The following is a 144,179-nucleotide window of genomic DNA, read 5'->3' as shown; positions in this document are numbered from 1 at the left end:
AGAACCCCCCACCGCCACAAGAACAACCATGCACCTCCTCTTCTGCCAGCTCAAGGCAGATGAGCCCCCGGCGCCGGTCCTTGCGATCTATGCGTCGCACACCCTTCCAACCCCCTAATGGTGGGAGTGGGGATGGGAACTAGGGCCAGCCCGATGTAGCTGACACATGTACAGCAAGACAGCAACGTTGTACCAGCCATTCATGGGGTTGTTGTGGGGGGGAGCGGGGAAAGGGTGTTTTGGGAGTGTTGTGGGGGGGTGTTTTGGGAGTGTTGTGGGAGAAGGGGAGAAAGGGTGTTTTGGGAGTGTTGTAGGGGGAGGGTGGAAAGGGTGTTTTGGGAGTGTTGTGGGGGAGGGGGGAAAGGGTGTTTGCGTAGTTGGGTCCATGCACTTCTTTACCTCATAATATATTAAACACACTGGTGACAAGTTAAAACACAGACTTGGACCTTATCATTGTGTATGGGAGCTTTATTGGGGGACAGGGCCCAGTGTGCGCTTCACCACAAAACCCAGTGGACAAATACCCACATCCATTCAACAAAGTAGGACCATGTGAATCAGAATATTTGGTTGATCAGATGCTGACGCACAGCGCGTCCCTCCTGGGCATCGCCTCCTGCATGACCTGCAGCCCTGTCTCCTCCCTCCTCATCCCCATCATCATCCTCATCAGGTGGTTGCATTTCAATGTCAGGGGGCATTGGCACATTCCGTCTGATACACATATTGTGCAGCATGACACATGCCATGGTGATCTTGGCCACCTTCTCATGGCCGTACAGGAGTGCCCCACCCGACCTGCTGAGGCACCGGAACCATGTCTTCAAAAGGCCAAATGTCTGCTCAATTACGACACGGGTACGGGTATGTGCACGATTGTATTCCTCTTCGTGCCTGTTCTGTGGGTTCCGTACAGGGGTAAGGAGCCACCTCTTCAGGGGATAGCCAACATCACCTGCACGGGTGCAAGAATGGGGATGTATTACTGTTTACATCAAGTGGAACCTGTACATATCACACAAATCAACTTTACACTGTGATTGGCATCCACGAATCCCAGCATGGATGGAGACCATCAGTGTAACTGCAATGTGAGAAGGTGAGCTAGTCCTTGCAAGTGGACATGCACCATGCATGCCTCTGGCAGTTATTGCCATGTTCTGGGTGAGGACAGGTCATTGGTGTTCCAGGGCCCGGGCAACGTTTGCACCACACTGCTAGTGTACTGCTATTCTGAAATCGATGTCCTCATGCTGTGAAGCGGCACTTCAGTAGTGGTGTATGGGTGTGGTTCAGTACAATGGCTACAGGTGATCCCTTTGTATGCACTCAAGGGTGCATATCTGTTGTGATGTTGTTCAGTGCACATTTCCATTTTGCATATTGGCTGCATGTTGCTGCTTTGTGTCATATAGGGTATGGTATGATGTGCAATGTGCATGTGAATAGATATGTCATGTTTGGCGTATTGGATTCATTTCTTTGTTGTGCAGCTTCCAACTTGTGGTTTTGTGTCTGGTCCATTGTGGGCTGCCTCAGTGGACATTGGCGTACATCTGTATGTACATTTATTCTACAGACGACAGTCCACACCCAGTTGGAGTATGCATCTCCCCCCCCCAATCACACCCAGTTGGAGTATGCATCTCTCCCCCCAATCACACCCAGTTGGAGTATGCACCCCCCAATCACACCCAGTTGGAGTATGCATCTCTCCCCCCCAATCACACCCAGTTGGAGTATGCATCCCCCCCCAATCACACCCAGTTGGAGTATGCATCTCCCGCCCCCATCACACCCAGTTGGATTATGCATCTCTCCCCCACAATCACTATCCACATCACACTGCCATGTGCTTGCCCTGCTACTCACCAAGTAGCCACGCATGTTGTCCAGCATGTTGCTCCATGTAGCGTGATATTGTTGAGTTCCGCAGGACCATTGAATCATGGGTTGATCCGGGATATTGGGCACAACAATGTGTGATTATCTTGTTTGAGTCACATACCATTTGGACATTGATGGAGTGGTATCGCTTTCTGTTTCGGTAGACTGCTTCATTGTCATGTAGGACCACCAATTCCACATGGGTACAGTTGATGGCCCCGATGCAACTTGGGATGCCTGCCAGTGAATAGAAGCCAACTTTGGTGTTGGAGATCTCCTGGGCAGTCCGTGGCAGGGATATGTGTTCACTTGTGTGCTTCAGGAGGGCATCGAGCACCTGGGTCAGCGTGTGTGAGAATACTGGTTGTGATATGCCATGCATCTGCCCTACCGTATGCTGGAAGGTGCCTGTGGCCAGGAAGTGGAGCACAGTTACCACCTTCAGTAGAGGGGGGATGGCAGTACGGATGTCTATGAGGCTCACAATGTCGTAGTGTATCATGTCCACAATGGTGGTGATGGTATCCCGGTCCAGACGGTACAGGGTGTGTATCTGCTCAGGGGTTAGGTTGAATGGACTGGCTCGAATCCTGGAGATTGGTGGCTGCCTCTGTGGTATGACTAGGTGCACTGGTGGGGCTTGCTGGGCCTGTCTCGCCCTCCTCCTCCTCCTGCGTCTCCTCTGTGCTGCCTGTTGTTGCTGGTGCTGCAATGCAATCATGTCCTCCAGCCCATGTAATGCTGCTAGTATTGGAACCATCTTGGTGTGGGAAGGGGTGTGGAAAGGGGTGTGGTGTGCTCTTTTCTGCTGCCCCAGTCTCCATTGCCTACACCCGTGCTGATTGTGACCACCTGTGGCAGGTGGGAACACTGCTCATGTCTCTTAACGGGTGGTTCGCGATGCCGGTATTTCCTCCATGCCGGTATGGGCTTTTTTGGCCAAATCCATGCCGCTATGAGCATGTCCGGATGGCTTGTGATGGTCTGCTATTAGCGCCATGCCGCTATTGCCGACATGAGGGGTCGAGCGCCCGCGGACTAGCCGCTATTAGTGGCACCGTTCTTAGAAGTGCCGCTAATGGCGGTTATCCGGGTCGTGATTGGCAAGGGAATTCAGCGATACCGGTAATCCCTTACCGGTAATCCCTTACCGGTATCGTTATTCCCTTACCGCCATCCGTGTAATGAGGCCCATTGTGTTTCCGGACTACCAACTCATTTTCCACATTTTCTGCAGCGACTATCCAGGACACTCATTTGATAAGCACAAGACTCTTATTTCTGCTTTCATAGTTATTTCTTGGGCTCTTGGTAATAGTCCCTTTTTGCTTTCAGGGTACTCACTGATCTAGCTTGGAACTTTCGGTCCCAGTCAGATTTTCTTGTTTGTGAGTATCAGTTTGGTATCTTACTTTGTAGTTCTCATTGCATTTAGCCCCATGTTAACGCCTGATTAATTTTCTTGCAGCTAGCTGTTGAAGTACCAGTGTGTACCTTATTTCGGGCAGTACTCTCCTCAAACTGTCCTTATGTACATTTGAGGAGTATATTGTCAGAAAGCCTAAATTGCATCACAACGTGTGAAGCCACCACTACTATATTGCGCTCCTGGTTCCTGACATATTCAGAAGCCTACAAAATGGAAGAGGCCGTTGGTCATTTGGCGGCTCTATCCAAAGTGGCGGAAGACCTGAGGGCTGATATGACAGCAGCTCATAAGGCTACCAAAAGTCGTATTAATGAATTACATGCTGGGCTACAGTCAGGGGCTGGAGCAACTAGTCCAGGAGTGAGTTCAACTCTGGGAAGAGCACAGTCAGGAAATGAGTCAAGTCCGGTCTATATGACTGCGCAGTTTCCTCTCGCCCCACCAGAAAGGTCCACAGGAGACCCTAAGACTTTTCAAACATTCATTAATCAGTGTCGTTTACACTTCTTGTGTAGGCCTGCATCTTTTCTAGATGCTACTACTAAGGCAGCATTTGTTCTGTCTCACCTTGGGGGTACTGCTGCAGTGTGGGCCAATCCCCTGCTGGAACAGAGTAGTCCGTTACTTTACGATTGTGAAGCCCTGATTACGGCCGTGACCCGTGTGTTTGATACCACATATAAGTCACAGGCAATGGATTTGGAATTGCTTTCTCTACAACAGAAAGACAAATCCTTTGTGGTGTATTTGGCGAAATTTAACCAGTTGGTTGCCGAAACGGATTGGCCTGACGAAAAGAAATCTGCACTGTTTTACAAGGGTCTTTCAGAAGGCTTAAAGGATGTTTTGGCAACAGTACCAGTGGTTCCTACTGGTTTCCCAGAACTGGTTGATCTGGTCTTACAAATCGATGCCCGCCAGGCGGAATGTAAAGGAGAAGAAAGAACCTCCCTAGCTGTTCCTATGCCAGTGACTCCTGTTTCAGTTTCAGAACCAATGCAAATAGGTGCAATTCGAGGTCCGCTTACTCCCTCAGAAAGGGAGCTTCGAATACTCAACCATTTATGCTTCTATTGTGATTCATCGGGTCATTTCGTGAAACTTTGTCCTAAGAAACCTAAGAAGGCGGGAAACGCCAAAGGTCGACAGTAGAAGGGGTCCCTTTGTCGAGTCAAACTGTCATGGACCACATATCCTTGGTTCCTTTCTCAGTTTTGGCTACTTTGTCTTGTACTCCTGACACTACTTGGTCTGTTGAACCTATGATTGATTCTGGTGCAACTGGAAACTATGTGGATGCACAATTTGTACGTAATCATTCCATTCCTCTACTTCCCAAGAAAACACCAGAGTTAGTGAATGCAGTAGATGGTACATCGCTGATTTCTGGGCTGGTGACAGAACAAACCATCAACCTTGTTTTGTCGATTGGTGACAGTCATTTGGAGAACATCCAGTTCAATGTCATTTCAGCTCCTCAACCTAAACTGATGTTGGGGTTACCATGGTTAGTGAAACACAACCCTTCCATTGATTGGAAGTCACGTGCGGTCGAGTTTACCTCAGACCAATGTCAGGCGTTTTGTCATACAGACATGGTTGAACTGGGTAGGCCTAGTGCAAGACTCCTAGATTCAGCCTTAACTATTGGGGCGGTTACCACTATGCTTCTTCCACATGAATACGATTCTTTTAAGGACGTGTTTGATAAGAAGGCGGCGGAAAAACTACCTCCTCATCACCCTTATGATTGTCCAATAGAATTAACGGCTGATGCCCGTATTCCCTCTGGAAGAATCTATTCACTTACACAAAAGGAGGATGTGATACTAAAAGAGTATTTAGATCAAGCACTCTGGACGGGGTTCATCCGCCCCTCCAGGTCTCCAGGAGCATCACCGCTTTTCTTTGTACCTAAGAAAGAGGGAGACTTACGCCCCTGCATTGATTATAGAGAGTTTAATGCTGTGACTGTACGGAATCAGTATCCAATTCCCTTAATATCTCTTATGTTGGCTCAACTAGGTTCTTCCAAGTTTTTTACCAAACTTGATCTAAGGGGGGCATATAATCTGGTGAGAATCAGAGATGGCCACGAATGGAAGACAGCTTTCAAAACCAAGTATGGGTTGTTCGAGTACTTGGTCATGCCATTTGGCCTTTGCAATGCCCCAGCCACCTTCCAGTATTTCATCAGCGATGTCTTCAAGGATTTACTGGATCGATTCATGGTTGTTTATCTTGATCACATACTCATTTATTCTTCTACTTATAAGGAACACATCAAACATGTTTTCATTGTTTTACAGAGATTGTGTGAAAACAACATGTATGCTAAATTGGAAAAGTGTGTCTTTCATGTTGATCCGGTAGAATTCTTGGGCTACGATATTACCAGTGAGGGCGTGAAGATGAGCAAGAATAAAGTTAAAGCCATCTTGGACTGGCCTGTCCCAAAAGATGTAAAGTCCCTTCAGTCTTTTCTAGGGTTTGCAAACTATTACAGGCGGTTCATACACTCTTTTTCGGCCATCACAGCACCCTTGACTGCATTAACCAGTGCTAAGAAACACTTTGTATGGTCTGATGAAGCCCAAACAGTCTTTGAAACACTAAAGTCCACGTTCACTTCTGCCCCGGTCCTACAACATCCAGATCAAGAACGCCCGTTTATTGTTGAGGTTGATGCCTCGGAGGTGGCTGTGGGAGCGATGTTATCCCAAAGATGTGAAGACATTGGTCTTCTACATCCTGTGGCATACCTTTCCAGAAGGCTCACTAAGCACAGAACGTGAACTTTTGGCTATACGCGATGCGTTCTTGGTATGGAGACACCATCTACTGGGTACTATTACTCCCGTACAAGTCTTCACTGATCATCATAATCTTCTTGCTCTTAAGTCTTTACGTTGTACCACCGCTCGCCACGCAAGGTGGCATGAATTCTTTTCCATGTATAATTTCCAGATTACGTACCGTCCCAGCAAGATGCATTCTAAGGCTGATGCATTATCAAGATTGAATGAAGGTGATCTAATGCCTCACCGGGAAAGCACTGTGTTTTAACCACCGTTTGTCATATGTTCTTGTACCATAGACTCATCCCTGAAGGGTATGATTACATCTTGGATGGAGACGAACCCTCCTGAACTCCACGATCCTGAAATACATATCGTCAATTTCATGCCTTATGTACAAGAACTGTTGTATCTCCATACCTCAGAAACACATATCTTGGCCCTGCACTGGTGTCATGATGACTTGATGGCCACACATACAGGGAGACACAAAACTCTCAAATTGTTAAAACGTTGGGCGTTCTGGCCTTCTATGGTTAATGATGTTTCGGGTTACATCAAGAATTGCGCAGTGTGTGCTCAGTGTAAAGGTACGGTGTCTAAACCTATGGGTTTAATTCAGCCTATCCCTGTTCCTAAAAAACCCTGGCTGATGATCTCTGTGGATTTTGTGGTGGGACTACCTCATGTTCAAGGTTATGATACCATATGGGTGCTTGTTGACTACTTTTCCAAGATGGCCTTGTTTTTACCATGCCAGGGTATACCTACAGCTCCTGTTCTAGCAGATATGTTCCTGCAGAATGTGTTCCGTCATTTTGAACTCCCTGAGATCATCATTACCGATCGTGGCACACAGTTTACCTCCCGTTTCTGGTGCCACCTGGTTATTGCACTGGGCATCGATGCTCGCTACTCTATGGCTTATCATCCCGAAACAGATGGACAAACCGAAAGAGCTTATGCCACTATGGAACAATTCTCACGTTGTTTGATTACCCAGCATCAGGAATCATGGTTAAAAGTGCTGGGGGCGGCAGAATTTGCATACAACAACTCAGTACATTCCTTTACCGGTACTTCTCCGTTCTTTGCTCTTTACGGTCTCCAACCTAAGTCATTTCCGGAGGATCTAATACCTACCACTGAAAACCTGGCAGCCCAGGCTTGCATTCGTGATTTCATCTCCCTTAGGGAAACGGTCTTTGATCATTTAAAAACCGCTCAACAGTAAGCCAAACTTTACGCCGACAAACACCGGAGGCCGGCTCCTGAGTATCGAACTGGAATGTTGGTCTGGTTATCCTCCAAGAACCTCAGTTTGCCTGGTCGTAAATGTTTGGCGCCTCGTTTTGTGGGACCTTTTCCTATTAAGTAAGGTAATGATCCGGAGGATCGTACCTGGGAACCGGAGTCTAATGTACATGCTCCACGTCTTTTGTCTGAGTTCTTGGCTGCCCGCTCCGGGGAGGCATCTTTGGGGGAGGAAACTGTCAGGGTTCCATTGTATGCCCCATCGGATAATCAGAGGAGGTGTCCACGTAATAACCAACTGTCTAGTAAACCCAAGGGATCTAAAGTTTTTGGGTCCACATTGAGAGGGTCTGCTATGACTCAGACCTGTTCTCCCTTGTTTCATGCACGTCCTTTTGCAAAACGCTATGGGTTACCATGGAAACGCTGGCAGCATGGTATTCGCGTAGACGCTCAGGTCTACGGCGCCATCCTGTGCGTAAGGTCAGGTGACCTGTATTTAAGCCACGCCTCCGCGCACAGCGGCGCTTCTGCATTTGTCTAAATTCCTAAAGCTCCTTACCTCGTATCTTGTTACCTTGGCTTCTTGTATCCTCGCCCCTGTCTCCTTACCTGCATTACCTCCTCCTTGTCTTTGCTACCAAGTCTTACCTGTCCTTACCTGACCCGGAACGGCCACGGAATGCATCCGTCTGAATCCTCAAGTCTTACCTGCTCATACCAGACCCGGAACGGCTACGGACTGCATTCGTCTAAACCTCAAAGTCTTACCTGCTCATACCAGACCCGGAACGGCCACGGACTGCTTTCGTCTAAACCTCAAAGTCTTTCCTGCTCATACCAGACCCGTAACGGCCACAGACTGCATTCGTCTGAATCCACAAGTCTTACCTGCTCGTACCAGACCCGGAACGGCCACGGACTGCATTCGTCTAAACCTCAAAGTCTTACCTGTTCATACTCGACCCCAAACAGCCATGGACTGTATTCGTCTAACCCTCCAAGTCTTACCTGCTCTTACCAAAACCGGTAAGTCCACGGATTGCAACTTCTTCATCCCACAAGTCTTACCTGTGTTTTATCTACTTTCTGGAACTGTCAAAAGACTTTTCGGACATTCAGGATTACCGCGCATCGGCGCAAGGACCAAAGGACATTGGTGCATCAGCGCAGGATTTAAGGAACATCAGCTCAACGGCGCCAGGATCAATTAACGTTTTAGGCGTCCTCGTGCCGGCGGGTATAGGAAAACCAAAGACATTGTGTTTCCCGGACTACCAACTAATTTCCCATATTTTCTGCAGCGACTATCCAGGACACTCATTTGGTAAGCACAAGACTCTTATTTCTGCTTTCATAGTTATTTCTTGGGCTCTTGGTAATAGTCCCTTTTTGCTTTCAGGATGCTCATTTATCTAGCTTGGAACTTTCGGTCCCAGTCTGATTTTCTTGTTTGTGAGTATCAGTTCGGTATCTTACTTTGTAGTTCTCATTGCATTTAGCCTCTTGTTAACGCCTGATTGATTTTCTTGCAGCCAGCTGTTGAAGTACCAGGGTATACCTTATTTTGGGCAGTACTCACTTCAAACTGTCCTTATGTACATTTGAGGAGTATATTGTTAGAAAGCCTAAATTGCATCACAATGTGTCAAGCCACCACTACTATATTGTGCTCCTGGTTCCTGACACATTGCGCACTCATTTTCATATTTTCTTAGTTATCTGCATATCTGCACCTTTACTGAGAAGGGAACAGATGTGGATTTTCAGACTTCAGACCCATAAAAATGGGTTGAATGAAGAAATCTGCTGGCAATCGCTAGCAGTTCAACAAGTACCGACCAAGGATGATGACCTGAAAAACTGCCAGTAGCGTTAACTGCTGTGGTTGCAGCAGTCTCAATACACGAAATTGAGAGCAGCTGCTATGGGCCAGAATTAGATCAAAACTAAGAAAATATGAAGATGAGTGCGCAATGGACAGTTGGAATCCAGGATTTTTGGGAAGCCTATAAGCTAAACAACATGTTGTCACATTCATGGCCAATATTATAAATAGTAAAAATAGTAAAAATGCATACTGAATCAATGAAAAAGTCGTGAGAGGACCAATGAGATCGCAAGCAAGTAGATACAAAGGTAATCTATGAACTCCAAGTGACACAATAAGAAGTTGTAATGTAATCAGAAGTAGTAATACAACATATTGTCCCACAGATCACCAGGATTCGTGAACAACTATAGAGAAGTGGCGTCTCCAGCCACACATGAAGACAGGTGAGACACAATTGAAATAGAGTGACCCCCCCTTTTCCCTGAGAAACTCAGAAATGAGAAAGGATATTGATGATGCCCCTTTCTCAGTTTTAACCCTACAGGGCCCGGAAAAGGAACCCAATACGCCCGTTGAAAACCCAGAGAGATCTTCCAAGAACCCACTACGTGGAGAATTAAGAAGAAATTGTGTTTTTATGATATATATATATATATATATATATATATATATATATATATATATATATATATATATATATATTGTAGCAATGCCAATATATGCACTGAAGAGAGCGGAAATTCAAGAGAGCCGCTGAAACCGGTCGACACACTTAAGAGGCTTGGGAGTGATAACCTAAACCCCGATACCCACTATATAAAATGTGGGCTCGACTAAGAGATATCATCCTTTTATTATAGACAGTAAAAAGAGATAATAACTGCCAGAACCATCTTTTTTACAATTATCAGACCAAGTGGATCGAATAATTATTAATAATAAGACACACAGACTGGAGGCTGTGAAAATAAAGTTGAGAATCGACCACCAAGAAGTGTGCACCTACTTTTTAGACACAGGAAAGTAATGAGAGAGGATAGGGTAAGGACCTCGACACTCCCATTGTAGGTGTCACACCAGCGCATTCTAGGGCTGGACTGACCCAACCGTGGGAGAACGAGATACAACACACAGGGCTAATTAGTTAGTTGCAGGGATTTAGCCACATGAATAACTTAACAATCAAGGAATTCTGTCTATATTGTGTTACAAATAGGTAGGATAATGCCACACCTACTAAATAATTGAAGTAAGTAGACACTTTTTGCTAGTTAGGTCCCCAGTGACTATTTATCTTGAGATAGTACATGGTATTGTTTTGTTTAGAATTTATTTTAATTTTTCAGGGTTTCATTTGTATGATTAATGAAGTATAATGTATTGATACGGTTTTCTAATAAGACGGATATTATGTCTTTTTTAACTGTTTCTACTTGGAATATGTTTTATCTCTTATGAATTGTAATGATTTTAATGTATTTAGTGTAAAGGGTTTACATGTAAACCATGCGCGCAGATCACACACATATCACAGCAGCGACTGCTAAGCATACTGAGCTCACTAACCAGCTAGCTTGGGCTTTTGAACATGTTCAGCATATTTTCATGGCAAGGAGAGTGCTGGGAGAAAATGTGTCTCAAAGCCTGAGTGGGGACTGCATTTTCTTTATGTGTGACAAATCCACACATTGCAAGAGATATTTTAAAGCATTTAGATAATCCAGGCCTATCAGATGCCAAGATCTGAGGCTTTCCCCCTCTGCTTCTCCTATACATCCCACCATGGTACTATAGTTGGTCAAGGACAGGCTTATATGAATATACAATAGAGGAGGTGGGCCCTAGCAAGAATTGCAAATAGAAAATAGTGTTAGTGATTGGAGCTAGGTGAGAAGGAAATTTAGGACTACTCAAGCCCATACAACAGTGGACTCATATAGTCGAGGTTCAAGGAGCGTCTTATGTTGTCTGAATTTTTTATTTGGAACGGACACACATATTTGAAATACTTACCCCACTGGATCGCATTGGCTGTCTTCAGCTAGAATGTTGCCAGTCTGTGCCAGTGCTACCAACTAGTCAGGGCAATTATAATAACTGATGCTGTGCAGTAAGACAAGGTGTTGAGTCAAGCAGGTATGGAAATGATTCTCTGTCAGTTCTATAGGATAGTGGAATACGGCAAGCCCCAAAATGGAGGTCATGGCTTTCCACTCCTATAGAAGTAATATTAAAGCCAGGTATAACTTATCATTAGATTGGTGCTGGGGTGAACACACTCCATGAAACTAACATTTTGGGAATTCTGCCTGAAATGATTTATAATCTTGGTAGATGACGTACAGTGGACATAACTTATGTCTGGAACAAGAATGGTCTGCTCCTGTTCTGGATTATAGCTGGAGTCAATCATAATTTACATTATCCGGATTGGATAGTGTTACTTTCAAAAAGTGACTTTATTTTGTTGCACATAACATAGGCCTGTGAGCTCTTTTTTCTTCAAGATATAAAACACTTTTTGTACCTGCCCAGGTTTCCAAGAAGGCTTGACCAAAAGGGGGATTATTAAACTGGACCTCTACCATTACATGTTACACAGCAAAGAAGGTCATGCCATCTACTAAATAAATACAGGTTTTGCAACTATTTGAGCCTCCTTGCATGTAAAACAAGCGATACAAATTGATAAAAATAAATCTGAATGGATAAATCTCACAAGTTTGAGATATTTTGGTCCTGATTAAGGTAATCAATACTATATTGCAGAAACCGGTCAGCTTCCCTCCCACCTAAAAACCATGATCATGGCTCTCGTTTGAATTGACCTGATTGAGTGGTATGATCTCTGCATACCCAGAAGATAATTTAGTAAATTATGAAAATCTCCCCATGAATGCACAGGGTGTTAAAGAATATAGTGTTAATCTGTCTATATGTCACAAACTTTAACCAATGACTTTGTGTTTATGTTATATGGTGAAAACTTTTTCTTTGGCTCTTCTGTGATTTCTCTGGTCTAGCATTGGTAAAACCCCACCACTCTTTCTGCCGAATATTGTATAAATATGCATTTGTCCCAAGTTGTACTAGGTGGCCATATCTTGCATTTGACCTAAGTTGTACTAGGTAGCCATAACTTGCATTTGACCTAAGTTACATATCTTGCATTTTGGGGGCAGGACATGTATTACAATAGACAATTTGGAAAGATTAGCAATGTATCTCATTTAGATAGAAGTTTGAAGATTACCCATGTGTCACATTAAAATAGACTTGTGAAGATTAGCCATGTGTCACATTTAGGTATAATGGTGAAGATTAGCCATTAGTCACATTTAGATACATTTGTGAATATTAGAAAATGTGTCACATTTAGATAGATTTGTGATAATAAGCCATGCATCACATTTAGATAGAATTGTGAAGATTAGTCACCAAGAAGAACTTTGAGTACCAAATGTACTAACCAACCCACTCCTGATCCCCTCCTACACACATCCCTTGTACTATACACACCCATGGGCTAACCAAACTACACACAAACACACACTCAACATAATTAACACTCGCACACAACAACATCCCTGGCATGGACATTACCCCTACGGACACAACAATCCAGAGCACACAACCATAACATTAAACACCAGGCAATGTACACATAAATCACACACCCAACGTAACAGACTTTCACATACAACAAACAACTGAGGCACTGGGCCTAGCCCTTACAAATACACACACCAGTGCGCTCAACCACAACGTTAAATACCAGCCAATTTACACATTAAATACACAAACACACACCCAACATAACAGACATTGGATACAACAAGCCAGTGCATGAAATCGACCCATCTGCAAGCCAACAGACACAGATGCTAGTTTCTATTCGTCCTGGACCTATCTTATCCCTCTACCCTCACTTACCTCACTACCCAACCCCATCCTCTTTCTTGCAGAGCCACGCGGGCACCTGGAAACTACCCCTAGGTGTTAGCAGAGCACAGTAAAAGTCAACATAACATAACAGCCCACTTTGACAATCATGTAAGAGATATTTTGTATTCACACTCCATGAGGACAAACAGATTTTCTAATTAGTAGCTTTTGTGATGGGTGGTACTTGTCATATCTGTTATCATTAGAGCTGAAAATTGATTCTTTTCCTTAAACGTTTCCTTATTTTTTTTGGTACCAAGCTAAGTAGATATTTTTCTAACATACCTGTTGATTTAATGCGGAGATGAAGGCTGAGATTATAGCATATGAACTCAAGTCAAGTATTGAAAAGAATTATAAATACGGGACTGTAACATTTGGACTTGATTAACATATTATCTAGAGTGATCAAGTCATTTAAAAAATTGAACTGTATTATTCGGCAAACATTTGTAAGTGATAAATATAACGAATCAGGCAAATTGAATATGAAATATGCATGGTTTGATAAGAAGTGGAGGATATCTTACCAAAGTTGCGACATAACTTTAAAACAAGTTTTTCTACTTTATTGATAAAAATGATAGCCGCTGCAGATTAGTTAGAGTGAAATCTCGGGTTATTGAATCTGCGCTGGATTCTCTTCATGTTGCCTGAGTGAGCCTAGACACAAGGAACATTTGGAAATTAATAAATAATTGGTGCCATAGAATAACATCCTGAAGATGTCTTAATCTCACTGACAGATGTTTTAATTATTTCAAAATTGTATATGAGTATGGAGACCCTAAAAATCATTTCATGCTCACCCAAAATCTGGCGTGGTAAGCCGAGTCAGTCAGCATTTCGAATATCTACAATATTATCAAAGTATCAGTTCCAGGTCCAGTATCATTCCCTTTTCCAGTAGGGCACATAGTGCATGCAACGTTTCTACAATTGTTTTAGTTTTAAAAAAAAGAATATGTACTGTTCCAAAATGTTATAACTCCATCTCATTAAATGACACTTCTTTGCAAGGTTTTGCTGTAATGAATTACAGGATTTGGTAGAAATGAACAATGTAATGTCCCATACTCAGTTAATATTTTGGGTTTCATTAAGTATTACCAAAGCATGTTTTCCCTCTTTGGTTGTGGGTATTTTATTAGAAATAAGATTTTCCTGTGTCTTGAATTCATGTAACCACCGGCAGCATTTGATAAGGCTGACAGAAGCAAATTGTAATGTGTCTTGTCTGATTTTGGTATAGAAGCAGACCTTCTTAGTATCATATCACAGCAATGTTCAGAGACCTCAGCATTTTTACTGTTCTCTACTTAAATGGACGTGAAGAGCATTTTGCGGACATAGATGCTGAAACGCCATCTTTTTGTGGTAGATTGGTCCCCGTCTTAGTTTATTCAGCTGATTCTATACTGATGTGCAGAGTTCCTCGGGCATTACAGAATTTGATTTCCGGGTGTTCTGATTTCATGACCAAGAGCCTATGAGGCCAAAGTTAAATCTCTGGCAACATATGGGCGAGGTATTTGGTGTTTTAAATGCATTTTACACCATAGCAAACTTTGCCCTAGTGCTAATACACAATGGTATTAGCACTAGGGTAAAATCTGCCAATGCAGAGTTTCTGCAATATGCCCACAGTTTGTAAGATAATTGATCTCGAAAATCATACATACTCCAATCAGCCGATTGTACAGGCAAGTTTTCAATTTCAATAATAACACCTTTGGAGTTTTGCTCCATACGAGTCAAATATGTTTTTAGTTCTTAATTTGGCCTGTGAGGGGGCCCATCCAGGGCTGATTAGAATGTTCATGATAATCTCTCAATTGATTTTCAACCTAACCTTTCTGAGACCCTATGCCACTTGACAATGATATCATTGCGACTCGCTCCAGCAAAAAGCTGACGGCAGTGAAAGACACAGCCCATAAATCACTATTAAGAAGAAAGAGTCTAAGGAAGGCTAAAGGGCAAGACTCTGAAATTGAATAATCCTTTCGTTCTCACAAAGGAAGTCTTCTCCTGATAGTCTGGTGCAAATGGAATCTGCCAAAAGCCCTAGTTGAGTCAAGCATAGGGGTGTACGTTACTAAGCTTATCTCCTTTGGCATCTATGATATTTCACTGACCTTCCTGAATTCATTACAGAACTGCCAAGGCCAATCTGGTTTGATAATAAAGGCTATGAGTGAGGACAAACTGTTCCTGGATGGTTTGACAACCAACACCAACATCTTCTGTACTTCAGCTAATATGGTTTGTAATGTGGCTTTGGGAATTTAATAGGGTCTAACCACTTCTCCTTTGCCTTCCTTTTCTTGTTTTTTCCAAAAAACCTCCTTGGTCTCCTTGAAGTTCATCCTTTCCTGCTCTGGACATTCCCAACCACCTCCTTAATACTTCTATCCTTCTTTCTACACATCTTTGCTACACCCCCACCTCTCTCCGCCTCTTCCACTTCTCACCCCACCTTTAGCCTGCTTCTGTCTGCTCCAATCTCCTCTACATGCTCCTGTGCTCCATCTTAAAACTCTAAAATGATACTTACATGTAATGCATTGAGCCCATGTAGATGATTAAATTCTATTTGTGTAGGGGTGCCAAAAGATAGAAATAGTGAAAACATGTGTGGCTTTGTTGCTGTAACCACTTTCTAGCCCTGCATGTGACCATTCACATATTCAGCACCATCTCTGTTGTCCAGGATGCAGATGGCCATATTCTTATGGCACCCAGTTAGTTGCATTTTCCACAGTTTGGGTAAAGTATTGCTGCAGTTAAGTGGCGAAAGCTGGCTTGAGGCCTTTGTAAACATTATCAAAAGTACATTAAAGTGTTTGGATTGTCTGCAATCTTACACAATAGTAATGGCTAAGCATTTTCTGACCTTTCCTATCTTTATTTTCTGCATAGTAATGAGTTTCTTCATGTTTTCTTTCATCATTAGGAAATGACCAAACATTGCACAAATGGAACTGCGATTTCCCCAAAAATGTTCATCATGCGAAAATGAGACTGAGAATCTATCTATCTATCTATCTATCTATCTATCTATCTATCTATCTATCTATCTATCTATCTATCTATCTATCTATTTCTTAGCGTGTCAAACCCCGTAGGCATCCAGGCGCTACATAAAACAGAGATAAAAACATAACAAATGAAGAGCAAGGTGGCAGCGTAGGACGCTCCAGAATGTAATGCACTTTCTTCTATTCTGCCCATTATATCATTATACTAGGAAGAGATATACATTATAAAAGAACAATTATATTATATCTCAATATAGATAATTTCCAACTGTAAATGATGCCCAGGGATTGTGTGCCAACTCAAACGAGCATGGAGGGAAAGATTGCGTTTGTATCACCTAACCCTGCTATGTACACATTGTCAGGGGCATAAACGTGCATTAGTTATGAATTTGTTTTCCTGCATTTGAGAGTCTATGGGGGTCATTCCGAGATTGGTGCTAAGGTACAAACGATGCCGGTAAAGGATTACCGACATCGATTACCGCTACAGGCTATTCTGACCAGCCTGACCGCTATTAGCGGCATCGTAATTTACGGCGTCTCTAATAGTGGCATGGGCGCGGGCAAGGGGGGCACCATGCCGGCATTAGCGGCATGCCGTAAAACTGTAGGAGATCACAAGTTAAGCGCACATACAAATAACGGCTTCATGAAGGCGTTAAAAGTGGTTACCGGCATGCCGTAAATACCGGCATCGCAGACCTACCGTAAAATGCCATGTGCAGTGATCCCAGCTGCCACAGGTGCACACAATCAGCACAGGTGGAGGGAATGGAGTCTGGCCCACTACAAAAGGCGCTCACCCACACACCACACCCCCTCCCACACCAAGATGATTCCAATAGTAGTAGCATTACTGGAGCTGGAGGACATGCTTGCATTGCCACAACAGCAGCAACAACAACAACAGCCGGCAAAACAGAGGAGACGCAGGAGGAGAAGGAGGGTGAGACAGGCCCAGCATGCCCCACCAGTGCAGCTACCATTACCACGCAGGCAGCCCCAATTCCTCACATCCGCGCCAGTCCTTTAAACCTAACCCCTGAGCAGATCCACACTCTGTACCGTCTGGACCGGGACACCATGACCACCATTGTGGACCTGATACACAACAACATTGTCAGCCTCATAGAAATACGCACTACCATCCCCCTCAACTGAAGTTAGTGTCTGTGCTCCACTTCCTTGCCATAGGCACCTACCAGCACACAGTGTGGCACATGTATGGCATATCACAACCCTTATTTTCTCGGATACTGAAACAAGTGCTGGATGCCCTCCTCAAGCACACAAGGGACTACATATCCCTACCACGGACTCCCCAGGAGATATTTGATACAAAAGTTGGCTTCCATGCACTGGCAGGCATGCCAAATTGTGTAGGTGCCCTCGACTGTACCCACGGAAAGTTGGTGGCCCCGCATGCCACGGAGGTGGTGTACCGCAACCGCAAGCAATACCACTCCATCAATGTGCAGATGGTATGCGACGCCAGCAAGATCATCACACATTGTTGTGCACGATATCCTGGATCAACTCATGACTCTATGGTCCTGTGGAACTCCACACTACCACGCTTCATGGAGCGACGTGCTGGACGACGTGCCTGGCTGCTTGGTAAGTTGCATGACTGGCACATGGCATTGAAATGGGGGCAGAGATGCACACACCACCATGCTGCCAAAGTTGATGTAACTGCACGATGTGCACATCACCTAACACTGTGCCCCAAAGCATCACAAATAGTACATGACACCCAAATCCCATAGGAATGAAGTAAGTATGACACCTATCACTACATGACTAACAGGAAACCACCCCAAAACACATGCACCACTCATCAGCGGCCCTCACCCTCCATAACGCCATCCTGCACTATGCAGTGCATATACACTATGTTGCTGTCTCCAACATATCACCACACAGGACAAGCATCCCTGGGAGTGCATTAAACTGAACCAACTAGGCAATCCACAGTCTGTCACAGGGCCACCACATCCACAGGAGGGCTGCATGTCACCATGGGAATGATCAGCGCTGATTGCACAATAATGCACAGACTACTGCCAATGCTCCCTCTAAGTAAATGTCACAGAACACAACACATCACAATTCTGACACAAACACAGCTGTATGCGTACACAATGCATGTGCAACAAAACGTCAGTGCACACCATGTATCATCTTGAAGATGCAACCTACACCATTAGTCCATGGCACAGGACACATTGAGGGGCTGGAGATGGCGTAAATACATCCATGAACATGTGCATGTGGGCAACGATAAACTGCAGGCATGTGTGACTAGTACAGCTGTCCATCATGAATTGCCTAACATTTAGCTTTGATTGTCTCTCATGCAGGTGATAGTGGCTATCCATTGAAGCTGTGGCTCCTCACTCCTGTCCGAAGCCCACAGAACAGGCACGAGAAGGACTACAATCGTTCCCATACCCGTACCCGTGTGGTCATCGAGCAGACCTTTGGCCTGTTGAAGGCACGATTTCGCTGCCTCAGCCGGTCGGGTGGGGCACTCCTCTACAGGCAGGAGAAGGTGTCCAAGATGATCATGGCATGTGTCATACTGCACAATATGTGCATCCGCCGGAACGTGCCCCTGCCCCCTGACATTGAACTGCTACCACCTGATGATGATGAAGGGGAAGAAGAAGATGTGGCTGGACATCATTGCGGTGCCGATGCACAGGAGGGACGTGCTGTGCGCCAGTCAGTCATTGCACAATATTTCTGACACACATGGCAGCAGAGGGTGATGTGATGGTTGGAAAGAGGGCACTGGGTGTGGGGGTACATGTACACTATGCACTGTAAATGAATAAATGACACATGCACAATGATGATGTCCACTCAGGTCTTGTTTTTCACACATCGGGTGTATTAAATATAACAATGTAAACTTAAGTGTAAAAACCCTCCACCAACTTCCCCCCTCGCCCCACACACCCTCACCTCCCTCCCCCTCCCCCCAAAACTCCCCCATACGTGTCCCATTGAGTCTCCAATGCCTACATGAGGCTGCCCTGACGATCAATTGGCACTCCCTGGTGCAGGTGGCGGCATGTCTTGCCGGCGCAGTGTACGTGCCGACCTGCGGAGCGGGCTTGTCTGGGTCGAACTGGATGAAGACGGTGTGGCCGCCTGCCGGGATTGTGAAGCGGGATGCCCTGCCACCATGCCATCCGCTATGCGGCCTAAGACCTGGCGGAGGGCCGAGACCTCCTCGCAGAGGCGGCTGGTGTTGTCAGCAAAGGATTTGGCCATGGAGGCAGTGTTGTCCGTGATGGACCTGCCTAGAGAGGCAACGTTTTCATACCACTCCTGTCTGGCCAGTCTGTTGTCCTCGACAAACTCCCGCACAAGGGTATTAAGCAGGTCAGACCGCTGCGGCCCTGCGGGTGCACCTGTGGAGATTGTTGGTCCCTGCCTGTCCTGCCCAGCCTGCTCAGCCTCCCTAGTTGTCAAAATGGGACTGAAGTGCCCTTCCGTCTGCTCCTGACCAGACTTCTCCGGGGTGGTGGCGTGCTCTGTATCGAGTGACGATATTTGTGGGGATGCCGGTGGACTTGGCGTACAGACCACTTCCAATACATTGGACTTCATTACACGGTAGGCGGAGGACCAAGGTGCTATTAGCACCTTGGTCCATGCCGGTAAAATACCGGCACCGCCTTGGTGGAAAGGGGAATTACCGCCCTATTCCAAGGTTGGTGGGGCGGTAATTCCCCTTCCCCCATTGCCCTTCCCCATAGGGCTCTATGGGAATGGGGAAGGCGCTAATTACGGTGCCGCAAATTGCGGTACCGTAATTAGCACCCTGGTCCCTTTGCGGGTTGGTTTTTAACGCCTGCTAAACAGCAGGAGTTAAAGTACCTACCCGCAAAGGGACCTCGTAGTAAGGCGGTAAGGGTTAACGGTCACCGGTACCATTACCGGTGACCGTTAACCCCTACCACCTTCCGTGTAATGAGGCCCATTGTCCTCAATGGGCACCCATATGTTGTCCTGTGGGTCCTCCACAGCCAGCGGTGCTGTGGCTGCCACCTCCGCACCCAAACTGAACTCCTCTGACTGTGGTGCCTCGCCTGATTCATCAGGATGGCCGATGGGTGGTGGTGGTGCTTCGCCCTCTACAGGCCTTGGCGGCACCAGTGTAATGGCTACCTGGGGAGTCTTGCCAGTTGGTGCACGGCAGCCCCTGGGTTGTACCCTCGAGGTCGAAGGGCGGTTGGTATCATCCCGGGACCTCTTCCGGGGTTGGGTCTGTGCAGGGGTTGCGTCCTGCCCATTGCTGTCATGGTCGGAGCCTGTGGGGGTCGAAGAGAGGGACGGCATGAGTGATGTTTTAATAGGAATCATACATACATTTGGACAATTGATCATCCACAACATTGGTGGTAATAGGCATTTGTGTTTGGATGAGCACGTTGTTTGATACATGGGTGGGTTATGCAGGCATACGTCGGCGTCACTCATGTTGGCCAAGAGCAATGCTATCTGACATGCATGGTATTTTGGGCCTGCACGCTGTGTGACTTATGGCATTTACAACTTTGTGTGGAATGTGTGAGGTACAGCATTGCCTTGCAGCAGGCATCTGCATGTGTCTGTGATGCGTACGCCTACTTTGCTGGGAGTTTGTGAGTGTTGGACCATGGTTTGACTCTTTGGACTGACATATTGGTTGACTTTCATCAGACTTGGCATTACAATGTTTTCTTAGGACACTCACCTCCATCGCCCGATGTTGTGGCGCCACACTCCATCTCGCCAACACCTTCAATCCCCTCCATCCCTATCATGCTGGCGCAGATGTCCTCCCATGGGGTGAGCTTGATTGGAGAGCTGGGACCTCCTCCTGTTCCCATTGCCTGGCTCCGGTTCACTGAGAGAATGTTTCGGACTCTCAGTCGCAGGTCGTCCCAGCGCTTGGACAGTCTTTGATGGTGTGTGGGGTGTTCCCAACAGCACTGACCTTCTGAGCGACAAGTGCCCAGGTCTCCTTCTTCTTCAGTATTGCCTCCCTCTTCATGTTATTGGAGAATACTATGCCAGCATGCTCCTGCAGTGTGTCAACCAGCATCTGCAGCTCATCCTCATTAAATCTATCTTTCCGCTGGCGGCCAGCTCCCTTCTTCAGGGCCTTGGGCATAGTGGTGTAATAGGTGGATGTATTCACGAAAACAGCAGAGTCCAAAGGGTCCTGTGTGGTGAGGATAGCAATGGATTGTGTTTTTTAAGATGGCCGCCGTGTTCCTTCCCGTTCCTGTGTGATGACGCTACTTCCGGTTCGCTTATTAGCTATTGCCGGATTGGACCTTGTCGGTAGTGCTATCTGCGCTATGCTTGATGTCGCTAAGGGCATTTAAGGTGCCTTTAACGGCATGGCGGTAATGACCTTACTGGCATGGCGTAAAGCTTGTGCCTGCAAAGTCGTAATAGTCCTCTATTAGCGGACTGATGACTGCCCGGATACGCTATTTACGCCATGCCGTTAAGGACCGTTACTTACCTCCAAACCCGGAATGAGGGCCTATGACTACATTTAATTCTATTATCATTGATTTCTCTATTTGTATGTATTTCAGTGATGTTTAGCAACCTCTCAAACTACCTTAAAATGAACTTCTGCTGGTGCTGTTCTGTCTTTGTTACCCAACATTTGAATATACATGATGGTGAACATCTGTAGTTTATTACCAATTCTTGTGCCTAACACTTTTATTCTTGCAATTTCTGATTTTACCCCACAGTCAAGAGATTTTAAGAACTATATGAGCCTTTCTATGATGAATTTCATGACTATGTTTTAAATCTCTGTCATTTCTTAATTGTATTGCGTAAACTGTTTTGTTAATGTATTATGGATACATCTGCTAGCAGTTGTGGTCTGTTACTTTTATGATCTGTTGATCAAAATAAAGCTAAACTTGTTGACATTAGGAAATATGTCAGAGGATTAGGGCTTACCTATGAAAAGAAGGATCATTACCCATTGGAAGATGACCCTCCACAGGTTATTGCATGTGGCAAAGCCGTGGCTACCATTTGGTGATTGGTCACTATCTCAAGCCATCATGGCCTCTTGTGACGTCTGTTAGGCTAATAGCACATGAAGATGAGCAACTGAAAAGGCAAGGGAATGATTTTACTCTGGTGCTCAAAACATAGGGCCTCATTACAAGTAGGGCACAAAGGGATACCGGGCACCGGTAATGACACCGGTGCCGGAAATCCCTTTGCACCCTACTACAAGTTCCCTTTGCGGGTCCTTCCTTAACGCCTACTTTTAAAGCTTTTAGCAGGCGTTAAGGACGGGACCCGCAAAGGGACTCCGGGGTCAGTAACGGTACTGTAATTTACCGTACCGTTATTGCCGCCTTCCCCCTTCCCATTGAGCCCTATGGGGGCTCAAATGGGAATGGGGAATGGCCCTGGTGAATGGGGAATTACCGGTCCCTCCGACCTCAGAATGGACCGTAATTACTCCATTCACCAGGCCGGAGTTTGGACGAGTTCGGAGGCAGCCATGCCGCAAATAGCGGCGTGGTTACCTCCGAACTCGGAATGAGGCCCAAAATGTTTGGAACGAGGACTATACCAGAGAATATACCCTGCTGTGAGGAGGTCTATAATGAAATCCATGTGCTAATGTGTATTAATTGTCAAGAATAACATGTGTACCACAGTTCCATAGTATGTTGATGTCACATCGCATCTGCAATACTTGCTTCCCTAAACAGAAACTGTCAAAAGCCCTGATGAACCTCCAAAGGTTTCATTAAATGCTCTGACTCCTGTTGCATTTCATACAGAAAAATAATATCAGCATCTATGTGCAATTCAAGGAAATAAGCCAAGACTTCAAATTCACCTATTCACCGTTTGGCGGTTGTCCACTGGTGGGATTTAAATGCATTGCATATAAATTATGAATGTACCCTAATCAGTAGACATTCCCACATTTTAGCTTGTATTATAGGATTCAGTTTCCACTTAGGAACATCAGATAGGAGAAAAAATTCTAAATCTCCACAGCAATAGCAAGCTTTACTTTGGTTATTTTCTCATCAGCCAAAGTATACATGTGCTTTTGTTTACTAACCCTGTTTATGATTTGTAATAATACTGTACTGGCTTTTCACAAAGTGCAGAGACTCGTTAACTGTTGTTTCATATAAGTACATTACTTGTGTTCATGAACTTATGGCAGCAAAGTAGAGAAGTACAGAAGTATATGTTGAGGGGTAGAGATTATAATGGTGGAAGATAAAATTCTAAAGGTACGGGGGAGTAGATAGGAGTGGCATGGCGTGACTCCCATAAATAGAAAAGAAAAAAGAAAATGTCACAAGGTAATTTCAGTGAATTAAATCACCATAAAGTAATTCAGTTTGACGAAACCACGTAGAACCACAGATTCTACACGGTCAGATTTTAACCTGTGACCTTTCCAATAGAAACAGTTAACTGGATGAAAGGGAGATTAAGCCTTTTGTACATTTAGGCTGCAAGTCCCATTTGATTGGACAGGTGAAAGGCTTTGTAAGCTATTACTCTTGCCTCATGTCTTGCCTAACTCTGCTCGCTTCACTCTCTGTAGAAATGAATCTTCCACAACGTCTTTCTACTCATAGAATCTACTATGGCTGATGCGCTTCTTTGCTTTATTTGTCTTTCCCACCAGTAGCTAATGTTTTTTTTAAACTTATCTGCCGTATTTGAAATTCAAGGTAGTCTTCAGTGTGCACTTGCTTCATCGCCATCACGCTACTTCGTGCATAAAATATAACTCATGGTAAAATAAACAAGTGTGTTACACCTGTCAACAGTTTATTAACCGACTGTCAGCAGACAAATGATCAGTGACCAGACTGTTCACATGATGCATGCAGTGATCTGATGCGAACACATTTGCAAAATGTAAACACTCTATAGAGTCTCTTTGGTGATTCTTGAAGCAGCGCAAATGGCTTGGTTTTTTAATGTGGGGGATGCAATGATACACATTTTGTTGCCCGTTGTTGCGAATGGTGGCATGGTCTATTCCAGTACCTACATTAGATGCTACATTAGCAAGACTTGAGGAAGATCTCAAGGATTAAGCTGATGGCACAAATATATCATATTCACCTCTAATGAAGACAACTATGCAGTTTATAGGTTTTCAGGTGCCACTGCATTTGCTTCATCAGACCATCTTACATTTATAGATACTTGGGGGTTCTCTGCTAAACACCTCTCTATCCTGAGAAATGTGATTGGCCTCCTTAAAGAATACAGACTGGTTTTCGGCATGGGATGAGTACTGTTTATAATATTTGGGTACTGCAAGGTTACAGAAGGATGAGACTGACACACAGGTGGCATGATTGTTGGTATGAACTTTTATTATACCAAAATATAAAGAGAAAGCTTATCTGTCCCTAACTCTAAGAGGGGTTGCCCTGCCTCAACTAAAAAACGAAGGGTGTCGTCAGAATGTCCGTTCAAATCAATAGTCCACTGTCCCGCGTCAAAATCCCTGCTTCTGTCCATTACACTAAATACTAAACTGGAAAGGTAGCAGACCTTCTTGGTCCAGAAGAATGACTCCCTTCTTCTGGACAGTGGACCACAGTTCCAACTGTGGTGCAGAATCATTGCCTGGGGGAACGTCTCAATCCCTTTTCCGGGCACAACAAAACGTTCCAATTTGTAATGCCAAACAGCAGTAATATTCTCAATTAAAGTTTACAAAGTAATGTTTTGTCTCAAACATCAATATTCCTAATTGCCCCTAGTTTCTCAACTATTGGGTTCCTGGAGAATGTCTCCCCTCTCCAGGTGTCTTATTCTTCAAGTTTTCACAATGTTAGGGTGATGTTTCCCTTCCCCTGGGCATAACACACTCAAAATGTAAAGTTCTAAATAGTTCCCCTTCTCAGATAAAGGGAATAGCTTCCTTTCCCAGGTATCGCACAACCAGGGGAATGATTCACTTGCCCTGGTTTTGACCACCAGGAGAATGGCTGCCTTCTCTGGTATCTAGACTCTTCAATTTGTACCACCTTGTTTACTAGAAGAATGCCTCCCTTCTCCTATTAACTTGCCAGTTCAACACAACCAGGGGGAATGACTCCCTTCCCCTGCTTTCCATGATCAGGAGAATGACTCCCTTCTCCTGGTAACTTTTCAATTACCAGCATTGTTCCAGATCACCTGGGGGCTCCCTTCCCCTGGTATCTCTCTCACCTTGGCTTCAAGCACACAGTTATTAACTTCTCTTGTTTGATTGGAGTTAACTTGGTTCCTCTGAGTGCAGATTTCAGGCCCCAGACCCTGGTTTCTCTTGTTGTTTCATTCAGCCCACGTGATTCACTCTACTGCCAAGTGGGAACACCAAGAAGCCACCTCACTGCATGGTTTGGGTCCCAGACCCCAGGTTCTCCCATTTTTATGTTCTGTGCTTCCTTGGCTCGCTCTCCCACCAAATACGGATGCAAGGAAGATACCTCACTTTTTGGTGGGAGGTCACCAACCCCTCTTTCTCTGCTTCTTGTGCTCAGCTCTCATTGCTTGTCTTCCCACCAAGTACTGATGTGAGCGTGATGGCTCACCTCTCGTTCTGGGTCCCAGACCCATCTCTAGTGGTCAGTGGCTTTTGTGACTCCACTGGGACAAGGATGCATTCCTCTGCTGCAGAGCCATCTTGTCACCTGCCCTGGCTCCCTACTGGGCCTACCGATCTTCCCTGTATGTGCTACTGGGGTCGGGTAGCTCTCTGGTTCTTCCTCGGATCGGGCGTCCTCACAGTAGCACCCGCGTTCCTTCTCGTCGGCTGTTTCCGTTCTGTAGTTCTCTTCTCTGCTTCCAGCTTCCTGTGGCCGCGCCATCGCACAATTCCTCAAGACAGGTGGGGAAGTTGCCTCTTGCGTGACATCCTTGGGACACGGCTGCCTGCCTCGGTCTGCTGCTCTGCCTGGTTCTTCTTTCTTGCATATGAATTGAAACTTCCAGGTTCATTGCAGGCTGAAGGCAAAGGCACCAAGTCCCTTTTTAGTTTCCTTTTTATTTTGGAACTCCTCCCTGGCGCAGCACCCAAGCCTGCAGTGAGCGCTGACAATTCAATCATAACTCCTCCTAGGGGCCACCTCGTCCCAGTACTGGGGTCAGGCAAATCCCTAGGGCTCTTAAGGATCTTCTTTTTCCCAGTACCTTCAACTTTAGCCGGTTCATGGGAGTGTGTGTATTAGCAGAGGGGGTCTAATTCCTATGGGAGTGTGTGGGGTGTAGGTGGAGGGTATAAATACAGGCATTCTCCCTTAACCCCAGAGGGGAGGTATCCTCCCATGGGATTTTCCCACTGAGTTCCACCCGCAGGGGCACTGTCATTTAGCAGCCACACCACTCGGTTCTCATTGGAAGGAACTCCCTTTTGGAGGGAAGTGACGACATCTCGGAATTCATCACAGTAGCCTAAAATGTGTTAAGTGTTACAAATGCCACTCCTGATGCCAAGCTCTATCTCGTTTTTTTTTACTACACGTGGGCGTTTGATAGTGTCATTAAGACACATCTATGCAGTAAGTTGGAAAAATAGGGGATTGACTTGGGCCTGCTAAATTGCATCAAGGAAGTGTATCACAGTACATCAGTGAAAATTAGACTGAAGTATGAAGGGCAGCTGTCTGACAGCATAGATACAAATCACGGCCTCAAGCCGGACTGCGTGCTGGTGCTTCTACTTTACAATCTATATGTGGGGGATATGCACTCAGCAAAGCTTAAGTGTGATAATTTCCCACCGAGAATTGGCAATCATTTTATTACATGGTTGGCAATTGTGGATTATACTGTGGGTTCAATATGGTTTGCAAAGATCTTTAAACGCATTACAAGCATATGCCAAAGTAAGTAACTTGAACATCAATTTAGGGAAAACCAAAATATTGATTATTCATAGCAAGGGGAAAAAAATATATAATTTGAAGTAGGCGTTAGATGGTACTAAGATTATGGCCCTCATTCTAAATTCACCGGTATCCCGCCAGTAATTCTAGCGGGATACCAGGAAACGGACATAACATTACCGGCGCCTGATATCACGGTAATTCCGGCAACAGCATTAATTTCCCATTCCATGGAGACCCATAGGACTGCATGGGGGGAATTACAGGTATTTCCATTTCCGGAAATACCTACTGCTTTTTGCTGGTGGTGGCCTGATTATCCTCCAGCTCTTGGCTTGGGGTAAGTCATTGAACCCCCAGCTGCAAACTTGTTATTTTGTGGTGTGGGAAAAGTGACGGTCACGGAATTACTGCCACTTTTCCCACACATAAAACTTTTAATGAGGGCCTATGGGGGTCATTAGGAGGATGCCGGTTTGGAACAAAAGTGCTAATATTTCTGTATACCCTAACATTTCTGGACCAGCATACTCCACTTTTATTCAACAAAGGTAGCAGGCGCCCCTCTCTCGGAAGAACAAGGCATGATAACCTGTTCAGTGGTTGTTAACCACATTGAGAGTTCGCAGCCATCTGCTTTTTGCTCACTGTACCTTTCATAGATGGGAAATATCCATTTGCATATCAGTCTTTGTCCCGCCCACATGGGCAGTCCAGCACCAAAATGCTATAGCAATTCCTCTCTGAACAAGAGTACCACCAGCAACCCCATACACGTGTTTCAGCCTTGTTGGGCATCATCAGTGAGGTGAAGCTGAGCCTCTCTAAGCACAGTGAGCAGGGAGTCCATGTCTGGTTGCCCCCAGGTAACCTAGGGTGACCAACCCCAAGTTCCTTCAAAGAATTCAACAAAGGTAGCAGGCGCCCCTCTCTCGGAAGAACAAGGTATGATAACCTGTTCAGTGGTTGTTAACCACATTGAGAGTTCACAGCCATCTGCTTTTTGCTCACTGTACCTTTCACAGATGGGAAATATCCATTTGCATATCAATCTTTGTCCCGCCCACATGGGCAGTCCAGCACCGAAATGCTATGGCAATTCCTCTCTGAACAAGAGTACCACCAGCAACCCCATACACGTGTTTCAGCCTTGTTGGGCATCATCAGTGAGGTGAAGCTGAGCCTCACTAAGCACAGTGAGCAGGGAGTCCACGTCTGGTTGCCCCCAGGTAACCTAGGGTGACCAACCCCAAGTTCCTTCAATTACTCAGAGAGGCACAGCTTCACCTCACTGATGAGGCCCAACAAGGCTGAAACACGTGTATGGGGTTGCTGTCGGGACTCTTGTTCAGAGAGGAATTGCCATAGCATTTTGGTGCTGGACTGCCCATGTGGGCGGGACAAAGACTGATATGCAAATGGGTATTTCCCATCTGTGAAAGGTACAGTGAGCAAAAGACATGCGCTGCAAACTCTCCCCTCAGAACAGGTTATCATGCCATGTTCTCTCTGGAGAGGAGCGCCTGCTACCTTTTGTGACATACTCCACTTTTACCAGTGGGGTACCTGAGTTAACTCTAGCCAAGAAATTGAGGTAAATCACGTCCCCACCTACAAAAAACAGCTGGTATTTCTGGCATCGGTATTGGAGGTGCCAGAAATAATGGCAAACCCCTCCATGAGTCCTATGGGACTCCATGGAATGGGGATTTACTGGTATTCCCGCCTGTAATATTCCAGAAATTCTGGGATATCAGGTGGCAGGAATGGTAATACAGTTGGCCGGTATCCCACCAAAATTACCGGCAGGATACCGGCAAAAGAGTAATTGCTCTGTATGTCTATTTGAGAGTTCTGCTTGCGAATAAAATGAATGCATCTTTTAAAAAAAGAAGTTAGCTTCTAAGTGATTTAGGAAATTTTGAGCTATTAAAGGATTCTAGTCATCTAAAGGAGGCAACTCAATTGAGGGATACCTGACACTCTATAAGGCATGCATAGTGCCAGGAATATTGTGTGGACTTGAGGTATTTAATGAAAATCAAGTTAAGTGGATTTGCTGACTGGAAGGGCAGCTATGGCGGTCTATATTGGGACTCCAAAAGGTGTTACCTATTGAGCTGGGTTTGATATCTCTGCTCACATTGTTGAAGATCAATTGGAATAGGCTTTATTTGAAGTTATTGAAAGGCTATGAGAATAAGCTTACTTTGATTGTGAAATTTTCAGGATCAACCAATGGTATACCCATGAAATATGAAGCTTATGGGGGACTTAAAACCTAATATGAAGCTTTCCATGAAGTTCTAGGTATGGAATTTACAGATGAGGTGTTGATGGATGGTGTACCTGTGATAAATAACTATAACTACCGTACTGTAAAGAATGTTATCAAAGTTAATGCCCATATATTGGATAGAATCCCAACCTAGGAAGATTGTCCATCCAGAAAACCTAGGCTGAATATTCTTTGCAAAGTTATCCTTTTGATACGCCCTTTCAATAAATACTATTGGCACGTGATGCGTCTTTAAGACGATTTACAATGCAACAAAAATTTAACGTGTTAACTACTTTCTCCCATACTGGTGCCAGGCAGGGACTATTGCATGATAAAAGGATGTGTTATCTTTGTAAACATTTTATTGAAACCCCATAACATGTACTGACAGCTTTTCCATCTTTGATTAAGTATTATGTCAAGGACTATAGTGGATTTGTTAGTAGCATAAGCCAAATTCAGCTTCACCAATGTTGGTCTTGCATATTTATGGCAAAATCTTTGGTAATTATACCTGAATCCCACCATATATGGAAGAAGGTTGAGAGCTGTCTATTGTTACCTAAATAAGTGGGATAAGCAGTATGGCTAGGTAGGATACCGCTATATACAATTACAGTCCAGGGCTAAACCATCCTATATCCGCCCAATCATCTGTAACACAATATAGACAGAATTCCTTGATTGTTAAGTTATTCCTGTGGCTAAATCCCTGCAACTAACTAATTAGCCCTGTGTGTTGTATCTCGTTCTCCCATGGTTGGGTCAGTCCAGCCCTAGAATGCGCTGGTGTGATGCCTACAATGGGAGTGTCGGGTCCTTACCCTATCCTCTCTCATCACTTTCCTGTGTCTAAAAAGTAGGTGCACACTTCTTGGTGGTCGATTTTCAACTTTATTTTCACCGCCTCCAGTCTGCGTGTCTTATTATTAATTATTATTCGATCCACTTGGTTGGATAATGGTTAAAAAGATGGTTCTGGTAGTTATTATCTCTTTTTACTGTCTATAATAAAAGGATGATATCTCTTAGTCGAGCCCACTTTTATATAGTGGGTATCAGGGTTTGGGTCATCACTCCCAAGGCTCTCAAGTGTGTCGACCGGGTTTCAGTGGCTCTCTTGACTTTCCGCTTTCTTCGGGATATATAATGGCATTGCTACATTATATATATATCATAAAAACACAATTTCTTCTTAATTCTCCACGTGTTGGGTTCTTGGAGGATCTCTCTGGGTTTTCAACGGGCGTATTGGGTTCTATTTCCCGGGCCCTGTAGGGTTAAAACAGAGAAATGGGCATCATCAATATCCTTTCTCATTTCTGAGCTTCTCAGGGAAAATGGGGGTCACTCTATTTCTATTGTGTCTCACCTGTCTTCATGTGCGCCTGGAGACACCACTTCTCTATAGTTGTTCATGGATCCTGGTGATCTGTGGGACAATATGTTGTATTACTAATTCCGATAGCGTTACAACGTCTTATTGTGTCACTTGGAGTTCATAGATTACCCTTCTATCTACTTGCTTGCCATTTCATTGGTCCTCTCATGACTTTTTCATCAATTCAGTATGTATTCCATGTTTAGATTCTTCTATCTTGGTTCCTGTCTATGGATTAATGATCTTGGTTTAAGTAACTTCAATACCAGGTCATGTGTTGTGCACCTTTAAGAACAGGCAGTCAATAGTTCAGAATTATTAATTACCTTCAAAGTAAAGGTGCATTCGTGTTGCCTGTATTTAGAATCTTCCTGTGATCAGTGCGCCTATCTCTTAGAGAGGCTTGATCTTCCTTATATGGTGTTTTGAGCTCACCTAAAAAAGACCCACAAAGCAACTTGTTACTCCCATAATATCAAGTGCTCTTTGTAATTCTGCAGAGTTCGTTTCAACAGGAAACTCTCCCCGCTCTCTCTATTCAGTATATCTAGACCGCAATAGTTAGGTTGTTGTGTTCACCCCAGTTGACCCTAAAAAAATGTTTTACTCCCGCACTGTCAGACGTACTTAGTAATAATTTTTCCATTGTGCAGTGTTCTTTTCTCAAGCTTACTCCCCCGCTCTCTGTATTCAGTATTTCTAGACCGCAAGTTTCCCAGCGACGGCTCACCTTCTCATTAGTATGTGGCGTCCTGCACAGTTCTCAGTGTTGTGTCTGATGAAATTGTGGTCGCCATGTTGTTTCCGGATGTATTTATGTGGATTACGGTCATGTGACTGTATGTACGTCGGGATTGCTCATTCGTGATCGTATTCGAAAAGATAGTATCAAAACTCCAGCATCAGTCTGGCGTACGTTGTTTTTCTTCATTCAGTGTTTTTATTGTGTACTGAATTATGTTTTAATTCTGAATTCCGGAGCAGCGATCGTTCGCCGTGCATTCCATCTGAACTACAACTACTCCTAGAGGATCTTGGGAGTTGTACTTTCTTGTACTGGACATGTTCTCAGATCTGATGAAAGCGCCACAATACACTTATATTAAGCTTATTTGTATAGTTGGATTTTTACTATTTATAATTGTGGCCATGAATGTGACCACATGTTGTTTAGCGTATAGGCTTCCCAAAAATCCTGGATTCCAACTATCCATTGTGTCAGGGTTCCATTGTATGCCCCATCGGATAATCAGAGGAGGAGTCCACGTAATAACCAACTGTCTAGTAAACCCAAGGGATCTAACATTTTTGGGTCCAAATTGAGATGGGTCTGCTATGACTGAGACCGGTTCTCCCTTGTTTCATGCATGTCCTTTTGCAGAACGCTATGGGTTACCGTGGAAATGCTGGCGACCATGATATTCACGTAGACGCTCAGGTCTACGGCGCCGTCCCGTGCGTAAGGTCAGGTGACCTGTATTTAAGCCGCGCCTCCGCGCATGGCGGCTCTTCTGAATTTGTCTAAATTCCTAAAGCTCCTTACCTCGTATCTTGTTACCTTGGCTTCTTGTATCCTTGGCCCTGTCTTGTCACCTGCATTACCTCCTCCTTGTCTTTGCTACCAAGTCTTACCTGTCCTTACCCGACCCGGAATGGCCACGTACTGCATCCGTCTGAATCCTCAAGTCTTACCTGCTCATACCAGACCCAGAACGGCTACAGACTGCATTTGTCTAAATCCAAAAGTCTTACCTGCTCATACCAGACCCGGAACAGCCACGGACTGCATTTGTCTGAATCCTCAAGTCTTACCTGCTCATACCATACCCGGAACGGCCACGGACTGCATTCGTCTAAACCTCAAAGTCTTACCTGTTCATACTCGACCCCAAACACCCACGGACTGTATTCCTCTAATCCTCCAAGTCTTAATCAAAACCGGAACGTTCACAGATTGTAACTTCTTCATCCCACAAGTCTTACCTGTGTTTAATCTACTTTCTGGAACTGTCAAAAGACTTTTCGGACATTCAGGATTACCGCGCATCGGCGCAAGGAACAAAGGACATTGGCGCATCGGCGCAAGATTTAAGGAACATCAGCGCAATGGCACTAGGATCAATTAACATTTTAGTCATCCTCGTGCCGGCGGGTATAGGAAAACCAAAGACATTGGGCCTCATTACACGGTAGACGGTAAGATACCACCTTTACCGGCATGGCGCTAACAACGTGTCCGTGTAGGCAAGAGGCCGCTAATTGCGTGCCATTACGAGTACGCGGGCCCGAGCTTGGCGCCATGCCGGTAATGACTCTACCGCCATGCCGGTAAAGACCCCGTAAAGACTCTTAGCGGCACCGATGAAAGAGATGATAGCACTTCTGACCTCCTGCAACATTGCATTAGCGGTGACCGCTATTAGCGGTCACCGTAAATAAGCGGAACCGGAAGTAGCGTCATCGCACAGGAACGGGAAATAGCACGGCAGCCATCTTTAAAAACACAATCCATTGCCATCCTCTGCCCCCAGGACCTGCATCCACACCAGTACCATACAAAATCACCCAAGACCCCCTGACAATGCCCAAGGCAATCAAAAAAGGAGCAGAGCGGCAGCGGAAGGAGCGATTGACCAATGAAGCGCTCATCATGCTCACTGACACACTTGCCGCCAACTCGGATGTGGTGTTCGCAAATGACATGCGGCGTGTCACCCTAATAAAAAAAAAGGCAATCTGGGCAGAGGTGGCCCAGAAAGTTAGTGCGGTGGGCACCACCCCCCGCACTGTGAAAGATTGCAGGAAGCGGTGGGACGATCTCCGCCTCCGTGTACGCAGCATACTGGCTGCCAACCGGAACCTGGCCATGGCCACAGGAGGCGGTGGAGGATCCCCTATCAAACTGATGGAGTGGGAGGAGACCTGCGCGAGCACCATAGGTGTGGAATCCATAGAGGGAGTCAGCGAAATGGAGCGTGGTGCGCCCACAACGTCAGATGGAGGTGAGTGTCCACCTAAAACACTGCACTGTGAAAGATGAGGTACCCCCCAAATGTGAGCCCGAAATCAGCTCATGGATGTGGCCACAAACATACATGCACATAACCCTGCCCATGTGAGGGTCACATCCCAACACACACACATGCATGCATCACCAGAGACACGTGCCACCCAGACCCATGCATGAATGACCCACTCAAACGTCCTACGACCTGTATGCCCACAAATGAAGTCCAAATGCATAGAACAGCATGATGAACAACATCTGCATAAAACACGTTGACCTATCACCAATGCCATCCACCTCTTTGTCCCCCACAGGCTCACAGACTGACAGCGATGAGCAGGACACTGCGACATAGGCTCCCCCCGCCAAGAAACAACCCAGGGGAAAGGGGTCAGGCAACATTGCCAGCACATCGAGGGGCACAGGGAAGAGTGCACTCCCGCAGAGGGCCAAACACAGCAAGCCACCCACGTCACCAAGACGTGAACCTACGGCCGAAACAATTGCTGCACCCACTCCAGTGATCCCCCCAACGCACGAACTACCAAGGAAGGGCCACTGTCTGCTGCCAACAGTTCCATTGGCAATGCAGCAGCTACAGCACCGCTGTCCGATGTGGAGGACACTTGTGACTTGGCCATGCAAGAGCACACCTCCAGCCCCCAGCAATCAAAAGAACCAAGCCCACGCCCCACATCACAATCCAGCAGCCATGCCCAGTCTGGCGATGAAATTGTGGCAGGGTGCTGGAGTCCACCGGTGTCCTCACCTGATGCTGGATCCATAGAACCAGGTGCGGCACCCACCCCACGAGCAAGACACAGTGGCCATGACATGGCCATCATCAGACAGCGGCAGCAGGATATAACAGAGCTGGTTGTCCAGCATGTTGATGAGGCAGCACGTTTGAGGGAGGAGTGCAGGGAAAATGCAAGGGAGATCAGACAGGGCATGGAAGCCTGCACCAACAGGCTCTGTGAGGAAATGGCACCAGTGAGGCAGGTCCTCACACGCATAGCTGACGCTATGGACAGACAGAACCCCCCACCGCCACAAGAACAACCATGCACCTCCTCTTCTGCCAGCTCAAGGCAGATGAGCCCCCGGCGCCGGTCCTTGCGATCTATGCGTCGCACACCCTTCCAACCCCCTAATGGTGGGAGTGGGGATGGGAACTAGGGCCAGCCCGATGTAGCTGACACATGTACAGCAAGACAGCAACGTTGTACCAGCCATTCATGGGGTTGTTGTGGGGGGGAGCGGGGAAAGGGTGTTTTGGGAGTGTTGTGGGGGGTGTTTTGGGAGTGTTGTGGGAGAAGGGGAGAAAGGGTGTTTTGGGAGTGTTGTAGGGGGAGGGTGGAAAGGGTGTTTTGGGAGTGTTATGGGGGAGGGGGGAAAGGGTGTTTGCGTAGTTGGGTCCATGCACTTCTTTACCTCATAATATATTAAACACACTGGTGACAAGTTAAAACACAGACTTGGACCTTATCATTGTGTATGGGAGCTTTATTGGGGGACAGGGCCCAGTGTGCGCTTCACCACAAAACCCAGTGGACAAATACCCACATCCATTCAACAAAGTAGGACCATGTGAATCAGAATATTTGGTTGATCAGATGCTGACGCACAGCGCGTCCCTCCTGGGCATCGCCTCCTGCATGACCTGCAGCCCCGTCTCCTCCCTCCTCATCCCCATCATCATCCTCATCAGGTGGTTGCATTTCAATGTAAGGGGGCATTGGCACATTCCGTCTGATACACATATTGTGCAGCATGACACATGCCATGGTGATCTTGGCCACCTTCTCATGGCCGTACAGGAGTGCCCCACCCGACCTGCTGAGGCACCGGAACCATGTCTTCAAAAGGCCAAATGTCTGCTCAATTACGACACGGGTACGGGTATGTGCACGATTGTATTCCTCTTCGTGCCTGTTCTGTGGGTTCCGTACAGGGGTAAGGAGCCACCTCTTCAGGGGATAGCCAACATCACCTGCACGGGTGCAAGAATGGGGATGTATTACTGTTTACATCAAGTGGAACCTGTACATATCACACAAATCAACTTTACACTGTGATTGGCATCCACGAATCCCAGCATGCATGGAGACCATCAGTGTAACTGCAATGTGAGAAGGTGAGCTAGTCCTTGCAAGTGGACATGCACCATGCATGCCTCCGGCAGTTATTGCCATGTTCTGGGTGAGGACAGGTCATTGGTGTTCCAGGGCCCGGGCAACGTTTGCACCACACTGCTAGTGTACTGCTATTCTGAAATCGATGTCCTCATGCTGTGAAGCGGCACTTCAGTAGTGGTGTACGGGTGTGGTTCAGTACAATGGCTACAGGTGATCCCTTTGTATGCACTCAAGGGCGCATATCTGTTGTGATGTTGTTCAGTGCACATTTCCATTTTGCATATTGGCTGCATGTTGCTGCTTTGTGTCATATAGGGTATGGTATGATGTGCAATGTGCATGTGAATAGATATGTCATGTTTGGCGTATTGGATTCATTTCTTTGTTGTGCAGCTTCCAACTTGTGGTTTTGTGTCTGGTCCATTGTGGGCTGCCTCAGTGGACATTGGCGTACATCTGTATGTACATTTATTCTACAGACGACAGTCCACACCCAGTTGGAGTATGCATCTCCCCCCCCAATCACACCCAGTTGGAGTATGCATCTCTCCCCCCAATCACACCCAGTTGGAGTATGCACCCCCCCAATCACACCCAGTTGGAGTATGCATCTCTCCCCCCCAATCACACCCAGTTGGAGTATGCATCCCCCCCAATCACACCCAGTTGGAGTATGCATCTCCCGCCCCCCATCACACCCAGTTGGATTATGCATCTCTCCCCCACAATCACTATCCACATCACACTGCCATGTGCTTGCCCTGCTACTCACCAAGTAGCCACGCATGTTGTCCATCATGTTGCTCCATGTAGCGTGATATCGTTGAGTTCCGCAGGACCATTGAATCATGGGTTGATCCGGGATATTGGGCACAACAATGTGTGATTATCTTGTTTGAGTCACATACCATTTGGACATTGATGGGGTGGTATCGCTTTCTGTTTCGGTAGACTGCTTCATTGTCATGTAGGACCACCAATTCCACATGGGTACAGTTGATGGCCCCGATGCAACTTGGGATGCCTGCCAGTGAATAGAAGCCAACTTTGGTGTTGGAGATCTCCTGGGCAGTCCGTGGCAGGGATATGTGTTCACTTGTGTGCTTCTGGAGGGCATCGAGCACCTGGGTCAGCGTGTGTGAGAATACTGGTTGTGATATGCCATGCATCTGCCCTACCGTATGCTGGAAGGTGCCTGTGGCCAGGAAGTGGAGCACAGTTACCACCTTCAGTAGAGGGGGGATGGCAGTACGGATGTCTATGAGGCTCACAATGTCGTAGTGTATCATGTCCACAATGGTGGTGATGGTATCCCGGTCCAGACGGTACAGGGTGTGTATCTGCTCAGGGGTTAGGTTGAATGGACTGGCTCGAATCCTGGAGATTGGTGGCTGCCTCTGTGGTATGACTAGGTGCACTGGTGGGGCTTGCTGGGCCTGTCTCGCCCTCCTCCTCCTCCTGCGTCTCCTCTGTGCTGCCTGTTGTTGCTGGTGCTGCAATGCAATCATGTCCTCCAGCCCATGTAATGCTGCTAGTATTGGAACCATCTTGGTGTGGGAAGGGGTGTGGAAAGGGGTGTGGTGTGCTCTTTTCTGCTGCCCCAGTCTCCATTGCCTACACCCGTGCTGATTGTGACCACCTGTGGCAGGTGGGAACACTGCTCATGTCTCTTAACGGGTGGTTCGCGATGCCGGTATTTCCTCCATGCCGGTATGGGCTTTTTTGGCCAAATCCATGCCGCTATTAGCATGTCCGGATGGCTTGTGATGGTCTGCTATTAGCGCCATGCCGCTATTGCCGACATGAGGGGTCGAGCGCCCGCGGACTAGCCGCTATTAGTGGCACCGTTCTTAGAGGTGACGCTAATGGCGGTTATCCGGGTCGTGATTGGCAAGGGAATTTAGCGATACCGGTAATCCCTTACCGGTAATCCCTTACCGGTATCGTTATTCCCTTACCGCCATCCGTGTAATGAGGCCCATTGTGTTTCCGGACTACCAACTCATTTTCCACATTTTCTGCAGCGACTATCCAGGACACTCATTTGATAAGCACAAGACTCTTATTTCTGCTTTCATAGTTATTTCTTGGGCTCTTGGTAATAGTCCCTTTTTGCTTTCAGGGTACTCACTGATCTAGCTTGGAACTTTCGGTCCCAGTCAGATTTTCTTGTTTGTGAGTATCAGTTTGGTATCTTACTTTGTAGTTCTCATTGCATTTAGCCCCATGTTAACGCCTGATTAATTTTCTTGCAGCTAGCTGTTGAAGTACCAGTGTGTACCTTATTTCGGGCAGTATTCTCCTCAAACTGTCCTTATGTACATTTGAGGAGTATATTGTCAGAAAGCCTAAATTGCATCACAACGTGTGAAGCCACCACTACTATATTGCGCTCCTGGTTCCTGACATATTCAGAAGCCTACAAAATGGAAGAGGCCGTTGGTCATTTGGCGGCTCTATCCAAAGTGGCGGAAGACCTGAGGGCTGATATGACAGCAGCTCATAAGGCTACCAAAAGTCGTATTAATGAATTACATGCTGGGCTACAGTCAGGGGCTGGAGCAACTAGTCCAGGAGTGAGTTCAACTCTGGGAAGAGCACAGTCAGGAAATGAGTCAAGTCCGGTCTATATGACTGCGCAGTTTCCTCTCGCCCCACCAGAAAGGTCCACAGGAGACCCTAAGACTTTTCAAACATTCATTAATCAGTGTCGTTTACACTTCTTGTGTAGGCCTGCATCTTTTCTAGATGCTACTACTAAGGCAGCATTTGTTCTGTCTAACCTTGGGGGTACTGCTGCAGTGTGGGCCAATCCCCTGCTGGAACAGAGTAGTCCGTTACTTTACGATTGTGAAGCCCTGATTACGGCCGTGACCCGTGTGTTTGATACCACATATAAGTCACAGGCAATGGATTTGGAATTGCTTTCTCTACAACAGAAAGACAAATCCTTTGTGGTGTATTTGGCGAAATTTAACCAGTTGGTTGCCGAAACGGATTGGCCTGACGAAAAGAAATCTGCACTGTTTTACAAGGGTCTTTCAGAAGGCTTAAAGGATGTTTTGGCAACAGTACCAGTGGTTCCTACTGGTTTCCCAGAACTGGTTGATCTGGTCTTACAAATCGATGCCCGCCAGGCGGAATGTAAAGGAGAAGAAAGAACCTCCCTAGCTGTTCCTATGCCAGTGACTCCTGTTTCAGTTTCAGAACCAATGCAAATAGGTGCAATTCGAGGTCCGCTTACTCCCTCAGAAAGGGAGCTTCGAATACTCAACCATTTATGCTTCTATTGTGATTCATCGGGTCATTTCGTGAAACTTTGTCCTAAGAAACCTAAGAAGGCGGGAAACGCCAAAGGTCGACAGTAGAAGGGGTCCCTTTGTCGAGTCAAACTGTCATGGACCACATATCCTTGGTTCCTTTCTCAGTTTTGGCTACTTTGTCTTGTACTCCTGATACTACTTGGTCTGTTGAACCTATGATTGATTCTGGTGCAACTGGAAACTATGTGGATGCACAATTTGTACGTAATCATTCCATTCCTCTACTTCCCAAGAAAACACCAGAGTTAGTGAATGCAGTAGATGGTACATCGCTGATTTCTGGGCTGGTGACAGAACAAACCATCAACCTTGTTTTGTCGATTGGTGACAGTCATTTGGAGAACATCCAGTTCAATGTCATTTCAGCTCCTCAACCTAAACTGATGTTGGGGTTACCATGGTTAGTGAAACACAACCCTTCCATTGATTGGAAGTCACGTGCGGTCGAGTTTACCTCAGACCAATGTCAGGCGTTTTGTCATACAGACATGGTTGAACTGGGTAGGCCTAGTGCAAGACTCCTAGATTCAGCCTTAACTATTGGGGCGGTTACCACTATGCTTCTTCCACATGAATACGATTCTTTTAAGGACGTGTTTGATAAGAAGGCGGCGGAAAAACTACCTCCTCATCGCCCTTATGATTGTCCAATAGAATTAACGGCTGATGCCCGTATTCCCTCTGGAAGAATCTATTCACTTACACAAAAGGAGGATGTGATACTAAAAGAGTATTTAGATCAAGCACTCTGGACGGGGTTCATCGCCCCTCCAGGTCTCCAGGAGCATCACCGCTTTTCTTTGTACCTAAGAAAGAGGGAGACTTACGCCCCTGCATTGATTATAGAGAGTTTAATGCTGTGACTGTACGGAATCAGTATCCAATTCCCTTAATATCTCTTCTGTTGGCTCAACTAGGTTCTTCCAAGTTTTTTACCAAACTTGATCTAAGGGGGGCATATAATTTGGTGAGAATCAGAGATGGCCACGAATGGAAGACAGCTTTCAAAACCAAGTATGGGTTGTTCGAGTACTTGGTCATGCCATTTGGCCTTTGCAATGCCCCAGCCACCTTCCAGTATTTCATCAGCGATGTCTTCAAGGATTTACTGGATCGATTCATGGTTGTTTATCTTGATGACATACTCATTTATTCTTCTACTTATAAGGAACACATCAAACATGTTTTCATTGTTTTACAGAGATTGTGTGAAAACAACATGTATGCTAAATTGGAAAAGTGTGTCTTTCATGTTGATCCAGTAGAATTCTTGGGCTACGATATTACCAGTGAGGGGGTGAAGATGAGCAAGAATAAAGTTAAAGCCATCTTGGACTGGCCTGTCCCAAAAGATGTAAAGTCCCTTCAGTCTTTTCTAGGGTTTGCAAACTATTACAGGCGGTTCATACACTCTTTTTCGGCCATCACAGCACCCTTGACTGCATTAACCAGTGCTAAGAAACACTTTGTATGGTCTGATGAAGCCCAAACAGTCTTTGAAACACTAAAGTCCACGTTCACTTCTGCCCCGGTCCTACAACATCCAGATCAAGAACGCCTGTTTATTGTTGAGGTTGATGCCTCGGAGGTGGCTGTGGGAGCGATGTTATCCCAAAGATGTGAAGACACTGGTCTTCTACATCCTGTGGCATACCTTTCCAGAAGGCTCACTAAGCACAGAACGTGAACTTTTGGCTATACGCGATGCGTTCTTGGTATGGAGACACCATCTACTGGGTACTATTACTCCCGTACAAGTCTTCACTGATCATCATAATCTTCTTGCTCTTAAGTCTTTACGTTGTACCACCGCTCGCCACGCAAGGTGGCATGAATTCTTTTCCATGTATAATTTCCAGATTACGTACCGTCCCAGCAAGATGCATTCTAAGGCTGATGCATTATCAAGATTGAATGAAGGTGATCTAATGCCTCACCGGGAAAGCACTGTGTTTTAACCACCGTTTGTCATATGTTCTTGTACCATAGACTCATCCCTGAAGGGTATGATTACATCTTGGATGGAGACGAACCCTCCTGAACTCCACGATCCTGAAATACATATCGTCAATTTCATGCCTTATGTACAAGAACTGTTGTATCTCCATACCTCAGAAACACATATCTTGGCCCTGCACTGGTGTCATGATGCCTTGATGGCCGCACATACAGGGAGACACAAAACTCTCAAATTGTTAAAACGTTGGGCGTTCTGGCCTTCTATGGTTAATGATGTTTCGGGTTACATCAAGAAATGCGCAGTGTGTGCTCAGTGTAAAGGTACGGTGTCTAAACCTATGGGTTTAATTCAGCCTATCCCTGTTCCTAAAAAACCCTGGCTGATGATCTCTGTGGATTTTGTGGTGGGACTACCTCATGTTCAAGGTTATGATACCATATGGGTGTTTGTTGACTACTTTTCCAAGATGGCCTTGTTTTTACCATGCCAGGGTATACCTACAGCTCCTGTTCTAGCAGATATGTTCCTGCAGAATGTGTTCCGTCATTTTGAACTCCCTGAGATCATCATTACCGATCGTGGCACACAGTTTACCTCCCGTTTCTGGTGCCACCTGGTTATTGCACTGGGCATCGATGCTCGCTACTCTATGGCTTATCATCCCGAAACAGATGGACAAACCGAAAGAGCTTATGCCACTATGGAACAATTCTTACGTTGTTTGATTACCCAGCATCAGGAATCATGGTTAAAAGTGCTGGGGGCGGCAGAATTTGCATACAACAACTCAGTACATTCCTTTACCGGTACTTCTCCGTTCTTTGCTCTTTACGGTCTCCAACCTAAGTCATTTCCTGAGGATCTAATACCTACCACTGAAAACCTGGCAGCCCAGGCTTGCATTCGTGATTTCATCTCCCTTAGGGAAACGGTCTTTGATCATTTAAAAACCGCTCAACAGTAAGCCAAACTTTACGCCGACAAACACCGGAGGCCGGCTCCTGAGTATCGAACTGGAATGTTGGTCTGGTTATCCTCCAAGAACCTCAGTTTGCCTGGTCGTAAATGTTTGGCGCCTCGTTTTGTGGGACCTTTTCCTATTAAGGAAGGTAATGATCCGGAGGATCGTACCTGGGAACCGGAGTCTAATGTACATGCTCCACGTCTTTTGTCTGAGTTCTTGGCTGCCCGCTCCGGGGAGGCATCTTTGGGGGAGGAAACTGTCAGGGTTCCATTGTATGCCCCATCGGATAATCAGAGGAGGTGTCCACGTAATAACCAACTGTCTAGTAAACCCAAGGGATCTAAAGTTTTTGGGTCCACATTGCGAGGGTGTGCTATGACTCAGACCTGTTCTCCCTTGTTTCATGCACGTCCTTTTGCAAAACGCTATGGGTTACCATGGAAACGCTGGCAGCATGGTATTCGCGTAGACGCTCAGGTCTACGGCGCCATCCTGTGCGTAAGGTCAGGTGACCTGTATTTAAGCCGCGCCTCCGCGCACAGCGGCGCTTCTGCATTTGTCTAAATTCCTAAAGCTCCTTACCTCGTATCTTGTTACCTTGGCTTCTTGTATCCTCGCCCCTGTCTCCTTTCCTGCATTACCTCCTCCTTGTCTTTGCTACGAAGTCTTACCTGTCCTTACCTGACCCGGAACGGCCACGGAATGCATCCGTCTGAATCCTCAAGTCTTACCTGCTCATACCAGACCCGGAACGGCTACGGACTGCATTCGTCTAAACCTCAAAGTCTTACCTGCTCATACCAGACCCGGAACGGCCACGGACTGCTTTCGTCTAAACCTCAAAGTCTTTCCTGCTCATACCAGACCCGGAACGGCCACAGACTGCATTCGTCTGAATCCACAAGTCTTACCTGCTCGTACCAGACCCGGAACGGCCACGGACTGCATTCGTCTAAACCTCAAAGTCTTACCTGTTCATACTCGACCCCAAACAGCCATGGACTGTATTCGTCTAACCCTCCAAGTCTTACCTGCTCTTACCAAAACCGGTAAGTCCACGGATTGCAACTTCTTCATCCCACAAGTCTTACCTGTGTTTTATCTACTTTCTGGAACTGTCAAAAGACTTTTCGGACATTCAGGATTACCGCGCATCGGCGCAAGGACCAAAGGACATTGGTGCATCAGCGCAGGATTTAAGGAACATTAGCTCAACGGCGCCAGGATCAATTAACGTTTTAGGCGTCCTCGTGCCGGCGGGTATAGGAAAACCAAAGACATTGTGTTTCCCGGACTACCAACTAATTTCCCACATTTTCTGCAGCGACTATCCAGGACACTCATTTGGTAAGCACAAGACTCTTATTTCTGCTTTCATAGTTATTTCTTGGGCTCTTGGTAATAGTCCCTTTTTGCTTTCAGGATGCTCATTTATCTAGCTTGGAACTTTCGGTCCCAGTCTGATTTTCTTGTTTGTGAGTATCAGTTCGGTATCTTACTTTGTAGTTCTCATTGCATTTAGCCTCTTGTTAACGCCTGATTGATTTTCTTGCAGCCAGCTGTTGAAGTACCAGGGTATACCTTATTTTGGGCAGTACTCACTTCAAACTGTCCTTATGTACATTTGAGGAGTATATTGTTAGAAAGCCTAAATTGCATCACAATGTGTCAAGCCACCACTACTATATTGCGCTCCTGGTTCCTGACACATTGCGCACTCATTTTCATATTTTCTTAGTTATCTGCATATCTGCACCTTTACTGAGAAGGGAACAGATGTGGATTTTCAGACTTCAGACCCATAAAAATGGGTTGAATGAAGAAATCTGCTGGCAATCGCTAGCAGTTCAACAAGTACCGACCAAGGATGATGACCTGAAAAACTGCCAGTAGCGTTAACTGCTGTGGTTGCAGCAGTCTCAATACACGAAATTGAGAGCAGCTGCTATGGGCCAGAATTAGATCAAAACTAAGAAAATATGAAGATGAGTGCGCAATGGACAGTTGGAATCCAGGATTTTTGGGAAGCCTATAAGCTAAACAACATGTTGTCACATTCATGGCCAATATTATAAATAGTAAAAATAGTAAAAATACATACTGAATCAATGAAAAAGTCGTGAGAGTACCAATGAGATCGCAAGCAAGTAGATACAAAGGTAATCTATGAACTCCAAGTGACACAATAAGAAGTTGTAATGTAATCAGAAGTAGTAATACAACATATTGTCCCACAGATCACCAGGATTCGTGAACAACTATAGAGAAGTGGCGTCTCCAGCCACACATGAAGACAGGTGAGACACAATTGAAATAGAGTGACCCCCCCCTTTTCCCTGAGAAACTCAGAAATGAGAAAGGATATTGATGATGCCCCTTTCTCAGTTTTAACCCTACAGGGCCCGGAAAAGGAACCCAATACGCCCGTTGAAAACCCAGAGAGATCTTCCAAGAACCCACTACGTGGAGAATTAAGAAGAAATTGTGTTTTTATGATATATATATATATATATATATATATATATATATATATATATATATATATATATATGTAGCAATGCCAATATATGCACTGAAGAGAGCGGAAATTCAAGAGAGCCGCTGAAACCGGTCGACACACTTAAGAGGCTTGGGAGTGATAACCTAAACCCCGATACCCACTATATAAAATGTGGGCTCGACTAAGAGATATCATCCTTTTATTATAGACAGTAAAAAGAGATAATAACTGCCAGAACCATCTTTTTTACAATTATCAGACCAAGTGGATCGAATAATTATTAATAATAAGACACACAGACTGGAGGCTGTGAAAATAAAGTTGAGAATCGACCACCAAGAAGTGTGCACCTACTTTTTAGACACAGGAAAGTGATGAGAGAGGATAGGGTAAGGACCCGACACTCCCATTGTAGGCATCACACCAGCGCATTCTAGGGCTGGACTGACCCAACCGTGGGAGAACGAGATACAACACACAGGGCTAATTAGTTAGTTGCAGGGATTTAGCCACATGAATAACTTAACAATCAAGGAATTCTGTCTATATTGTGTTACAAATAGGTAGGATAATGCCACACCTACTAAATAATTGAAGTAAGTAGACACTTTTTGCTAGTTAGGTCCCCAGTGACTATTTATCTTGAGATAGTACATGGTATTGTTTTGTTTAGAATTTATTTTAATTTTTCAGGGTTTCATTTGTATGATTAATGAAGTATAATGTATTGATACGGTTTTCTAATAAGACGGATATTATGTCTTTTTTAACTGTTTCTACTTGGAATATGTTTTATCTCTTATGAATTGTAATGATTTTAATGTATTTAGTGTAAAGGGTTTACATGTAAACCATGCGCGCAGATCACACACATATCACAGCAGCGACTGCTAAGCATACTGAGCTCTCTAACCAGCTAGCTTGGGCTTTTGAACATGTTCAGCATATTTTCATGGCAAGGAGAGTGCTGGGAGAAAATGTGTCTGAAAGCCTGAGTGGGGACTGCATTTTCTTTATGTGTGACAAATCCACACATTGCAAGAGATATTTTAAAGCATTTAGATAATCCAGGCCTATCAGATGCCAAGATCTGAGGCTTTCCCCCTCTGCTTCTCCTATACATCCCACCATGGTAATATAGTTGGTCAAGGACAGGCTTATATGAATATACAATAGAGGAGGTGGGCCCTAGCAAGAATTGCAAATAGAAAATAGTGTTAGTGATTGGAGCTAGGTGAGAAGGAAATTTAGGACTACTCAAGCCCATACAACAGTGGACTCATATAGTCGAGGTTCAAGGAGCGTCTTATGTTGTCTGAATTTTTTATTTGGAACGGACAAACATATTTGAAATACTTACCCCACTGGATCGCATTGGCTGTCTTCAGCTAGAATGTTGCCAGTCTGTGCCAGTGCTACCAACTAGTCAGGGCAATTATAATGACTGATGCTGTGCAGTAAGACAAGGTGTTGAGTCAAGCAGGTATGGAAATGATTCTCTGTCAGTTCTATAGGATAGTGGAATACGGCAAGCCCCAAAATGGAGGTCATGGCTTTCCACTCCTATAGAAGTAATATTAAAGCCAGGTATAACTTATCATTAGATTGGTGCTGGGGTGAACACACTCCATGAAACTAACATTTTGGGAATTCTGCCTGAAATGATTTATAATCTTGGTAGATGACGTACAGTGGACATAACTTATGTCTGGAACAAGAATGGTCTGCTCCTGTTCTGGATTATAGCTGGAGTCAATCATAATTTACATTATCCGGATTGGATAGTGTTACTTTCAAAAAGTGACTTTATTTTGTTGCACATAACATAGGCCTGTGAGCTCTTTTTTCTTCAAGATATAAAACACCTTTTATACCTGCCCAGGTTTCCAAGAAGGCTTGACCAAAAGGGGGATTATTAAACTGGACCTCTACCATTACATGTTACACAGCAAAGAAGGTCATGCCATCTACTAAATAAATACAGGTTTTGCAACTATTTGAGCCTCCTTGCATGTAAAACAAGCGATACAAATTGATAAAAATAAATCTGAATGGATAAATCTCACAAGTTTGAGATATTTTGGTCCTGATTAAGGTAATCAATACTATATTGCAGAAACCGGTCAGCTTCCCTCCCACCTAAAAACCATGATCATGGCTCTCGTTTGAATTGACCTGATTGAGTGGTATGATCTCTGCATACCCAGAAGATAATTTAGTAAATTATGAAAATCTCCCCATGAATGCACAGGGTGTTAAAGAATATAGTGTTAATCTGTCTATATGTCACAAACTTTAACCAATGACTTTGTGTTTATGTTATATGGTGAAAACTTTTTCTTTGGCTCTTCTGTGATTTCTCTGGTCTAGCACTGGTAAAACCCCACCACTCTTTCTGCCGAATATTGTATAAATATGCATTTGTCCCAAGTTGTACTAGGTGGCCATATCTTGCATTTGACCTAAGATGTACTAGGTAGCCATAACTTGCATTTGACCTAAGTTGCATATCTTGCATTTTGGGGGCAGGACATGTATTACAATAGACAATTTGGAAAGATTAGCAATGTATCTCATTTAGATAGAAGTTTGAAGATTACCCATGTGTCACATTAAAATAGACTTGTGAAGATTAGCCATGTGTCACATTTAGGTATAATGGTGAAGATTAGCAATTAGTCACATTTAGATACATTTGTGAATATTAGAAAATGTGTCACATTTAGATAGATTTGTGATAATAAGCCATGCATCACATTTAGATAGAATTGTGAAGATTAGTCACCAAGAAGAACTTTGAGAGTACCAAATGTACTAACCAACCCACTCCTGATCCCCTCCTACACACATCCCTTGTACTATACACACACATGGGCTAACCAAACTACACACAAACACACACTCAACATAATTAACACTCGCACACAACAACATCCCTGGCATGGACATTACCCCTACGGACACAACAATCCAGAGCACACAACCATAACATTAAACACCAGGCAATGTACACATAAATCACACACCCAACGTAACAGACTTTCACATACAACAAACAACTGAGGCACTGGGCCTAGCCCTTACAAATACACACACCAGTGCGCTCAACCACAACCTTAAATACCAGCCAATTTACACATTAAATACACAAACACACACCCAACATAACAGACATTGGATACAACAAGCCAGTGCATGAAATCGACCCATCTGCAAGCCAACAGACACAGATGCTAGTTTCTATTCGTCCTGGACCTATCTTATCCCTCTACCCTCACTTACCTCACTACCCAACCCCATCCTCTTTCTTGCAGAGCCACGCGAGCACCTGGAAACTACCCCTAGGTGTTAGCAGAGCACAGTAAAAGTCAACATAACATAACAGCCCACTTTGACAATCATGTAAGAGATATTTTGTATTCACACTCCATGAGGACAAACAGATTTTCTAATTAGTAGCTTTTGTGATGGGTGGTACTTGTCATATCTGTTATCATTAGAGCTGAAAATTGATTCTTTTCCTTAAACGTTTCCTTATTATTTTTGGTACCAAGCTAAGTAGATATTTTTCTAACATACCTGTTGATTTAATGCGGAGATGAAGGCTGAGATTATAGCATATGAACTCAAGTCAAGTATTGAAAAGAATTATAAATACGGGACTGTAACATTTGGACTTGATTAACATATTATCTAGAGTGATCAAGTCATTTAAAAAATTGAACTGTATTATTCGGCAAACATTTGTAAGTGATAAATATAACGAATCAGGCAAATTGAATATGAAATATGCATGGTTTGATAAGAAGTGGAGGATATCTTACCAAAATTGCGACATAACTTTAAAACAAGTTTTTCTACTTTATTGATAAAAATGATAGCCACTGCAGATTAGTTAGAGTGAAATCTCGGGTTATTGAATCTGCGCTGGATTCTCTTCATGTTGCCTGAGTGAGCCTAGACACAAGGAACATTTGGAAATTAATAAATAATTGGTGCCATAGAACAACATCCTGAAGATGTCTTAATCTCACTGACAGATGTTTTCATTATTTCAAAATTGTATATGAGTCATTTTATAGGTATGGAGACCCTAAAAATCATTTCATGCTCACCCAAAATCTGGCGTGGTAAGCCGAGTCAGTCAGCATTTCGAATATCTACAATATTATCAAAGTATCAGTTCCAGGTCCAGTATCATTCCCTTTTCCAGTAGGGCACATAGTGCATGCAACGTTTCTACAATTGTTTTAGTTTTTAAAAAAAGAATATGTACTGTTCCAAAATGTTATAACTCCATCTCATTAAATGACACTTCTTTGCAAGGTGTTGCTGTAATGAATTACAGGATTTGGTAGAAATGAACAATGTAATGTCCCATACTCAGTTAATATTTTGGGTTTCATTAAGTATTACCAAAGCATGTTTTCCCTCTTTGGTTGTGGGTATTTTATTAGAAATAAGGTTTTCCTGTGTCTTGAATTCATGTAACCACCGGCAGCATTTGATAAGGCTGACAGAAGCAAATTGTAATGTGTCTTGTCTGATTTTGGTATAGAAGCAGACCTTCTTAGTATCATATCACAGCAATGTTCAGAGACCTCAGCATTTTTACTGTTCTCTACTTAAATGGACGTGAAGAGCATTTTGCGGACATAGATGCTGAAACGCCATCTTTTTGTGGTAGATTGGTCCCCGTCTTAGTTTATTCAGCTGATTCTATACTGATGTGAGGAGTTCCTCGGGCATTACAGAATTTGATTTCCGGGTGTTCTGATTTCATGACCAAGAGCCTATGAGGCCAAATTTAAATCTCTGGCAACATATGGGCGAGGTATTTGGTGTTTTAAATGCATTTTACACCATAGCAAACTTTGCCCTAGTGCTAATACACAATGGTATTAGCACTAGGGTAAAATCTGCCAATGCAGAGTTTCTGCAATATGCCCACAGTTTGTAAGATAATTGATCTCGAAAATCATACATACCTCCAATCAGCCGATTGTACAGGCAAGTTTTCAATTTCAATAATAACACCTTTGGAGTTTTGCTCCATACGAGTCAAATATGTTTTTAGTTCTTAATTTGGCCTGTGAGGGGGCCCATCCAGGGCTGATTAGAATGTTCATGATAATCTCTCAATTGATTTTCAACCTAACCTTTCTGAGACCCTATGCCACTTGACAATGATATCATTGCGATTCGCTCCAGCAAAAAGCTGACGGCAGTGAAAGACACAGCCCATAAATCACTATTAAGAAGAAAGAGTCTAAGGAAGGCTAAAGGGCAAGACTCTGAAATTGAATAATCCTTTCGTTCTCACAAAGGAAGTCTTCTCCTGATAGTCTGGTGCAAATGGAATCTGCCAAAAGCCCTAGTTGAATCAAGCATAGGGGTGTACGTTACTAAGCTGATCTCCTTTGGCATCTATGATATTTCACTGACCTTCCTGAATTCATTACAGAACTGCCAAGGCCAATCTGGTTTGATAATAAAGGCTATGAGTGAGGACAAATTGTTCCTGGATGGTTTGACAACCAACACCAACATCTTCTGTACTTCAGCTAATATGGTTTGTAATGTGGCTTTGGGAATTTAATAGGGTCTAACCACCTCTCCTTTGCCTTCCTTTTCTTGTTTTTTCCAAAAAACCTCCTTGGTCTCCTTGAAGTTCATCCTTTCCTGCTCTGGACATTCCCAACCACCTCCTTAATACTTCTATCCTTCTTTCTACACATCTTTGCTACACCCCCCACCTCTCTCCACCTCTTCCACTTCTCAGCCCACCTTTAGCCTGCTTCTGTCTGCTCCAATCTCCTCTACATGCTCCTGTGCTCCATCTTAAAACTCTAAAATGATACTTACATGTAATGCATTGAGCCCATGTAGATGATTAAATTCTATTTGTGTAGGGGTGCCAAAAGATAGAAATAGTGAAAACATGTGTGGCTTTGTTGCTGTAACCACTTTCTAGCCCTGCATGTGACCATTCACATATTCAGCACCATCTCTGTTGTCCAGGATGCAGATGGCCATATTCTTATGGCACCCAGTTAGTTGCATTTTCCACAGTTTGGGTAAAGTATTGCTGCAGTTAAGTGGCGAAAGCTGGCTTGAGGCCTTTGTAAACATTATCAAAAGTACATTAAAGTGTTTGGATTGTCTGCAATCTTACACAATAGTAATGGCTAAGCATTTGCTGACCTTTCCTATCTTTATTTTCTGCATAGTAATGAGTTTCTTCATGTTTTCTTTCATCATTAGGAAATGACCAAACTGTTGCACAAATGGAACTGCGATTTCCCCAAAAATGTTCATCATGCGAAAATGAGACTGAGAATCTATCTATCTATCTATCTATCTATCTATCTATCTATCTATTTCTTAGCGTGCCAAACCCCGTAGGCATCCAGGCGCTACATAAAACAGAGATAAAAACATAACAAATGAAGAGCAAGGTGGCAGCGTAGGACGCTCCAGAATGTAATGCACTTTCTTCTATTCTGCCCATTATATCATTATACTAGGAAGAGATATACATTATAAAAGAACAATTATATTATATCTCAATATAGATAATTTCCAACTGTAAATGATGCCCAGGGATTGTGTGCCAACTCAAACGATGAATTAGCAGTGCACTCGGTTGTGAAATATCTGACGAGTACATAGAGCGCAAGATTGTGTTTGTATACCTAACCCTGTTATGTGCACATTGTCATGGGCATAAACGTGCATTAGTTGTGAATTAGTTTTCCTGCATTGAGAATCTATGACTAAATTTGATTGTATTATCATTGATTTCTGTATTTATATGTATTTCAGTGATGTTTAACAACCTCTCGAACTACCTTAAACTGAACTTCTGCTGGTGATGTTCTGTCTTTGTTACCCAACATTTGAATATACATGATGGTGAACATCTGGAGTTTATTACCAATTCTTGTGCCTAACACTGTTATTCTTGCATTTTATGATTTTACCCCGCAGTAAAGAGATTTTAAGAACTATATGAGCCTTTCTATGATGAATTTGATGACTTTGTTTTAAATCTCTGTCATTTCTTAATTGTATTGCGTAAACTGTTTTGTTAATGTATTATGGATACGTCTGCTAGCAGACGTGGTCTGTTACTTTTATGATCTGTTGATCAAAATAATAATAATAATAATTGATCAAAATAAAGCTAAACTGGTTGACATTAGGAAATATGTCAGAGGATTAGGGCTTATCTATGGAAAAAAGGATCATTACTCATTGGAAGATGACCCTTCCAAAGTGGCTACCTGTGGTGATTGGTCATTATCTCAAGCCATCATGGCCTCTTGTGACGTCTGTTAGGCTAATAGCACATGGAGATGGGCAACTAAAAAGGCATGGGAATGATTTTACTCTGGTGCTCAAAACATAATGTTTGGTACGAGGACTATGCCAGAGAATATAGCCTGCTTCCCAGCATTCTGATTGGCTGTGAGGAGGTCTATAGTGAAATCCATGTGCTAATAGTATAGTCAAGAATAACACGTGTACCATGTACCACAGTTTCATAGTATGTTGATGTCACATCACATCTACAATATTTGCTTCCCTAAACAGAAACTGTCAAAAGCCCTGATGAACCTCCAAAGGTTTCATTAAATGCTCTGACTGCTGTTGCATTTCATACAGAAAAATAATATCTTCATCTATGTGCGCTTCAAGGAAATAAGCCAAGACTTAAAATTCACCTATTCACTGTTTGGCGGTTGTCCACTGGTGGGATTTAAATGCATTGCATATAAATTATGAATGTACCCTATTCAATGGACATTCCCACATCTTAGCTTGTATTATAGGATTCAGTTTCCACTTAGGAACATCTACTGCATTTCCTCCAGACAGGAGAAAAAACTCTACATTTCCACAGCAATAGCAAGCTTTACTTTGGTTATTTTCTCATCAGCCAAAGGAAACATGTGCATTTGTTTACCAACCCTGTTTATCATTTGTAATAATACTGTACTGGCTTTTCACAAAGTGCAAAGTTAACTGTTGTGTCATCTAAGTAAATTACTTGTGTTCATGAACTTACGTCAGCAAAGTGGAGAAGTATATGTTGAGGGGTAAAGATTATAATGGTGGAAAGTAAAGGTCTAAAGGTACGGGGCAGTAGATAGGGGTGGCATGGCGTGACTCCCATAAATAGAAAAGAAAAAAGAAAATGTCACAAGGTCATTTCAGTGAAGTAAATCACCATGAAGTAATTTAGTTTGATGAAACCATGTAGAACCACAGAGTCTACACGGTCAGATTTTAACCTGTGACCTTTCCAATAGAAATAGTTAACTGTATGAAAGGGAGATGAAGCCTATTGTAAATTTAGGCTGTAAGTCCCATTTGATTGGACAGGTGAACGGCTTTGAAAGCTATTTTTCTTCCTCTTCTATTACTCTTGCCTCATGTCTTGCCTAACTCTGCTTGCTTCACTCTCTGTAGAAAGGAATCTTCCACATTGTCTTTCTACTCATAGAATCTACTATGGCTGATGCGCTTCTTTGCTTTATTTGTCTTTCCCACCAGTAGCTAATGTTTCTTTTAAACTTATTTGCCTTATTTAAAATTCAAGGTAGTCTTCTGTATGCACTTGTTTCACCGCCATCACTCTACTTTGCGCATAAAATATAACTCATGGTAAAATAAACAAGTGTGTTACACCTATCAACAGTTTATTACTGATGTGAACGAGATGGCTCACCTCTTGTTCTGGGTCCCAGACCCATCTCTAGTGGTCAGTGGCTTTTGTGACTCCACTGGGACAAGGAAGCATTCCTCTGCTGCAGAGCATTCTTGTCACCTGCCCTGTGTCTCTACTGGGCCTCCCGATCTCCCCTGAACCTGCTACTGGGGTCGGGCAGCTCTCTGGTACTTCCTCGGATCCGATGTCCTCACAGTAGCACCAGCGTGCCTTCTCGTCGGCTGTTTCGGTCTGTAGTTCTCTTCTCTGCTGCCAGCTTCATGTGGCCATACCATCGCACAATTCCTCAATACGGGTGGGGAGGTTGCCTCTTGCGTGACCTCCTTGGGACACGGCTGCCTGCCTCGGTCTGCCGCTCTGCCTGGTTCTTCTTTTTGCATATGATTTGAAACTTCCAGGTTCATTGCAGGCTGAAGGCAAAGGCACCAAGTCCCTTTTCAATTTCCTTTTTATTTTGGAACTCCTCCCTGTCGCAGGATCCAAGCCTGCAGTGAGTGCTGACAATTCAAAACTCCTCCTTGGGGCCACCTCGTCCCAGTACTAGGGTCAGGCAAATGCCTAGGGATCTTAAGGATCTTCTTTGTCCCAGTACCTTCAACTTTACAGATATTACAAAAGTACATAGACCTAGCCTGTTCATGGGAGTGCGTGTATTAGCAGAGGGGGTCTAATTCCTCAGGGAGTGTGTGGGGTGTAGGTGGAGGGTTTACATACAGGTATTCTCCCTTAACCCCAGATGGAGGTATCCTCCCATGGGATTTTCCCACTGAGTTCCACCCGCAGGGGCACTGTCATTTAGCAGCCTCACCACTCGGTTCTCATTGAAAGGAACTCCCTGTTGGAGGGAAGTGACGACATCTCGGAATTCATCACAGTAGCCTAAAATGTGTTAAGTGTTACACATGCCACTCCTGATGCCAAGCTCTATCTCGGTTTTTTCTTGACTACACATGGGCTTTTGATAGTGTCATTAAGACACATCTATGGAGTAAGTTGGAAAAATGGGGGATTGACTTGGGCCTGCTACATTGCATCAAGGACGTGTATCACGGTACATCAGTGAAAATTAGACTGAAGTATGAAGGGCAGCTGTCTGAAAGCATAGATACAAATCACGGCCTCAAGCTGGGCTGCGTGCTGGCGCCTCTACTTTACAATCTATATGTGGGGGATGTGCACTCGGCACAGCTTAAGTGTGATAATTTCCCCCCTAGAATTGGCAATCATTTTATTACATGGTTGGCATTGGCGGATTATACTGTGGGTTCAATATGGTTTGCAAAGATCTTTAAACGCATTATATGCATATGCTAAAGTGAGTAACTTGAGCATCAATTTAGGGAAAACCAAAATATTGATTATCCATAGCAAGAGGAAAAAAAAGCATCAATTGAAGTGGGCATTAGATGGTACTAAGATTATGGCCCTCATTCTAAATGTACCGATATCCCACCAGTAATTCTGGTGGGATACCAGGAAACTGACATATCATTACCGGTTCCTAATATCACAGTAATTCCGGCAACAGCATTCATTCCCCATTCCATGGAGACCCATAGGACTACATGGGGGGAATTGCAGGTATTTCCATTGCCGGAAATACCTACTGCTTTTTGCTGGTGGTGGCCTGATTATCCTCCAGCTCTTGGCTGGGGGTAAGTCAGTGAACCCCCAGTGGCAAACTGTTGTTTTGTGGTGTGGGAAAAGTGGTGGTCACAGAATTACTGCCACTTTTCCCACACCTAAAACTTTTGATGAGGGCCTAATGGGGGTCATTATGAGGATGCCGGTCTGGAACAAAAATGCCAATATTTCTGTATATCCTAATATTTCTGGGCCAGCATACTTCACTTTTACAGGTGGGGTACCTGACTTAACTCTAGCCAAGAACTGGAGGTAAATAACGTCCCCACCTACAAAAAAACAGCTGGTATTTCTGGCATCGGTATTGGAGGTGCATCTGGCATTGGTACTGGAGGTGCCAGAAATAATGCAAACCCCTCCATGAGTCCTATGGGACTCCATGGAACGGGGATTTACTGGTATTCCCGCCTGTAATATTCCAGAAATTCTTGGATATCTGGCGGCAGGAATGGTAATACAGTTGGCCTGTATCCCACCAAAATTACCAGCAGGATACCGGCAAAAGAGTACTGGCCCCCTATGTCTATTTGGGTGTTCTGCTTGCAAATAAAATCAATGGCTCTTTAAAAAAAAATAAGTTTGCTACTAAGTGATTTAGGACATTTTGAGCTATTAAAGGATTCTAGAAATCTAAAGGAGGCAACTCAATTGAGGGATACCTGAGCTGTATAAGGCATGCATAGTGCCAGGCATATTGTATGGACTTGAGGTATTTAATGAAAATCAGGTTAAGTGGATTTGCTGACATGAAGGGAAGCTATGACGGGCGGTACCCAAAGGCGGTACCTATTGAACTGGGTTTGATATCTTTGCTCACATTGTTGAAGATCAATTGGAATAGGCTTTATTTGAAGTTATAGAAAGGCTTTGAGAAGAAGCTTACTTTGAATGTGAAATTTTCAGGATCAACCAATGGTATACAAGTGAAATATGAAGCTTATGGGCATCTTAAAACCTAATATGAAGCTTTCCATGAAGATCTAGGTATGGAATTTACAGATGTAGTGTTGACGGATGTGTACCTGTAATAAATGACTGTAAGTACCATACTGTAATGAATGATATCAAAGTTAATGCCCATATATTGGATAGAATCCCAAACTAGAAAAATTGTCCATCCAGAAAACCTACACTGAATATACTTTGCAAAGTTATCCTTTTGATAAGCCCTTTCAATAAATACTATTGATATGTGATGTGTCTTTAAGACGATTTACAATGCAACTAGAATTTAACGTGTTAACTACTTTCTCCCATACTGATGCCTGGCAGGGACTAGTGCATGATAAAAGGAGGTGTTATCTTTGTAAACATTTTATTGAAACCCCATAACATGTACTGACAGCTTGTCCATCTTTGATTAAATATTATGTAAAAGTTTATAGTGGATTTGTTAGTAGCATAAGCCAAATTCAGCTTGACCAATGTTGGTCTTGCTTATTTATGGAAAAATCTTTGGTAATTATATCTGCATCTCACCATATATGGAAGAAGGTTGAGAGCCGTCTACTGTTACCTAAATAAGTGGGATAAGTAGCATGGCTAGGTAGGATACCGCTATATCCAATTAGAGTCCAAGGGCTAAACCATCCTTTCTCTGCCCAATCATCTGTAACACAATATAGACAGAATTATTTGATTGTTAAGTTATTCCTGTGGCTAAATCCCTGCAACTAACTAATTAGCCCTGTGTATTGTATCTCATTCTCCCACGGTTGGGTCAGTCCAGCCCTAGAATGCGCTGGTGTTACATCTACAATGGGAGTGTCGAGGTCCTTACCCTATCCTCTCCTCTCTCATTACTTTCCTGTGTCTAAAAAGTAGGTGCACACTTCTTCGTGGTCGATTCTCAACTTTATTTTCACTGCCTCCAGTCTGTGTGTCTTATTATTAATAATTATTCGATCCGCTTGGTCGGATAATGGTAAAAAAGATGGTTCTGGCAGTTATTAGCTCTTTTTATTGTCTATAATAAAATGATGATATCACTTAGTCGAGCCCACCTTTTATATGGTGGGTATCGGGGTTTGGGTCATCACTCCGAAGCCTCTCAAGTGTGTTGACCGGTTTCTGCAGCTCTCTTGACTTTCCGCTTTCTTCAGGGCATATAATGGCATTGCTGCATTGCTACATTATATATATATACATATCATAAAAACACAATTTCTTCTTAATTCTCCACGTAGTGGGTTCTTGGAAGATCTCTCTGGGTTTTCAACAGGCGTATTGGGTTTTATTTTTGGGCCCTGTAGGGTTAAAACGGAGAAAGGGGCATCATCAATATCCTTTCTCATTTCTGAGCTTCTCAGGGAAAATGGGGGTCACTCTATTTCAATTGTGTCTCACCTGTCTTCATGTGTGGCTGGAGACGCCACTTCTCTATAGTTGTTCACGGATCCTGGTGATCTGTGGGACAATATGTTGTATTACTACTTCTGATAGCATTACAACTTCTTATTGTGTCACCTGGAGTTCATAGATTACCCTTCCATCTACTTGCTTGCCATCTCATTGTTCCTCTCACAACTTTTTCATCGATTCAGTATGTATTCCAGGTTTACATTCTTCTATCTTGATTCCTGTCTATGGATTAATGATCTTGGTTTAAGTAACTTCAATACCAGGTCATGTGTTGTGTACCTTTACGTACAGGCAGTCAATAGTTCAGAATTATTAATTATCTTCAAAGTACAGGTGCTTTCCTGTTGCCTGTATTAAGAATGTTCCTGTGGGGGGGGGCACTGTTGCGCCGAAGCAAGATGGCCGCCTGAGTGAGAAGCTCCGGACTACGAGGATGCCTATCATTGGATTTCACCTCGCAAAATACAGCTGTATCTCTTATTACTACTGCGGCTGCAACGTAAGACTCTACTCTATATTCAAGCCGACTTTGAGACCCGTGGACCCCCTGTAAGCCTCGCTGACAACACTGGCTGTGCGGCGCTGCGGACGGCTAACTCACCCGGGGTCGGAGCTCCGTGGAGCTCAGATTGGTGGTGCCACCCAACACCCCGGCGCAGGCGGCCTGCGTGAAGGAGGGGCATCGGGACATGTGTGCCGACCCTAACAGCCGCGCAGCGCGCCTAACCACCCGGCGGAGCTGTGGCTGCAGTGAAACATTGCGGGCTGGCGGCCAGAATCCGAGAACTGTGATCACTCTTTGGTCGGGGCTGGAGGTGCGAGCAATCGGAACCACTGCGGCTGCCCCCGCATTTCCGTGCTGATCGTCTGCTTGGCTCCTCTGCTCCCCCTCTGGTGGTGCTTCAGCCACGGTCTCCCAGCGAGGTAAGGAGAAGGTGTGGCGGGAGGCGGATGGCCTTCCCCCCGTAGCTGGCGATCCAGCCCCCCCACAACCGTGGACTGGCCTCGGGCCCTCTCTTCCTCCGCCGGTGGGCTGAGCTACCTGCGGCATTTCGAGTCACACGCTCCCCAGGCACTTCGGGAGGCCAGAGGTCTACATCCTGCCCGTGACTGGGGATCCAGTCCCTTGCAACCAAGGACTGGCCTCGGGCCCTCTCTTCCCTCGCTGGTGGGCTGAGCCACCCGCGGCAAATCGAGGCACACGCTCCCTGAGCACTTCGGGAGGCCGGAGGTCTGCATCCTCCCCATAACTGGGGTTCCAGCCCCCTGCAACCAAGGACTGGCCTCAGGCTCTCTCTCTCCCCGCTGGTGGGCTGAGCTACCCGCGGCAATTTGAGTCACACGCTCCCCGAGCACTTCGGAAGGCCAGAGGGCTGAATCTTCTTGGATTCTGTAGGGGGCCACCTCTCCCCCCCCCCACCTCAACACACTTAAGACATTGTTATCAAGCAGGGGTGCCACCGAGGGAAACCCTTGTCACGCACTCCGTATCCCTCTGGGGAACTTGGGCTAGGAGAGATTGCCCTGACACCTGGACTGCACTGGAGTTACCCCCACTGGAGTCCATGACCATCAGGCCAGGTAGTCCGTCTGATGCACCTGCGCAGCACATATTTTGATGGTCATCACACACTTATTGGGGTAAAGGGGGGCCACCCTTGGTTTCCAGCGCCCGCCATATATTAAACTGATCCCGCTGTCCTACGCCACCGGGGCCTTCATCCCCCACCGACTCGGCCCTTGGGATCAACCCCCCTGCTACCACCACAGGTGCCGGCCCTGCACAAGTTAGGACACACATATAGCCTACTGGGAGAGCTTGGATCACACCTTCACTGCAAATCGGACACTGCCCACAGGCCTGGAAAGTACATAGCCATTAACCCGGACATTCCTGCTCTGCAGCTGCCACCGGGGGAGCTATAATACCCACTATTACCCCGGCTCCCGACCCCCTCATTTGCCTCGTGCTACCTGCTCTGTGGGGGGACCGGGGATCATTGGATCATCTGAGAAGCCCTGACACTGGAGCTGCCTGGGTCTCCCCCTCTGGACTGTATACCTGCCAGATCGGCTATTCCAACCCTGTGAACATTATACAGCATTGCACTCGGCACTTGCTCTACGTCTACTTGGTGGTAGGGTGTACCGCCCTGCGCCTTAGCAGAATCTGCTCTAGTGGTCACCTCCTACCACGGCCTCCATGAGAGAGGGCCCTGTCCATTGAAGTAGACACAAACTACTTAAAAAGAAGGTTTGGGAGCATAACACTGCCGTAAGTTGGACACTGACCCACAAGTCTGGGAGCTACATAACTATCGACCCAGCTATCTCTAATTGGCAACTATTACCGTGGGAATCCTACTACCCCTGAGCACCCTCCTTCGTCCAGGATCCCGGACCTCGAGCCCGGTCTTCACCATGACCAAGGGAGCTGGTGCGGGGAAAAGCAAAGTTCTTTAAACCTGTTCGATAAAACACCGTCCAAGCTGGCTCCGGATGACCCAGAGGGGCAGCCTACCACCTCTGCCCCATCGACTTTGGATGACTCGCAGAAGATGCTGGAATACATTAGGGTGGGCTTCACTACACTCCATATAAAACTAGACGATATGAACGGGACCATCTCCTCCATAAAAGCTCATATCGAAAAAACTGATGGTAGAGTCGCTGAGGTCGAAACCAGACTGGGAGTTGCCGAGGATGACTTGGGCTCTCTACGCGCTGCAGTCTCCACGCTCACCAACCGGGTGACAGCGGTGGAGAAAAAGAATGATGATCTCGAATCCCGCTCGAGGAGGAACAATTTGCGCATTATTGGAATACCCAAGGACAATATTACAGAGCCCATGGAGGACTATGTGGAACACATCCTCATGACACTCCTTGATTCCCCTAAACTCTCCTTGCAGTTTGCCATTGAGAGGGCACACCGCTCCTTGACCGCCAGGCCCGGGCCGGGCGCACCGCCGCGGCCCATTATAGCCAGGATCCTAAACTTCCGGGACCGTGATGCTATCCTACGAGCGGCCAGGATCAAGGGAGAACTTCTCCCTGGAGCGAATAGGATCCACCTCTACCCGGACTACTCTGTGGCGGTGCAGCGAGAACGCCAATCATTTACAGCTGTGAAAAAGAGACTCCGGGACTTGGGAGTCAAGTACTCCATGCTGTTTCCTGCAAAATTACGTATTGAACACTCCAACAAAACCTTCTTTTTCATGATCCTTGAGGAGGCCTCTAAGTTCCTCGACGAGCATTTCCCTGGCTGACCCACTGCTGCCACAGGCCCAGTCTGTTATGATACCTATTATGTTGGTTTAGTTCAGTGATGAACAGCATTTAGCCCTACTCATAATGGTTCTACGCCACACACATCGACTCTGGTTGTTTTTCTGGTTGTCCTTGTTGGCTTGATCCCACGTGCTCCGGTCCTCTAGAGGGCCAGGATCATGCTGTGTTTGACTATTATCAATACTCTACAGTTGCTCCAGTTTCTTGTCACGGGCTGGTCTCCTGCTGGGGAGCCGGTGTCGATGAAATACTTATAATTATGATGTGTCATGGCTGGAATCTATTGAACTGCATAGACATGTTGTAGCGGCCCTCCTGTCTTTACCATATAATCCTCCATTCATGTAACCTAAACTGAACATGCTTGTTATACCAACTGTATTTCCACTATCCTCATCCTCTTCCAGTCTGTTGCGCCACAGCTAGGACAGCTAACAGGCCCCCAGGCGCTGATGCCGAGTTGTTTGTTAATGTTTTGTTGGAGTTTGGGTTTCATTCCTCAAGTTGGGGGAGGGATCTGGGTGGGGGGGAGATAGGGAGTTATGTTGAAAAAGTCTTGGCAACCACCAGAGAGGTCACATATGACACACTAATACTGCACGGGATCTCAGATGTAGTAACACATCGGCTCAGGCCGAGATGGCATGGTCTGACTCAAACCCACGGCACAAAACTCAGATTACCCCTCCACACTAATGGCGGATAACAGCCTAACCTTCATGAGCTGGAATGTCAGGGGTCTAGGCAACTACAGAAAGATGTGGCAAATAGAACTCTATGCGGAGCGTCATAGCGTTCAAGTCCTATGTTTATAAGAAACCCACGCTCGCTCCGAGCAGTGCGAGAAATTTGCTAAACAGTGGGGACCCCAGAGGTACTATATAAACTACTCCACTCAAAGTAGACGTACCCTCACTTTAATTCATAGGAACCTTAGGTTCAGTTTCTCCCAGTCGCATGTGGACCCCCTGGGGAGATATGTACTTATTGTTGGTAAACTGCCAAATCTGGAGGTGGCTGTTCTGAATATATATGGACCTAACGTTGATGACCCTGACTTTTACCTGCACCTAGCCTCGATTCTTGAAAGTTACCCCCAAATCCTGATCATATGGGGTGGAGACTTCAACATGATCTTAGATGTCACCCTAGACAGGTCAGGCTCTAGACCTCGTCAGCTCTCAAGGGCAGTTTACACGATCCTCACAACTTTACTCCGACTTGCTGTGGTTGACGCTTGGCGCCTAATGTACTCTGACTCTTGCATGTACATCTATTATTCCTCAGTCCACGATTCCCACTCTAGAATAGATAGATGGCTCGTGTCCGACATAGTAATTAGACACCTATCCCACCTGGCAATCCTCCCCAGAACATTGTCCGATCACTCCCCGCTGGTCATCTCTCTAAAGTGGGGGCATGACTCTGGAAAGACTAGGCAATGGAAAATGAGACCCCATGTCCTCCTGAACCAAACCTTTGCCTCTGAACTTGAGTCCTCCATCGAGGAGTTTTTTTAGGTCAACACAGATTCAGTATCCTCACGGTCCACCCTCTGGGAATCATTCAAAGCATACGTCAGGGGTATCGCCATATCTAAAGGTTGTGGCATTCTGAAACATATTCGGGAGGATATTGTTGACAATGAATCATCCCTGGCCACCCTGGAATCCCAATATGCACAAGATCATTCTCCCACGGCACTGGCAACACTGGGTCGGGTGCTGGATAGATTCCGCGGCCTTGCAGAGCGTGAAATTAAATTCCTTGATGGTCCCTGGGCAGTTAGGTGATACGGGGAGGGCGAGCGGCCAGGCCGTGTACTGGCCAGGCTAATTTGCCACGAGTTTGGCACTCCCAACATCCCAGCAATTGAAAGGGCCGATGGCACGCTGGCTACCTCATCTCAGGACATCAACACAGAGTTCCTTACATTTTACACATCCCTGTACGCGAAAGCCGATGAGCCCCGTGTCTCAGAAATCAACGCTTACCTGGAGGAACTCCCTCTCACGGCCCTATCTATGGATGCCTCCGCTTCCCTAGAGAGACCCTTCACCGTTGAAGAGCTGACCGAGGCCATTGAGGCACTCGCTGTGGGCAAGGCCCCCGGCCCAGACGGTCTCCCCATGGACTTTTACAAGCGGTATAAATCTATCTTGGCTCCACAATTACTAGCACTATGGGAGGAGGCCTGCGAAGTAGGCACACTCCCCCCCTCTCTCCGTGAGGCCATGATAATAGTTCTCCTCAAACCTGGTAAACCTCCTACCCTATGTGGCTCATATCGCCCCCTCTCACTAATAAACTGTGACGTTAAAATATATGCTAAACTGCTGGCTAACCGCCTAGCTCCACTCATGCCCCACATCATACATCCCGACCAGGCAGGTTTCGTCCCAGGTAGGTCCACATCACTAAACCTTAGGCGGCTCTTCAATGTGATCAGTAGGATCAAACCAAATTCACAGGCAGTGGCAGCCACCCTGGACATGCAAAAGGCTTTTGACTCAGTGTCTTGGGAATATTTGTGGCGAGTCATGGCAAAATGTGGATTTGGTTCCAACTTTCAATCCTGGGTCAGACTCCTCTATACCAACCCAGTGGCTAGGGTCCGCACCGAGGACAGATGCTCCACCCTTCTTCAGATAGCCAGAGGGACGCGACAGGGGTGCTCCTTCTCCCCGCTAATTTTCGCAATAGCGATTGAACCCTTTGCAGACATGTCACCAATCACACTCCCACAGGGGCTTACGCTCGGCGGGGCAAGCAGATATTGTTTCCTTATACGATGACGACGCCTTGCTTTACATCCGCTCCCCAGAAGCCAACCTAGCTCCAATCCTACATGACGTGACCCGATTTGGTCAGATATCTGGTCTTAAAGTAAACTACTCAAAATCGACCTTATTTCCTCTCACAGACAATACACAACCACCGACCGACCTTCAGGGTTTCACTTGGTCCCATTCCACCTTCACCTACCTAGGAGTGGCGGTCTCTCGTCACGTTGAGAAGTTGCGAGCCGACAACTATCAGAATTACTTAGCCAATCTAACGACCAAAACTGCAAGTTGGGCCAAACTTCCCATTTCCTTGGCGGGTAGAATTGGTATCCTTAAAATGGTTGTGTTGCCCCAACTCCTATACCGCTTTAAAAACATTCCATTATGGTCGGGCGACAGTTTCTTTAAGAAATTACGTAGCATTACTAATACCTTCCTTTGGCACTCCTGTGCAGTCCGGCTCAAACTGACTACACTCACCACTCCCAAGGGATTGGGTGGGTTCGGCGCCCCCGACTTTCTCAGATACTGGGCAGTTGCTCAATCCCAATTCGCTTCCTACTGGTTCAGTACGGAGGACCCCCCTCCTCATGTCCGACTTGAAAAACGAAAGGTTAGCGAACGAACGATTGGCTCCCTCATTCTCAAGCCCGTCCCACCCGATCCTGACTCACCAGACCCTGTGGTTAGCACATCACTCGCACTCACTAAGATATGGGTAATGGTCGCAACGCCTAATCCATTTCATGGTGACCTTCCACTCTGGAATTCTTTCCCTGATGTTCCATATATCCCTCAATCCATAATCTCCCGCTGGTCGGAAGCTGGCTTCCTAACTCTACGAGATGTATTTAGAGGGGACAACTTCCTGGAGTGGTCTGACCTTCCTTTACCCCTTAAGTGTAATCCATCAGCGTGGTTGCAATATTCCTCGCTTCGGAGGGTCCTCAAAGCCAAATATCCCAAGTTTCCTGCAATCCCTCTGGACGACCCTGAATAACTGATTTACCGGTACCGGTATTTTACCGGTACCGGTAAATCCTTACCGCCATCCGTGTAATGAGGCCCTATGTATGTTGCTGGCAGTGTGCTGTATACTACTGTGCTGGCATCGCCCCTGGGCGCCCACACACGCCCAGTGGCTCCGGGCGGTCACCTGGGCACATGACACCGAGAAGGCCTGGGGGGCAACGCAACACCCACACTCCAAACCTAGGGACATCTGGCAACGATTTCGCGAACACATGTCTGCCCTGTCCTCCACCTCAGACTCTGGTACTTCCTCTCCCACCCATTCTCCTCAGTAGCTACCTGTGAGACACGACTCCCCTCAAGCCCGGGACGCAATCCCTCTTCCAGCATCCACGCTAAATGTTTCATGGGATAATAATGCTCTGTATTGTGAAATCTTGTATGAGTCCAAGCTGATGCTGTGATGTGCCTTATCTGAGCAGTTCTATGTATTGTTCTTTTGTCCTCAATGGATTGTCAAGCTAATTAAATAAAGTTTAATAAAAAAGAATCTTCATGTGATCAGTGCGCCTATCTCTTAGCGAGGTTTGATCTTCCTTATTTGTTGTTTTGAGCTCACCTAAAAAAGACCCACAAAGCAACTTATTACTCCCATAATATCAAGTGCGCTTTGTAATTATATCGTATTCTGCAGAGTTCGTTTCAACAGGAAACTCTCCCCGCTCTCTCTAGTCAGTATATCTAGACTGCAATAGTTAGGTTGCCATGCTCACCCCAGGTGACCATAAAACAGATTTTTACTCCCGCACTGTCAGGCGTACTTAGTAATAATGTTTCCATTGTGCAGAGTTATTTTCTCAATCTTACTCCCCCACTCTCTGTATTCAGTATTTCTAGACCGCGAGTATCCCCGCGTCGGCTTACCTTCATATTAGTACGTGGCGTCCTGCACAGTTCTCGGTGTTGTGTCTGATGAAATTTCAGGCGCCATGTTGTTTCCGGACATATTTATGTGGATTGCGGTCATTTGACTGTATGTACGTCGGGACTGCTCATTCGCGATCGAATTCGAAAATCTAGTGTCAAAACTCCAGCATCAGTCTTGTTTTCGTTGTTTTTCTTCGTTCAGTGCTTTTATTGTGTACTGAATTATATTTTAATTCTGACTTCTGCAGCGGCGATCGTTCGCCATACATTCCATCTGAACTACAACTACTTCTAGAGGATCTTGGGAGTTGTAGTTTCTTGTGCTGCACTTTTTCTCAGATCTAATGAAAGCGCCACAATACACTTATATTAAGTTTATTTGTATAGTTGGATTTTTACTATTTATAATTGTGGCTGTGAATGTGACCACATGTTGTTTAGCGTATAGGCTTCCGAAAAATCCTAGATTCCAACTGTCCATTGCGCACTCATTTTCATATTTTCTTAGTTATCTGCATATCTGCACTTTTACTGAGAAGGGAACAGATGTGGATTTTTAGACTTCAGACCCATAAAAATGGGTTAAATGAAGAAATCTGCTGCCAATCGCTAGCAGTTCAACAAGTACTGACCAAGGATGATGACCTGAAAAACAGCCAGTAGCGTTAACTGCTGTGGTTTCAGCAGTCTCAATACACAAAATTGAGAGCAGCTGCTATGGGCCAGAATAAGATCAAAACTAAGAAAATAAAAAAAATAGTGCGCAATGGACAGTTGGAATCCATTTTTTTTTATTTTTGCAACTGTATATCCCCTAGACGATTAGGTAGTCGTATCCCTAGATCCCTCTAAGGAAGCTCAGACTAGGAGTCAGAACCTATAACAGTAAAGCACATCCAGGCCCCCATTTAGCATTGGGCATGTCTGCGGGTGCATGACAGCAAGACCCGTATGACTGTGCAGCCAGAGGTGACATTCTTGGAAGGCAGTCCAAGAGAACAAGAACAGCTGATAGTGGTCCTGAAGTTGCTTAGTTGAAGCTTAATACTCGGGTGATCAGTGTCCTTCTGTGTCACCTCATGAACTTTGCAGGTTGTTTGGTTATCCTGTAATTCTGTATGATTGGTAACTTGGTCTCGACTGGTGATACCTTGGGACTTTGATATATTATGTTTTTATTCTCTGTCTGACTCTTCTAAACAGCTATAGGACCGATAACTGTATGGCGGGTTGAGATTACATTCTAGGGAGAAAAAAGTGAGATGCTTATTATGTGGTCATAGTGGAATGCAGAAATGTATGTCATTCAGTCAGTAGTATCTTTATTCGGCGGCCGTCGGCTGAAAAGTACAAGTTCATTACAACATCAAAAATAAAATCATGGAGGCCACCAGGGGGCACGCTGATGTTTGGTCTGCGTTAGCGGGCTCTCCCGACCCAACCCCGAAAAATAGAATTTTGCTGCACTTTTTCATCCTCCTGGGGGCCACACTGAGACCACACATGTGAGAAGACCCCTAGCACACGTTGCTAGAAGAAAGGAAGGAAAACGCTCAAGGGAACCCTGAAAATGACACCCTTGCATCTGTGCTGGGGCTGTGGGACGTTCTCTGCCTGGGCCGCGGAGCCGATGAAGCCACATGTGGCGTATCCCCTAAGCACACATGTTTCCAGAGCTAGAGGCTGAACGGAGTAGTTTTGGGGATTCCATCTGGAGTGGAGTGCTGCACCCCCCACTTCTCATAGAAATTAGAGAAGCCCACTGGACCGGACAGCCACCCACCTGACATTGGTGTGGTGCCCCTGGGGAGACCCATGGCAATGGCACAGGGAGAAGGTGGAGCCAGCGGGACCTGATCAGTGAGCCCGCAGGTAACACAGTGCCGCAGGGCCCGCGAGAAGCGGAAGATCTTGTGCAGCACTGTATAAAGGGACCTGCATGCTTAGGACCCCTGGGAATCGCCCAGAGACATCCCTGCCTGTCAGCAGCAGAGGCGCTACGCGGGGGGAGACATGCTTCCTCCGCCGTGGGATAAAGGTGAGGCACCAGCATGGGGCACCATATGCACAGTGAGGCAACCCTCGGTGGGACGGCGGGTATAAGCAGTTTGAAGCCAGGTTCACCTCCAATGGGCACAGAGGAGATTGTGAAAATATACGGCACACCCGGCCCTGGGATTGTGATATAATAAACCCTCCCCCGACTGTCTGACACATCAGGCTCCCACAAGGACACGAAGGGGGTGGTAGTGACCCCCCAAGGGCCGTTAGGACATCAGGGAGTGGAGGGGGCGAGGGCTGCTTCCTGTTAGGCAGAATTATATGCAGTACCCTTTGGGTACATAACAAACAATTTAGACTACAAGTGACTGTACAAATTCACCTTTGTTACAAGCATGTACTACACAGTAAAGTGGTAGCGATGGCTGAGCAGCCAGACTCAATAGTAAGTGAGCGGTATCAATAGTTACACAAAGGACAAAATTACTATGATTTAAACAAACACTGACTCAAGGTTTCTGAGTAAAAGAATATACATTTATTTATACATCAGTTGTATAATATTTCACTAAAGTAAAGCAGCTCAAACATCACACTCTTAATACACCACATCACTCCCAATAGATTCTGGACAAGTTAAGCTCAATCAATGAAGTGTGAGCAAAATGGCACTCCAATAATTTAAAAGGGAGGGAAAGACACAGTTAGACACAAATTGAGCAGTACCAACAGGTAAGTAAGCAGGGCAATCTAGAAAAAGGAACTACAGTGAGGGAATCAAATCAAAAAGGCTTGGGGCCAAAGTCAATAGGACAAAAGTCTTTTACTCAAGATCAACAGTTCAGGGTCATTTGCGTATAAGTCTTTGCCAAGAGTTCCGGACGGAGTTGGTTGGCAGAAAAGTTAGTTTAAACAGTAGAGAAGGACAAGCCCTCGGATTGGCAAAAGGTTTCACACACCTTCAACGCGGCTGGACGAAACGAACAACCGGATTCGAACGGTACCTTAAAATGGAGAAGCCGCTGTAGCTGAGGCGGACGTTCTTGGCAGGTCCTGCAGGCTCACGGTTCCTGAAGCGACTGTCGAACTGAAACGAAGTAGGAAGAATGGAGGGTCCTGCACTGCCCAGGGAAGAAACCAGCAGCAGAGCAAAGCAACAAATAAAAGGTTCGCTCCTTAAAACGCAAGCAGGGTCCGACCTTCCTTGCTATCCGGTTCACCGTAGCTCTGTACAGCAAATTGAACCAGAGGAGGGAGGCCTGGCGAGCAGTTTGGTGAAATGGTTGTTCCCTCCAGCTCAAGGGGCGAAGATTCCTTGCAGATCTTCCCTGTCGTTGGAGTGTGAAGATTCGGACCTGCAGCAGGGCTTCACCGGGCAGTTCAGTCATTGTAGGGGTCTCTCTTCGGTTCTCTCGTTCCAGTGGCAACTCTGCCTTTCCAGACCCAGAAACCTGCTTTTTATGCAGTTTTCCCCCGTTCACACAGCCTGGCTGTCAATCAGATAGCAGGGTGGCTGTCCCGCGGGACAGTCACCACAGCCAATCAGATCAGAGTGCGACATGGGTCTCCAAGGAGACCCTGTGCAGGGAATCCTAAACCCCTCCCTCACATCCTGTCCCCCCAGACATACAGGCACCTAAGGAGGGCTTCTGTGTAGAAGCCCGCGAAAAGACGGTGAACAAAGGAACCAAACCTGGTTTGGCGCACAGAGTAAAAAACAAGAAAGACATTTTCAAAAAGAAATGGCGAATAAACCCAGCCGGAACCATATAAAAAAGAGTATGGTCAAGCAGGTTTAAGTTCGAGGCTACCAAGGTAGCCTAAAAACAATACCAGGGTTATTTAAGATAACCGTGGTAGAAATACCACTGCCACCAGCCAAGTCTTGATGAAAAGGGAGTGAAACAATGCTCCAGTACTCTATATAACATGATTTGTACTGAGTTTGTGGATTAAAAGAGACTAATAAATTCAATGGCAACTTTACATGTTCTGGAAGACAGTAGTCAGTCGCAGAAAATGGAGTCTGAGTTGGGAAGTCTAAAAGACAACCCTGTGTCACTGCACTGAAGGCGCTGTGTGACACACAGTAAAAGATTATGCCTGTGGAACAGGTGACCCCACAGTCTATGATCACAAGAAAATGTTAAACACACACAGCAAAACACATTTAAGAGTGGGAAAAAAGGCTCACACTCTTGCCAGGTGAAAATAATAAATCCTAGAAATCCAGCAAAGCTTCTGAGGGATTCAGTAGGTAAGGGAAATTAGCCATTCTGGAGAATTCTCCCTAACACTTCCCACCCCCCATACGACCAATTTCACTAAGGGCTCCTCCTGAGACGGTGGCTGGTACATGAGACCGCCTGGCCCCCCACTTCGTTGCCGGCAAGCGACTGCAGAAGGACTCCAGGGCCCTGGTGAGCTTGAAGACTCGTGACCTGGTATTTGGTGGGGACGGAAGGCCACCCTGGAGGGCAGAAGGACCATATGAGGGAGCCCTGCGAGTCCTAAACCACCCCTTGTCACTGTGAGGGAGGCGGGTACCACTCCCTGAGAGGCTCTACGTGGAATTCCGGCCCTCTGGCCCCAGATAGGTCATCCTTTCCTCGAATTGACATTTGAGCCATTGACTCCCTGATATGCCATTGGTGTTATTTTACCCGAGGACCCGAGATCTGGGCTGGCACCGACCTGGTAGATCAGATGGAGTTCCCTCACAGAAAGCAAGGGTCCAGGAGGGGTACATCGAGGAGGGAAGAACAGTGAGTGGAAGAACAGGGAGGAGTGGGGCCCCACTGGTTGGGGTGTGTGCCCACCTCACCTGCAGGCCAAGGTAGGACGTCACCAATTAAAACACCCTCGGGGAGCTCCTGAGCTAAACTCTGGACAGGACGCGGGCATACAGAGGATGGCGGCAGACCTAACAACACAAGGGTACAAACTAGAACACATTCCTGCTCTGGAATCAACAGTGGTCCCCAAGCACTTGAGCAGAGTCGGGGGTGGGCATATGGACCATAGAGCCAAATTGGTGAACTTCAGATATATACCGAAAACAGACGTATAGGGTCCACCCGAAACAGCCGCCATGTCACAGGGCGATGAGGAGTCAGCGGTCACAAAGAAGGATGTGGCAGCACTTATGGACAAGATTAGGAACATGAGAGTCGACATAAGCGGAAGGGTCGATAAAATCACCAAAAGAATCGACGAGATGGAAGAACGGCTCGTAGAGGTGGAGCACAACTAGTCTTCCCTTGATACTATGGAGACCCAGATGGATGTTCGTCTCTCAGAGGTCGAGAGAAGGGAGGAGGAGATGCTACTCAAAATGGATGACCTTGAAAATCAGGAGATGCGTAACAACCTCTGAATTTTTGGGATCCTATAAAAGAAGGAGAGACGGAGACTGATTTGAGGAGGTCCCTCTACAAGACCTGGAAACTCATTTTTGAGAATGCCCCAGTGGACGAAGCCAAGACAGAAAGGATCCCTAGAGCAGGAGGGGCAGTAAGTGGCCCCCAGATCGCTCCTGGCCGGCCCTTCTGCTGGCTAAAGAAAGTCTCCGTAATAGAGCTCTAGACAACGCCAAACAGGCACACACAGCAATGCGTACGAGGCTGTACGAAATGGAAGATAAAGCTGGTAAAATTCTCGCTTGGCTGGAACATAGAGATGATGGCCACCGGCACGTCAGGGAAATAAAAACAGAAGACTCAGAGCTATTACAAACTGACCGCGACATCGCAGAAGGTTTTGATATCTATTATGCTGACCTATATGAACCCCCAGAAGGGCCCATAGATGATACAGTGCTTGATGGGATCACGCTCCCCCATCTAGACGCCACACAAAAAAAAACCTCCTTGAGAAGGACATCACGGAGGACGGGATTGTGTTAGCCATATGACAACTGCAATTGGAGAAAACACCAGGACCCAATGGTTTTCAATGGAAAGCTAGTATCATTGTCATTCCAAAGCTAGGCAAACCACCAGAGAGGTGTAGATCATACAAACCGATCTCTTTAATCAATGGTGAAACAAAAATCCTGGAAAAAGGGCTAGCAAATAGACTACAGAAAGTAATGATCTCACTGGTCCATCCGGACCAATGTGGGTTCATGCTGCAAAGATCCACACGCATGAACTCCTGCCGACTTCACCTGGTGCTAGAAAGAGCCCCTGCGCTCCTAGAAGCTCTAGCACTCCTAGCAGTCGACTTCAAGAAAGCCTTTGATTCTGTCTTCTTCGAGGCCTTCTGGGAAATTATGCTCCGGATGGGATTTGGGGAATCCTTTATGGGAAGGGTCCAACTCCTGTATAGTTCTCCTGAAGCAAAGGTCAGGGCGAATGGATGGCCCTCGAGAGTCTTCCAAATGGGCAAAGGAACAAGACAGGGATGCTCCCTATCAGCTCTACTCTTTGCACTAATTATCGAACCCCTGGCAATACTGTTAAGTGACACACCGTCATGGAAGGGTTTCTGTTGGTGGGAGGGCATGGAGGACAGGGTCTCCCTATATGCTGATGACCTCTTAGTGTATTTGGGAGATCTGGTCCACTCTTGGCCTCTCTTATTTGAACAATACGGGTCCTTCAGTGGTCTCAGAGTGAACTGGTTCAAATCCATCCTTTTCCCGGTTAAAGGTGTAGAACATATCGTCCTGGTAAATTGCCCATATCACATAGAAATTGAATACTTCCGCTATCTGGCTATTCAGATCATGGCTAATCTCTCAGAATATGTAGCCAGGAACTTACACCCGATTACAGAGAGATTTATAGGGGATGTTTGTCACTGGGTATTACTCCCGTTAACGCTATTGGGCAGAACAGCACTATTTCAAATGTTGGCCCTGCTTTGCTTCCTATACATCCTGCAGAATGCCCCACTGCACCAGCCACAGAATTCCAGAAAATCGATAGCACCCTTAGAACACTTTTATGGGGAGGGAGGCACCCAAGGATAGCATTGCAAACACTTCAACACCCCATCTGGGATTGCGGTATTGGGTTGCCACACCTGAAATCCTACCACTGGGATAGCCAAATGGCGGTGGTCAACTATGTACTACACCGAAACGGAGATCTACCTCATATCTGGGCAGAGATTGCTGCGATGCAAGAGATGTCCCCATTTGGATGCCTCTACAAGAAACTGAAACCCCCACTCCCTCGTACTATGACAACACACATTGCGCTGATATGAAAAGAGTCTAAAACCATATTGGTTGGGACAAATAAATCACCCCAGTACAGGCACTATGGGGAAATGGTAATCTACCCGAGCTGAGCAAACTACTGATATGGCTGAGACAGACATCATTCGGAATAACTAAAATTGGGGATGTAATTGTAAACGGCAAAATAGCATCCTTCGAGGACCCAACCACCTGATTCGGTCTTCCTAACACAGAGAGATATCGTTACCTTTGGCTAAAACATGCATTACATGCACATCTCCCCCTACTATCTGACATGCCAGAGTGCACACCGATAGAAAGGAATGTAGTACTTGATCACATTACTACTGAGTTACTTCTGTTGTGTATAATGCTATATCTTAGCATTGCTACACCTGAACTTTGCAACTTGAAACTCAAATGGGAAGGGGATGTTGGTCTGATATTGCCTGAAGATTGGGTTACAGTTTTCATGTATCCATGGGAATCCACTATTTCTGCTAGACTCTGATTGATACAGCTAAAGGTTTTACACAGAGTGTTCTATCCTCGAGTAGTTCTATATCGCTGGAACCGAGCCACAGATCCTAACTGCTTACGCTGTTTACAGTAAGAGGGTACCTTTGTTCCTATATTGTGGGAATGCCCCCGAATTCTGGAATACTAGCAACATTACTGTGATAAACTGTCCCCGGTCCTGGGCTGCACCATCCCTACAGACCCTAAAATGATGCTATTGGGTATTGGGGAAGAGGGGAATACACCACGCTTCGAGAAACTGTTTCTTTCCAAAACCACAGAACTAATCAAACGCAATATAGCAAAACCTTGGGGGTCCAATATAGTCCCACACTTCGCACAATGGGTAACAGATGTGAACATTTGTATGTTGATGGAACAGCATAGCTATACTGCCAGAGGATGCCCTGAGAAGGCAAAGAAAATTTGGCAGAAGTGGGAAGATGCACAATAACTAAACTAACACTGTATAAATATCAAATATGAGATGGTTTTATGATGTGGATATAGCACACTGTACTGCGCCAACTGAATGTTTTGGATCTACGTTTGTTTTGTTTTGGTTTGTTTACCAGGTATTGTTCAATGTGTAAACTCCACTAAGTACTTTTAAAAACCAATAAAATGTGTTATGAAAAAAAAGAAGACCAAGCTCCCTCTGGTATCTTGTCCAGGTTATATCCAATCCGAGAGTCTGGGATTATGGACACCCCGATGTCATCCATATATCTTCTGACCCTTGCATCTAGATTCTTGAGACATTCACTCTTCATATAGCTCAGGGCATGTTGGACTGAGTGGGCCAACAAAATATCCTTCCCCCCTAATTCGTATTTTATTCTTGCCCAGAATTTACAGGTCGCCAGTGACCATATTGTGGGAAGGGAATGAACTGGAGTTATTATCAGCCATTTAAGGTGAGTAGCAATACCCTCGAGATGAATGGGGATGCAGATTTTGTTCATACATCAATAATCAAAATGGCTCAGGTAATTTGGTAAAAGGAAGACTGTTTTATTTCAATTGTCTAAAATAGGGAGTACAACGAACATCAGCGTACTCGCTGGATCCTCTCACTCGAAGCATATTATTAAAAAAATGGGTTCTTATACAGAAAACGTGTCATCAATGACGTTTAACTTGAATACTACCAACGTCATCCTACGTGGCAAACTACAAAAACCTATGCACAGTAAGGATAGGCTCTCAGTGAGTATCTAAGTATACATTCTATATTAGCATGCGTCAGTGAATGAAAATAATTGGGTACTTTACATCAGGTGGGGCAACTAAGCCCTCCTCTCAAAAATGGCCACTATGAACATCACTAAATGTATGACATCCCATTGGCTACAAAACTATAGGACCCTTAATTACGCAGTCCCCTACAATTGGTTGGCACTCTAACCTCCTTTAGAACATTTCCACCTACGTTAGCAGCAGGCAGGCTGAACATCCATATGCTGGTGGGTTTGTCTTAACACTAGCATCCCACCAATTAGCATGCTAATCCATCATCACCTCAATGGTCCAGTGTCAATTAGGGCATTGAAATTCGGCCTTGAGGGTGTTCTTATCTCTGAGAAATGTATGGCGTGAAGGCACGGGCTGCCCTTGTGCTTAGGTGTCCCAACCTCGTTCGTCCAACTTCATCCTTCCACGTGACTAGAGACCATGAAATCAAGCTTCTGGTGTATTTAGAATGCTTTTTACTAATAGACCTCTGACATCTTTTGTTATTGTCCATGCCTTCAGAACAGGAGTTCTGTTCTTTCACACGATTTGTATCCAATGTCAGTCTGCTCCAGTTTGATAAGACCTTGTCTTCTTGGCTCATTCAACTCTGCCTTCTGAGATTCATTTAGTTAATTCAATTACTTTTTAACTGCGACATACTTGAATAAGACTTTCTTGTTACTGTTCAGCACTGTTATAATACCTAGTGGAAACATCAATTCTTTACTTGATAGTCTACATACATGTATATATTGGCGCTTACTCCAATCTTCTCTTTATAAAGCATAAGGCTAGCTTCATGATTACCTTGCGTTTCTTGCATCTGTACATGTGTAAACTAACTCAAAATCTTCATCAGTTCTATGGCATAAGTTTCTTCACCTTGATCCCAAGATGTCACTTATCCTCAATACTTTCTTCATGCCTTATAGAATATCCACATTCTCATGGCTCTCTGCATCTCATTCATACATGTCAGCTCACCTCTTGTGTGACATCACCATCCGTCCTTGCCGTTTATCTGCTGTGCTTCTTCGGAAATGTCATTTAAACAACTGTCATACTTTCTTGAGTGCATATATGGCTTCGTTAATGGGAATCTTGCGTCCATGATTCTCTTAGGTATGGGTCACCTGACTGGCACTGCACAGAGCCCATACTCTGCCCTTTGTCAGTTTAACTGCTCCGTATATGTCTCATAATTCGGTTTCCATTCTATGGGCAACATAGGCGATATAGGTGAAGTGGTTGAGGTGGGGGTACTTGGCTCTTCCTCTACATTCCCCCCTCTGGGCGATTTATTGACAACTCCTTCATCATCCTTTACATCCAGGCATCCTCTTCTGAAAAAGAGCTTCTTTGGGACCTATATCTTCATGACTCCCTTCAGGCACCGTGCTGATTTGACATGCTCGTATTTGGTCCATGTCATGTGGTCACATTGTCCATTTGGGCTGCAATAGAGCCATCTTCCCACATACTTCTTATGATTCTTCGGGTATAGGAACTTCGTCCCCTCAGGTTCATGGATACTGGCCTTCACATAGTCTCTGATTTCTTCATCTGTCAATTCTTTGGCCTTCCCTCCCTGATCAACATCGGTCATAATCTTCATTCCTATTGCTTTCTTGGCTGTCGTCCTGCATTGTGAGATTATCAGCTTAATCACAAAGAATCCAAGCAATATCATCACTGTCAGAGCTCCACAGAACTTAAAGATGTCTGCCATCCACTGTGGAATCCAAGAAAAGATCGACCCAAACCAGCTGTCATCAGCAATGTCTTCAACTTCATATATCATCTGACCATGGAACATAGTTAGTATGTCTATGGCCTCTGTCAAGGTTCCATTCTCGTCATCATGAGAAGGTATGAATAGGCAACATGATTCTGCACTTTTTGCACCAACACCTCCATCCATAGCTGTGATCATATCCAGGACATATCTTTTCTGGAGAGTCATCAATCTTATGGCTCTCATTTCTTCTCTGATTGCATTGAATCTTTGTATGGTTGTATTGATTGTCTGTAGCAATTCCCATCTAGTTATCTGTAACCATTTGGTATTTACTCCAACCTGGATTCTCAGCATAAAGATCAATGTGAACACTGATGAGGTCTGGCTGAACAGCCCATGCTCATATGTAATGGCATCAAAGGCTTCTATTGATTTTGCTGAGAAATAGTTCTCTCTCTTCAGTCATCTTAATAGTTTCACAGATCTCTTCCTCCTCAGGTGAGCATATGCTTTCGGGAAGCTGTCAATATTCAGTTCACTCTTTGGAATCACCAATGCTGGAACATGGACATTCACCAAGGAACATATTCCTCCCCAATCTTCAGGAAATCTTATATAAACTCTGGCTCCACACGCCCAATAGTGATCCATGATCACTGCTGTTCCAATGTACATTCTTGGTGCATCCAAAATTCGTTCACACTTCTGGTTTTCTCCTATTTTTCTTGTGCCATTATTTCTGAAGCACAACTTTGCACTTTCCAGTCGAACTATCTGTAAGGGTCCTCCTCTATCTGCGACCCAGGTCAATAGCTTGCCAATACTCTTTCAAAGTGGCTTGCATAGTACTTGTACATTCTCGACAGTTGATTCAGGGGGATCATACACCATCCATGCTCTGCAGATATCTACTCCTTCTTCCCAGCCGTCTGGAGACAACACTGATCCCTAGATCTGCATATGGCCTCTATAATTCCAGTGTCAAATGCTTTCTTCAGTTTTGATTGGACTATCAAGTTTTCTGTTCACTTCCCATCTGATTCCAGCTCCTCTTTCGACTCAAAATCATCTTCTTTGTTATTCCTCTTAGGTCTCATTCTTCTCTCGTGACCTATGATCATTTCATGAAGAACTTCAGCACAGCTCTTTCTGACTGGATCAATCATAGGAACATTCATCAATGGTCTGGGTGTATTCTTCTGCACCATTTGAGTAGGAGAAAGTTCAGAAAGCTTCATTCTATCAATATACCGTTTCGGCATAAAATGTCTTGCCAAACCTCCCCATGTGACTTTCTTCTAGGCTTTGACCTAATACCATGTCTCACAGGACCAGGTATATCTGCATGCATTGCTTGTGTGTGCTCAATTTCTAACAGCTCTTTTCTTTGTTTCTCCTGCAAAGCCTGTTTTTGTAGTTCAAGAATAATTTGTAAAACCTTATTTGCATGTGAATGACCATCAGTATCAATTATCTCAGACTCAGACACTGTATCATCTTTCTTTGGAACAGGAATTATTACATAGGGTCTCGGCTGCCTAGTATTGGCCACGGTCATACCCTCCTACTGCACAGGAAAATTCACTAGAGTTTTAGCTCCATGTACGCCAATATAATATGACATCCTTATTGTCAGTGAAAGCAATACAATTATGAATATAATACAAAAGTAGATTATGCATAAGTAAGAAAACCGGCAGCATCTACTTTGTGAACAACGTCGACGCCTTTCTCGATCAGGCATAACTACATTGCTGCTAGCCACTCCATTTTTAATGCTTAATATTGCAACATTTAGTATTGCTTCTTAAACATTTTCGACTTAACTCAGCGCTTTATCCTGGCTGATCAAGGACAAATTGCTTAATGCTCTTTCTGCATCAGTCCTTTCACCATAAGAAATGTAGCCATCTCTAAAGCATGAAAAAAGAAATTATTTCACCAATGTTCCTTTTTGCTTCAATTATTGTACACAAGTTCAACGACATAAACAAGTTCCCAGTGTATGCCTTGAATTTGCTTAATTCCAGATGACATGTTGAATTTCTTTTAGCATGAAACAAGAATCTCTGTTTATCAGTAGTCTTTCGATTTGGCCCTCGAAGGAAAGTTTCACACCACCATCCTGTGAGTTTGTTCAGAAAATGCTATCACTTGTATCACTATACCTTCCCAGATTGCAATAAAAGTTGCAGTGTTCCTAGGATCCCTTAGGAATGTAATCACATCCGTATGTCTGCCAACAAGATGCTGGTACCCCTTGATGAGATGAAAGAAAACCCTTCTGACAAGTCTACGTGCAGCATCAATTGATATGGGCATTTGTCTTTTCCTCACTGAACTTAGGAAGTTGCAAAATCTGTTCAGCAATAACTATAAGCAATCCTCTTAGAACTGGGCCATTCTTAGGATCTTGCAAGAAATTAGAAATGCTATTAGTTCTCCCCACGAGTGAAGGAAAAACAGTCAACACGAAATCGAAATAAGCAAAAATGACCTGCAAAACGTGCTCATTGGGTGATACCATAAGCAAATCCAAACAGGAACTCACTATGGAAGGAATCGGGATACTGTATTCTCTTCCAATTGACAAAACCTCAAACAAAATCTGGCATACCTTTCTTTTCTTATCAAGGCTTAAGCAGGCCTCAGTCCAAAGTCAATCAAAACTCCTGTGGCTCAAGAACAACAATTGTTTCCCTGGCTCTGCAAAAACTGCTCAGAGCATTCGAATCAGCTTTTCTCACTTCTTTATAAATGGCTAAAAGAATGTCCTGATCAAAGCCACAGTCCAATTAATCCTTTGACCTTTCTATTTATCAGCTTCTGCGTCCTTCTTCCTTGTCATAGACTTTGTCACAACGTGCTGTGGTTCTTCCCCGAAGCCTTTACTTGCTTCCGATGAGTGCGAGGGGCAGTGGTGTTTCTCTAGCATGAAATTTGATGTTGCTTATAAAAGTCCATGTACGTCTGCCTTGAACTCTGATTGCAGACGGCGTGATATCTCCCAAACTGAATGAGGTTTTGCAGTGGGGTTCGTCCGTCCCACTTCTTCCTTGGACGATTGCGGCTTAGGACCCCATCACTGGAGAATAGTTGGGAAAAACATAATTCCGAAGATTCCCTTGTTGAAGTATCTCCTTCTGTGTTCTGCACTGCCCCACACCCTCTTCAACGTAGCTGACCTGAAATGACAGATAAATAAAAGAGCGATACTTGAAGTCATAAAATTCAAATAATCATGTGATTTTATCTCTTTATTAACTAACATCAACTGAACATCACTTTTAACTCTAAATAAGGGCACTTAATGGGCGTATTCATTCACCTTCCTGTCACTATCTCATAAAGAGCAAGAGGGTGGTCCAAATTTGATTGATATCTCAATGCATACAATGCCAGTGGTAGGCAATGCAACCACCCTTAATAAGCCTACAGGCATCACTGATTCATGAATACTATTCTGTTGCCACAATCCTTTAGAAGAGTCTAAGAAACACTCCCTTCACATCCACAAATTCTTTTCCTCTTGAGGCATTTTCCCCTTAGACCTCCACTAACTGTGTTTTTGGCAAGCTATTAAAGCCCTCAGATACAGTCCTTAAAATAATCCTTTCTTTATACTTATCATGTATTTCCACACTCGTCGTTATCTTATTTATAATGGTTGCTTAATTTTCACGTGAGATAAAATCTGCTCCTTTAGTATAAGCTGTGCATTTTGACGACTGCTATGCCCACTGGAAGTTGTAGTGCCTTAATGAGCCTATCCAATAGGGCTACGTGCTGCGCTAGAGTGCCCTCCAATTGGAGGTAGCCACTCCTTTTCCAGTTTACCAGCATTGCGTGCATTGTCAATGTCACATAGATGGAATCGCTGTACACTGTTACATCCCAGTCTGCGTGATTCTCGAGAGCGAGTAGCAACATCAACACTTTTACAACCTGTGATCAAAATTAAGATGGTAATCATGTACTTACAAGCACCCGAAGTTCCCCATCAGCCGTGTGCCCTGCCATAGTGGAACCTGTATATATCTGCCCATTCTTGTGATCGATACTTAGAGAACCGTTATAAAAACAATCTCTCCCCCTGCTAGCATTTGCCTTTATTCCAAGGACTTCATCATAACTCTTCGTAATTTGCGCAATCATGTACAAGCTCTCCTCTGTTATTGGCTCAGCTACAAACGTCTGCTGCCTTACATTCACCCATTTTAATCGCTGGATTTCAACATAACTACCTCATAGGTAAAAGCCTTTTGGTCTCTTTAAAAATAGTAAATAATGCATATTCAATACATAAGGTCATAAAACGTTCCATCACTACACTTTCAGCCTTCTCTATGGCGAATGCGGCAGCAGTTTAAAATTGGCCGTACCGAATATGACCTTGACTCGTTTTAGGAGAATCGTTTTTCCTCCACGTGAAATCAGTTGGCCGTGTACAACACCTTTTATTCGCCATGGGATATTATTGTACTCGATGAAAACTTGCTCCTGGTTTCAATTGAACTCTTTACTTTGCCAACCCTCTGCATTAGGCCTACGTCATGGAGGCCTATTTTCCACAATGAAACTGGCACTTTTCGCCATATATTTTATCAAAATATTCAAGATACTGCCGTGCTGTCACCATCTACTGGGAAACTTCTCTCTTATTTAATCTTACCCCATGAGTAATACTCATCTTAAAAATAACATAGTTATTAACTAAATGATCCCTAAATATCTCTGTATCTGTGCTGTCAGTTAACCTATAATCCTCTCCGCTGGTGATTGCTACACACCATCGTCTGCCTTTATCATAATCTTCATTGAACAATACCACCTTTCCCTGCGTCTATGGCTGCTTGCAATTTTAAGGGAAAAACACGTCCCTCCTCTTCAGGCCTCGCTATCCTTGATCTGAACAAGAATTCATTAGGTATTCTCATCATCCTGTCTACTAGATCTGGCAGCTGTCTCAACAGAACACGTACTTCATAATAAAAATTCTAATTCTACAGGCGTTGCTCTCATGGCAACTTGTCCTGCAGACGCCATAATAAACTTACTCATGTTTAAATAATACATACCCAGTAATTTCACACTACATCTGTGTCGGCAATCAAACTTGTCATATTCAATTCTGTTATTAAAACTTAACCCAATATTTTGACAAATACTTGCCTTGATTTTAGCAATAGCACTGATATGTCACATTCTCTTATGACAATTGATAACTCTTCAGACAAAATAACTCTGCTTGTAACTTTTATAAAACCTTGAATATTCATAGCTTCTGTCAAACATTGAAACTTTCCCAATTGAAGAGATGAGCGCATTGCACCCGAGTCTTACCAAAAACGAAAAAACGTTTACCTCCTATACTGACGTCAACCCTTGGTTCCTCATGAGGACTTGGCTTTGTGACTAATATCAAACACATCAACAGGCCGATTCATGGAATTAATGTGCGCCGAAAATTCCGGCGCAGAGGTGGCAAAACGTGCGAATCGCAGGAAAAGTGCAAAAATCGCAGTGAAACTGCGAAAATCGCAGGGAAACCAGCGCACATCGATTCATGGAAGTCCGTGCGCGAGAAAAATATTGGATGTGCGCTGAAAAAGTGCGCGGCGCACGCCTGCGCACAGGTCATCCAACGGCGTGCGCCACGGCCGCTGCGAAATCGCACATAGCGCGGTGCACATAACAAAAGTAGGCGGAACACGGGGCGCAACACTCGGAATGGGGAAAAACACGGGGCGTTACACTTGGAATGGGGAAGAACGAGTGAAAATGTGGGCGTCACGGGGGAAGTACAGGAGGCAAGTGCGCGGAACGCCCACACGCTCGCCTACCACACATATTCATGGAATCGAATAGAGCAAACCAGCGCACGGGCAAAGACGCGCACAGGGCCAAACACGTCCGCCACAAGAAAGCAGGCGGTAGCGTCCCTGCGCCTGAAATAAATGTGCGCCAAAATGTGCGCTAACAAAAAGCACATATATACAGCTATGATGAATGTCCCATACTGTGGCCCTCTAGGACAAATGACATGCAAAGGGGTACGCGACAAACACGGACACCCGCTGTGTGAAAAAAAGCGTGTGCGTGTGTTTCTGGGTGCGCGGGAAGTTCCACACGCGATTGGCCTGGGTACCTGTACTTCGGGGTGCGCGGGAAGTTCCACACGCGATTGGCCTGGGTACGTGTACTTTGGGGTGCGTGGGAAATTCCACACGCGATTGGCCTGGGTACGTGTGTTTCGGGGTGCGCGGGAAGTTCCACACGCGATTGGCCTGGGTACATGTGTTTCGGGATGCGCGGGAAGATCCACACGCGATTGGCCTGGGTACGTGTACCCTGGGGTGCGTGGGAAGTTTCACATGCGATTTCAGAAGGGTACGTGTATTTCAAGGTGCGCGGGAAGTTTCACACTCGATTGAACTGGGTACGTGTACTTCGGGGTGCACGGGAAGTTTCACATGCGATTTCAGAAGGGTACATGTATTTCAAGGTGCGCGGGAAGTTTCACACGCGATTTCAGAAGGGTACATGTATTTCAAGGTGCGCGGGAAGTTTCACACGCGATTGGCCTGGGTACGTGTACTTCAGGGTGCGCGGGAAGTTTCACACGCGATTTCAGAAGGGTACGTGTATTTCAAGGTGCGCGGGAAGTTTCACACGCGATTTCAGCAGGGTACGTGTATTTCGAGGTGCGCGGGAAGTTTCACACGCAATTTCAGCAGGGTACATGTATTTCGAGGTGCGCGGGAAGTTTCACACGCAATTTCAGCAGGGTACGTGTATTTCGAGGTGCGCGGGAAGTTTCACACGCGATTTCAGCAGGGTACGTGTATTTCGAGGTGCGCGGGAAGTTCCACACGCGATTGGCCTGGGTACATGTGTTTCGGGATGCGCGGGAAGATCCACACGCGATTGGCCTGGGTACGTGTACCCTGGGGTGCGTGGGAAGTTTCACATGCGATTTCAGAAGGGTACGTGTATTTCAAGGTGCGCGGGAAGTTTCACACTCGATTGAACTGGGTACGTGTACTTCGGGGTGCACGGGAAGTTTCACATGCGATTTCAGAAGGGTACATGTATTTCAAGGTGCGCGGGAAGTTTCACACGCGATTTCAGAAGGGTACATGTATTTCAAGGTGCGCGGGAAGTTTCACACGCGATTGGCCTGGGTACGTGTACTTCAGGGTGCGCGGGAAGTTTCACACGCGATTTCAGAAGGGTACGTGTATTTCAAGGTGCGCGGGAAGTTTCACACGCGATTTCAGCAGGGTACGTGTATTTCGAGGTGCGCGGGAAGTTTCACACGCAATTTCAGCAGGGTACATGTATTTCGAGGTGCGCGGGAAGTTTCACACGCAATTTCAGCAGGGTACGTGTATTTCGAGGTGCGCAGGAAGTTTCACACGCGATTTCAGCAGGGTACGTGTATTTCGAGGTGCGCGGGAAGTTTCACATGCGATTTCAGCAGGGTACGTGTATTTCGGTGGTGCCGGGGAGTGCTACACGCGATTTGGCCGTGTGGGTCCTCCCAGGTGTTCCCTCTACACCCTCCACGGCCCCTGCAGGCAGCCCACACCACAGGGGACTACCCTGCAACCCTGCTCATGTCCCGCAGGCAGCCCATCCACCATGGCCATGCCCCCCAGCCAACCCACATGGCACCTTGCACTACTGATCACCAACACATGTCTCCCAGCACCCCCACCCCCCAGCAGGCAGGGGCACCCTCCCCCAGGCCCCCACTCATCTCCCCCTGCACCCCCAACCCCCAGCAGTGCAGGGCACCTGCCAGCAGGCCCTCACTCATCTCCCCCTGCACCCCCACCCCCCAGCAGTCAGGGGCACCCTCCACCAGGCCCCCACTCATGTCCCACTGCACCCCCACCTCCCAGCAGTGCAGAGCACCCTCCACAAGGCCCCCACTCATGTCCCCCTGCACCCCCACCCCCCAGCAGTGCAGGGCACCCTCCACCAGGCCCCCACTCATGTCCCCCTGCACCCCCACCCCCCAGCAGTGCAGGGCACCCTCCACCAGGCCCCCACTCATCTCCCCCTGTACCCCCACCCCCCAGCAGTGCAGGGCACCTGCCAGCAGGCCCCCACTCATCTCCCCCTGCACCCCCACCCCCAGCAGTCAGGGGCACCCTCCACCAGGCCCCCACTCATGTCCCCCTGCACCCCCACCCCCCAGCAGTGCAGGGCACCTGCCAGCAGGCCCCCACTCATCTCCCCCTGCACCCCCACCCCCCAGCAGTCAGGGGCATCCTCCACCAGGCCCCCACTCATGTTCCCCAGCACCCCCACCCCCAGCAGTGCAGGGCACCCTCCACCAGGCCCCCACTCATGTCCCCCTGCACCCCCACCCCCCAGCAGTGCAGGGCACCCTCCACCAGGCCCCCACTCATGTCCCCCTGCACCCCCACCCCCCAGCAGTGCAGGGCACCCTCCACCAGGCCCCCACTCATCTCCCCCTGCACCCCCACCCCCCAGCAGTACAGGGCACCTGCCAGCAGGCCCCCACTCATGTCCAACTCATGTCCCCCTGCACCCCCACCCCCCAGCACTGTGGGGCACCTGCCAGCAGCCCCCCACTCATGTCCCACTCATGTCCCCCTGCACCCCCACCCCCCAGCAGTCAGGGGCACCCTCCACCAGGCCCCCACTCATGTCCCCCGGCACCCCCACCCCCCAGCAGTGCAGGGCACCCTCCCCCAGGCCCCCACTCATGTCCCCCTGCACCCCCACCCCCCAGCAGTGCAGGGCACCCTCCACCAGGCCCCACTCATGTCCCCCTGCACCCCCACCCCCCAGCAGTGCAGGGCACCCTCCACCAGGCTCCCACTCATGTCCCCCTGCACCCCCACCCCCAGCAGTGCAGGGCACCCTCCACCAGGCCCCCACTCATCTCCCCCTGCACCCCCACCCCCCAGCAGTGCAGGGCACCTGCCAGCAGGCCCCCACTCATGTCCCCCTGCTCCCAGGTCCTGACAATCCTCAATCATGGCCGTTATGGCCAGCCTCCCCAGCCAAAAGGCCCAACCAAGTATCCCATCCACCCACATAGAAAAGGCAATTACATGATACACCCCCAATCTAAAGTATGTAAATGAACACATGTCCGTCACACACACACAATGGTTGCAAGTGAATGTGAAAACCCATATCATGACATGCATGAAACCAATGAGACGATACCACACATCAAAGTATGAATCCAAAAAATGTATTTAAAAAAACATGAATGGGAATAAAATTTTTAAAAAAAACAGTGGCAATGACAAAATGAAACCTGCATGCCCCTTTTGAAATCAAAAACAAGAAATCAGAATCCAAATGAATGTAGTCCAAAATCAAAGTCCAAAAAAAGTAATCCAAGGGAAAAACCATAAACAAAACCATTGCTCCATGGTGAAACAAAAAATAATCAGGAAAAAATAAATCCAATGTTGAACTATGTACAAATGAACAATCCAGGGTCCATGAGCCAAACTAACTAAATGAAACCTACCAAAAACGAATACCTAAGAAAAAAACTATATACAAAAATGTGGTGCACAGTCCAAGCGCAACCAAAAGAAAAAAATAACAAAGGAAACCTAACACTAACTAACTAACTATATACAATGGCGGCGGGCAAGTCCAGCGGCTCACTCCGTGGTGTCCCGGGCCAGGGCATCATCGAACTCCTGTTCGATTTCCCGGTGGCGGTCCACTTCCATGGCCCCGAGGGTCCGCAGGGACGACGACATGCTCTCCTCCAAATCCCTGTGGATTGCCTCGAGGCACTCGGCCCGCCTCAGGGCCCTCCGCATGGAGTTCTCTGCCCTGACCATTGTGAGCTGTGCCTCTTCCGCCCGCCGCCGCTTCGCACCTATCTGCTGGCCCAACTGCTGCCACACGGAAGACACTCCCATTCCAGGGTCCTCCTGCCCTCCGGCCGATGCCTGCCCTCTGATGTAGATGTCCCCGAGCCATGATGCCTCTCACGTCGAGTCTGCTGCTGCCTCCGATGCAACTGCCTCTGCCAGCACAACGGCATCCAGGCTGATGGAATCCACCGACGCCATCGTGCACGTGCCCTGCCCAATGATGCCGTCACATCCTCCATCTGCTGGGGTCCAGTTGCTGGTGTGTCCACCCCTGCTGGACCTCCGACTCCTGACTGTGGCAGGGCTGGGATCCCCACCGAGCTGGCTGCATTGGTCAGGGCAGCTCCACAGAGGGCCCTGGTGGCATCTGGGCCAGAAGACGGCATGGAGAACGACTGGCGCATAGTCTCCACAGAGGAGGAGAGGGCCGCCAGAATGGCCGACACATGTACGAAACCCCTGACCATGGCCACTCCCAACTGGGCCACGTTGGCACGGTGCTCTTCGTGATGACATGCGTGCTCCACCCGTGAAGCACGCACGTCATCACGAATGACACCCGTGCGCAACGCGACACCAATCAGGACTTTCTCCATATGGCCAGGGGTCCCCTCGTCCGCAGGTGGAGGGGAGTCAGATGACATGGACATCCCCCCTACCTGCGGACGGGCCTGGGATGGGGCATCCCTGCTGGTGCATGGTGGTGCAGTCACAGTGTCAGGGACAGTGACATGCACAGGCCCCTCCACGGCGACCTGTGCTGCCTCCTGCCCCTGCCCCTGGACTGCACCACTTGCACCAGCAGGGATGCCCCCACCAGGCCCCATGTGCGGCTCAGTAGCGGCCTCCTCCTCCTCTGTGGAAACCACCAACCTGGATGGCTCCACACCGTCTTCCGCCGTTGCAAGCCCCTGTGGGGGCTCACCCACCCCTTCCGCTGCAGCCGTGGGGGCATCCCCGCCGCTTTGCTCCACAGCGCCGTCTCCGCCCTCTTCTTCACTTGCCGCTGTGTAGAGGGAGACATAGAACACAAGCATCAGGGTACTGTACAATGGTCCCCTAGACAGGAAGCAATAGCAGATGAGTGGCACTGTCAAAGATCACTTCCATCATGTCCCTCACAAAACATGGGTCAGTGCAGGCAAGACACATGCAGTAACAGGCATGGCGCATGCTATGGACATTAGCATACATGTCCAAGGGACTCTTGAAACATACAATGTTGTTTTGGAACTCACATGCATCATGGGTCATGCCTATCACATGCACACACTTCACTGTAGTTTCATCCATCTGGCCTCGTACACCCCAGTCACAGTGGATACAAGGGTAACTAGGCTGCATCATTGAATCTGAACATTGTCACAGACATGTGTCATGCATCCATGGCATTCACAAGTCACAGACACGCAGGTCAGACACACAAACATGGACACCATACATGTACATGTCATCAGCACCCATCCCTCACCCCCACCCATGTCCAGGAACACAGACTGGCATGCTCTCATGTGTCCATTCCGCATAGAGCTCCCCATTTTGCATTTAAACACATGCACCAACCATGTGGTACACACATTACTGGCCTCACATGCATGACCATGATGTCCCTGCACACATACATGCGGACATGGCCTATGTCACACATATAGGCAAATATCAGACAACCAGCACACTGCAACATGCCCTGTCTCACACAGCAATGCTTGGCCACTTACCGCTCAACTCCAGACGGGTCTCCCTCTCAAGGATCTGGGCGTGGAGCGCTGGGCGTACGCGTTCCAGGACCCTCAGCTGGATGGTACTCATGCGGCCCCGGCCCCACTGCATGAGGTGCTGGGCCTTCAAGAGGGTCCTGGACCTCAAGTCCTCCCAGCGCTTCTTGACTTGCTTGATGTTGCGGGTTGCCACCCCCTCCACGTTGATGGCAACCACAAAGTCGTCCCAGATCCTGTCCCGTCCTTCCTTGTTGGCGCGTGATGATCCGAAGAGGGCATCATACTGCCCCAGGTCTTGCTCCACCAGGACACCAACTTCGGTGGCAGTGAAGCTGGTGCCCCTCTGCCTCTCTGGCCGGGGGTTGCCAGTGGTGCCAGATGTTGCAGTGCCCGACATGGCAACCCCAGAGACAGGAGTGGGTGGGCAACTGGGTCCTGGGGCTGGGCTGTGGAGCGATGGTATACCATTCGGGAGTCTTCTGTTCCAGCAGGGGTGGACACAGCAACTGGACCCCTGCAGATGGCAGATGTGCAGGCACAAAATGGCAGGGCACGGTGGCAGCAGGCAGTCAGGCAGCAGCAGATGGCTCGTGGGAGGCTGCTCGGGGCTCTGGGGGGGCAGTAATTCGGCCTTTTGGGCAGGAGCGTGGTCTTCTTTGTGTTGTGCATACGCGATTTCATTGGACCAAAGGCCCCTAGCGCATAAGCGCGTCTGTGACGTATGGCGCACGGGCGTTGCCCTGGCAGGGCTTGCAGATCCCACGTGGATTTCCCCCAATCGCGTGTGAAACTTCCTGCTCACCCCTGAAATACACGTACCCAGGCCAATCGCGTGTATGCTCACTTCCCTCCGATTACACGCAATGACACTCGGACGTGCAGTTTTACCACGTGTGCACTGTCATCAGGTTTATGAGGGTTATGTCATCAGCATTTTGGGGTAAACCGCCTGTCTCATGGCTTTGGCATTATATACTATAAATATTGATATAACAGACGACTAGCAGCAGTAACGATAAAAACAAAGTATACTGCTTACAGATTATTGCATATGAACTAGAACTTTCTTTAAATTAAATTCCCATTTACTGTTATCCGCAAAGCGGAACCCAGAAAGTCAAAGCTTTGTACTCTTTCTATTGTTGAGTTGTTTAAGTGGAAGTTTAACTTTGTTTTAGCCGCGCTTCTTATGATCACGACTTTGGATTTAGAGGTTTTAATTTGTAGGTCTTATTTCATTACAGAATGATTTGAATGTGGAAAGCAGCCTGCTCAATTATATCTCCTTTTTCCCCAATGGCAAGGCATTGTCATCGGAGAGGAGTATGTGAGTTGGTTGGTCCCCAATTTTAGGGACATCAGATGTTACCCTTCTTAAAGTTGAGTCCATTGCATTAACATACAAAATGAAAAGTAAGGGGGCAAGAACAAGCCCTATCTTGTTTTATTCCTCTACTAATGTCAAAGGATTTGCTCCTTTCACCATTTTGACTAAACTTCACCCATGCCTCATTGTTGCTCACAGTGGCCCTCATTACGACCCTTGCGGAAATCGACTGACCGGAGCGCCACAGCGTAAATAGCGTTTCCGCCATTGCACGAAGGAGCAAAGTGCGGCCCATTCCGACCCATCGGGCACGAGCACCACGGCATGGCGGAAGTGCTAAGTCCGCGATGGCGGAAAAGACCCCAAAACGGCCCACACCGCCGCCGTACGGGGCCCCAGGTGCAATACCGCCACCCCTCTTAGCGGTCACCGCAGTGTGCGCCTACCGGAAAGTACGGTGGCCGGAAATATACGGAAACGGAAGTTAAAACACGGGCCCGGAACGGGAAACATCCCGGCGTACACCTATAAATACACTAAAACCACACAACCACTAAAAACACTACCCTGAGACACACCCCACCCCGTCAACCACCCTAGCGAAACCAAGAAAAATGGGAAAAGCAGCGAAGAAAGCGTGCGACCGCAAGCGGCAGGTCCACTTCTCCCGTGAGGAACTCACCGTGCTAACAGAGACCCTCCAGGAGAATGCTGCCGTGGTCTTCTCCACGCAAATGACCAGGACGGCACTTGCAAACAAGAAGGCCATATGGGCTCTGGTGGCACAGCGGGTAAGTGCGGTGGGGACCGCACCCCGCACCCCACAGCAATGCCGCAAGCGATGGGACGACCTGCGGATACGCGTCCGCAGCATACTCTCTGCCAACCGCAACATTGCCACAGCCACCGGGGGAGGTCCTGAATCACCCATCAAGTTGACCCCCTGGGAAGAAATCTGTGCCTCCACCATCGGAATGGAGAGCATTGAGGGAGTCGGAGGGATGGAGAAAGGAGTGCAGACATCCGAAGATTCAGGTAGGTGGGCCAGATATAACAAGCCACACAGTCCATCCATGTGAAGCACCATGCGTCCACATAGTGCAACAGAAACACATGTCCAGGATAACGTCCACACACATCGGCCTGATAGCGCACGTTAAAACCCACAATAAATACATAAATAATTAAAAACCCCTAATACACGCACTACACGTGCAGCAGGCACACCCAAACTGCAGGCTGCCAAACAACTGCACCCTCACTCCACACACAAATCAAAGCACCTCCAAGGCCCCGACCCAAATCACCCTCAGGTACCACCCCAAAGCATGTGATACAATGCCATTCCAATTCCCACAGACCCATCAATAACCCTCGCCCTCCTTTACTCCACCACAGGGTCCGATCCAAACGACGAGCCACAGGACACCCCTACCAGCACACCTGCAAAGAGGGCCAAGACCAACGGCCAGAGACCCTCCACCTCAGCTGCACGCATCAAGACACGGCAGCAGCACAAATCAGGTGGTAGGACAGAGGAGGGAACATCAACAGGCACCCCAGCAGCCAGCATGGCCACAACACCACCACCACAGGTCCCCCCAATGGATGCCACAGAAGGCACTGCCTCTGGTGGCAGCAGCACCATAGGTGACACCCCATTGATGGCAGCATGCTCGGACACAGAAGACGGGGATGTCGAGGTCAGATCCATCCATGACCTGTCCCAATCCCCCTGTCTGTCCCATCCCGTACAACATGAGGATACCACGCAGGGGCAGCCACAAGACGACGACTGGCCATCCCCCCCAAGCCCTGTGGCAAGGCAACATGAGGACAACAGCCCCTCTGTGACACCCCCGCAAATGGGCATGGCCCAGCAGAGGCAACAGTCCCTCGACAAGTTAATCGTCCAACAGCAGCAAATGGCCACACTCCTCAAGGACCATGCCGATGAATGTGGGGGCACCAAGGCAGACATAGAAACATCAACAGAGACACTTAGGGCAGAAATGGAGAGATGTACAGAGACGCTAAGGGCACAAATTGAGAGTAGCACCGAGAGCCTGAGAGTCCAAATGGAGAGTAGCACCGAGAGCCTGAGAGTCCAAATGGAGAGAAGCACCGAGAGCCTGAGGGGGCAACTGCATGCGACGTCCAAAGACGTATGTGCCGAACTTGCCGCAGTGCGCCGTGTGCTCACTGAGCTCTCGCAAACCCTTAGGGACATGCATGGACGTGAGCAGGCAGACACATCATCCGTTGCAAGTTCCGTCCAGGGCAGCCCCCAACGTAGATCAGGGAGGAACCTGCGCTCCACAGGCAGGGGTGCCCCTGATACCCGCAGAGGGGGCTTGCAATAGCGACAGGCCACTGACAATGAGCATCTTTGGACACTGGTGTTCGGGTGGGAGGTAGGAGGGTGGAGGGGGTGTGTTGGGCTCACTTGGGTGGCGGGTCGATAGGGTGTTCAACATGATATCACATATGCCATAAAAAGTGCACGATCACCCAATGAGATGTGTGGACATTGATCTTTGTGTACTAGGCCATCATAGGCGTACAGTCCATATTGTGCATGTCCCAGACACACGCAGTGCCACGAGTCCCGTGTCCATGTATCAGCCCCCAGGCGTGAGTGCTAGAAGCATACATCAATGAGATGCTGACGGATGTCACGGCCCTCCGGTGCCTCGCAGACTCCTTGAGGTGCTGCCACATCCCCACCCTCATCATGACCATCATCCGGTGCTTGCAGTTCAGCGTCAGGGGGCATGGGCACATTTCTACGTACGCACATGTTGTGGAGCATGACACATGCCATGACCATCTTTGCAACCTTCTCATGCCGGTACAGGAGTGCCCCGCCAGACCTGCTGAGGCAGCGGAAACGAGTCTTCAGTAGGCCGAATGCCTGTTCTATGACTACACGGGTACGTGAGTGGGCATGGTTGTAGTCCTCCTCATGCAGGTCCCGTGGGTTCCGGACTGGTGTGAGGAGCCATCTCTTCAGTGGATATCCAGCATCACCTGTATGTGGACGATAAACGTAGGATGTGGAATGCCATTGATACGTACGCACACCCCCCCCCCTTCCTGCCAGTACATTGCCAAATCACATACCCCACATCATCATGCATGCAATGAGACTCACCGAGTAGCCAGGATCTGTTCCCTGCGTGTCGCTCCATGTAGCGTGGTATGGTAGAGTTCCTCAAGACCATGGAATCATGGGTTGATCCAGGGAATCGGGCACAACAATGCGTAATGATCCTGTTGGAGTCACACACCATTTGTACATTCAGGGAATGAAATTGTTTTCGGTTGCGGTACTGGGCCTCCATGGCATGTGGGACGACCAATTCAACATGGGTGCAGTCGATGGCACCAATGCAACCCGGTATGCCGGCAAGTGCATGGAATCCCACTTTTGTGTTCGTAATTTCCTGCTCCGAGCGTGGTAGGGAGATGTAGTCGTCTGCGTGCTGCAGGAGGGCATCGAGCACTTGGAATAGTGTCCGTGAAAACAGTGGCTGTGATATGCCATGCAACTGTCCGACTGTGTGCTGGTAGGTGCCTGTGGCCAGGAAGTGGAGTACAGACACCACCTTCAGTAGGGGTGGGATTGCGGTTGGGCTATCTATCATGCTGACTAGGTCAGCCTGTGTCATGTCCACAATGGCGGCTATGGTGTCCCGGTCCAGACGGTAGAGGGTGTGGATCTGCTCATCAGTGAGGTTGAACGGATGTGCTCGGAGGCGTGGGATTGCGGGCTGCCTGCGTGGTGGTAGTGGCTGTGCTGCTGGGCCTTGCTGGCCCTGCCTTGGCCTCCTCCTCCTCCTGCGTCTCCTCCGTGCGGCTGGTTGTAGTTGTTGTTCGTCTTCTTCTTGGAGTCGGAGCACTTGCAGTGCTATCAGGTCCCCCAGGGCCAACATCGCGAGTCCTGCCGGTAGCATTTCGCTGTGGTTGTGGGAGGAGACTGGCTGTGCAATTTATGTGTTTTCAGGCTGTATGGCCTCCACCTGTGGTGATTGATTCCACCTGTGCAAACGGCTCTCCCCTTTGGCCGAGCACGTCCCGCGCACTACGCTGCAATTCGGGTAATGGTATCTTGCTATTGCAATCATGTATTTGTACCCGATGGGCGTGTAAGATTGGTTGATATGTTCATTCTGCTGTGGTCCCATTGTTTCCCATACTATCTGTGCAGTCGCGAACGGACTTGTGAAGGGTCAGTGGAACGTAGTACTCGAGTAACGGTGGGCCCTCATGCATCACTGTACCGAGTTGCAACGACGGGCGGGGCGTCCCATTTGTGGGTGAAGGCAGTTGCCATTTTCACACACAGCCGCACTCGATGGAATAATTAGTGATTTCAAACGGCCACAGATGCCTTTTCGACGTGATGTTGCAAATGAGGAATTCGAAGGGCGGCGCTTTCGGTTTCCAGCTAGCGGCGAGGAGATGCCCACAGGTCTGACTGCAAATATAACGTTCTATTGTTCTATGTCCTTGAGACAGGGCCCATGGCGAGGGAGCAATGATTGATATGAATAGTTTGGGATGCGCAATAGCTACGTGGGCGATGAGGCCGGCCATTCCCAAATACATGTTACTTCACAACACTGGATTTACGGGCTGGGGCACTGTGGATGTAGCAGGCTGCATTACGCACAGACTCAATGGACGTTTCTAATGTCATGTGAGTAATTATTCAGGCGTTTTGATCCCGGGATGAGGGAATGATGAATGGATGCATGGGCAGGTGATTTGGTGCAGAGTTTGCCATGTACAGGGCTTCTTGGGATCTATCCGCCTCCCCTACGCTATGTGATGCAGGGCTGCCATAGTGGGACCATCGTCTATCTGGCCTTGTTGAGCCCTCCCTGTCTCGACGCGCCCTCAGACACTTGTGTCCATGCACGTTAACATTCCCATCTGATGGATTCTGTTTTGGCAGACGCATGCACAGGTACACTCGTTCGTGATGGTGTTTACACCTAGGTATAGATGGTTATGAGTCGCAAGTGGCTTTGGGGTGTTGATGATCCTTTGGAGTGGGCTGGCATGCATATGGCTGTGGATTTCGTGTGCTCATTGAAGTGAGTTGTTCGAATGTAGTTCTGATGGCCATTCTGTTCTTGTTCTTTTCTTTTGGTTGACAGGTATCTCCTCCCCTTTTGCCACTGCCATCTGTATGCCACTCCTGCAGATGGATTTTACTCCCGACACCTGCTGCTTCGTGTTAATCGGTGGAGCAGCATTACGATCTTATGGGACGATCGCCAGTGGCCCACATGCCCTTACGCAGTACTGGTGGCTCGGAGCAACATTTCGGCCTTTCAGCTGGACTAGTGCCTCCCCATTGGGACGGCCCTGCGGTTGTGTGCGCTTCCTTTTTGCCTTTTCGTACGTGATTGTGGCTCTGTGTACCATGATGGGACAGGGCGTCACACAAGTAGTGGCTGGTCTTTTCTTGCGGATGCAGCCCACAATGGTGAAATGTGTTTTGGAGTTCATGGCCTGATGGCTGTATGGGCTTGGTGATTTTGTTGTGCATTAAATTTCTATTCTGATTTGGGCCGTGTAGCGTTTTTCTTTGCAAGTGATGTGGCATGTGCCTATATGTGGGGCGATGTATTGTGAGGAGATCTGCATTGGGTTCCTGCTTCGGGGTTTAGTTGCGTGGTACTGTGCTGGGCGCGTTTGCCTACTGAGCCCGTGAGGTCAGGGATGGGGGCTGCCTATATGACAGTTAGGATGTTGTCATGCTCAGGGGCGGGGGATTGGGTTTTGTGTGACAGATGGCGGTCAGCCAGGTGGACTGGTGGAATGATGTGATTTTCGGAATGTTGCTGGTCACAGGTGCCTGTGTTTGCGTGCGTTTCGGGGGGGGGGACTGTGGTCATGTCCATTGGGATGGCTTCTGTATTCGTGCCATCTGTGCCCTGCAGCTCCCATTGGCCCCTGTTGTGTTTCTTTTGTTCGTTGGCATGCATGGGTGCTTTGTACATTTCAATGGTTGCATTGTGACTTCATTGCACCTACAGGGAGTTGTACTTTGTGGGCAGGGAGCGGTGTACAGGCACTCAGTGGGGCCGTTTACGGTTGATTCGCGATGCCGTACTTCTCGCCATGGCGGAATGGTCCATTCCGCCATGCCTGATGGCGTTAGGTACATGTCCGCTAGGGTCGGAATTGGCGTACCGTTGCACCATGGTGGTGTTTGCGATTTGGCATGGCGCGCGCGCGCGTGCTTAGTGCAGTTAGCGTTGGCGTTCACTACGGTGTCGCTAATGGCTTCGTACTTTGCGGTGACGGGTCATAGTCGCACCGAGCGCTATTCGATGGCGGTATTGCATTTCCGCCATCGTTTTCCCCTTTCCGCCAGGGTCGTAATGAGGGCCAGTGTCATAATACAGGGTAGGAGTTCAGATGGAATCATCATGTTGGTTAAAATTCACCATAGTTTGGTTCAATTTACAAGGTCATAGATACATCTAAGAATGCCAAATGGCGTTTTTCTTTTTTCACTTCACTGCTTTTGGAAATCAAAAGATGTGATATGAGACCAATTTTAAAAAAGTAGGCATATTTAGAGATCACATCTTTTTTGCCTTCACAAGAATAACGGCCATTTTTTCAATTTTTCTTTGGCTAAAAAATGTTTGGGGAAGTAAGAATGAATGAATACTGAACTAATTTCTTATGGTAATCAATGTATTCACTTGAGTACGGCCAACAAAGAAGTCATTTTGCTTGTTGAAGTGGCAGGATTGTGCAGCCAGAGATTCTGCAGAGAACAATACAATGCTGAAATCACCCAGTCTGTTATTGATGCTGTTGTTGCCCAGCATCTCCTCAACATTAACATGTCTTTGTGGTATTATATTTATTTTATGATATTGCTTGCATGGTAAAATATTAGAATATCAATTATTATATTTTTTAATGTAATCATGCTATATGATCAACCTAGTTGAACCTTCTATTCTGTTTTGTTTCTAAGATGTTCAAAGTAGGGTTTTCAATTGATATGATCTAGTGTTTTAAAAATAAATGGTTGTTTGTGTAGCCTTGTTGGATGCTTGATGAGGAGGTTGTCTTTGGGGAACATGTAGGGAATCCCTGTGTGACCTTATCATAGTGCCTTAAATTAAAACCCAGCCAGACTGGTATATGTGGGAGAATTTGCTTGAAAACAAAGAAGTGATGGATATTTGCTTATTTATTATTCATTCTCAAAGACTGATTGGATTAATTTGCTAAGAGGGATGATTACATATAGAATGCGTAGGCAGGGCACTAATCAGTCAGGTAACCATGCCTAAAGCAGAGGGAGTGAAGACTCAGTGCAGCGGATTGTTGGGATGGAAATGAGTCTATCCCATATGAAATTGTGTACTGTACAAGGGGGAGAGGACGTGCTATGAAACTCAACACTGATATGATATAGCGCGGACAATAGATGCATAACCCTAGAATGCACATAGAAAGAAACGCCATTTTGTAATTATAGCAAAGGCACAGTCTTGCATGGCCGCGCTACACAGCTCTCAGCTTCATGGAAGGGCTCCATGAGGACCAGATTATTAAGACAGGATGGGTCCACATAACTAGTTCTCACAGAAGCCGCATCTTCTATCTCCACTGGGAGGAATCCACCCTGCAAGGCTGTGAGACAACACCAGGCTCCTTGCAGTGCCCATTCATCACACAAACTGCCAGCAGGCCTCTAACCGCCACCCAGCCTACCCAGAGCCAGAGCCCACACCACTGACCCGACCCTCACACCCCTGCATTCCATGATAGTGAGTGACCCCGAGCCCCTAGCATAAACCAAGTGACCATAAAAGATCTAAGCACTTGCAAATGTTTCACCCCTCAGCATAAAATACGTACTTTGTAACACGAGGTACCAGGAGGGATAAATTATAGATCAAAACGTGGGTGGAAGCCTTGGGTGCGAGAGGAGCAATATCAGGAAAGCCCAGAATGTGCGGGTCAGTATGACTGTATTTCTTCCTCCACTCCCCCTGGCACCTGTCCCCAAGCCTCCTAGGTGCATGCAACCATGATGTAGTAGTAGGCTTAGAAGTAGCACAATAATTTAGACATTTGTTACTTATGAGAGACCTGATCTTCACTCCTCGGCGAGATGAGCCCAGCTGACCCACGTGGAGCCTGACAGACGGCAGAGAGAAGCAAACCAAGTGTAGCCTGGCATTCCCTATGGAGCAGGACCATGTATACTGTCTTACTAATGAACTGTGCAGATTTAGACCCAATATGTGACGTCCGCAGTGAAGCTATGGTCTCTCAAAAGGCAATGACAATCATTCTAGAGCCAGAACCTTCTCGAGCAGCAGTGTCCCTTGCTGATATTTTTGTATTGTGTACAATTAAAATGTGTTATCCTTGCAAGCTATCTCTTGGCTTCTTTCCCTAGAGGGTTTTATTTATTCTGCCGTGAGTGTGATCAGGGACTTGCCTTCAGGATGCTTGGGGAAATTCCCACTTCTTTAGTTATTTTTTTTTAAAAATGGTTTCATTTTCCAATACATGCATGACAAGGGGCAAAGAATTCCACAGGCAAGATGTCAAGTGAGGAAAAAGAGCACCTAAAGGGAGAAAGTTTAACTTTTGGGATATGGAGAAGGGGACAGCAGGTGCCGAAGATCTTGCAGCATGAGTGGAAGTGTGCCAACTAAGTTTCTGATTCAGACATGCCCTGTCTTTGTCATAGAAAGATTGGAGATGGTTGCACATTTTATTAAAATGCATTATGGGGGGGCCGCTAGAGAGCGTACCAGGATGGGCGTGTGAGGACGTTGCTCTGCTCCTAACCGTTGGGCATACTGAGTCCAGTTCTCCTCCACAGAGGAGATTGGGTTGCCTGGGTCCACCTTTGTGCCCCAGGGACACTGGAGGGGTTGTGAACTGTGCCCCCTCCCCCCAGCCTGGGCGGGCATCGGCGACCCGGAGGGCTGAGCAGATCAGAAAAGCCTGGTGCGCTGTGAACTTCACGACCCCCACACTCGGCACGGAGAGGGTCCGGACCTCCTGCCCAGAGGCGAGCCCAGCGGAGGTGGTGTGACCAAGTGGGGCACTGGATAGACACCCAGAGGCCATCCCGGTCAGCCAGCGGTTCTCGAACATCGCTGGGAGGAGAGTCCGAGGTACAGTGCCCGGACCTCGGAGGCAGTGAGAGCCGCAGATAGAACCGCGGGACCCCAGGCCGAGCAGTGCGCCAGTGGGGAGCGGGAGGACAAGCCCCCTGCTGGGGCTACTTGGGGCAGCAGAGGATCTGGGCTGACTCCCCCAGACAGCAAAGAAGTGTACAGTGCAGCGGTTTGGGCGGCCACAGCGGGAGCGCAGCCTGCCCCCGTCTCCCACTTGAGCCTTCGCGGGCATACCATCACCCGGCGCCCTGATGGCGAGCATCCTGAAATGAGGTGAGGAGACCGATAGCGGAGAGGTGTCGGCCCGACGGTGGAGGTATGAGGAATGGGACCGAGAAAGACACCAGAGGAGCGGGCCGAACCCCTACGCAGAGGGGCCGCAGGAAAGGAGGGCTGTGGGGACCCTCTTCACCATGAGCAAGGCCTGGTTGGGGGGCCATCGGAACAGGAGAGACAACGCTATAGGTGGGACCCAGACTCAAAGGGTGAACACGGCACCACCCAAGGACATATAGACTTTTGACCTGTCGCTGGGTGGTGGAAATTTGCGAGGGCCCACCCCGAACTACATCCGGACCAGAAGGCTGCACGAACATTCTCACTCTCACTGTCCTCGGTTGGGGCACATGGCACCCGCTGAAGGGGGGACCCTGCGCTGACCCTGTGGCCTGATTTGGGGCTGATTTGGGGCTGATTTGGGGCTCGCAGCGTGCCACCCACCCACTCGGAAGAGGAGAGGACAAGGATAAAAGAGGGGAGAAGCCGAACCAACACACAAGAGAGCTCACGTCGCACAGAGTGGAGGGGAGAGAGTCCACGAAGACGGGGCGGGCCAAACGATGATAAGACTGAGCTCTTACTTTTAGGATCAAATCATCGGCTCAAAAAACTAGACCAAACCTATAAGTCCTTCATTATTGACGGCAATGACATTAAAGTCTCCAAAGATACTAAGACGCTAGGGGTCTATCTTGACTCCTCGCTTTCTCTGAACAGGCAAATCAATGCAGTTAGGTCAGCTTCGGCCTATACCTGCAAACTTATCACTGCCTGTAGACCCTTCCTAAACTCCACCAACTGTATCACACTCGCCAGAACTCTTGTTATGGCCAAAATCGACTACTGTAGTGCTCTCTACCTAGGGACCAGTCAGTCTAACCTTAATAAATTGTAAACTGTACAAAATAATGCCTTAAGGGCAGCCTTAAACATCCCGAGACGCTCTCATATCTCCTCCGTCAAATTGGACTTACGCTGGCTCCCGGTAAAACAGAGAATTGCCCTGAAAACCCTAGCTTTGACTCACAAATGTCTGAACAACAACGCCCCACCTTACCTGTCCGCTCGCTTCTCACGCCACACCTCCACTCGACCTACCAGAGCAGCCCAAACTCACAGCCTCATCGTGCCTAGATGCAAACTCCAAAAAGCTGGTGGGGTGAGCTTCCCCGTCCTGGCCTCCAAACTCTGGAACACCTTGCCCACACCTATCAGAATTGAACCATCATTCCACTCCTTCAAGAACAATGCTAAAACATGGCTGCTCTCCCAAGACTCATGAGACCTTGACACAGTCCAGACTCCATGTGGGGTACAGAACTGAATATACATTTTCTCTCTGTTCTGTCCCTGTATTATACGCTGTCAATGGTACCCTTCGGTACATGTATATATGCTGTATATTTTTGTAACTCACTGTAACTACTGCTCTTTGTAACATGTTTAAGAGTATGTACATGTATATATGCTGTATATTTTTATAACTTCTGTAACTACTGCTTTTTGTAACATGTTTAAGAGTATGCGCCCGGTTGCCCCTGGGCCTTGTTTTTTGGGCTTTATAAATAAAATCAAAATCAAAATCAAAGAGAAACCCGAGCTTACCCAGAGAAGGGGCGCAGAGCCCTCACAGGGAAGCCCGCCTACGTAATCTCTAGGAAACGCCACACTGGGAGGATCCTGGTTGGGCCCACTCCACACCAAAGAAGTGAGCGACCCCAGGAGGAGAGACGGATTGCCGCTAAGCGCAGTGGAGGGGTCGGGGGAGCACGACTCAAGACCGCCCCGGGGACTGGAGCGGATGCAGGATTCTCTTGATTGCACAACAGGATGGTACTGTTTCGGAGCCAGAGGGCCCACTCCCGCACAGTTAGTTGAGATCTCCACACCAGCTCTCCACGTGACAGTGGGGATGAAGCACCCGCTGAAAGAGTGGACTTGAAGCAGTATAGGAGCCCAAGGGAGAAGAGGCCCGCCGGGGATGTGCAATTCAGACACCTCACACGTAGCACGAGTGAAACATACAGTAGTCACCTCAGTACAGGAGCAAGCTCCACTAACAGCCCACGTGCGGGCCTCAGAACCTGGTACGACTGGGAGAGAGGCACACAAGGCCGGAGGAAGACGCCCATACACACATGTATCTACTTTCGGGCAGAAGTAAGGGACCACACCCCAACGGGGATCCAGGGAGTGGCCCTGGAGGAGACACGGAGTCGGGTCTCTACCACAAGGAGAGCCCCCACAGGAGTTCTATCTCTGCAACGTTTTCGTAGGCCCACAGGAGCCATCCAGGAGGTGACCCCACCCCCCAACCCCCTGAGACCCACAAAATGGCATCCGGGGAGGACACTCCGGCACCTGCGCTGACCAGGGAAGACCTTAGGACATATTTCATGAAATCAAGGCAATTAGAACAGACATACAAGCCTCAATCTGTGACCTCAAGGGCAGGGTAGACAAACTAGATGACAAAATGAAGGGAATGGAGAACAACCACCTTCAGATAGACATCCTCGACATGAAATACGAAGCGCGCCTAGCCGACCTCGAAATGAGGGAAGAAGAAAAATTGCTGAAGATGGATGATTTGGAGAACAGGGAGAGGCGCAACAACCTAGGAATTCTCTGATTGAGAGAACAATGAGGAAAAACAGCAGCCGAGATTGGACGGAAGGTGCAGGCCCTGACAATTGTTCACCCGGGAAGGGGGCTAAGAGGTGCAGCTGGAAAGAGCCCCCAGAGTCAGAGGTGGAGGGGGAAAGGGCCTGAGGTGCATTGTGGTCCATTTCCTCAGATACAGGGAAAAGCTGGAATTCCTCGAAAAAGCAAAGCGCCTGGGGGGCTTCCTCTACGATGGGGACACGATCAAGGTGTTTCAGGATCTCTCAGCCCTAACATTGGCCCGTCGTAGAGACTATCATCCGCTCATGCAATGGCATTTCTGAAAAGGACATCAAACACAGGTGGTCCTTCCCCTTTGACTTGACTTTCGAACGCGGTGAAGTAGACTACCGGGTGACCGATGGAAGAAAGGCCCTGCAGGTACTCCAAGTCATCAAGAAAGAAGAGGTGGTGGAGGATCAAGAAGGAGAGGTGTCGGCACCTTTGGAACAGCAGTGGGGGCCCAGCTGCCCGCGGGCCATAAAGAAGAAGATGCAAGGTGGTAGAACATTTAAAAAGCTGAATACCCCCCGCACAATGGGAGTGGGGATAAGAGATGAAGGCCATGAGGCCACAGCTTATTGGACAGGGGTGTCTTGAGGTGCTGGATCCTCGCCGGGGAGGTGAAGTCTAAGTGGGAACAGCGGAGGAGTAGAGTTAACTCTTCCGTAGTGGCTCACCTTCGGGTGAGCGTCTCAGACAGCATGATGTTCAGGGGGAGGGAAAAGGGTGTGGGGGTTGGGGGGGTTTTAGGGATCAACACATGGATAGGCAGACCTGGGATACATGGGGAGACATGGTACTCCTTAGCACTGAGTGGTTGAGAGGGGAAGTCACGGCTCCTGGTGGCGCGCCCTGAGATTAAAGGCTGGGTGGAGGTACTCAAGATAGGCTCTCTGAATGTAAAGGGCCTTAACTCACCTACGAAACATTCCTTACTGGAAAAGAAATGAAAAACTCTGACCTACTCCTGGTGCAAGAAACCTGAACGGTACTTGGGGAGGAAAGGTGCATCCCGGGTGCACATATCGGGCAAGTCTTCTGGGCGTATGGTTCCCTTAAAAAGGGCAGAGTGGGTATTTTACTGAATAGAAAGCTCATATTCCAGAACTGGTGTTCTGGAGACGAACGGATGGGAGGACACTGGTGGTTTCAGGGACCATAGAAAACACTAGGATCACCATAGCGACTCTCTACTGCCCAAATGTTGGCCAAATGCAGTTTTTAAAGGAGACCATGGGAGAGGTCTTGGACAGAACAGAGGGCCTCCTCATCATAGGGGGTGATTTTAACATGTGGGTCGGACAGGGAAATGGACCATAGTGGTGGGCATATCCCTTCAGGGAGCAGGGGGATCCGCAAATAGTGAGCAGGTGGATTACAAGTGGGACCAAGGGCTCATCGACATGTGGAGGGACTCCCACCCAACGGTGAGAGGTTACACCTTCTATTCATCAGTCCATGGCTCCAGAATGAGAATAGATTACCTGTTCATGGAACAACAGCATATTAACAGGTTGGGCCATTGTGAGCATTTCCCGATCAGTTGGTCAGACCACGACCTGGTAGAGATGAAGTAGCCCTATCGGGTTTGAAATCCAGGGAATCCCTATGGCGTTGTAATGACCTCCTCCTCAGGCACAAGGTCTTTGCGGAAGAAATTAGAGAGGCTATTGGGGAACTTTTCAAGCTCAATGACACATGAAAAGTTGATAGGAGCATGGTGTGGGATGCTGCGAAAGCAACATGGAGGGGCCTTCTGATCAGGGAAGGTGCTGCTAAGAAAAGAATCAGGGCCCTGTTGTCCCGGAACCTCCGAGGAGAGATCCGTCTCCTTGAGAGGGTCGAGGGTAAAGAGTAACGGGAGAGGGGAGTGTTACGCTCACCTGGCTCCCACAGAGGCGTCGATCTGAACTGGACAGCTTCGGTCTCCACCAATGTGACGCGTAGGGCCGAGATGACGGACTGGACTGGCCCACCTAGCTTTGTTTGCTTGGCCCGTAGGAATATCCTTCTGCAAATGGAGAAAGGGAATTAACCACCCGTGGAGTTGAGTGTAAATTCCCCCCACCCCTGCTGTTCTCCCCACAGATCACCTTTGATGTCCCATCCCATAGTCTCACCTGATGGTTTGAAAAGATGAGCTCTCCATCCTGCATTGAGCGCAGGGGCGTGTTGATAACCAATTTGCCTCACTGGCTCGAAGGAATCGTTGAGTTCCAGGATAATAATGACTCCGAAAAATATGTAGTTCGTAAGAGTTCACATGTCTGACTTTCACTCTTGTCCGATTCCTTGCAGTTTGCAGCTTGACCCCAGCGAAGAGTTCCTTGTGGTAGCTGATGAAGTTCAGGTAAGGATTTGGCTTATCCTACACAGTTCAATAAAATAAGGCCAGAATGTAAGCTGCCTGTTCCCTTATTCAGGTGTGGCGAGAAAATATGAAGTTCGAGGAATTATGCCTCTGGTGGTAAAATTAGGTAAGACTACTGCAGTGAGAAGAGTTCCCCTTATTTTTCCCGTTGTCTCACCTTGTCGTCCTTTTGTTCCCCTTAGGGGCTGGGGTGCAGAGAGGATGCAATGGAGACTGCGCCGACCCGTGAAGAGGAATAGTACCCCCGGCGGTAATCAGGTAAGTCTATGGGGGTAGTTACTATTGCCTCTGTTTATTTCCTTGGCTCACCTTTGCTGTTCTTGTGTTCCCCCTAGGTGCCAGAATGCGGCGGAACGTGCAGAAGGATGCGGTGGATCGTGAGGATGCTGCGAGGGCCGGTGATTTCAGCGCGGCACTGCAGCAGGCGAAACGGCGCGCGTAAATGCTTCTTTCTTCCAGTTCGAAGGTGCGGTGGATCCGGAATCCAGGTAAGGATCGAAGGTTTGCTCTGATTCTAACCTTTCTCCTTCTGTTCCTCCCTTTTTCTAGGAGCTGCAGACTTGAGGCGGGCGTGGCAGAAGACTGGATGCAGGCTTGCAGACACGATGAGCGTTACGCTGCTGGATGCACAATAACGCGAAGCGTGTGCTGCTCTTCGTGTGTGGTTTAAATATCCTCCAAAGTAGTCCCACGTGAGTATTCTTCCCCAGCCCCACTCGAGTAAAAAATAGTCCCTAAGTAAAATAGTCCCTTCCAAGCCTCATTTGGCTTGGAGCTCTGCAGCATGGTCTGCACCAGGTAAGCTTGCAGCATGGTCTGCATCAGGTAAGTTCTACTCTATGAGCCTGGCGCCTATGGCGCCAGGACTGACTCTCCACATGAGCCTGGTGCCATAGGCGCCAGGACCGCACCCAAACAGCCCCTAACAGGGGCTTTTGGGCTTGCTCAAAACAACGTGATGCCTGCTTCCGGGGTTGCTGGACCTGGTCTGGTTCCCTGGGGGTAGGCATCATGACAGCACTCCCCCCCAAGGCCCCTCCTAAAGTCGTTCTTCCCCGTGGTTTTGGTTTGTCTGGGAAATTTCGGTGGAATCTTTTCACCAATCGAGGTGCATGCACGTGGTCACTAGGTTCCCAAGACCTTTCCTGTTGTCCGTACCCTTTCCAGTCGATTAAATAAAAAAGTTTTGACTTCACCATCTTGGAGTCCAGGATATTCTTAACTTCAAATTTGGGTTCCCCGTCTATAAGGACGGGGTCTGGTGGCTTGGTTAGTCTTGTCCCTAGTTGCACTGGCTTCAAAAGTGACAAATGAAAGACGGGATGAATTTGCATATTAGCAGGTAAGTCCAACTTGACGGCCACCAGGATGATAATGGCCTTAATAGAGTAAGGTCCCAAATATCTAGGGTTAAAGGTCTGCGTTCCCTTGAGAGGTATGTGTTTGTGGCCAACCATACTTGGTCCCCTATCTGGTACTGTGGAGTGTCACTTCTATGCCGATCAGCATCTTTCTTATATTTCTCCTTCGCCTGTTTCAAATGTGCAGTTGCCTGCTTAAAGGCTTGTGTAATCATAGCGTGTAGATGGTCCACTGCAGGCATTTCTAAGTGTTGGGGTGAGTCAAGGTCTGAGGTTCGAGGGTGGTGCCCATATAGGGTATAAAAGGGACTTTGTCCAGTTCCAGAATGTACTGAATTATTGTATGCATATTTGGCGATCCAAAGGATGTCCTTCCAATTACTCTCAGTTTGATGTAACATACAACGCAGGTATTGTTCAAGAGTCTGGTTGGTCCTCTCTGTTTGACCATCGGTCTGGGGGTGGTGACTGGTCGATAATCTCACGTCGACTTGCGCCAATTGACAACATTTCTTCCAAAAATGTGAAACAAATTGACTGCCCCAGTCAGAGACCAACACGGACGGAAATCCATGTAAGCGAACAATGTTTTCGAGGAATTCTTTGGCCAGGATTAAGGCTGAAGGTAGTCCTTTTAAAGGAATAAAGCGGGATATCTTGGAAAAAAGATCCACAATAACTAGAATGGTGTTAAACCCATTACAAGGAGGTAGATCAGTAATAAAGTCTAACGATAAGGTGTGCCATGGTGTAGGCGAATGTCTAAAGGTTGTAGGAGTCCAGCTGGTTTTTTCTTTTGACTTTTGTTTTGGGCGCAAATGCCACAAGACTTCACAAATGATTTAATATCCTTTCCCCAGGTGGGCCACCAGAATTGTCTTTTAATTTTAGCTTCAGTTTTTGCAATACCTGGGTGCCCCTCCATTAGGGTATCATGATAACGGGAAATGACTAGCTCTTGTAGTTCCTTGTGTGGCAGAAACAGTTGCCCTTGGTAATAAGGCAGATCATTGGTGACAGAGTAGTCCGGGCCTTTCTTTACCCAGTCCTGCAGGGCTGTAGGATCAAAGAGTTGCTGGATCTTTGCCTGAATGTCCTCTAGTGTCTGTAGAGTAGTCATGCCAAGGATCCTTTGTTCGGAAATTATAGGTACTGGTTCTGGGTTCACTTCTGCCTCTCCCATCCCTATTCGGGATAAGGCGTCTGCTTTACCATTCTAACAACCTGGTCGATAGGTTATCACGAAATCAAACTCAGCAAAGAACAATGCCCATCGGAGTTGACGTGACGATTGGGCCTTGGCTGTTTTTAAATACTGTAAGTTCCGGTGATCGGTGATCACAGTAATGGTATGCCTGGCACCGAGAAGATAATGCCGCCAAGCCTTGAAGGTGGATTTAATGGCTAATAACTCCTTGTCGGTAACCACATAGTTTAACTCGGGTGCCAAGAACTTTCTGGACCAAAATGCTACTGGGTGAAGCTGGCCAGTTTCAGGGTTCTTTTGAGACAGGACAGCTCCCATGGCTAGACTGGATGCATCAGTTTCCACTATGTATGGAAGTTCAGGGGGTGGGTGCTTTAACACAGGTGCAGACGTGAATTTCCCTTTCAGCTCTTGTAAGGCCTTTTCAGCTTCTTCAGTCCATATAAAGCGTTCATTTTTTCGCAAGAGTGTTGTGATGGGATGTACGACATGTGAAAAATCTGGGATGAATCTGCGGTAGAAATTGGCAAAGCCGAGCATGCTTTGTACTCCCTTAACTGAACTTGGTGATGGCCACTTAAGGATTGCGTCCACCTTTCGTGAGCCAATTCGGACGCCCTTTGGGGTCAGGATAAACCCAAGGAATTCAACTTCTGTGGCATGAAAAACACATTTTTCTAGTTTTGTGTATAGTTTGTGCTGGCGCAATTTCTCAAGGACTGCTCGGACGTGCTTCACATGGTCAGATTCTGAAGAGGAGTATACTAGAATATCATCGATATACACGACAACACAAACGTCAATGAGTTCACGAAGGACATCGTTCATGAAGTATTGGAAGGCTGCTGGTGCATTGCACAACCCGAAATTCATCACGTGGTACTCGAATAACCCATACTTAGTGCGGAAAGCAGTCTTCCATTCGTCGTCCTCTTTTACACGTACCAGATGGTATGCCCCCCGGAGATCCAACTTGGTGTATATATAAGCGTCATTCACTTGGTCTAATAATTCAGGGATCAGAGGCAATGAGTATTGGTTCTTAACAGTTATCTGGTTCAATGCGCGGTAGTCTATGCACGTTCTGAGGTCACCTTCCTTTTTGGGCACGAAGAACAAAGCTGAAGATGCAGGGGACTTGGATGGGCGAATAAAGCCATTGGCAAGGTACTGGTCTAAATATTGTCGTAGGTGAAGGTTCTCAGGTTCTGTGAGGGCAGAGATCCTGCTACAAGGGGGTTGTGCACCGGGTATGAGATCGATTTGACAATCGTACGATCTGTGAGGAGGTAAGGTGTTTGCCTGTTCCTTTTGGAAGACATCCTGGAATTCTTGGTATTCTGAAGGTAGTTGCATGACTGCTGTGGTTACTGTGGCCAGGCCTACGTTTTGATTTTTCTGTGGGTAACAGGTTTGTGCACAATCCGGGAAGGTTATTCTCTTCTCTCGCCAATCAATACAAGGATTATGTGTTTCCAACCAAGGTATCCCCAGTATTATTTGGAACTGTGGGGCTTTGATTAGATCAAACACAATAGTCTCTCGATGTCCATCCTGACCCAATAGTGTCATCTCTGCGGTGGAATGAGTTACAGGCCCAGAGGCAATTTCAGTTCCATCGACTGTGGTGATGACATCTGAGGTGGTTTTTCGGCAGAGAAGTAGATTCATCCTGGAAGCCAATTCATAGTCTACATAGTTTCCTATGGCCCCGCTATCAATGTATGCCCTTGCTGCGTGCATAAGCGATGGCTGCCCTGGATCTACGAGGACCATTGGTATGATGAAATGCGAGGTCTGAGTATCCTTCTTCAAGCTTGGCAAGCGGACCTCTACGCTTGTCGGGCGTGGTCGTTTCCCGAGTCTGACTCCATATGGCTTTTATCCGCAGCTCCTACCACCTTCTTGGGTGGTTTTACAGGGCAATCCCATAGAAAATGCCCAGAAGTTCCACAATATAGACACAATTGCATTTGTCGTCTCCTTTCTCTTTCCTTCTGGGTTAAGGGTCCTTTAACCCCTCCGATTTGCATGGGTTCTGAAGCATCTGCTCCTTTGGGGTTAGCGTGAATTTTGACCAATACCCGATTCTCAAACTTGGCTCGATCAGCCTTTCTGTTCTGAAGTCTGTGATCTAACTGGACCACTAAATCTATATATTCAGTGCAGTCTTGAGGTGGTTTCACAACTTGAGCCAAGACATCCTTGAGTTCTCCTCGAAGCCCTTGATGAAATAACATGATTCGTTTTTCCTCAGGCCATCCAGTTTCCACTATCAACCTATTAAAGGTCGCGATGTCCTGGTTACCCTGTCGTAGGGACAAAAGTTTGTTATCCAGGGCCTGTCCTTGGGAGTGTCGGGCAAATAGTCTTTCCATGCTAGTTTGAAAGTCCTGAAAATCCCAAAGAATTGGGTCATCCTGAGTGACAAGTGGAATTGACCAATCAGCTGCACTGCCGCTGAGATATGACAATACAAAGGCTACCTTGGCTTGGTCGTTTGGGAAGGCTCCAGGTCTGCATAAAAAGTGCAGGCGGCATTGGTTCATAAACACGGCGAACCTTTTGGGATCTCCGGCAAAGCGTTCGGGTTGAGCTAATGGAATATTTCCTGGTAGGTTTATTTGCACAGGGTTACTCGATAACACAGGAGCTGGGTTACCCCGGGAACCAGGTAGGGGTGCTTGTCCAGCCTGGCTTTGCAATAGCTGCCTAGCAAAGTCATCAGTTCGCTCCTTTGACAATATCAGTTCTCTCCTAAGAGCATTAGTTTCTTGATGGGCCGAATGCACTTCAGTCCTCAGTTCCACTAGTAATTGGGCCTATTGGTCAGTCTCTGAGGTATCCATAACGCCCGGGTGGGAATTTGTGGGTAGGCTTCGTGTTCTATTACGCTCACCTGGCTCCCACAGAGGCGTCGATCTGAATTGGACAGCTCCGGTCTCCACCAATGTGACGCGTAGAGCCGAGATGACGGACTGGACTGGCCCACTTAGCTTCGTTTGCTTGGCCCGTAGGAATATCCTTCTGCAAATGGAGAAAGGGAATTAACCACCCGTGGAGTTGAGTGTAAATTCCCCCCACCCCTGCTGTTCTCCCCACAGATCACCTTTGATGTCCCCTCCTATAGTCTCACCTGATGGTTTGAAAAGATGAGCTCTTCATCCTGCATTGAGCGCAAGGGCGCGTTGATAACCAGTTGCTTCACTGGCTCGAAGGAATTGGTGAGTTCCAGAACAATAATGACTCCGACAAATATATAGTTCGTAAGAGTTCACATGTCTGACTTTCACTCTTGTTCGATTCCTTGCAGTTTGCAGCTTGACCCCAGCGAAAAGGTCCTCGTGGTAGCTGACGAAGTTCAGGGTAGGATTTGGCTTATCCTACACAGTTCAATAAAATAAGGCCAGAATGTAAGCTGCCTGTTCCCTTATTCAGGTGTGGCGAAAAAATATGAAGTTCGAGGAATTATACCTCCGGCGGTAAAATTAGGTAAGTCTATTGCGGTGAAAAGAGTTCCCCTTATTTGTCCCGTTGTCTCACCTTGTCGTCCTTTTGTTCTCCTTAGGGGCCGGGGTGCGGCGAGGATGCAATGGAGACTGCGCCGACCCGTGAAGAGGAATAGTACCCCCGGCGGTAATCTGGTAAATCTATGGGGGTAGTTACTATTGCTTCTGTTTATTTCCTTGGCTCACCTTTGCTGTTCTTGTGTTCCCCTTAGATGCCAGAAGGCGGGCGTGGCAGAAGACTGGATGCAGGCTTGCAGACACGGTGAGCGTTACGCTGCTGGATGCAGAATAACGCAAAGCGTGTGCTGCTCTTCAGGCGTGGTTTAAATAGCCTCCAAAGTAGCCCATGTGAGTTTTCTTCCCCAGCCCCACCCGAGTAAAAAATAGTCCCTAGGTAAAATAGTCCCTTCCAAGCCTCATTTGGATTGGAGCTCTGCAGCATGGTCTGCACCAGGTAAGCTTGCAGCATGGTCTGCATCAGGTAAGTTCTACTCTATGAGCCTGGAGCCTGTGGCGCCAGTACTGACTCTCCACATGAGCCTGGTGCCATAGGCGCCAGAACCGCACCCAAACAGCCCCTAACAGGGGCTTTTGGGCTTGCTCAAAACAACGTGATGCCTGCTTCCGGGGTTGCTGGACCTGGTCTGGTTCCCCGGGGGTAGGCATCATGACAGGAAGAGGACCTTAAGGTGGCAAGAAGTAAACATCAGGAACTGAAAGAAATTGAAATGGGAAGAGTTCTGACTGGCCTCCAATACTTGAAACAGAAATACCAAGAAAAAAGGGATAAGGTAGATGCCCTACTAGCGGCAAAACTATGAGGCCAGAAAGCGGAGAGATGGGTGACCAGGTTTCAGGGAGAAGGGGACCAAAGCTGCTCAGGAGCAGGGGCAGTGGCGGGGGAGTACGCCAAATTTTATGAGAATCAATATGGGAAAGAAGGGGCGTCTGACGAGGACACACCGGAGACATACGTCAAGGGAGTGCCTCTCCCGAAATTCCATACTGGGGAGTCTCTTGAACTGGACAAGCCCATTACACAGGAGGAGGTGTTAAAAGCAATAGCCGACTGAAACTGGGGAATGCACCGGGGGAGGATGGATACACGGCAGGGTTTTATAAAACCTTTGCAGGACCCCTCTCAAGATTCTTAGCAGGCTTATTTTCAACATCATGGCCACCGGAAAGGCCCCCCCATCCTTCAGGAGGGCATTGATTACAGTCATCCCAAAGGCAGATAAAGACCGAGAGGACTGCAAGTCCTACCGACCCTTCTGATTACTCAATGTGGACGCAAACATTTTTACTAGAAGACTGGCCACGAGAATGGAGGGCCTTATGCCGAGACACATCCTCTTGAACCAGGTGGGTTTCATCCAAGGTAAACAGGGGGCAGACACCCTACGTAAGACACTAAACCTCATGAGACCAGCCATGGGAGACGAGGTAAACCCGGTTCTGGTGGCTGGGTGGACTGGGGATTTCTTAATGGGGTACTCCGGAAATGTGGCTTCGGCAAAGGGATACAGCTGGGCATCCAGACCTTATATGAGAATCCCTCGGCCAGGGTTACAGTCAGAGGGCGGTTGTCCTGGACTTTCTGGCTGCAATGAGGCAGGGGTGTCCTTTGTCACCCCCTCTATTCGTTCTAACGATGGAAATACTGGCGGAATATCTGAGGGGATCCTCACAGGTAGAGGGCTTCAAGATTGGTGATAAAGAATTTAAACTCGGGCTCTATGCAGACGATGTCATGCTGCACCTGATGCATCCCGTCCAGTCCATCCTTGCAGGCATGAAGTTGATCGAAGAGTCCGGGAGATTCTCAGGGTTTAAGGTGAACATTGGAAAATCGCTAGTCTACCCTTTTGCTCTTGACTCAGTTAGAAACATAGAAGAATTGGAGCCCATGGGGTTGCAGATCCAGTGGAGGGGGTGAAATACCTTGGGATTAATATAATTCGACCCAGACAAGACCTGGGTCAGGCCAACTACCCTCCCCTGTTTGACAGATTATTTTCTGAAATGGAGATATGGGGGAAGGGGCAGTTGTCGTGGATGGGGAGACTCAACGTGATAAAAATCAATCTCCTCCCAAGAGTTCTTTACCTGTTCAAAATGCTCCCGATCAGGGCCCCGGAGGAACACCTGAAAGAGGCGTATCACAAGGTTCCTTTGGTAGGGCCAGAAGCCTAGGGTGGGGTATGAGACGCTCATTCTCCGAAGGAAAGGGGAGGGGTAGGTCTCCCGGATCTGATGACGTACTATAGAGCAGCTCAATTTAGGGCAATGGTCCCGCACCTGAGGGAAGACCCAGATATACAATGGGTATTCTTGGAGAACCAACACCTACTCCCAGCAACGGTGGGGGAATGGCTCTGGGTCCCAAAGAACAGCCTCCCGAGATGTATTAGAGAACATCCGATTCTGGGGTCCTCTGGGAGGTCCTGGCTATGGGGGGCAAAGGGGAAGGAATCACCACCTGGCACTCGCCCATGAGTCACATCTGGGCACCACCAGTTAGGGATGAAATACCAGAAGTCGAGCACTACCAGTCCTGGTTCGAGGCGGGGCTAAATAGGGTGGGCGAACTAGTACAAAAGGGGGAATTTATAAGCATCCAGAAGCTTGAGGAGGCGCTGGGTATTGGTAAACTGTCAGTCCTGTTATACCCGAGGCTAAAAGGGATATTCAAATCTGAGAATTAGAAGACGCGCATTCAAAGGGACCTCACCCCAGTCGAGAAGGTATTAGATGGGTACATAAACATGAAAGGCCTCATCTAGTGCCTCTATTGGGCACTACTGGAACCTAGGGAGGGGACTACCAGAGGGCTCTGAGCAAGATGGGAGAGGGATTTGGGCACAGAAATGGGAGACAAAATGTGGCAGCAATTGTGTAGACAGGCCTTCAAGACCTCCATCCACATGCCAGTACAAGTTACAGGCGATAAAGTTCACTGATGGCAACATGACCCAGTGACCCTGTCCAGAATGTTCCCAACAGTGGACCCCCACTGTTGGCATGGGTGCAGAGCCAGAGCTGATTACTGGCACATGTGGTGGGCGTACCCCAGGGTGTAGGTGTTTTGGACTGAGGTTCTGGGGTGGATCAGGGATGCAGGAGGGGGAGCACACGCTTTCGACCCTTTGTTTGTACTGTTTGGTCTGGTGAGGTGTGGTGACAGATGGGACACGCCATCAACCCTGGTGCACTTTCTGCTACTGGCGGCATGGGCGTGCCGAGCCAGACATTGGAAAAGGGGGCTCATCCCCACAGTAAAGGAGTAGTCTAGCACAGCCAAAGACATATATCTCATGGAAATGATATCTGCAGCAATCCACGGAGGTAGTTCCTCTGTGGAAACTGAATGGTTACAGTGTCATAACATGTTTCGGTGAGGGGAAAGGGGGCTGGTGATTAGAAATGGGGAACCAACCCGGCCTCTCAAAGTTTAAAAACAGGAGAAGTGTCCCACAAACCCCACGGGGCAAGGATGATATGATGGCAACCCACTCGGTCAGGTACTTGGTCATGAGAATACAGTGAGAACCTATGTCTGCCTAACACAAGAGTTCATTTGTCACATGCAGGGGTCAGGGGAGGTGGGGAATTAAAGGGATAGTAGGACATGTCTATTGCATAGCCAGAGGGCTTCTACCCTCATGTTGTTTTGTTTCAGTACTATAGGACCGTTTCAAAATCTAATAAAAAGAAATGTACACAAAGAAAATGCATTATAGATTCTGCTGGAAGCCAATGCAGACTGTGCAATCCCAAACGCATGTGATTCCCTGTCCCAATGGAGAGATGTTGGCGGGCTGCTGTGTTCTGAAGCACGGTCGATGGGGACAGATGTTAAGACCATGAACCCATAAAAAGGGGCATACGATCACAAGTTAGTTTTCAATACTCTTCCCTGCAAACTATTGCAGGGATGTGTTCAGTAACATGTATTGCAAAAAGTGCCTTTTAATTCATATTAATTTCCATCACCTATCCTGGTGCTCTTTGTCCATACCCAAATGTGTTTGTGCGTGTTTCACTTTTGTTCGGTTTGTTTTTGTATTGTTTTCATAAAATGAGCAATAAGCAAACTACTTTTCTAGTCCCTTCTTCAGCCCCACACTCATCTGCTGTCTGTTTTGTGTGTGTCTGTGTATGCGTGTGTGTGTATAGGTGTGTGTGCGTATGTGTGTGTGTGTGTGTGTGTGCCAGTTGCTTTAAAGGGTTCCCTGTAACACAGACACCTAGGCAAATGAGCGACAAAAAGGCACTGACGTCACCATGACAATTAACATTACATATACGCACATGCTTTCATAAATTACCTTTCAAATTGAACTCATTTATTAACAATGATTATAGGAAATAAATGCAAAATTTAAGATTGAAATGATAAAGCAAGAAAATATCAGAGTGAGTGATAAATGTGTTGTAACAAATCCATCTAAATCAATTTATTTAATCAATTTAACGTATTAAGTAGTGCAAACAAATGTAAAAGAAGTATGTGTGATGGATCAACAAGAACCACAATGCTGCAGCAGTGACTTGGAACCCATTTCAATTTCTTGCATAGGGTAAGGGTGAGATGATAGCCAAAGGGGACTGAAGGTTTTTGTGAAACAGAACATGAAGCCTCTTCAGAGTTCATTTTGTCCATATTGTGAGCATTCTGTGGTTCCCTAATGTAGAACAATGTAGAACACACTCTTGGGGATCATTGTGCCCACAGAAACTGGCCCGCCTCTCTTCTACCTTATTATCCCCACCATCAAATAGCTGGTAATGTGCATGTACTCACTTATATTTTGCAACTGTTGCCCCACGTAGACTCACTGAGCTGTGAACTGTGTTGCCAAGCCATGCCTCACGTCAAGAGAACCATTAGCAAGCAATATCTCACAACTAGTTAGGCTGTACTATGTGCTTGCTAATCCAGATATGATTGTATTTATGAGCCAGCTCCCCATCTAGACAGAATGGTTAAGATTAACATTGCGTAACATGTAGACAGAATTTTAATACTAGCTTGTGATAATCACTTGTAAAGGTTAGTCTCATATCACATGTAACCTGATTGTTGACAGTTAGCCTGACTGTGTAAGTTAGCCATGCCTCACATTTAACCTAATTGTATAAATCAGTCCTATCTCTGCACTCCCACTGTCTAGGAATCTCAATCTAGGTTATTTTTTTTCATTGAGTGTGAAATTTAGCTCTTTCTCCCACTGTTTAGGAATCTCAAATCTAGGTGTGTTTTCAATCATAGATCTTGAGAAAGAAACACAAAGGTAAAGAGGCAAGAAAAACCCACTAACCCAACTCTAAAACCTTAACTTTCCGCATACACTTCTCATACAGAAACTCACACAACCACTTCTCTGCACAGCAACGCGCACGTACTTCACCACATTGCAACAACAGACACACAACACATAACTCGCCACAACAGCACACTGGGAAGTCACCCCGAAACAAAACCCGCACTTAAGCTCAGCGAACGATGCAAACCAAACTGAAGCTGCCAACAGAACATCACAACTCTCACTCTCCTTTTCCCACTACACCCTGCTAGCCCGCTAATCCCCCCTTTTTCAGATCCGCCAGAGCGCCTGGTGACGGTGCGTGGTCCATATACCTTTAACATTAAGATATAGCACCTGGAACTTTACTATATGAAGGGGATCAAATGTCCTGCAATAGGCCATTGGGGATTTTCATTTCTTAAAATTAAAAGTGCCTATGGCTTTACTAAGAAAATCTTTTGCACTGTAGATTAAAAATACAGACAGCATTTGACATAGTCGAAGCAAAATAAATGTTTTAATCATATAATAAATAATATAATATAAATTGTTCCATACCAATACAAATTGCTTACGTTTGATTTAAAATATTACACTGTAAAATAAATACAAAAAAATGTTATAAAACAAAAATCATGACAATTCTTTAAAAAGCAGAAGTGCTTCCTTCCAGACATGTAAGGCGGCTGTATTTAATGACAAGAGATTCATCCGAATAAATGGGGTCCCAGAATTTATTGGATACCAAACTAGCCCGCTGGCTTATAAAATTACTATATCCTTTGCTGTATTTCTCCTGCAATACAATATAGTCAGTAAGCATAAGGTGGCTAGTTTCAACCACTTGATTACATAAGCGTCAGCGTTCTTATAGTCAATACCCCGCAAAGCACCCATGTACTCAAAGGTAGGTAACATGTTAAAACAGAGCTATGTAATAAACCGCCTAAGTTGATGGGAGCGCGATTTGAGTAAGTAAGATCAAGCAGTATCAGGGGAGAATCCTTGAGAATCCCTGAGTAATAAATTCAACATATAGCTTTTTTGCCCAGACAATTTGGTGATGTTTAAAGACCTATCCTAATCCTTAGTTTTAATTTTCAGCAATTGAGAGAAAGAATGGGAGTAATCATCAAGAGGGTACAACAATCCAATGGCATCAAAATGTGTCACAGCCAAGCACTTTAATTCACTATAAAGCTCGTTTCGGCCATTGTTATATTCATTACTGGCAAAAAGCCCTGCTAAAGAATCTGCATTGCTCCGTGCCTGGCATAATCTAGCAAAAAAACTTGTAACATTGAATCTTCCAGAAGCAAGTGAGTGAGGTGAGTCCAAGCTTACATCTCAGTACCTCAACAGGACCAGCAGTGGGTACAACCATGAAAGAGCTGAGTAGCTTTCCTTCTACCAAGTCAAGCCAAGTAACCATGTCCACAAGTAGAGATTCTAACCCATACAGGATAGCAGGGATTGCACTAATCTTGTATATTTCAAGCAAACCTTTGATGTTATAACCCCCTTTCCTAACTATGACGTTTTTAATTACCCTCAATTTTTGAAACCTTCTGTGAAGTATATGAACTGTAGAAGGGGGTGATGCTTGATAGGTACACTCAAATAAACATAACTGAGTACTACCTCCAACAAGTCATCCTCCAACTTCCATCTAAAACCTTTGTTATTTCAGGACTCCTTTCCTATAACCATAAATTTGATTGATTTTCAGATTGTTAACAGAAGCGAAAGATAATAGAGCCTCCACGGAGCACTGGAGCCTAATGCGGGCACAACCTCATGGCACTGTGTCGTCGGCGTAAGCCAACCAAGAAAAAGTTTCCTTCCTAATACAAGGGGGAAAGTTGCAAAAAGATCTAATAGCCGTATCAATATCCGTCATGTAGAGGTTAAATAAAAGCATGTAAGCATGCACCCCTGTTTCAAACCATGATTGGTAGAGATGGAAAGTGTTATAAAACCACAGTGGACTACCCAGATGTTGACAGAGGTATCAGAATACATCAATTTGATATAACGTAGAAGGAACGGATCAATGCCCCAGCTCTTTAGCTTTTCCCACAGCAGTGGATGTGAAACACAATCAAATGTGCTGGAATAATCCACATAACGGAGGAATAAACTCCTGTCAGGGTGCCGCGATAAATCACCCATTAGATAGTGTAATTTCCATATGTTATGAGAAGTGTTACAATTGCTCCTGAACCCAGTTTTATACTTTTTTAATAGTCCCGATTTGCCCACCCAGTTTTTAAGACTATGTTGTATAAGAGAAGAAAAGATTTAGCAACTTCAGTCTAGCATTGCGAGAAGCCTGTACTTTGCAGGGTCAGATCCATTGCCTTTTTTAAACACAGATATCAAAATCGATTCCCACCAAATAGACAATATAATGCCCATACTCAGAAAACAAGAGACAGCAAGTGAGCCCAATACTCCGGGTCATTGTTAATAACAATATTGGCAAGGCCAACTGGGCCAGGAGCATGAGAAGCTTTGATGTTCTTAATGACCATCATCAAGGTCTTCCTTCTCAAAAGCAACTGGGACAGTCATAACAGGTGTATGCATGCCAGTTTCTAGAGTTAGTTTAGAGTCATAGTATAACTTGGTAATGTGGCTAGACCAAATCTCTTCGGATCCAGGGTTTAGTACCTGAGGGAAGTCAACTTCTAGGTATTTTCGATAGTTATACCAGCATGTTTTACTGTCACAAGTTCACCATCAAATCTCCAATTGGCATTATTTAAATTACATTTGTAATTACATAACCAATTTTTATGATGGGTGCAGAGAGTTATAATGGAACTTTCCAAGACGTAGTAGCAGATTTTTGTATTGCAAGAAGGGCTTTATGATGGTACTTTTTCCTTTTGGAGATGAACTTTTTTTTTTCCTTTTGGAGATGAACTTTTTTTTTTCCTTTTGGAGATGTTAATATCAAACAACTTTAATTGTTCATTTTTAGCTTGAAGAAAAACCTGACTAGAGTATATAAAGCACATTGTGCTGGCCACCAATGCTCGAATATCCCAGCCATGCCGCAATAACAACGGTTCAATGGGACAATCAACCTGCTTAAGAAGCCAAGTAAACTTTAACACATTATGATCGGACCAAATGAGACAATTGCCCTGAATATTAACCAAGATATCATGAGGCAGACTGTTGATTTCTCTCTTATATGCAGAGTCAAGAGACCAAATGAGAACAGCATGGTCACTAAGAGCAGTAAACAAGACTAAAAGGGGACTAGAGATTTTCTATATGGTAGATCCCATGAATATGTAATCAAGTCTAGAGTAGGACCTAATATTAGACCAAGTGAAAAATACGTCCTTGTAATTTCGGTCCTTCATATTTTAATACCTCAAATCATACTCATTTTATGTGGGCCTAAGCTCCCACTGAAAGGCCAGCCATCGGACGCATACTTAGTGGCGAAATAGCAAACCTACAAGTAACATTAAATTCATTAATCATAAAATCTGCACACAGCTGTTGTGGTGGTCAGGAAGGGTCCACATGATTTCAAGGGTTTCATGTTTCTTCAGCCGTATTAATGACTGGGGGTGGTGATGGTGAATTGAGCATGATGTTACAATGTCGTATGCATCTAGCGTAGTTAATTGTAGATGTCATATGTTTCTTTTTAGTGTTACTGTTTGTCTAGAATTGATACATATTAGAGTTGCATGTGCATAGAAAGATACAATGTTAAAAACGCAAATGTAACATGAACATGATCTGCACGGGGTGCTCGGAAGTACATGGAAACTGAGCCAGAAAGGGTTTCAATGCACATGCGTAGGGGAGCCAATAAAGAAGGAATAACATTTATAAAACATACACAACAATATACATATTACAGGGCCTGCGGTAGCGGCCCTGTAGTTATGGTTAAGTTGCTCAACCCACAGAAAGAGCACTTTTTGGGCTGCTTATAACTTTGCCCCCATACTGGACGAATCCTTACCAAACTTAGCAAAAAAAGTATATGACCCTGTCTGAATTTTTCTGGCAGGTTTGGTGAGGTTTCATGACAGGGGGGGTTGTAGGGGGTCCCAAAATGTCTGTTTTTTCTACTTTGCTCACATCTACAGTCCAAACCGCTGGACGGATTTTCACCAAATTTGCGGCAGGAACAGCGTCTTGGTCCCGAAAGCGTGCTTTTGTAAATTTGGTGTAAATCCATCCAGTAGATTTCTTTCCAATGGCCCAAAAGTAGGGAAGAATTAATTAGTGATATCTGGGTTCGGTCACGGACTCACTTCCCTATATGGTCTACGGACGGACATGCGATTGGCATAGAGGGCGATGCGATGTCCGCGGACATCGAACGCGCCGATGATTGGATGGTGAAAAGCATGAAGTGTGGCAGATTATTTGAAACGCCCGCAATGTTGGATTCGCTGACATCCGCTTGTGTCTGCGAGCATCGCTGTCAAAACATATTAAAAAACAACATTGCACTTGTCAAACTCATCAAACAATCTCTGGCTAGGTGGGGGGTGATAGGAATGGGATTTGGCTGTAAGAAGCCAAAAAACAGGTATATTTAAGTCCCGAAGTCCGCGAACAGTACGGATGTTAGGGTGCAGTCCTGTGATGTTCGCGAACACTTCAGATGTTCAAGGCAACTGTGCCTATTTCTGCATAACAAGGTTGGTGAAAAGCAGTTTTTGGATAGCTTATAACGTTGGCTCCACTCAATGAAACTGTAGGACAATTTGGAATTGTATTCTATACTTGATTCTGAATGGTGTTGAAAAGTGTGGAGCTGTTTTGCCAAGAGGGAACAAAATTGGGGGGGGGGTCCCAAAATATTGTAAAGGCTTATAAATGTGGTGCCATTTAACCCTTTCAGTGCCAAGGACGAGCTATCTCGTCCTTGGAATTACTTCCGTAGTGCCAAGGACGAGGAGATAGCTCGTCCTTTTTTCGGCACTCTGTTTTGAGCGATCCCTGGACACCAGGGATTTTTTTTTGTGGAATGCGTATGTAAGCATTGCTGCTCCCGCATCTGGCGCAGGATGCTCGATCCAGGGGCAGCAATGCCACTAGACACCGGGGATGTCTTTGTAGTATGGAGGGAGGAGGGGCTGCTTACTAGGTACTAGGCCCCCTGCCCCCCATGGCCCCAAAGCCTGGGGCCACATGTATGGAGACCCCTCGGGGCGGATGGGTGACCATCCGCCCCCAGGGGTGGGGGCAAAAAAAAAATATATATATCATGGCTGGTGTTGAGGAGAGTGCCCCCCGCCCCACTGGACCGCCTGGGAATTTTTTTTTATGGAAAGGGGTTGCCCCCCAAAATGGACTTGGGTTCATGTCATGCTCTTAGGAAGTGGCATGTAACCCCAGGGAGGGCTGCATGAGAACCCCCCTCTTATCTGCCCCCAGGGAGGGCTCATGAGATGCCCCCTCCTGCATTTGGTGTGGGGGGAGAGGGACAACCCCAAGTACATTAGAAAATTATCTGGCGGTGTAGGTGCCCCTCAGCCCCCGCTAAAGGGCAGCCTGCCATTTTGAATTATTTTCTTTGTTTACTAAACTTGCCTTGGCGCAGAGGGGCACATTGGTGTGCCAGTCTGGCCCCGGGGTGCACAAACCTTACTGCCCCACCCACTGGGGGGCCTGTCCCACAGTTTTTGGGGGCCCTCTCCCCCCCACCCCAAATGGAGGGGGGTGTACCTCACACAGCCATTTGTAGGAGGCCCAGGGAGGCCTGCATGAGGTGCCCCCGCCACCCATTTGGGGTGAGGGGGGAGAGGGCCCCCAAAAATTGTGGGGCAGGCCCCCCAGTGGGTGGGGCAGTAAGGTTTGGGCACCCTGGGGCCAGATTGGCACACCAATGTGCCCCTCTGCGCCTAGGGGAGTTGGGTTACCAAAGGAAAATGTGAAAATGGCAGAACGCATTTTCGGGGGGGGTGTGGGGCACCCCAAAGGGACAGGGAATTTTCTAATGGGATGGGGCGTTGACCCCCCCCACCCACAATAGAGTAGGTGCCATGTCATGCAGCCCTCCCCGGGACCAGATATCTGCTCCTAGGAAGGGATGCCAGAGCCCAGGGAGGAGTGCAGGACAACCCCCCCCTTATCTGCCCCCAGGGAGGGCAACATGAGATGCGCCGCCCCTCCAATTGGGGTGGGGGTGGAGAGGTGCACCCCCCCTTCACATTAGAAAATTCCCCAGTGGTGTAGGGTGCCCCTCAGCCCCCGCTAAAGGGCAGCCTGCCATTTTGAATTATTTTCTTTGTTTACTAAACTTGCCTTGGCGCAGAGGGGCACATTGGTGTGGCAATCTGGCCCCGGGGTGCCCAAACCTTACTGCCCCACCCACTGGGGGGCCTGTCCCCTCTCCCCCGCACCCCAAATGGTGGGGGGGTACCTCACGCAGCCGTTTGTCGGAGGCCCAGGGAGGCCTGCATGAGGTGCTCCTACCACCCATTTGGGGTGAGGGGGAGAGGGCCCCCAAAAATTGTGGGACAGGCCCCCCAGGGGGTGGGGCAGTAAGGTTTGGGCACCCCAGGGCCAGATTGGCACACCAATGTGCCCCTCTGTGCCAAGGGGAGTTGGGTTACCAAAGGAAAAAGTGAAAATGCTGGAACGCATTTTAGGGGTGCTGTGGGGCACCCCAAAGGGACGTGGAATTTTCTAATGGGATGGGGCATTGACCCCCCCACCCGCAATGGAGTGGGTGCCATGTCATGCAGCCCTCCCTGGGACCAGATATCTGCTCCTAGGAAGGGACGCCTGAGCCCAGGGAGGAGTGCAAGACAGCCCCCCCTATCTGCCCCCAGGGAGGGCTACATGAGTTGCGCCGCACCTCCAATTGGGGTGGGGTGGGGTGGAGAGGTGCACCCCCCTTTACATTACAAAATTTCCCAATGGTGTAGGGTGCCCCTCAGCCCCCGCTAAAGGGCAGCCTGTCATTTTGAATTGTTTTCTTTGTTTACTAAACTTGCCTTAGCGCAGAGGGGCACATTGGTGTGGCAATCTGCCCCCGGGGCGCCCAAACCTTACTGCCCAACCACTGGGGGGCCTGTGCCACAATTTTTGGGGGCCCTCCCCCCGCACCACAAATGGAGGGGGGGTGTACCTCACGCAGCCATTTGTAGGAGGCCCAGGGAGGCCTGCATGAGGTGCCCCGCCACCCATTTGAGGTGACGGGGGAGAGGGCCCCCAAAAATTGTGGGACAGGCCACCTAGTGGGTGAGGCAGTAAGGTTTGGGCACCCCAGGGCTAGATTGGTACACCAATGTGCCCCTTTGCGCCAAGGGGAGTTGGGTTACCAAAGGAAAAAGTGAAAATGGTGGAATGCATTTTAGGGGGGGCGGTGGGGCTGTGGGGCAAGCCAAACGGACCGGGAATATTCTAATGGGATGGGGCGTTGACCCCCCCCCACCCGCAATGGAGTGGGTGCCATGTCATGCAGCCCTCACTGGGACCAGATATCTGCTCCTAGGAAGGGACGCCTGAGCCCAGGGAGGAGTGCAGGACAGCCCCCCCTTATCTGCCCCCAGGAAGGGCTACATGAGATGTGCTGCCCCTCCAATTGGGGTGGAGTTGGAGAGGTGCACCCCCCTTCACATTAGAAAATTCCACAGCGGTGTAGGGTGCCCCTCAGCCCCCTCTAAAGGGCAGCCTGTCATTTTGAATTATTTTCTTTGTTTACTAAAGTTGCCTTGGCGCAGAGGGGCACATTGGTGTGCCAATCTGGCTCCGGGGTGCCCACACCTTACTGCCCCACCCACTGGGGGGCCTGTCCCACAATTTTTTGGGGCCCTCTGCCCCCCACTCCAAATGGAGGGGGGGTGTACCTCACGCAGTCATTTGTAGGAGGCCCAGGGAGGCCTGCATGAGGTGCCCCCGCTACCCATTTGGGATGAGGGGGGAGAGGGTCCCCAAATATTGTGGAACAGGCCCCCCAGTGGGTGGGGCAGTAAGGTTTGGGCACCCTGGGGCCAGATTGACACAGCAATGTGCCCCTCTGAGCCAAGGGGAGTTGGGTTACCAAAGGGAAAAAGTGAAAATGGCGGAACGCATTTTAGGAGGGCTGTGGAGCACCCCAAAGGGACGGGAATTTTCAAATGGGATGGGGCGTTGACCTCCCCCACCCGCAATGGAGTGGGTGCCATGTCATGCAGCCCTCCCTGGGACCAGATATCTAATCCTAGGAAGGGACGCCTGAGCCCAGGGAGGAGAGCAGTACAGACCCCCTATGTTCCCCCAGGGAGGGCTACATGAGATGCACCACCCCTCCAATTGGGGTGGGGGTGGAGAGGTGCACCCCCTTTCATATTAGAAAATTCCCAAGCGGTGTAGGGTGTCCCTCAGTCCCTGCTATAGGGCAGCCTGCCATTATGAATTATTTTCTTTGTTTACTAAACTTGCCTTGGCGCAGAGGGGCACATTGGTGTGCCAATCTGGCCCCGTGGTGCCCAAAGCTTACTGCTGCACCCACTGGGAGGTCTGTCCCACACTTTTTGGGGGCCCTCTGCCCCCCACCCCAAATGGAGGGGGGTGTACCTCACGCAGCCGTTTGTAGGAGGCCCAGGGAGGCCTGCATGAGGTGCCCCCGCCACCCATTTGGGGTGAGGGGGAAGAAGGCCCCAAAAAATTGTGGGACATGCCCCCCAGTAGGTGGGGCAGTAAGGTTTGGGCACCCCGGGGCCAGATTGGCACACCAATGTGCCCCTCTGCGCCAAGGGCAGTTGGGTTACCAAAGGAAAAAAGCGAAAATGGTGGAACACATTTTAGGGGGGGCTGTGGGGCACTACAAAGGAAGGGGGAATTTTCTAATGGGATGGGTGTTGACCTCCCAACCCCCATGGAGTGGGTGCCATGTCATGCAGCCCTCCGTGGGACCAGATATCTGCTCCTAGGAACGGACGCCTGAGCCAAGGGAGGAGTGCAGGACAGCCCCCCCCTTATCTGCACCCAGGGAGGGCTACATGAGATGCGCCACCCCTCCAATTGGGGTGGGGGTGGAGAGGTGTACCCCCCGTCACATTGGAAAATTCCCCAGCGGTGTAGGGTGCCCCTCAGCCCCCGCTAAAGGGCAGCCTGCCATTTTGAATTATTTTCTTTGTTTACTAAACTTGCCTTGGCGCAGAGGGGCACATTGGTGTGCCAATCTGGCCCGGGGTGCCCAAACCTTACTGCCCCACCCACTGGGGGGCCTGTACCACAATTTCTTGGGGCCTTCACCCCCCTCACCCAAAATAGATGGCAGGGGTATCTCATGCAGGCCTCCCTGGAGGCAGATATCTGCCCGTAGGAAGTGGCAAATGGGTTTTCAGTGGGGGGGTGAGGTTCAGTAGACCACCAGGGATGGCTTGCAAGGGGTGGGGCATGCTTGAAAATTATTTGTTTCTGCTGGTGTGACCGTAGGTAACACATGTTTTTTGTATTGGTTACAGCTTTTTCTACGTGAGCAGCTGCAACGTTATGTGAGTACTGTTTTTTATTATTCTATGGTTAGGGCCCACTGTCAGTGGGGTGGGTGGGACTGGGGCTGGATTGTTGGTGGTGTGGGTGTGAATGGGCCGTCTGGGCAGATATGTTGGTGGGCTGGGACACAATTGCAGGGGCAGGCCACAAATTGCCCCTCATGCCAGCAGAACTTTGGTGTTTCCCTGGGAGCGGATCCCTCCCATGTGGGATGTCCGTCTGCAAGCCCTGGCTCCACCTCTGGCTGTGCTCCGTTACAGATGTCACCTCTGGGGAGGAATGGGGATCCTGCCGGGGCTCCTCGGAGCTGCTGCTATGCTTAGGGGATGGTACACCCACATGGTACAAAGATGTCGTAGGCCAGGGACATCGCCTCCAACCGTCCTGGAGTTGCGGCTGGGCTGCTTTACAGCTTTTCCCTTTGGGGAGGTATTGGCACACTGCCGAGACTCCCTGGTGCGGAGAAGCTGTAACGCAGGGCAGCCAGGGCTCCAGCAAAGCCGGTGGTAATATCCCTGGCCTTGGGCACCCTTGACCCATGTGGGTCTTTGCCGGGGGTTCTGGGTAATAAATTCTGGCCGATTTGCGTAAGTCAGACCTCTGTGGATTCCCACGTGTGTCCTCTTTTGGAAAATGCATGGGGTTCCCTGTTTTCCTTGCTGGCTTCAACACCCTAGGCCCAAATCTGTAGGTTGCCCACATGAACAAAATGGGCTGTGCTGAAAGGCTTGGGGTTACCAGTGGGTTACCCTTTTCCTTTTGCGCCCCCGGTGGGTGCACCCACACATGTGATGTACCATGTTCATCGGGAAACGTGTGGGGATGCACATTTTGTTCATGTGGGCAACCTACAGATTTGGTCCTAGGGTGTCGAAGCCAGCAAAGAAAACAGGGAACCCCATGCATTTCCCAAAAGAGGAAACAACACACGGCCTACTGTCCCGCGTTCCCACACATGTCCCGATGAAAACAGTAACTCACATGTGTGGGTGCACCTACCTGGGTGCCAAGGGGAAAGCCTAAAAGACCCCTAACCCCAAGTCTTTTCCGACAGGTGAATTTCACAATTTATTCAGACGGGCACACCGTACAGATATGGACCTAGGGTGTCCAAGCCACCAAGGAAACCAAGGAACCCCATGCATTTCTGAAAAGAGGACACCCGTGGGAATACACAGAGGTCTGACTTACGCGAAGCGGGCCAGAATGTATTACCCAGAATCTCCGACAAAAAAATAAAACTGTGTTTTTTCGCCACCAAATATCACACTTTGTCGGGATAATTTTTTGCTACATTTCGGACTTTGCTGGGGTTCCTGGGTAATAAAATCTGGGCCGATGTTAGGCAGAATTATATGCAGTACCCTTTGGGAACACCACACACAATTAAGACCACAAGTGACAGTACAATTTCACCTTTGGTACAAGCCTGTACTACACAGTTAAAGTGGTAGCAGTAGCGGAGCAGCCATACTTCTCTAGAGAATAAGTGAGCAGTATCAAGTAGTTACACAAAGGACAGCAATTACTATGATTCAGGCAAACACAGACTCAAGGTTTCTAAGTAAAAGAATATATATTTATTCAACAGTTGTATTTGTATAATATTTCACTATTCTATTACAAGCAAGTTAAAAATCACAATCATAAATACACCACACCACTTCCCTTAAATTCCAGACAAGTTAAGCACACAAAATGAAGTGGGAGCAAAATGGCACTCCAGTGATTTAAAAGGGACGGAAAGACAAAGTTATTAGAAATTAAGTCAAACCAACAGGCAATTGAACAAGAGGAACTTCAGTGAGGAGATCAGCTAGAAAAGGCTTAGGGCCAAATTCAATGGGTCAAAAGTCTTTTGCTCAAGATCACACAGTTCAGGGTACTTTGCGGTAGAGTTTGTGGCACAGATTCCGGACGAGTTTGGTTGATAGAAAAGTTAGTTCGAAGAGAAGGACAAGTCCTTGGATTGGAGAAAGATTTCAAACACTTTCACCACGGTTGAACGAAATGGACAACCGGATTTGCACAGTACCTTAAAACGGAGAGGGAGCTGTAGCTGAGGCAGACGTTTCTGGTGGTTCCTGCAGGGTCACGGTTCCTGAAGCGACTGTCAGACTGACACGAAGTAGGTAGCTGGAGGGTCCTGCGCCACCCAGGGAAGAAGCCAGCAGCAGAGCAAAACAACAAATAAAAAGTGTGCTCCTTAAAACCCAAGCAGGGTCCAACCTTCCTGGCTATCCGGCCCACTGTAGCTCTGTACAGCGAATTCTAACAGAGGAGGGGTCCTGGCTTGCAGTTTGGGCAAACTGGTTGGTCCCACCAGCTCAAGGGAAGAAGTTTCCTGGAGGATTTTCTCTGTCGTTGGATTCTAAAGATTCAGACCTGCAGCAGGGCTTCACCGGGCGGCTCAGTCGTTGTAGGGTTCCTCGTCTGTCAGCTCCTCGTTGGTTCTTTCGTTCCAGTGGCGACTCTGCCTTTCCAGTCCCAGAGACCTGCTTTTCATGCAGTTTTCCCCCATTCAAACAACCTGGCTGTCAATCACACAGCAGGGTGGCTGTCCTGGCAAGGACAGTCCCCTCAGCCAATCAAACAGGAGTGCGACTTGGGTTACCAAGGGAACCCATGGCAGGGGTCCGAAGACCCCTCCCTCACATCCTGCCTACCTAGACTTTCAGGCGCCTTAAGGAGGGCTTCTGTGAAGAAGCCCGTGAAAAGACAGCGAAAAAAGGAATCATCCCCAGTTTGGCGCGCAGAGAAAAACACAAGAAAAAGTTTAACAAAAAGAAATGTCGAATAAACCCAGCCGGAGCCAAATAAAATGGATTTGGTCAAGCGGGTTTATGTTTGAGGTTAATATAATAGCCTAAAACAATACCACGTTTATGTAAGATAATCGCGCTATGAAAAATAGGGTAGTTACCACTGCCACCAGCCAAGTCGGAGCGAAACAAGGCTCCACGAGACACAGACAAAAAGGCATAAGAATTAACCCTTTCCAGTACTCCATGTAAGATGTGGTGTACTGGGTCTGTGGTTTAAAGTGACTAAAGTAAATGGCAACTTTACCTTTTCTGGGGGACAGTAGTCAGCCCCAGAAAAATTGAGTCAGTGGGATGTCTAAAAGACAACCCTGTGTCACTGCACTGAAGGTGTTGTTTAACACACATGAAAAATATGAGGCCATGGAGTAGGTGAGGCTCCAGTGCTCAAGATCACACAAAAAGTGAAAACACACACAGCAAAACACATGTAAGAGTAGAAAAAAGGTTCACACTCTTACCAGGTAAAAACAATGAATCCTAGAAATCCAGCAAAGCTTCTGAGGGACTGATTAGGTAAGGGAAATCAGCCATTTATGAGAATTCTCTCTAACAGCCGATTTGCACAAGTCAGACCTCTGCGGATTCCCACGGGTGTCCTCTTTTTGGAAATGCATGGGGTTCTCAAGTTTTCCTTGGTGGCTTGGACACCCTAGGCCCATATCTGTATGGTGTGCCCGTCTGGAAAAAGTGTGAAATTCAGCTGTCAGAACAGACTTGAGAGTAGGTGTCTTTTAGGCTTTCCCCTTGGCGCACAGGTAGGTGCACCCACACATGTGAGGTACCGTTTTCATCGGGACACCTGTGGGAACGTGGGACAGTAGGCCATGTGTTGTTGACAGCGTGTTTCGGTGGGTGAGTCGAGTGAAATGTGCAGAAAATATGGGTTTTTTCGCCTAATTTCGGACTTTGCCAGGGTTTCTGGGTAATACATTCTGGGCCGATTTGCACAAGTCAAACCTCTGCCTATTCCCACGGGTGTCCTCTTTTCAGAAATGCATGGGGTTCCCTGTTTTCCTTGGTGGCTTGGACATCCTAGTCCCAATCTGTAGGGTGTGTGCATGAGCAGAATTCCTGAAATGATGCTGTGCCGAAAGACTTAGGGTTGACCGTGTTTTAGGCTTTCCCCTTGGCGCCCAGGTAGGTGCACCCACACATGTTAGGTACTGTTTTCATTGGGACACCTGTGGGAACGCGGGACAGTAGGTCATGTGTTGTTGGCAGCGTTTCGGTCAGTGAGCCGAATGAAATGTGCGGTAAATGCTTTTTGTTTGCCACATTTCAGACTTTCCCGGGGTTTCTGGGTAATACATTCTGGGCCGATTTGCACAAGTCAAACCTCTGCCTATTCCCACGGGTGTCCTCTTTTCAGAAATGCATGGGGTTCCCTGTTTTCCTTGGTGGCTTGGACATCCTAGTCCCAATCTGTAGGGTGTGTGCATGAGCAGAATTCCTGAAATGATGCTGTGCCGAAAGACTTAGGGTTGACCGTGTTTTAGGCTTTCCCCTTGGCGCCCAGGTAGGTGCACCCACACATGTTAGGTACTGTTTTCATTGGGACACCTGTGGGAACGCGGGACAGTAGGTCATGTGTTGTTGGCAGCGTTTCGGTCAGTGAGCCGAATGAAATGTGCGGTAAATGCTTTTTGTTTGCCACATTTCAGACTTTCCCGGGGTTTCTGGGTAATACATTCTGGGCCGATTTGCGCAAGTAAAACCTCTGCGGATTGCCACGGGTATCCTCTTTTCGGAAATGCATGGGGTTCCCTGTTTTCCTTGGTGGCTTGGACACCCTAGGCCCATATCTGTATGGTGTGCCCGTCTGGAAAAACTGTGAAATTCAGCTGTCAGAACAGACTTGGGGGTAGGGGTCTATTAGGCATTCCCCTTGGCGCCCAGGTAGGTGCACCCACACATTTGAGGTACCGTTTTCATCGGGACACCTGTGGGAACGCGGGATGGTAGGCATGTGTTGCTGGCCGCGTGTTTCGGTGGGTGAGCCGAGTGAAATGTGCGGAAAATTGGTCTTTTTTGCCTAATTTCAGACTTTGCTGGGGATTCTGGGTAATACATTTTGGGCCGATATGTGCAAGTCAAACCTCTGCCGATTCCCACGCATGTTCTCTTTTTGGAAATGCATGGGGGTCCCTGTTTTCCTCAGTGGCTTGGACACCCTAGTCCCAAATCTGTAGGGTGTGTGCATGAGCAGAATTCCTGAAATTATGCTGTGCCGAAAGACTTGGGGTTACCCGTGTTTTAGGCTTTCCCCTTGGCGCCCAGGTAGTGCACCCACACATGTGAGGTACCGTTTTCATCAGGACACCTGTGGAAACGCGGGTCGGTGGGCCATGTGTTGTTGGCTGGGTGTTTCGGTGGGTGAGCCGAGTGAAATGTGCGGAAAATGCATTTTTTTCGCCACATTTCGGACTTTGCTGGGGTTTCTGTGTAAAACATTCTGTGCCGATTTGCGCAAGTCAGACCTCTGGGGATTCCCACGGGTGTCCTCTTTTCGGAAATGCATGGGGTTCCCTGTTTTCCTTGGTGGCTTGGACACCCTAGGCCCATATCTGTATGGTGTGCCCATCTGGAAAAAGTGTGAAATTCAGCCGTCAGAACAGACTTGGGGTAGGGGTCTTTTAGGCTTTCCCCTTGGCGCACAGGTAGGTGCACCCACACATGTGAGGTACTGTTTTCATCGGGACACCTTTGGGAACGTGGGACGGTAGGCCATGTGTTGGTGGCAGCGTTTCAGTCGGTGACCCGAATGAAATGTGCGGTAAATGCTTTTTGTTTGCCACATTTCAGACTTTCCTGGGGTTTCTGGGTAATACATTCTGGGCCGATTTGCGCAAGTCAAACCTCTGTGGATTGCCACGGGTGTCCTCTTTTCGGAAATGCATGGGGTTCCCTGTTTTCCTTGGTGGCTTGGACACCCTAGACCCATATCTGTATGGTGTGCCCATCTGGAAGAATTGTGAAATTCAGCTGTCAGAACAGACTTGGGGGTAGGGGTCTTTTAGGCTTTCCCCTTGGTGCCCAGGTAGGTGCACCCACACATGTGAGGTTCTGTTTTCATTGGGAAACCTGTGGGAATGCGGGACAGTAGGCAATGTGTTGTTGGCCGCGTGTTTTGGTGGTCGAGCTGAGTGAAATGTGCGGAAAATGCATTTTTTTTGCCACATTTCAGACTTTGCCGGGGTTTCTGGGTAAAGAAATTCTGGGCCGATTTGCGCAAGTCAAACTTCTGCGGATTCCCACGGGTGGCCACTTTTCAGAAATGCATGGGGTTCCCTGTTTTCCTTGGTGTCCTGGACACCCTAGGCCCATATCTGTATGGTGTGCCTCGTCTGGAAAATTTGGGAAATTCAGCTGTCAGAACAGACTTGGGGGTAGGGGTCTTTTAGGCTTTCCCCTTTGCACCCAGGTAGGTGCACCCACACATGTGAGGTACCGTTTTCATTGGGACACCTGTGGAGCGCGGGACGGTAGGCCATGTGTTGTTGGCAGCGTTTTTTGGTGGGTTAGCCGAGTGAAATGTGCGGAAAATGCATTTTTTTGGACACATTTCAGACTTTGCTGGGGTTTCTGGGTAATAAATTCTCGCCGATTTGCTCAAGTCAGACCTCTGCGGATTTCCACCGGTGTCCTCTTTTCGGAAATGCATGGGGTTCCCTGTTTTCCTTGGTGGCTTGGACACCCTATGCCCATATCTGTATGGTGTGCCCGTCTGGAAAAATTGTGAAATTCAGCTGTCAGAACAGACTTGGGGGTAGGGGTCTTTTCGGCTTTCCCCTTGGCGCCCAGGTAGGTGCACCCACACATGTGAGGTACCATTTTCATCAGGACACCTGTGGGAACGCGGGACGGTAGGCCATGTGTTGTTGGTGGCGTGTTTCGGTGAGTGAGCTGAGTGAAATATGCAGAAAATGTGTGTTTTTGTTGCCTAATTTCTGAATTTGCCGGGGTTTCTGGGTAATAAATTCTGGGCTGATTTGCACAAGTCAAACCTCTGCGGATTCCCACGGGTGTCCTCTTTTCGGAAATGCATGGGGTTCCCTGTTTTCCTTGGTGGCTTGGACACCCTAGGCCCATATCTGTATGGTGTGCCTGTCTGGAAAAATTGTGAAATTCAGCTGTCAGAATAGACTTGGGGGTAGATGTCTTTTAGGCTTTCCCCTTGGCGCCCAGGTAGGTTCAACCACACATGTGAGGTACACATTTCATCGGGACACGTGTGGGAACGCAGGAAGGTATGATATTTGTTGTGTTTGTGTGGTTATCATAACGTTTTGACCCATTTGCTGGTGTCCTTTGTCACACAACCCTTTCATTTCCCAAATGTGCCCTACATTTAGTCGCTTTCAAAAAATGTATGCTTGCTGCCGTTCCTCACCACATTGGTTTTCCTGATTTACAAATGCTAAGTATGCCTGTTCAGGCCGTAAGCATAAAACTCCTGTGTACCATGGCTCAGTGTTTGGCTTGTGGTATTGCTTGTTTTGTGAAACACTACAAAAAACGTGTACTTTCCTAACTGCAAGAGTCGAAGGAATGTAGCGGAGCATTGTTTTTTTCAAAATTCATAGAAGCCATTGCCTTACCAAGCCAACCATGTCCACCACATACCTTTTTTTTTGTTCATTTTCCCCCTTTTCCCCCAATCTATGGCATTTTCCCCTACCTAGTTGTTGCCCGACCTGTGCAAATCACCCCTTCATAAACTTTGAATTTTGTCTACTTTTCAGAAATGTATGACTTTCTGTCCTCCAATTCGGCTTTCCTACCCTTTTCTTCCATTCCGTCCATGCATGTCCAATTGGCAAAAATGGCCAAAATTGCCTACCTCTCACAAAACGGTTGATAACCACATCAAAATAATGTTTTTTCTTTTCCACGCAACCTGTTCTTGAAAGCCAGGAAATTGCAGAACTCAGCACAGCAAACTATTTGTTCCTAGCTCTTACAAGGAAAAAACCACAGGCTTCTTTGTACATCATTTTATTCTCATTTTTTGGTTATTTTCTCTCACCCCGCTAAAGCAACCTAGGATTCCTGGGTGGCGTTACGACTGCCTACATGTGGGATAAAAAGTGGCCAAATTTGGCTGAGATATCTCATGTAACAAAAAAGTTACAAGGCATTGAATGGCCACATACCGAAATCACCCAAAAAGGCCTTGGCACTGGGGGGAAATACGCATGGCACTTAAAGGGTTAAAGAATCTGCACAAAAGTTTGGAAAACGATTTTAAATCTAGATATAAATGCTTTTACAAAGTTTGGTAGGATTCTGTCAAAGGAGCAACATTAGAGGGGGGGGTCCCAAAATATTGTAAAGGCTTATAAATGTGGTGCCATTTGACGAATCGACACAAAAGTTCGCAAAAAGATTTTAGTTCTAGATATAAATATTGTTGCAAAGTTTGGTGGGATTATGTCAAGAGGCGGCTAAATAAGAGGGGTGTCTCAACATTTTTAGATGGCTCATAACTGTGTTGCCGGTTGACGAATGCGGACAAAAGTTTTCAGACAGATTATAGACCCAACCTTGAATGTTTGTGTAAAGTCTGAATGGATTTTGTTAAGTGGGGGCTAAGTTATATGACTATTGTATATAGATACATTTTGACACTTGAAAAAATAAAACATGGGTGAATTTCCAGCAAGCTTCTGTAAGGAGCATTTGCAAGGACCTTAAAGCATGGTTTTGCAAATGTGCCCGTGTTTATTTTTTGACAAGTGACATAATGTAGGTACATAAAATAGTGATATACCTTTGGTGACTGAGGTATAGCCTGTGGCCATGGGCAGTGGCCAGATTGTCTGGGTCATGGCATTAGGTCATGACCCGGAAAATCTGGCTACTGGCCATGATCACGAGGAACGACAAATGGGGTTAAAGTGGCCATGTCCACCTGGGACCTGCTATGTGGTAAAGTAATTCGAAAGTGGGATAGGTTTGAAAGGGAAACAAAATGTGCTTGTGGTAATAAGGTCATAGGGTTCTCTCTTCGTCTTGGCTGCCGTGGAAAGGGAAGAGGGCCTCTGTATGGAGCCCCGCCTTCCCTTTCCATGGTGGCCATCTTGGGGACCGTATTTTCCTTCCTACACCGGGACGCCGTAGGATTCCCGGTGTAGAAAGAAAAATCATCTTTTTTTTTAGCACCCGGTTCCCGCTTTGAAAATCCCAGCTGCTAATGGCCTTCATCCCCCATTGCAGGGGCTGGAACGGGGCATAACAGTCCTGAGCCCTCGTTATTTGCCCTTGCTTCGCTTGAGCCGATAACTAGGGCTGCCAGGCCGTTATCCCCCATCCCAGTCCCTGGAACGGGGGATGAATGCCACATTATTCCCATTAGCATAACACAAAATGCTAATGGAAATGTTGGAAAATGTTGTTGAGTCTGTGTACTTTACTGAGAAATGTAAAGTAGATGGAGTCTGTAAGATTTTTTTTTTTGTTCTATTTTTTAACTGTGAAAGGTGCCTCCTAAAGGAACCTTTCTTTTGTTGTTTTTTTATGTGTTTTTTTTGCAGGAGAGGTTAGAACGTAAAGGTGGGGAGATAAATGAGGGAAGAGGCACCAAGCACTAATATGGAGGGGCAGGTGGACAGGTGAAGATGTTGCGCATGTGTTACTTCTAAGGTAGGGGGCAGTGTTTCTCATGCTCCTTGCTTACAGCTTCAAAAGCACTTTGAAATTGCTTCCCCCTGCAGGGTGATGTGTTGCAGTATATACAGAGGACTGTTGTCGTCAAAAGATATGGATCAACAGCCTCTTTTATTGCTTGCAAGGTAGCTGGTGGGATTTTTTGTCCCACAGAGGTAGGCTGTGTGGTTACAGTATTGGTTGAGGAAGATGAGGTGGAGGAAGACAGCCTACTACTTGCTAAGAGCATTGCGGTGGTTAGATTTGGTCCCGTAGGAGTACTGGCCGGTAGTCTACGACTGAGTTGCACTCGGTGCATTTCACTTTGGTAACTTTAGCCTTTGGTACATTCTGAACTGTGGTAAAGAACTGCCCCACCCATGATTCTCTCTGGGTGCTAGAGGTAGGCACTTCCTCTACCTCATCTTCTTGGTCCTCTTCATTGTCTTTGGAAGTACTGCGTTTTTTTTGTTGTGTAGGTCCTCCAGCTGGTGGTTGTGGTGGCTCTTGGGGAGGGGGGATGGCAATAGCTGTTGCCATTTTTAAGATAAATAATTTTGCTAATATTCTTCCAAGTATGTGCTTTGTACTAGATTGTTAATGGATAATGCGTAAGAATAGGTGTAGGAGCTCTCCAAGGGTACATGTTGAGCTTGAAAGTTTCTAGATCAGTAGAAAATGCAGTTCCAAACTGTCCTTGAAGCACGGACGTGATCGCAAAGTGCAGACGCGTTCGTGGACACATCATCATGCCGCGTGTGAGCGCATGGTCACATGGCACTGTCTGGAAGGTCCACGATGACGTCAGACGTTCGTGGACGTTGACGGACGCAAAAACAGTGGAAAAAGTTGCAAAAAGTGTATAGAAGTGTATAGAAGTGTTAAAAATGATGCTAGAAGGTGAGAAAAAACAGAGTTTTAAGGTGAAACTTTATAAATTGGACATAAATGTTGCTATATTGGGGTAAGTATGATATTAGTAAGTTGTAGGAAACTGTTGTAGGAAATTAGCCTGCACTGGTAAAAACTCACGGAAAAAACTTTGTTAAAGGGTCGTTATGGTTAAGTTGCACTAATAAAAACATGTGAAATTCACTAAAAAAAAATGTGTCAAAGGGACGTTATGGTTAAGTTGCACTAATAAAAACCTATGAAATTAAATGAAAAAACGTTGTTAAAAGGACGTCATGGTTACAAGTAAAACCGAAAAACCTCAGAAATTCACCATTTATGGTAAGCTAACCAACCATAACTTGCGCAAAACCACTGTGCACTACTAAGACTAACACCCAGGACATCAAAGATAACATCACAAATGTCATAGTGCACATACATGGGGCAATAAGCAGGCCTCAAACACACAATTCATTTCTATACATGAAGATAAACTTTAATGTTATGAACATTTTCTGACGATGCTGTTTCTTTTTTCCTTACTTTAGTTTCCCTGTACGTGCCTCTGATTTCTATGCATTCTGGGTCTTGATATGTATTGGTTGTACTAGCACAAGTGTGTAGTAAGTCTTGAATTGTTAGCTAGTTATTACATGTTCAACATTACTCAAAACTCTGATAAGGTAGCATTCATTATTTTGGAGTTGGAGGTGGTAATTCACAGAGAAACCTATTTGTTCAGTCCTTCCTCGTATTGCTAAGGTATCTGGGTGGACCATGTGCAATGACACTTAAGTTTAAAGAGTATAGGCCAGTTGTAGTAATGAATTATGTTATATGTGAATGTTTCATTGTACCATGATGTCATGACCTACAACGGACCAAACCCCAGCAAAGGCAGACTTTGAATATGATCTGAAGATGGTCGTGAAGATTGTCAATGACCAATGAGAGACAATGACTGGAAAAGATGGAACTTCTTTGTGAATCTTCTGGCCAATCATGTTTGAAGAGTGTTTTAATTGTTTCTAAAATGTATACAAATGTATCAATTGATGTAGTTCATTGAGACTCGAGTTGGTTTGGTTCCCCGGATTTTGTACAATAAACCTTGCTTTACGTAGAAAGCATGCACTCAATTCCCCAGGTGATGGACCCGGTTCGGGCTGAGACAATTAAGAGTCTGCACCTACAAAATTGGTGACCAAGAAGGGACCACAGGCTTTCCGAGACACTCTGTTGCGGCACCTCACCGTGGGTACCGGTCTTCCGTGCATAGTGAAAAAGAGAGTTCAGCATATGCCATATTTATTAAAGGTCTGTCTGCTACCTGGGGGCATGGTGCCATGGTCCAGCTGTGCAGGGTGATTTCTCGGAGCACCACATGGGAGCTCTTCGGTTCACGTGAGTGTACTTTTGGAGGTAAAGCAAAGAGGGAAATAGAGTTGTTTCTTCTCCTTAGGGTGGGGTGGTATCGTATGGTAAGTCCAACCGTAGATATCTTTCTGAAGTAGGCCCTTGACATTCTCTTGTGTTAGCTGTGTGGGCGGAGCCCTCACCTCGGTCTTCTTGGTGAAAAGAGAGAAAGAAGCGAGACCAGCGGTGCTCTAGTGAAAAGCATTGTGCCCCTCACATGCTCGAGTGGTGGGGATATCTCAGAGATGTTGGCTAGCTGAGTTGTTTTTTGATAAGATGTTGTCTTCTGTGTATATTTGAGTATGAGTGTGTAGCATACAAGGTCTCGAGAGGATAGCTCAGGGGCAACATGCTCACCTTGGAAGCAAGACGACACAGAGCAACAAAGATTCCATCCCCGGATCCGTGCTTAGAAACCTCTGGGTATTAAGCGCGTTATAAATAACCTATCATATCATAGCATGACTAAGGAATTCAGTAAGGTGAAAATATTTTGCTGCAGGTTCTGCTCTGTGTCAGATTTTTTGGTGGAATTATTTTTGGTTAACTTGGGTTGGAGTATGGAGACTGCTTTGAATCATTTGTGCCATGTGTTGCCTGGCTATAAGGCGAAAATCTTAACATACCAAAGAGAATGGTTGTAGCAAAGTAAAGGGTAAAAAGATCCATTCTTGGCATGTCGAGGGATTTTATGATACAGGGATACGGGAGAATTTTCATACCTTCTTAACTACAAAGCATAAGGGCTTAAAATTGGAGAAGCGGCTAAATGTTTTAGAACTCTGGCTCATGTATGAAAAAGGAGGGAAGGGCCATAGTGTTAAAATTAGCGAAAAGGGGCCAAAAAAAGGAGGGTTCTGGAGTTCCATCTGCACTGCCCCCATATGGGTGATATCCTTTGTCAACAGCGGAGGGTTACACAGACCCTGAGTTCATACCTCCATTTTCCCCAGTGGCTACTCCAGTGGCTACAAGATGGACACATGTAGCGCCACCATCAGCTTCGATTCCTAGACATTGGGATCTCAAAGGAAGTGTTAAGGTAACTCCTTCAATGGTTAGGGCTGCAGGGGGGTTGTGAACAGAGAGTGGAAAAGGAATAGCTCCCATGGCTGCTAGATTAGCAGATAGATTAAGGGTGGAGGAACGAGAGAGAGTGAGACTGATAGCTAGAAGTGCAAATAGAGGATCAAGAATGAGGCAGAAGGAGGAGGTCAGGTATTTTACTGCCAGGTTAGAGGATAGGCTGTGGGAAGTGGTAGAGACACATGAGTGCAAAAAAATGAAAGAAGCACTGAGGCTAGCAGAGGAGGAGATAGTGCTTCTATGATGGCAAATAAATGAAGAGCAGGAAAATGAGGAAAGACAAAGGAAGTAGAAGAAGCAAGGTGGAGGAATGGGCAAGTTCTTGTGAGGCTTGATAAATCAGTTATTAGAAAAGTCAAAGTGGACATAGAGGATGAGGATACCGACACAGGCACAGGTATTGAGATGGGAGGATGGGAGAAGGCACCCTATGTTAGTGCTGATGATGCTTCCATCCCTATAGAAGGATCAGGGGATGGGGTCATTAAAGTCAATAATGAAGAGGAGGAGTGGGATGTTGAGAAAGGAGAGCAGTGTGTAGTCACCCTATCTCTTGCTCCAGTAACAGCGATAGATAATACTCCATGGAATCATAGGACACACCAGGGAACTTGCATGGCCGTAGTAAGTAGCAGTGGAGAGATGGAGGACGCTCCAGTGAAATTGGGTATAACTCAGTTTATGTTATGCCAGAAGTGTCACGGAAGGGTGTATTATGTCCTGTGGTCACACATGGACCGGAATAACCTGATGAAAACACTCAATTCGCTCACTGCAGGGGTGGGAAGTGGATTGACGCACTGTGGAAAAATACTGCTGGTGTCACTTTGGCCATAGGAGACATGAAAAGCCTATTCAGGGCTCTAATGGGGGAGTGGTCAGATAAACTTTGGAAAAAAGGGAGATATTGGGGGGTTTTGCTAGACACGAACACCCATGATGGAGCAGCATTCAATAATTCTAGTGCACAGGTTTGGGGGGCCTTGCGTGTTATGTATGTGGATATGCCGGATATAAATTCGATATTAACAAAGAAAATCAAATTGTAGGATGATCCTGCCACACACATGCAGTTAATTCAAGAAACGTGGAGAGCAGAGACTGGAGAAGGATGGAATCAAAGTGTGTCAATCTTTTATTACATGCTAAAGAAAGAACTCCTAAGGAAGTCCAGACAGATTTAGATAAGGTGGTAGGAATGGAGGACAAGAGTTGGCCAGAGATTCAAGCACATATTGTGCATTTGTGCAAGAGAAGACAAGAAAAGGAGAGAGAGAGCAAACAGCAGGCACAAAACACAGAGGCTAAGCTTGTTCATAAGAAATTGGTGAAGATCTGTCTGGAAGTGGCAGTAATTAAGAATTCTACAGAGGGACAGCAGGGCCAATCGGGACAACAGGAGCACAGTGAACCGGGTATGACACAGTGGTGGATGGACGGCCGGTTCCTGGTCGAAGGGCAATGAGAGGGCTTGCAAGGAGTAGGGGAGGATTTCCGTGAGGGAGCGGGTCATTTGGTGGGTTGGGAGGAATGGGTCCTGGGTTTAATTTGCCGATGGGAAACAGTTATGGAGGGTTCTATGGGATTCAGTGTTGGTTGTGTGAAAGGTTGGGACACGTGTCACAAGATAGTTGTGAGCAGCCACAGTATTTAACATGTGAACTCAACAGATGCAAGTCCTGGCCCTCACATATGCCTCGGGCTCTCTGCAATCACAGCAGGCATGGGTTGAACAGAACCCAGTGACTAGGGCTGCACATACCTTCAGGATCCCACTAACCATTCCAGCCCAAGCATCGGTGCAGACATGGGAGTAGAATCCTTTACCCAAGGAACAGTTATGCACTATACAGGAGCAAGTGTGTTCATAGGAAATCCTTTTTCTTTCCCCGGTGCTACTACGTACCTGGAGTAGGACAGCCCACAGGGTCTCTGATGTGTCCAGTCCTCTCCATTACTGCTGATCCAGAAGAGGAACCCCAGACAGGTGTGCAGATAGGTGACTGAACGTTCGCATTTAGGGTCAACACAGGCGCTACACAATCTTGCATCAAGGACGCGAGTTTCCCTCCAATGGACTCACAGGGATTCTCCGGGTCTTTCCTGTCTGTTCCTTATACTGAAGACCTTCATATCAAGGTAAATTCTCAAAATGTATCTGCCCGTTTCTTGTATTGTAAGGATATCCCAGCGAATCTCTTGGGTAGAGATCTCCTCAGTTGCCTCCACATGCCGATTGCCTCAGTTGAGGAAGGTATTGTATGCTCGACTCTGGGGTTGTATCCGGTAAGGGAAACAGCGCATTTGATGACCTATTGTAGTGACAGCATGATTAGGGAGGTTCCCATACACACAGCATTATTTCTTATGACACAATGTGAGAGCCTTGATTCGATCAGGGTAAGCTATGTTAAAGCCTATGGTAACAGTTTTGATTGCTCTGATATGTCTTCACTCTGGCCAAAAAGTATGGAAGGAAATGAGCAAATGTTTATATTTTTTATGGTTACATTTTATTGGAAATGTATGGAAATGTTACATCTACTCTGTAATTGATTTCCTGCAAAATATTTGTAAAATGTTTTAGTAATGTTCAGATCTCTTGTTGAGTTAGGCCTCTTCAAGCTGCTGTGTGATTTGATGAGTTAGGTGTTTTACGCTTGTATTATATGTGTGCTGATTGATGGAATTGTTTTATGTTTACATGTGTATATTATGTATTGTGTTTTGTATAAGCAAAGCCACTCGGCTATGAGTATATTAATTAATCAAATCAAATCAATTATTTCTTTATGGGGTGATGGTTGTGTTGAGTTGGGTACCAGGAATCTGAAATCAGACTTGGCGCGTACCAAAGGAGTTTTTGTTTCAGTCTGATGTGCCACAGGAAGTAACGCCAGTCGCCATTGTTACGATACTCTTTGAGGCAGTAGTGATCAAGAAGAAAAGGGTGGTCCTCTCAGGTACAGATGAGGAAGGCAGAAAGTGGCACTCAGTTCTGTGCATCGATCCGACCTTGTCGCTGAGGGACGTGTCCAACGAGCAATTGTTCAAAGGCACAGAAGACACAGGAGAGAAGGTCTTTGATATTGGTGTGCCTTGCCAGATAACAATAGAGCAAAAGGAAGTAACACAGACCATGCTCATCATTAAAAATACATCACCTTATTGTGATACCTTACCAATTGTGGACTAGCATTCCTCATGATGTCGGGCTACTAAACAGTGTTTGACTGGTGAGGATAAAATTGAAACACCACAGGTTAAGCAGTACCCCCATTCTAGGGAGGCAGACAAAGGGATATACAAGACCATTATGGCGCATGTGAAGCAAGGCATAATACAACCTTCCATGTCCCCATGCAATACGGCCCTCTACCCTGTGAAGAAAGCAAAGGGGTCAAGTTGGAGGATGGTCTGGGATTTGCACCCCCTTAATAATACTGTTGATGTGGAATTTACAGTGGTACCAAATCCTGCCACCATTTTCTGTAACATCCCTACTGGGTCGACCCAGTCCACTGTAATATGATTCACACTACCTCACAGCATTTACCTATCGTGGTCAGAGATTCAAACACACAAGGTTGCCTCAGGGTTACTGCGAACCTCAGTGTTTTTAACAGGGTGGTTCAAATGGAATTGGGAAATGTACATGTGTCCAGTACTGTAATTCAGTAAGTGGAAGATTGGTCTGTTGCACTTCAGAGAAGCAGTGTCAAGGAGACTCTAATAACACTCCTCACCCTGCTCGCGTAGAAGGGGTACAAACTGGACAAAGAAAAATTGCAATGCGGCCAGAAAGAGGTATTATATTTGAGGCAAGTAATATCACCTGCAGGAAGAAAGGTAACACCAGAGAGAGCCACTGCAGTTCAGTATATGCCTCAGCTAATCACAGTGAAACAGATGTAGCCGTTTTTAGGCTCTGTAACTATTGTAGATCATATATCTTTGATTACTTTAGTTATGTGAGGCCTTTACGGCAAGGATTCAAGGAAGTGCGGAAGGTGAAAGGTCCAATAGAGTGATCTGAGGAAATGGGGTAATGCTCCATCCTTGTGACCCCATATTACAAGAAGTCATTTAATCTTTTTTCACATTTTTTCATATTTTGAACAGGCAGGTGATGACAGTGGTCCTGACCCAGCAAACATCACTAGGCCAAAAACCTTTAGCATACTACAGTGAACTCCTAGACCCAGTAATGCAGGGGAAGTTCCCTTGTGTACAAGCTCTAGCAGCCGCGGCGTTTGCGATTCAAAAGTCTTCATTACAATGGGTTGTCCAATGACACTGTACGTGGATCTGGAAGTTTTTGCGATTTTACAAAAGTCTAAGTCCATGTTAATGACTCAGAGAGCTTCAGGGTATGAGGTCATTTTGTCAAATGCATCGATTCATCCTGTGCAATGTCACATAGTCAATCCTGTGATATTTGTAGCCAAGCCAGTGCAGCCTGAGGACATTGTTCATGATTGTGCCACGTACGAGGGGAGGAAGAAGAGAAGATGAATGTGAAAGAGGATGCCGTAGAGGGGGTAAGGAGGTTTTTGTTGAGGGGTCTTTAACCATCAACCATGAGACGGGTGAGAGCCATACGGGTGCACCTGTTGTGGGTCTTGTGGATGGGGAATACCAGATCAAGCTGAAGAAGAGGTTGCCTTCTCATTACTCTGTACAAGCAGCGGAACTAGTGAATCTCATAGAGGTGCTAGAAATGAGTAAGGGGAAGGTAGTTACTGTTTATTCTGACTCCACTCATGTCACCTCCACATCCATTCTGGGTTATCAAGATGGCAGAGGATTTAGGAGGTCTGACAGGTCCCATGTACAGCATGCTGCGATGCTATCCCGGCTAATTGAAGCGTTACTCTTTCCAGCGGAGATAACTTTAGTTAAATGCGCTGCCCACACAAACAACACTAATTCAATTACTCTCGGGAATGATGCTGCAGTCAAGGCGGTGAAGGAAGCAGCATATTTACTTTTTACAGATTCCCAGAAAATGATAACTGTCCCAACAGGTAAAGTTACCAGCCCCGTACAATGCAGTCCCGGTGCTCCAAATAATAGAAATGCAAGGGAAAGCCCCTAGAGAAGAACAGGAGCTCTGGAAAAAGAGAGGATGTTTTCTCTTCCCCACGGATTTGCTCTGCAGGCAGGAGGTGACGGGGAAGGTAGTAATGGCTGCAGAGCTATTTCTCTTGGCTCTAGAGCAACTACATCACTTGTCATATACTTTTGATGGCAAATTGCAGCAGAGCTCCAGGAGGACTTGTGCATCCCAAACTTACAAAAACGGGCAAGTAGATGTGTAGGAAATTGTGTTGTGTGCAAGGAGTTCCATCCTGGAAATACCATGAAGTTGGTGATGGGGGTCTTATTCAGGACCTCTGGTCCATTCAGTGAGTTTCATATCGATTTTGTAGATATGATTACGAGGTGCAGTTACTTCAAATATCTAATTGTTGTTACTTGTCCATTCTTCCAGTGGCTTGAGGTTGGTCCCTGTGTACATTCTGATGCTAAATCGGCGGTGAGATTTCTAGTGAGAGAGGTGTTCCCAAAGTGGAGAATTTGTGAGGTTCTAAAATCCGATAATGGAACCCAATTCTTTAATGCTTTGGTCGCAGAAATCACTTCACTGTTAGGAGAAAAGCTTAGGTTGTGCTCGGTGTACCACACACAGGCCAACGGATTCATGGAGAGGCTCAATTGGGTCCTTAAAACCCGGTTAGCCAAACTATGTGCAGAATGGAATAAACTGTGGTATGTGTGCCTCCCACTGGCACTATTTTACTTGCGAAATTAGCCAGGGAGGGATCACCACTTTATCCCTCACAAAATCATGACTGGGCATAGGTTACACACCTCTCTCACCTACATGCATGGAATCAGATGTACACAAGACTGCAGCAGTCCTGGGAGCAGGGTTTAGGGAGCACCTTAGAGATTTAACAAAAAGTGTTATGATTGTATCTTCACAGGTTGTGTCTTCTCACCAACAGACAACAGGAGAACACGGCAAGACTACCGATGATCAGCACAAGACGCAGCTTCTCTCTAGTGACCAGATCTATATATGCACCTTCATGCGGAGAGTGACGATTCCATGGGCCACATCAAGTGATCTATGTGACTCTGACTGCCGAGAAGGTGGAGGGCAACAAGAAATTGATTCACCTTAGTGATACTCAAAAGGATACCGCCAGCCCGCTACTGACAGAGGAGCAGGCACAAAAGTTAAGTATGCCCTAAGGATTCACAGCTCGTTCCAGTGCAAAGGGAGTGCTAATAGAGATCCGGAATTTAACTCATTTTGTTTCTGAAAAATAAATATTTAAGATTGTAAATTGTGTGAAAATGAATGTTTTTATGGTTGTCTTGGTCTTTGTGTCATCATGTCTGAAGATGACAGCTAGTGTAAATATAGAAAACTTAAAATTGTCCAAGGAGAACATATTAAGGGGAAAAAGAAATATTGACAATTATCTTTTTTTAAATGGGGATGATGAACTATATCCCACAACGAAGACACATGGTATAGCCATCTGAGGAAGGTGGGGAGAGAGAGATTCGTAGGATATTGCTCTCTAATCCCCCATGCCTATGGCATCCCTAGGGTGTTTATCCGGAGTGAGGTAGAAGTAGCAGATGCACTATGTCTAGTTCCCCTTGCACTGTGCAGAGTTTGAGGGCAGTTTAAAGGGCAATTACAGCATCCATCATACCAATTGACGAGAATTGTTCAGTTGCAGATCGATCAGAGCAAAGGGACATAAGGTGTGTACTTTCTGCACGTTTTATAATAATAATAATAATTTGGCATTTATATAGCGCTACAAACCCTCAGGTATCTGAGCACTGCTTATTATTACCCACAGTGTGTGGTGCTCATTTATCGACCTCGGAAGGATGAAAGGCTGAGTTTGGCCCTCCGGGAGTCGAACCTGCGTTAGCA

Source organism: Ambystoma mexicanum, chromosome 9, assembly GCF_040938575.1.
Source record: "Ambystoma mexicanum isolate Mex_15411 chromosome 9, UKY_AmexF1_1, whole genome shotgun sequence".
In the NCBI taxonomy this organism is placed as follows: Eukaryota; Metazoa; Chordata; class Amphibia; order Caudata; family Ambystomatidae; genus Ambystoma; species Ambystoma mexicanum.
Note: the sequence above shows the minus strand (reverse complement) of the source record.